We start from the raw sequence: 144,179 nt of genomic DNA, 5'->3' as shown, positions 1-144,179 counted from the left end.
ACCTGAATATTTTCTTTTGTCTCTAGGTGAAGATAGTATTTAAGGTAAGGGTTTTGGCTCTTTTGGCAAGTTACTCAGTTTTTCTGGGCCTTTCCTATGTATACGTGTCATTAAACTTTTGTTTGATCTTTTTTCCTGTTGCTGCTGCTGCTAAGTCACTTCAGTTGTGTCTGACTCTGTGCGATCCCCCAACTGTGCGATCCCATAGATGGCAGCCCACCAGGCTCCTCTGTCCATGAGATTCTCCAGGCAAGAATACTGGACTGGGCTGCCATTTCCTTCTCCAATGCATGCACGCATGCTAAGTCACTTCAGTCGTGTCTGACTCTGTGCGACCCCATGGACAGCAGCCCACCAGGCTCCTCTGTCCACGGATTCTCCAGGCAAGAATCCTGGACTAAGTTGCCATTTCCTTCTCCATTTTTCCTGTTAATCTGTCTCTTGTCACTATACTTCTTAGACCAGTCAGAAGAGCTTAAAAGAGTAGAGGCAAATTTCTTCCTCCTCAATAATCAGGTGGGTCATTCTAGGCTCCTCCTCTTGTTTATCTGTTATTTCCTGCTTTAATAATGGGTTTCACCATTCATATATATACTATTCAGTTCCAGTGTACATGTATAATAGTATTGAGATTATTAATGTGTACTCTTCATGAAAAGGAGCTTTATTAACTAAATTTCAGTGCTTATATATAGTTCCTTTTACTTTTCTCTTAGCAGACTTCACTCATTTCCTAAATTACTTTGGTCGGTGACATTTACCCCCTTCCTTCAGTGAGATAATTTCATACCTTTGTAATAGATTTAGATTCTCTTGCTAAAACCTCAGCTGTTTTTGTAAGGCAAAATCTATTGAAAAATAGAGATTAGAGTTTAGTGATGAAGAGCTGAATTTTAAATAGCTTTGTACTAATGACCAAGCAATAAATGAGAGTTATCTTGTCTATTTCCTATTTGTATTCTAATTTTTTTATACATGTTCATTTACTGTGGTTATTGTTATCTATTGCTAAACTTGTTTTAGTACTAATGTACTAAAGCAAGCAAACTCTAAATAATGAAGTATGATTTAATTTATATAATGACTATATCTTCCAATTTGTCCTTTATTTATGCAGTATGAGACATCAGGCAGCCCTGAAGTCTAGGCTGTTGAGAGGAAGTTGGTAGAAATAAATCCTAGAAAACTGACCCAGTGAAATGAACCTTTAGTTCTCCCAGCTTACAGCAATCATGCAGAATTTACTAGGTTGTGACTTGTTGAGTCAAGACTCCAAGATGGTTGAGAGGACAGTGTCATCAGTATCTGAAGGCTTTTGTGGGGTCTTGAGAGCAGGGAAGCTTGCCTTTCCACCTGGGAGTGCTGGTGAATATCTAGTTCTGGTGGCTTTCTGTGTAATGTCGAGTTATCTTTTATCTGCATTATAGTAACCTATTTCTTTTCACCTTGATAGTATTTCTCACTTAATCACATCATTGTCAGGTTATAATAACAACCACATATTTTATTATGTGGTTTCAATTGTAACACTTCTTTTTAAAAAAAACATTCCCCCCCCTCATTCTCAGAGTTAGTCTTTATACTTCTTTCAGTTCAGCCATAGCTTATTTTCATCTGTAATCTCACTCTTCTTTCTATGCATGTAGCCATGGAAACCATCACAGAATGCCTGCATTTTACAAATCGTGGTATAAATTACAGGCCATTACAATTGTTACATTATTGTTCTGGTAAGAGTGCTGCATTTTCACCTATGAAAAGGGTTATGACTGCTATTAATTCTAAGAGGATTTGCAGTGGTTTGGTGTGGGAGGAGGTCAGGAACACTGTGGTCTTCTCAATCAGTGTCACAATGAGATAAGTTATTAGTGGATAGTTTTAATAGCTGCTTTTAAGTTTACTGTGAATGACTGTGTCCCTAATTAAGGTCCCTGATTGTGATTTAATTTTCTATTAAATATTAAATCTCACAAAACTCCCTTTAGAAATGCAATTCCACATATTCGTGAAACATTTACTTTGTGCTGGGCACTGTGCCAGGTATTACAGGCAATGATTTCAAAGAGTAATGGAGAGAATGAAATGAATATGTAAATCAGCATAACACAGAGCAGAATACAGGGTATTCATCAGTCAGGGATGGACGAGGAAAATAGAAAACACTCCGTGTATTTATGCTGGAGAGAATTTCATGCAGGGAATTGGTTATCTAGTTGATAGAAGAGAGTAAGAAGTAAACCAGAGAACAGTGAAACATTCTGGAGATCTGCAAGGACAAAAAATGCTACCAGTTCTGGGCTACAGGGGCAGAAGTAAGAGGCAGTGTTGCTGGAGCCCAGGGATTCAGGTCCTTGGGTCACTGAGTGCAAGATGGAATCATGGAGAGCTTGTCTGGCCAGTGCTAAAATGGCAGCAAGGACACAGCAGCTGTCCGAGACACCTGTAGCATCAGAGGAGTGGGCGAGCATTTGACTTCTGTCATCTTTCTGAGCCCCAATCTCTCACCAGTGCTTTAAGCTGGTCAAAACCAGCTGAGCATCTTCTGTATGATTGCCAGGGTGCAAGGATCAACCCCCATTAGGACACTGGGAAAGCAGGAGAAGGGCAAGGAATGGATCTGAAGAAACAACCCAGGCCTGGTAGTGAGTGCTACTGAAGGTACCACGTGGGCATAGCTGAGGATTCAGAGTTCTTCTCACATGCCAAAACTGGCTGTATCTGAACTGCATTATCAAATGCACTGACTGAAGAATTTCTGTTTCATGGAAAGACAGATTTTGATAATAGATATCAATTATTGTAATGAATATAGCTTGCAAATTTGGTCTCTATTCCTATGTGCAGATATCTTCCCTGCCTTTAGTTCTAGTCCCCTGCTTAAAACAAAACAGAGTAAGACAAAGCAATGCTTTAAGCACCTCCTACATCCCTGCAGTTTCTTTGAGCTGGCAAAGGGTTATTTGTAATATCAAGGACTACTTTTGTTCAGAACAAAAGGAAAATTGTAAAAAAAAAGCAACCCCCTCCCGCCCACACACACAAACCAAAAAACCTGGAGTTGATCATGGGTAATTCATACCTCTCCGTGCTTCGGCAAGTTATTTTGCATTATATAGGGCTATTATATTTTTATAGTAAAGAACATGCTAAATTATATAATGTAAAGCTGTATTAATACTTATAAAGATAGTTGAGTCCATAAACAACTTGTTAAAGTATTTTTAGAAAAGATAGTCACATACATACCCAATACATAATTAAATATGAACACTCTACACTTAGATGATAGAACAACAAGATTTAATAGTTTTGGGAGGTCAGAGTTGTCAAATTTCCTAAAATTTGTGATGTTATTGCACAATAAAAATGTTGTGAATCTGAGGTCCAGCAAACCATAAGATCTGTTTGATATTTAATTTTTCTATTTTTGCTCTTCCTTTCATTCTTTTCTATTTGTTCTAAATATGGATACATCCCATGGTTTGTATTTAATTGTTACTTTCTACTTCCTGCCCATGCCATTCTTTGGAGATTCCACGCTCTGCTGTGGATCCCATTGTTATATTTGTGCAGGTATTTTTCCAAACATACATTTTTAGTTCTCAGTTCATTCATTTGTTTCTCCAGTTAAGTGCTGACACCTCACTGCTTGAATATTCTGTCATTTCAAACAAAGCATTTCAGTATCAGTAAGGGTCCAGAAAGGAAACAGAGTGTTTATTCAAAGGGTTAATTGGAGAGATTTAAGTGTAAACTGTTTACAGAGAATGTGCGTAGGAATAAGACAGTCAGCTAAGGGTGATAATACATCCAGGGACTAGCAGTATTAAGAAACTGGGAATATCTAGGTAAGAGAGTAGTTACTAGAACCCAGAGAGAACTGAAGCTATGAAAGAAATCTTCCTGAGAAAAGCTGTGACCGTGGGTAGAAGAATGCAGTGCATGCTACAACTATAATCCAATTTGGAAGAATCATGGAGAGAAAATACCTGACCTCTTTTTCCTCCCAGCCTCCAATTTCCTGGATTTCTCACTGGCCTAACCTAACAGGAATCCAGAAGATGAGGAAACATAAATGATGCACACCATGCCAATCAGTCTTCTCATGGGAGTACAGAGTGGACCAGAGAAGAGAAGAGAGTAGGTCTGGAGGCACCACAAACTGTGGACAATCCTTAAAGAGATGGGAATACCAGACCACCTGACCTGCCACCTGAGAAATCTGTATGCAGGCCAAGAAGCAACAGTTAGAACTGGACATGAAACAACAGACTGGTTCCAAATAGGAAAAGGAGTACAGCAAGGCTGTATATGGTCACCCTGCTTCTCTAACTTATATGCAGAGTACACCATGAGAAACGCTGCACTGGAGGAAGCACAAGCTGGAATCAAGATTGCTGGGAGAAATATCAATAACCTCAGATATGCAGATGACACCACACTTATGACAGAAAGCAAAGAAGAACTAAAGAGCCTCTTGATGAAAGTGAAAGAGGAGAGTGAAAAAGTTGGCTTAAAGCTCATCATTCAGAAAACTAAGATCATGGCATCTGGTCCCATCACTTCATGGGAAATAGATGGGGAAACAGTGGCAGACTTTATTTTTGGGGTCTCCAAATCACTGCAGATGTTGACTGCAGCCATGAAATTAAAAGACACTTACTCCTTGGAAGGAAAGTTATGACCAACCTAGATAGCATATTCAAAAGCAGATACCTTACTTTGCCAACAAAGGTCCGTCTAATCAAGGCTATGGTTTTTCCTGTGGTCACGAATGGATGTGAGAGTTGGACTGTGAAGAAGGCTGAGCACTGAAGAATTGATGCTTTTGAACTGTGGTGTTGGAGAAGACTCTTGAGAGTCCCTTGGACTGCAAGGAGATGCAACCAGTCCATCCTAAAGGAGATCAGTCCTGGGTGTTCATTGGAAGGACTGATGCTGAAGCCAAAACTCCAATACTCTGGCCACCTCATGCGAAGAGTTGACTCATTGGAAAAGACTCTGATGCTGGGAGGGATTGGGGTCAGGAGGAGAAGGGGATGGCAGAGGATGAGATGGCTGGATGGCATCACCCACTCGATGGACATGAGTTTGGGTGAACTCCGGGAGTTGGTGATGGATAGGGAGGCCTGGCGTGCTGCGATTCATGGGGTCACAAAGAGTCGGACACGACTGAGTGACTAAACTGAACTGAACTGAACTGAGAGCATCAAATGCTGTAAAGAATCAAGCCAAATAAAGTTTGAAGAGTATTTCCTGTTCATCTGTTTCCTGTCCATAGGGTTATAGGTCATCTGGTGAGCTGTTGCACATAGGATTCAAGGAATTGGTATGAATGTTGGGTTAACAAGACTGAATAGAAGGAGGACACACATGAATGAAGCCAGCAGTCATGATTATAGAAGTACTATAAAGTATTAGATAAGAGGGGGCATTGTGAGTCTTCCCATAGGAAACAAGGCAGAACAGAAAATAGGGAACAGAATGTAAGCAGGTTGAAGTGATGTGAAACAAAGCAGACTCTCAACTTAGAATTCATTCAACTCTGTCTCTTTTACCTAAGAGCTCATCTAAATCTTTTCTTTTTTAAAAATTTGTTTTAATTATAGGTAAACTGCTTTACAATGTTGCATTGGTTTTTGCCATACAACAACAAAAATCAGTTGTAATTATATATATATATATATATATATATATTCCCTCCCTCGTGGACCTCCCTCCCCTTCCCTAAATCTTTTCTTATATTTTTCTCCTCTCTTCTCTATTGTTTTCCTTCCTTCATATGTACCTCTGATGTCATTTATTACATCTTTTTCTGATACTTTGATCAACAAATTGATGACTTTTCCTCTCCTTTATTATCATCATATTTCCCTTCCTATTAGCTTCTTTCTAGCCTATGAAGTGAAGTGAAAGTCACTCAGTTGTGTCTTACTCTTTGTGACCCCATGGTCTATACAGTCCATGGAATTCTCCAGGCCATAATACTGGAGTGGGTAGCCTTTCCCTTCTCCAGGGGATCTTCCCAACCCAGGGATCAAACCCAGGTCTCTTGCCTTGCAGGCAGATTCTTTTACCAGCTAAGCCACAAGGCAATAACTGTATTTAAATATCATCCATATTAAAAAAGATTTTGCAGATCCTTCTCTTTCTTTAGCTATCATTTTATTTTTCATTTCCTCTATTGCCAATCTTCTTGGAAAGATATGTTCATTGTTTCCCATTTGTCGCCTCAGATTCATCCCTACATCTGTCCTGATTTGGCAACAGTTACTCCACCAAATATGTTCTGTTGGAAGTCATGATTGAATTATGGTCTGTGACTTTACCAGCACATCATTCTCATGACACTCCACCCAAGGCCTTGAGTAGTAAACAAGGCTATTCAAGTAGCCTTACTTTAGTAAGGCTTACTCTCCTTTTCTTTGTAGCCTAACTTGTTTCGTTAAACATTTTTAATATCAAGAGTACATAAGAATTTGAGGGTTTCGGTAATAGCACTTTGGTATCTAAATGTTGGACTGGTGAACAGAGAGATGACAGTTTGTAGAGAAGGCATGAAAAAGAAAAAGGCTGTGGGGAGTTGAAGCTGCTGATGGAAAGATAGTTAACCTTATCAGCCCTGGGGTTCAGGCTGGCTAGGGAAGGAGGGGAGAACAGGGGGCACTGAAAAAATTGAAGAAAACAGGTTGTATGAGAAGGAGAGTGAGGAATCGGTCTGGATCTGGTCAAAGAGTGCGTGCAAGTGATGTGTTGACAGAGAAAACTGGTAGTAGAGATGGGTATTATAGGTTTACGTATTTACCAGGAAGCATTTCTGGATGATGGTAAATTCTAGACCATCAAGTGATTTGATGGAGATTGAGGTTAAGAGTTTCAGCTTGAAATATTGAAAAATTGTGAGGTTATGTGTTTGTGTATTGAGTGATTAGAACATGAAGGCTTTAGCAATACCATGAAATATTACTCTTTGGTGATAAGAGAAACAAGGATGAGAAAAATTGAGCAACTACAATCCAGATGTTTTTGTTTGACAAAAACACAGGTGGAAGGGAATATTTTGACAAAAGTTGAGGGATGATGAACCATCTCTCTTGTCACCAATTCACAACTGTCTCTCCATTCTTAACCCCCTTTTCATGTAGATGTCTTACATAGCTTAGCTAAAAGCTGTAAACTGTATTATCTTATTTGCAGTTTATTTCATGTGTGCTTATTATTTAATCTTAAAATAGATTGTAATCATTTATTTGGGTGGAAAATTTGTATATTATGACTTTTTAAACTCTTAAGTATGTGCCTATGACAGTATCTTGATCACTGTGTTTTTCTTTAAATAACTGTTGACTAGTTCATTAAAGGATGTGACTTGTTCATATTCTTAAACAGCTTATGCATCATAAAAGCTTAAAATGGTCTTATCTTTGAGTAATATATTCTTTGCATTGATCACTGACAAAGGCTTTCTTTTTTCTCCTTGCTATTCTTTGAAACTCTGCAATCAAATGCATATATCTTTCTTTTTCTCCTTTGCCTTTCATTTCTCTTCTGTTCACAACTATTTGTAAGGCCTCCTCAGACAAGAATTTTGCCCTTTTGCATTTCTTTTTCTTGAGGATGGTCTTGATCCCTGCCTCTTGTACAATGTCATGAACCTCTGTCCATAGTTCTTCAGGCATTCTTTCTATCAGATCTAATCCCTTGAATCTATTTGTCACTTCCACTGTATAATCATAAGGGATTTGATTTAGGTCATACCTTAGTGGTCTAGTGTTGATCCCTACTTTCTTCAATTAAAGTCTGAATTTGGCAATACGGAGCTCATGATCTGAGCCACAGTCAGCTCCCGGTCTTGTTTTTGCTGACTGTATAGAGCTTCTCCACCGTTGGCTGCAAAGAATATAATCAATCTGATTTTGGTGTTGACCATCTGGTGATGTCCATGTGTAGAGTCTTCTCTTGTAATGTTGGAAGAGGGTGATTGCTATGACCAGTGCATTTTCTTGGCAAAACTCTATTAGTCTTTGTCCTGCTTCATTCTGTACTCCAAGGCCTAATTTGCCTGTTACCCCAGGTATTTCTGACTTCCTACTTTTGCATTCCAGTCCCCTATAATGAAAAGGACATCTTTTTTGGGTGTAGGTTCTAGAAGGTCTTGTAGGTCTTCAAAGAACGGTTCAACTTCAGCTTCTTCAGCATTACTGGTTGGGGCATAGGCTTGGATTATTGTGATATTGAATGGTTTGTCTTGGAAACGAACAGAGATCATTCTGTCGTTTTTGAGATTGCATCCAAGTACTGCATTTCGGACTCTTTGTTGACTATGATGGCTATTCCAGTTCTTCTAAGGGATTCTTGCCCACAGTGGTAGATATAATGGTCATTTGAGTTAAATTCACCCATTCCAGTCCATTTTAGTTCACTGATTCCTAGAATGTCGATGTTCACGCTTCCCATCTCCTGTTTGACCACTTCCAATTTGCCTGGATTCTGGACCTAACATTTCAGGTTCCTATGCAATATTGCTCTTTACAGCATCAGACTTTACTTCCATCACCAGTCACATCCACAACTGGGTGTTGTCTTTGCTTTGGCTCTGTCTCTTCATTCTTTCTGGAGTTATTTCTCCACTGATCTCCAGTAGCATATTGGGCACCTACTGACCTAGGGAGTTCATCTTTCAGTGTCCTATCTTTTTGCCTTTTCATACTGTTCATGGGGTTCTCAAGGCAAGAATACTGAAGTGGTTTGTCATTCCCCTCTCCAGTGGACCATGTTTTGTCAGAACTCTCTACGTCAGTGATTAATGCAAAGAAATAGAGGAAAACAATAGAATGGGAAAGACTAGAGATCTCTTCAAGAGTATTAAAGTTACCAAGGGAACATTTCATGCAAAGATGGGCACAATAAAGGGCAGAAATGGTATGGACTTACCAGAAGCAGAAGATATTAAGAAGAGTTGGCAAGAATATGCAGAAGAACTATACAAAAAAGATCTTCCTGACCCAGATAATCATGATGGTATGATCACTCACCTACTGCTAGACATCCTGGAATGTGAAGTCAAGTGGGCCTTAGGAAGCATCACTATGAACAATGTTAATGGTGATGATGGAATTCCAGTTGATCTATTTCAAATCCTCAAAGATGATGCTGTGAAAGTGATGCTACATTCAATATGCCAGGAAATTTGGAAAACTCAGCAGTGGCCACAGGATTGGAAAAGATCAGTTTTCATCCCAATCCCAAAGAAAGGCAATGCCAAAGAATGCTCAAACTACCACAGAGTGACACTCATCTCACATGCTAGAAAAGTAATGCTCAAAATTCTCCAAGCCAGGCTTCAATAGTATGTGAACTGTGAATTTCCAGGTGTTTAAGATGAACTTAGAAAAGGCAGAGGAACCAAAGACCAAATTGCCTTCATTTGTTGGATCATTGAAAAAGCAAGAGAGTTCCAGAAAAACATCTATTTCTGCTTCATTGACTACGCCAAAGGCTTTAACTCTGTGTTTCACAACAAACTGGAAAATTCTGAAAGCGATAGGAATATCAGACCACCTGACCTGCCTCCTGAGAAATCTGTATGCAGGTCAGGAAGCAACAGTTAGAACTGGACATGGAACAACAGACTGGTTCCAAATAGGAAAAGGAGTACGGCAAGGCTGTATATTGTCACTCTGCTTATTTAACTTATATGCAGAGTACATCATGAGAAACGCTGTGCTGGAGTAAGCATAAGCTGGAATCAAGATTGCTGGAAGAAATATCAATAACCTCAGATATGCAGGTGACACCACACTTATGGCAGAAAGCAAAGAACTAAAGAGCCTCTTGATGAAAGTGAAAGAGGAGAGTGAAAAAGTTGGCTTAACATTCAACATTCAGAAAACCATGATCATGACATTTGGTTCCATCACTTCATGGCAAATAGATGGGGAAATAATGGAAACAGTGAGAGACTTTATCTTTTTGTGTGCTCTAAAATCACTGCAGATGGTGACTGCAGCCATGACATTAAAAAACACTTGCTCCTTGGAAGAAAAGCTATGACCAACCTAGAGAGCATATTAAAAAGCAGAGACATTACTTTGCTGACAAAGGTCCATCTAGTCAAAGCTATGGTTTTTCCAGTAGTTGTGTATGGATGTGAGAGTTGGAGTATTAAGAAATCTGAGTGTTGAAGAATTGATGCTTTTGAACTGTAGTGTTGGAGGAGACTCTTGAGAGTCCCTTGGACGGCAAGGAGATAAACCAGTCCATCCTAAATGAAATGAGTCCTGAATATTCATTGGAAGGACTGATGCTGAAGCTGAATACAGCTTCAATACACTGGCCACCTGATGCGAAGAACTGACTCATTTGAAGATACCCTGATGCTGGGAAAAATTAAGGCAGGAGGAAAAGGGGACGACAGAGAATGAGATGGATGGATGGCATCACTGATTCAAGGGACAGGAGTTTGAGTAAGCTCTGGGAGTTGGTGATTGACAGGAAGGCCTGGCGTGCTGCAGTTCATGGGGTCACAAGGAGTTGGACACGACTGAGCCACTGAACTGAACTGAGTATATATTGATTATTTAGAAAATGTATTTATGACAAATTATTTACCTAGGAGCACTGACATCTTTTTTTTAACAAATTTATATCACTTTTTTCATTATACTAATTAAATCTTTCTCAGGTAATCAATTCATGGGTACCTATTGTGAATTAAATATATACTAATTGGTACATATTTTGAATTATAATAATTGACAGAAGTCTTACATTTTTACATTCATAGCTTTTGTTTGAATTTCTATTAAAATGTTGATGAGAATTTTTTTCTGTGATAGTCATGAGTCTTTGAGAAGGAAACAGCTGCAGATGTTGGGGGATGGAGGGAAACTTTAAGAGTATATTCTGTTTCCTCTCTAAGACAAAAGGGAGAGAAATCTGTTAGCTCAGCAGGGGAAGGTTGTTTTGCAACTTGAAAAAGCCTTTGATTTTCTTTTTATTTGTTTTTTTTTTTTTTGGGAAACTGCTGAAAGGCTGTACTAGCAGAAATTTGGAACCAGAGAAAGTCAAGTTTTTAAAGACAGAGTAGAAACTGAACCAGGTTGGAGCGAGGCACAAGGATGTTTCCAAAAGAGCAAGCTGTGTACACACATGGAGAATTCTGACCTCTCATTTGGCTGTCCTAAGATTCTTCATCCCAGAAAGCTCTGTCAATCAGGGATCATAGTCTTACAATATATTGCATTTGATCCTGAACCTAGAAATTATTCAAGCTTAAAAAGACATTTAAAAATATCTACATGCAGTATTCTCTTCTGTCCAGCATTTAAAAATATTAAAGCATAAATGAGCCTACTTCTGCACTAACAGCATTTCCATTTTATTTTTTTAAGTGCTCTGTTTTGAGCATGTGAAAAATAAAGACTGATTTTTAAATCCTTAGGGAGAAAATTGCTTCAAAAAACCTATTCCATTCTTCAAGACTATTATTACAGACCAAAACATTAAAATGCCAGAGAGCTGGTGGAACAATAAAGTAAAGGTCAGTCGGCATGATACTAACTTAGTCAAAGAAAGTACTTTCCAGGTAAAAGCATTTCTGCTTCTTCTAAAAAATGAAAATGGTAAAGAAAACAATTCATTCACATGAGGTTAATTTGATTTTCTCTGAGAAATATATTTTATTTTCACTGCCTGGAATGCAAAGCCTGGAAGCCTGTGAGTTGCTATTTGCATTTCACAGGTTGACTGACTGACTAATAGCCACATCTTACTCTATAGGGGGGAGAATGAAGGGGAAAAAGGAGAATGTAAGTGTGCCTCTGTGTGTGTGTGTGTGTGTGTGTGTGTGTGTGTGTGCATGCACGCCTGCACATGCTCCTGCCTGCTTGTGCATTAAAAGATTCAAAGGATAGTTTTAAAAAATAAGGAATGGCCTCTATTAGAAAGAGATTATGAGATTGTGTCTGGAGTTTTTTGATCCTTTTGATTTGCTTAATAGTTAAAAAAAGAAAACTGGTTTTTTTTTTTTTTTTTTTTTTGAAGCACAGTACTGCTGTTGTTATGTGCAAAACATGGTGTTAGCAATTCAGACCGGATATTTAAAAAAATCTCTCAAACTTATCTGACTATATTAAAATGACTAAATACTGCATTTTAAATGAAAACACTGAGCATAATTTTTCAGTTAGTCTTGCTACAAATATTCATTAAGCAACTGCTGTGTGCTCTGTAATATGCTCTGTGCTGAGGATAGAGATGTGGAAGCATATCCTGTGTCTTCAGATTACTTGCAAGTTGTGTTTTCTGTAACTGTTTATAGAGATTTTGGTAAGGTACTTTGGGGGAATAGGGTCAAAGTTCCGGAAAAGCTTAAGCCTCTAAGATGATGGTGGTGGTTGAAATGTAAGGTAGGGCCAGGAAGACAAGCACACTGGAGGAGTCTTGCACACATGGTAAGAGATTTGAAAGACTAAAGCATGGGTTAATGCAATCTTCATTTTCTTCCCTTTTCAAAACCTTTGTCTTTGCCTCTCTCAAAGCAATGCATTTACTTGTAACTGTAAGCCATATTTCATTTTCCAAGAGAAAAGTGAAATATGAAAAAAAAATTCTAATTAAGATGTTTACAGTTGAATCTGACACCATCAAAATAATACATTAAATATACAGGCTTCAGGAACACATTGTAAATTGTCTATTTCTTTTGGTATCTGAGGATTGTCCACATTTCAGTTATTGGCTCAGTGAAATGAATTTTCCTTGAAATATAAGAAGCAGGCATAGTTGAGCTATGCTTTATCATAACATGTAACTGCTATCGTGTTTCCATTATTCACTTCCTGAAGCATGCATGTATCTGTTTATTTAAATACAATGTTTTATTTGCATATTTTAACATTTATTTCTATAGTATTTCACTCTAATAATAACTTTATAACTTGATGTGTTACTTGTCTGAGTTTTTGCGCTTCAGTCAGGCAATAAAGGATCTAGCAGACATAATAGCTTCTTTCTTACATTTCATTGCCCCATAATGGCTTGATGATGGGGCTTCCCTGGTGGCTAAGTGGTAAGAGAATATGCCTGCAATTCAGGAGACACAGGTTTGGTCCCTGGGTCAGGAAGATCCCCTGAAGAAGGAAATGACAACCCACTCCTCTGTATTCTTGCCTGGAAAATCCCATGGACAGAGGAGCCTGTGGGCTACAGTGCATGGAGTTGCAGAGAGATGGACATGACTTAGCAACTAAAGAACAACAACAAAAGCTTGATTATGAATTTTAAAGATTATTTCTTTGGTACGTGTTCCTTTCAGCAATATTAATATGCTAGTGTGTGTGTGTGTATGTGTGTGCATGTATGTATATATATGCATTTTTATTTTGCTTTTTATTTTGACTTTTCCTCTAAGGGCCATTTTTATTTATTTAAAATTAAAAAAACTTTTTAAAAATATATTGGAATGTAGCCAATTAACAATGTTATAGTAGTTTTGGGCAAAGGCCATTTTTTAAACAGTACTTGGTATAAAGCCATATTAAGAAGGCAATCAACCAAACAAGTGATATTTTATAATATTCCTTTAACTGACTGAGGAGTCTCACTCTGACTGTAAGAGATGTCTAGGAAAGTGAACTTTGCTTTCCAGTCTCATTGCTAAATGCAGAAAGATCCTTGGACCAAGGTTTGTCAGCAAAGAAAATCTAGTGGAGGAATGTGCTTATTTCCTAGTGTTATGTATTCTTTGTTCTCCAGTATCCTGCAGTATGTATACAACCTCAAGATTAATAAGGATCACCTGGCCTAGATGAGGGGGGTTCAGATAGCACATGCATTTGGTCTCATTATGTGTACATTCAACTCAAAGGAACAGTTAAGTTTTCAGAAAGCTCATTTTTAGAATGATCATGTAATACATTGTCCAAGAAGGATATTTTTGAGAGACAAGGGAGTCACTGGTAACGATTATTCAGGAATAATAGGTATAAACAAGGATTGTCTTGGAATTCAATTGTTCTATCCAGTTGTTCTAGACTCAGATACAACACTCATTCACTCACTCACACGTATCCTTCTAGGCTGTATGTTCACTTGTGAACATTCTGGGGCACAGATGCTTGCATCTATGCCTTTCCTAAAAATGTTTGCTGATTACTCAAATTTTGGTATCTTTGTTATGGTGACTTATTTCTGTATTCTTTAGATGAGTAGACCTTGTCTGTATCTGCTTTTTTGTCTGTTTATAAAGCTTGCTGTTGATATTTCTGAAAATGGGAGTTATGCAGATATAATATGCATGTATTGCATATAAATACAAAGAATTCTTACTTTGACAAATTGCTTAACTTCTCTCTGACTTAATTTGTCTGTGAAATTGAATGATAGTAGTATTGATCTTAGATCTATTATAATGTTTATTAGTATTGAAGTATATTGAACTTTGAACAGTGTCTATCATGTACAAAACTATTATGTAAGATGGTTATTCTTATTCATTTTCTCATTGCCTCACTCATAGTTCTAGATGCTGTGTTCTTTCAAGAGACCTACTTAGGAGAAGTTATCTGTATATTATATATATTTGTTCATATCTTTAGTTTTTCGTAGTTTTGGTAACACTTGACTGAATATACCATTTTTTTCCCCACACTGGTTTGTTATTGTGCTGTGTTGCTTATTGACTTCCCCTTGGCTTAACTTCACAGACAGTACAACCTTAGAGAAGCCAGCAAGAAAACACCCAGATTCATCAGAGTGACCTGCTATCTGTCTCTCTATAGCTGATGGTCATATCACCTTTCTTTTCATTCTTTCTAAGGGGCACAAAAGAGAAGGAAAACAGTGTCACTGTGCTTGCTGCATGGCCAACAGCAACACCTGGTGCATTGTAGGTATTCAGCATGTATCTGTTGAATTAAACAGCATTTTAAACTTTGTTAAATCTAGTTTAGAAATACGCCTGACAAATTCCACAGAATTTTCCTTTGACTAGAGATAATTACATGGTTTATAATCATATAATGATGATTTTGATGTTGTTGACAGTTTCCTGTGACCTGTGGCAGTGTATTGTTGGCAAAATTAATGCGAGATATCTTTGTATGCTGGCTGCACATTTCTTTTGTCAGCAATTGAGTGAGCTTAAGCTAAATATTTCAGTGAGTTTATTAACAATAGCACTTATACTCCCAGAGTGTGTACACAGTAGTCTTTGATGCTAAAGGTAGTTGGGATGAAATTAACTTTTGGGGAATATTTGGTTTTATGAGAAGTTAGAAATTTATAAGTTCCATCAGTGAAAAAGGTTAAATGACTATTTACTGTATGTTAGACACCAAACTAAACATTACTGGAATAAAAAAAGACAGCATGTGGCCCCAACTGTTGGCATGATAAGTTTAAAGTTATTCTTTAAACATGCAAGTGGAGATGGAAGATGTTGAGTAGGCAGTTAGATCAACAACCCACAGATCACGTGAAAGTTCCAGGCCTAGAACAAAAGTTTAGAAGTGCTGACTTACAGATGACATTCAGTCTTGATGAACTCACCAGTGAAAGGAGTCTGCTGTTGCTAAGTCACTTCAGTCGTGTCTGACTCTGCGACCCCAGAGATGGCAGCCCACCAGGCTCCCCGATCCCTGGGATAAGATTACAAATAAAAACCATCCAGACCTGAATTCTCAGATGCTACAACGTTAGGGTACAATATTCTTTCATTGTCCAAGGCGGGGACAGTTATACCAGTGACATTCTTTGAGGTCTCAAGGCCAACTGAATTCAATTGGAACGCATAATGTTATATTATCTATAATTTATTTTGACATGTTGGCAGAACCATGGTAAAGTATGCCTCAGTTATTTAGTTTTGATCATCACTCAAGGATGGTTAGTTATTTTTGAACTGCAGTGATCAGGAATTTGAAACACTTATGGAAACTTTGTTCTACAAAATAATTCAGCTATCTGAATTTTCCATCAATCCCACAGGGTGTGCCATGTAACTAATGGAGAATAGAATTTTACCATTACTGAAGTTTTGTTAGTGGAATGAGTGGATTCAAGATATGTGGATTCACTAGAAGTATACAAACAATCCCACTCTTTATGAATCAGATAAAATAATCTAATGAGTCCAATAACCTCTACCCTTCAGGGATGTACCCTGGGGTTAAGATTTCCATCTGACCTGTGTTCAGAGATTTCTGGAGGATTTTGTTTTCTGACCAGTAGTTTTGCTGAATCTTGCTGCTAGAATTATTGTTGCACCTGCCTTGACCAAATTTTCAGATAGGTACTTTCTAGAGTGCTTAAGAATTGAGACTGCATCAAGTTATTCAGTTTAACATTTTGTGTTTGCTTGATAAGAAATATTTGTGTAGGTGGCAGAATATAGTTAGGTACTATGTTTCGTCAGATACTGACTTTCATTATTATGTATGACGTAGAAGCAAGGAGTGTGTGTCTGTGTGTGCTTGTATGTGTGTGTGTTTATATGTGTGTGTGCATGTACATGCGTATGTGCCCTCAACCACCTTAGACTATTGGAGACTATACTGATTTCTATCAAAAGAACTTACTAATTATGGTAACAGTATATAATTATTAGTTTGAAATATGACATTACTTGAGCATCTAGTATGATAGAGTGATTCAAACCTGTTATAGCAGTTTATAAGGGGAATGAAACACCCAAAATGTATATAGTATATAGAGATAAAGAAATGCAATTAAAACAAAATCTTCCACCCAGAAATCTCTTCCACATAGATAGTAGGAAAAGAAAACACTTTTATTATTGAATAAGCAGTTAAACCAGAATGTGATGTGTATCATAGGCAATTGGCAAAGACAGGAAAGAATCTCACCCTCTTCTGTAGTTAAGTAGATATAACCCATTATGCACATCTCAAGATAAGCCATAACCAGTCTTCAAGTAAGAAGCGTTCATGGCATCATTTGTCACATATAGTTCTTTCCAACTTTACCTGATGATTAATTGGGGTGTTAGCTAATTGGCTTTATTGAGGCAAAGCAAACATATTTCTTATGACAGGAAAGAATTTTGCAACTCAGAGCAAGATGCCTACAGAAGTTAAACTCCTACCCTCTCACAGAAAGGGGAGATAGGAGTGCCATCTCTCCTGACATTTATGTTTCAAAAAGATGGCTCCCAGGTCCTTGAGAAAGATATTCCTGGGTCTTAAAGCTGACAAAAGACCGATTTTTGTCTTCAAAAGGATAAAAAGAGGAAAAAGTATTTAAAAGTATAAGTAAATTCTCAAAGAAAAAGGAAGGGAGAAAAATCTGCTTCCCTTATTTTAAACAGAAAGAATTAAGCCTCTTATTTTTCATTTGTAGTTTACAAATAGAACAAGATAGGACTTTATTTGAAAGGCAGTTAAGTTCTACATATTTCATAAGAAGGCTGTTTGGTTACAGGAGGAATGAGGCTTATTCACGACTACATGGGGGAGGTAGATGCAAGGAACTGAAGATTAGTTAGAATTTAGAAATATGTAAATTAAAGTAAATGATGATGAATACAGCTGACCATGCTTTCATTCTGGGAGAAGTTAGTTGATGTGTCTAGAGTGGATGACTCAGGTTCCTAGTGTTTTTAGCTGTGGCAGTATTGTAGCCATGCGTTCTGGGAAACAAACTCACTCAGAAGGACAATGCAGATAGTGGGGTGCAGTATATTACACTGGTGGGCTCAAGGCAGAGTCTCTTCTTCGCCAAGGACCCCAACCCGTTTTTGTGAAAACCTTTTATGCCCTAAGTGTATGTGCCCAAACCCACCTCCCCAAATTCCCTGAAACTAGTCTGAACAAAGGAAAAGAAAGATACAATAAAAGTTAACCTGTGATTCATTTGCCTTAAGCCTAGGTTAAATTAACAGTGGACAATTATCAACAGGCCTGTGGTCATACCCCAATAAGCATAATGGAATTTATGATTCTATTCGGTTACACAAATAATTCGGGTATTCTTTTAGGTGCGAGCCCTGGGGCTCTTCCATCCGGGGGTCTGGTTTTCCAGTTGATATGTTGTTTCCATAGATACTGGGCATATAGCTCAAAGTCCACAGTCTGGCCCAAGATGGAACCTGTTCTGTCTGTTTCCTCCTTCAGCAGAGCCAACTGGGTGGAGGAAGACTATCACTTCCAAGGCTAAGGGGAAGTGTTGTGAGGATAAGCTAGAGAAGTCTCAGAGCAAAGTCCCTGAGAGAGACATGAGGGTCCAGGTTCCCTATGAAACCATGTGAAAGATATTAGCTGGGAATAGGAAGTGGAGAAGATAAACAAGAGATTAAGAACTGGGAGATCTCCTGGGGACAGGTTAACATATCAGCTTTGTTTCAAGGCACTGAGGCAGGACAGGCATAAACTGCACAATGAAAAACAGAGCATGTGCATTTCTATCAGTTCAGTTCAGTGCTCAGTCGTGTCCGACTCTTTGCGACCCCATGAATCACAGTATGCCAGGCATCCCTACCATCACCAACTCCTGGAGTTTATTCAAACTCATGTCCATTGAGTCGGTGATGCCATCCAGCCATCTCATCTTCTGTTGTCCCCTTCTCCTCCTGCCCCCAATCCCTCCCAGCATCAGAGTCTTTTCCAGTGAGTCAACTCTTCACATGAGGTGGCCAAAGTACTGGACTTTCAGCTTTAGTGTCAGTCCTTCCAATGAACACCCAGGACTGATCTCCTTTAGGATGGACTGGGTGGATCTCCTTGCAGTCCAAGGGACTCTCAAGAGTCTTCTCCAACACCACAGTTCAAAAGCATCAATTCTTCGGCGCTCAGCTTTCTTCACGGTCTAACTCTCACAACCATATATGACACTGGAAAAACCATAGCCTTGACTAGACGGACCTTTGTTGGCAAAGTAATGTCTCTGCTTTTCAATATGCTATCTAGGTTGGTCAAAACTTTCCTTCCAAGGAGTAAGTGTCTTTTAATTTCATGGCTGCAATCACCATCTGCAGTGATTTTGAAGCCCCCCAAAATAAATTCTGACACTGCTTCCACTGTTTCCCCATCTATTTCTCATGAAGTGGTGGGACCAGATACCATGATCTTCGTTTTCTGAATGTTGAGCTTAAGCCAACATTTTCACTCTCCTCTTTCACTTTCATCAAGAGGCTTTTTAGCTCCTCTTCACTTTCTGCCTTAAGTGTGGTGTCATCTGCATATCTGAGGTTATTGATATTTCTCCTGGCAATCTTGATTCCAGCTTGTGCTTCATCCAGCCCGGCATTTCTCATGATGTACTCTGCATATAAATTAAATAAGTAGGGTGACAATATACAGCCTTGACATACTCCTTTTCCTATTTGGAACCAGTCTGTTGTGCCATGTCCAGTTCTAACTGTTGCTTCCTAACCTGCATAGAAATTTCTCAAGAGGCAGGTCAGGTGGTCTGGTATTCCCATCTCTTTCAGAATTTTCCACAGTTTATTGTGATCCACACAGTCAAAGGCTTTGGCATAAAGCAGAAATAGATGTTTTTCTGGAAGTCTCTTGCTTTTTCGATGATCCATCAGATGTTGACAGTTTGATCTCTGGTTCCTCTGCCTTTTCTAAAACCAGCTTGAACATCTGGAAGTTCACAGTTCATGTATTGCCATAGCCTGGCTTGGAGAATTTTGAGCATTATTTTACTAGCATGTGAGATGAGTGCAATTGTGCGGTAGTTTGAGCATTCTTTGGCATTGTCTTTCTTTGGGATTGGAATGAAAACTGACCTTTTCTAGTCCTGTGGCCACTGCTGAGTTTTCCAAATTTGAGTGCAGCATTTTCACAGCATCATCTTTTAGGATTTGAAATAGCTCAACTGGAATTCCATCACCTCCACTAACTTTGTTTATAGTGATGCTTTCTAAGGCCCACTTGACTTCCCATTCCAAGATGTCTGGCTCTAGGTGAGTGATCACACCATCATGATTGTCTGGGTCATGAAGATCTTTTTTGTACAGTTCTTCTGTGTATTCTTGCCATCTCTTCTTAATATCTTCTGCTTCTGTTAGGTCCATACCATTTGTGTCCTTTATTGAGCCCATCTTTGCATGAAATATTTCCTTAGTATCTCTAATTTTCTTGAAGAGATCTCTAGTCTTTCCCATTCTGTTGTTTTCCTCTATGTCTTTGCATTGATCGCTGAGGAAGGCTTTCTTATCTCTCCTTGCTATTCTTTGGAACTCTGCATTTCTATGGGGCCAAGAAAATAAAAGTTTAGCTTGGATAAAATATAGAGGGCTAATGAGAGAAGACATTTGTTGCCCTACCTCATTCTGGATATATCTTTTTGGGGGAATTATATAGAGTAAACAAATAGTAAGTTACAGATAATGAAGATCCCAATAGAGAGTAGAATTTTTTAAATGAATAGGAAAAAGGAAATTTTAGAGCATGGGGAAAACTTGTATTGATACAATTGATCTACAGATTTGTTTAAGCAACATAACAGTCATAATAATAATTAAAAAGAATATAATTATCTGTGTAATTCTTCTATTAAAAGAAACCTAGAAAAGGAGGCAATACTTTAACACAAAGTTTAAAAAAAATTTAAATACAGTCATTTAGAAAAGACTTAAACAATGTTCTCAACAATGTTTAAACAGCTAAAGCAGTGAAAATGAGTTTGTTAAATAATTTTGATAGGTTGGCATGAAGTGTGCATAAGTTGAAAAGATTGGAAAGATAGACTGTGGTTTGTTCATAAAGGGCTATGATTAACTGGTTAATCAAGGTGTTTGAACTTTATCTAATTGGCGATAGGAAGCTATGAAAAGTTTTTGAGTAGAATGACTTATATGACACCATCAGTGGGAAGATGGATGAAGCATTGTGTTCCAGATAGATTAGAAAGCAAGGGCTTTTTAAAGGTCTGTGCTATCGTCTAGGTGAGATGATAAAAAAGTATGTTCAAGAATGGAAAGAAAAGGAAAAATATAGAAGACATCGAGGAAAAAAATCTACAGAACTTTGCTGTCCATTCAATATGCAGAGAGAAGTATTTGTGAAATAATGAATTGCAACTTTGAAAAAGGAGGGTAAGTTAATAATCATTCCAATCAGAAGGATAAGGAGCAGAGGAGAAAGAACTAATAGTAGTTTTGGACTTAACTTTGGGGTGTTGCTGGAGAAGTTCAGTTAAGAAATTGGGGATACCTATGGATACTCTGTATCTCTATAGGGATACAGGGGTATATACATACATACATATAGAGGTAGTTATCCATATAGAGGTTATAAGATCAGATCAGATCAGATCAGTCGCTCAGTCGTGTCCGACTCTTTGCGACCCCATGAATCGCAGCACGCCAGGCCTCCCTGTCCCTCACCAACTCTCGGAGTTCACTCAACTCACGTCCATCAAGTCAGTGATGCCATCCAGCCATCTCATCCTCTGTCGTCCCCTTCTACTCCTGCCCCCAATCCCTCCCAGCATCAGAGTCTTTTCCAATGAGTCAACTCTTCACATGAGGTGGCCAAAGTACTGGAGTTTCAGCTTTAGCATCATTCCTTCCAAAGAAATCCCAGGGCTGATCTCCTTTAGAATGGACTGGTTGGATCTCCTTGCAGTCCGAGGGACTCTCAAGAGTCTTCTCCAACACCACAGTGCAAAAGCATCAATTCTTCGGTGCTCAGCCTTCTTCACAGTCCAACTCTCACATCCATACATGACCACAGGAAAAACCATAGCCTTGACTAGATGGACCTTTGTTGGCAAAGTAATGTATCTGCTTTTGAATATGCTATCTAGGTTGGTCATAACCTTCCTTCCAAGGAGTAAGTGTCCTTTAATTTCATGGCTGCAGTCACCATCTGCAGTGATTCTGGAGCCCAGGAAAATAAAGTCTGACACTGTTTCCACTGTTTCCCCATCTATTTCCCATGAAGTGGTGGGACCAGATGCCATGATCTTCGTTTTCTGAATGTTGAGCTTTAAGCCAACTTTTTCATTTTCCACTTTCACTTTCATCAAGAGGCTTTTGAGTTCCTCTTCACTTTCTGCCATAAGGGTGGTGTCATCTGCATATCTGAGGTCATTGATATTTCTCCTGGCAATCTTGATTCCAGCTTGTGTTTCTTCCAGTCCAGCGTCTCTCATGATGTACTCTGCATATAAGTTAAATAAACAGGGTGACAATATACAGCCTTGACGAACTCCTTTTCCTATTTGGAACCAGTCTGTTGTTCCATGTCCAGTTCTAACTGTTGCTTCCTGACCTGCATAGAAATTTCTCAAGAGGCAGGTCAGGTGGTCTGGTATTCCCATCTCTTTCAGAATTTTCCACAGTTTATTGTGATCCATACAGCCAAAGGCTTTGGCATAGTCAATAAAGCAGAAATAGATGTTTTACTGGAACTCTCTTGCTTTTTCTATGATCCAGCGGATGTTGGCAATTTGATCTCTGGTTCCTCTGCTTTTCTAAAACCAGCTTGAACATCAGGAATTTCATGGTTCACATATTGCTGAAGCCTGGCTTGGAGAATTTTGAGCATTACTTTACTAGCGTGTGAGATGAGTGCAATTCTGCGGTAGTTTGAGCATTCTTTGGCATTGCCTTTCTTTGGGATTGGAATGAAAACTGACCTTTTCCAGTCCTGTGGCCACTGCCGAGTTTTCCAAATTTGCTGGCATATTGAGTGCAGCACTTTCACAGCATCATCTTTCAGGATTTGGGATAGCTCAACTGGAATTCCATCACCTCCACTAGCTTTGTTCGTAGTGATGCTTTCTAAGGCCCACTTGACTTCACATTCCAGGATGTCTGGCTCTAGGTCAGTGATAACACCATCGTGGTTATCTGGGTCGTGAAGATCTTTTTTGTACAGTTCTTCTGTGTATTCTTGCCATCTCTTCTTAATATCTTATGCTTCTGTTAGGTCCATACCATTTCTGTCCTTTATCGAGCTCATCTTTGCATGAAATTTTCCTTTGGTATCTCTGATTTTCTTGAAGAGGTCCCTAGTCTTTCCCATTCTGTTGTTTTCCTCTATGTCTTTGCATTGATCGCTGAAGAAGGCTTTCTTATCTCTCCTTGCTATTCTTTGGAAATCTCCATTCAGTTGTTTATATCTTTCCTTTTCTTCTTTGCTTTTTACTTCTCTTCTTTTCACAGCTATTTGTAAGGCCTCCCCAGATAGCCATTTTGCTTTTTTGCATTTCTTTTCTATGGGAATGGTCTTGATCCTTTTCTCCTGTACAATGTCACGAACCTCATTCCATAGTTTATCAGGGACTCTATCTATCAGATCTAGGCCCTTAAATGTATTTCTCAGTTCCACTGTGTAATCATAACGGATTTGATTTAGGTCATACCTGAATGGTCTAATGGTTTTCCCTACTTTCTTCAATTTAAGTAGTAGGAGCCATTCTATTACACATAGATATTATGCTAAATTAGAAAATTTTAAGACTCTCAAGTGTAAAAATGACAACTTAAATTTGATGTCTAGTACATACGTTTTCCCCCACAGGTCTCTAAACAATTGTTAGTTGTTACTATGAATAACCACCTAGCAGGAATATGAACAGCATTATTGAGAATAGGAGCATGCATTGTTTTTTGGGGAAAGTGCAGAATATTTTGTGTAGAAGTACAGAATATCAGTATTTTCCTGTGAAAACACTGACACCTCAGTGTGTTTGTAAAGTCTTCTCTCTATTGGGATTGAAACAGGAATATCTGTGAGTGTTGTCACAGAAGCTGATATTTTAAACTGTTACCATGAAACATTATGCCAAAAATACTTCTGTCCAATTGTAAATCAGTTTTTTTGCTCGTGTTCCAAACTGATAGAGATTCTTTCAGACAAAGAGAGCTGAATATCTCCATTCTAATCACTCTATTGTGTCGGAGAGCATACAGATAAGGATCAAATTGGACAGAGCTCAGCAGAATACAAACAAGGTGACAGAGATAACAGCTACCATTTTTAAGATGATATGGAAGGGAAAGATTTACTATGTATTGATATAGTTGTACATGCCAAGATTTATCAAACTAAATTATCTGAGTGCTCACTCAAAGTAGAGCTCACACAGAACTCTTTAGGATCTTTTCTTAGGTGAAATGATGTTTTAGGTAATCACCCATCTTGCGTTTTGCCATTCCTGGTCCCAGGGCTTTTGCCTGGAATGTAGTTTCTAAAATCTGAGTCCTTAACATAAAATAGCAGGAGTAATTGATAGGCTGTCTCCAAACAATTACCAGGAAGGTGGCTGGCTGCATGTGAGATAAATGGAAAATAGACCTGTTTGGATATGACTTCACATGGGCTTATTGTTAAACTGTAACTTAACTTAAGATTACTGGACGGCATTAGAAGCTAAACATTGTCATTAGAACTCTTGGTATCTCTAATACTTTAAATAAAATAATTTTTTTATCACTATACAATGAAAGGTATATGTTTACTACATTATTGGGTCTTCCATGGTGGCTCAGTGGTAAAGAATCGCCCTGCTCATGCAGGAGATGCAGGTTTGATCCCTGCATGGGAATGATTCCCTGGAGAAGGAAATGGCTACCCACTCCGGTATTCTTGGAAAGAGATGGGATTTTGGAAAATCTCATGCACAGAGGGGCCTGCTGGGCTATAGTCCATGGGTCACAAAAGAGTTGGACATGACTTAACGACTAAACTACATTATTATCATTTTATTCTTAAAAAGTAAAAACAAAAATCTTTGTTCCTAAAAATCAGAATTGGAAATCAGTTTAGGTCTCCTAGCATATGGATACTTGGATTTGGGAAATATGGTTCGATGGTTACATTAGAGTAGATAAAATCAGAGAAGTTAGGGTCCCTATAGAAATATCTTTTAAATAGGCTATTTCTGTTAGGGTATGCTCCATGTATTATGTGCACCTTCAAGTTCAGTTAATTGGTGAGTACTATTCTTTGACTCTTTATCTTCATTTTTCTTTTCTTTCACATGAATTCAGTATTTGGATGAATTATGCTTATCTCAGAAAAAAAAAAAAAAAACTGGGCCTTTTCCACTGAAGGAGATTTAATCCTAACACCTATCTGTGAGGTAGATTTTAGGATTTACCTCATTTTACTGATGAAGAAACGGAAGCTAAGTTAATGCAGTTTTCTCAGAGTCTCCTAGCTGGGAAGTGGTAGAGACAGGATTCAAGCCCCTCGAATGACCAACTTACATCCTGTTGTTTACTAACAATTATGATTTTCTTTTTTTTTGCCGAAGTCTTCCTGTGTCCTATTTCAAATAAAGGATTAGCTATTAACCCTTCTTCCTATGGAGCTTCTCTGGTGGCTCAGACCAGGGAAAGAATCTTCCTGCAATGGAGGATGGAGGAGACTGGAGTTCGATCCGTGGGTTGGGAAGATCCTCTGGAGAAGGGAATAGCTATCCACTCCAGTTTTCTTGCCTGGAGAATTCCATGGACAGAGGAGCCTGGCAGACTACAGTCTATGGGATTGCAAAGAGTCACATACAACTGAGGGACTAACACTTATCTTCTTACACATTAAACATGGCAGGTCTTGCTTTGTACTTAATCTTTGTTGTCATCTGATCTTGCTTCTGTCCAGCTCCATTTCCACTAAGCTTTGAGGTTTTCAATTTATCTATTTGGTTTCAATTTCCAATTGCTCAGAACTGTTAGAGGAAATTGGCATATAAACAAACCTGACATCACGTGTACTTATAAATTTGTAATAATGATATGAAAAGACTTTTCATTATTTCTTTGTTTATTTTGCATTGTTTTTCACCTGGGTAAGGTGGTGGTAAAGAATTGCTCTTTACTAGTGCCAGAAAAACAATGGAGCCATGGTGTGTGAATACTGTGCCAAAACAATTAACTAAGAGTTAAAATGTCAATCATGTCTTTGTTGTTGTTGTTATTCCCCAACCCAGGTCCCCAAACTAGTTGGAGTGAATTTTTCTATTAATCTATTTGTTGATTTTTCTTTATATAAGCAGCTCGATAGTCAAATGTTGTTTTCCTTTTAACATCACTTATTAATTAAAATATGATTCTTTCTTTTTCGAAGCCAATGCCTAGCTTGTCAGAAACTGCATTCTTTCATTTTTCTAGATACATAATTACCATGAGAAACAAAGTTATCAGATGCAAATTACTTTTAATCCCTTTGAGTCTTAACAAACACATCAATATTTCACATCTAAGGAAAAGTTCAGGCTCAGAAGACAGCTACAAAGATTTTATCTCACCTTTTTAGGCAAATGCCCTACACATTACAATTATTTTATAAGTAGGATTTTGGAAACTCATGAAATTGGCTTGTTTTTCTTTCTATTCTCAGGATAAATACTATTAATGCTAAACATGTAATGTTTAAAAATAATTTTATTTATTTGTTTTTGGCTGTGTGGGGTCTTCATTGCTGCACAAGCTTTTGTCTAGTTGCAGAGAGCAGGGGCTACTCTTGTTGTTGCACAAGGCTTCTCATTGTAGTGGCTTCTCTCGTGCAGCAGGGGCTGTAGTGTGCACGGGCTTCAGTAGTTGCGGCTCCTGGGCTCTAGAGGACAGGCTCTGTAGTTGTGGTACGCGGGCTTAGTTGCTCTGTGGTGTGTGGGGTCATCCCAGATTAGGGATTGAACCTGTGTGTCCTGTATTGGCAGGTAGATTCCGTAATACTGAGCCACCAGGGAAGCCCTAAACATACGTAATCTTGGTTTTGAGTTGGATCCCCCAAAGATCAAATGGTAAAGAGGTGCTAAGCATTGATGCAAACCTAATGTATGACAGCTTTTAACTCAACCAACAGTTCCATAAAATATTCCATCAAAGGCCTTTTAAATTAAATGTTGTGTGTGTGAATGTGTGGAACATTTTTTGACAAAACAGAGTGATTAACTCAGATTCTCCTGCTTTCTTTGATCTCATTTGCACATCAACAGTTAAAGGCAAAAGGTGCTGGAACAGCAAGCTGACTTGATGAGATGAAATACTAATCCTCATTATGATCCTGTATGTGAGACGATAGTTTTGCAAATCACCCCGACATTTGACTAAACCAGAGTTATATTGAGGGAATATTAGAATTTGAAGATTTTTAACTAGTCAGTTTAGAAGAGTAATGAGTATATGAGACTAAATTATAACTTGTAAAATGACAGCAGAGATTGGTTTATTATAAACTAATAATAATTATGATAAATTTCTTTTCAACTAAGGTAGTTTGATTTAAATCAGAAATAACACAGAATGGAGCTTCTTTGGTGGCTCAGTGGTAAAGAGTCCACTTGCCAATGCAATAGACATGGGTTCGATCCCTGATCCAGGAAAATTCCACATTCTGCAGAGCGACTAAGCCTGTGTGCCACAACTACCGAGCCTGGGCTCTAGAACCTGGGAACTGCAACAACTGAGCCCACATGCCGCAACTACTGAAGCTCTAGAGCCCGTGCTCTGCAGCAGGAGAAGCCATCACAATGAGAAGCCCAAGCATCGCAACTACAGAGTAGCCCTCGCTCACTGCAAGTAGAGAAAAACCTGCACATCAAGAAGACCTAGTGCAGCCATAAATAAATAAAATTAAATGTAAAAATGAAATAACACAGCATGGGCCTGATCTTATGAAGTATAGAATTATATTGTGATTATGAATAAAATATGGAAATGTATACCACGATTCTACAATTCTTTTCAGAAACCATTTGAATAGTTATTTTCCAAATAGGAGATTTTGTTCAATAATTGCTTTTGATTCATGATGTTGTACAATATACAATCTACAATTAATTCAAAATGTAAGGATTAATTGAAATAATTAAAAATGGATGAACAAGTTAAGAGGAATAGCAAAATGCTTTCAAAACATGATAAATATATATAATTTATCTGATACTACTTTCTGTGGGCAGGTAGAGGAATAAAAGCAGTAAATATTTGGTTAAGAAAGGGAGATTGACTATTAATTTTCTCTTTCAATTGCTATGGAACTCTATATAGCTCAGAAAGACTACACAGACTCCCTGCTATATGAACAGAAAAATACTATTAATCTTCCTATAGCGGATGGTTGTTTACAACCAGTCACCATCATTGAACATTCTCTTTTATCTTGTTACTCTGACATTGACTTCTACCTTCTGAAAATGCACATCCTTAGATGCCCTTGTGACTAGGGTGTAGGTAGCTGGTTTTACAATCAGATGTGGCCTCAAATCAGCAACATTGCAGGGTAGCCTCTTAGGGGGAGATAGTGTTCTTTTTTTTTTTTTTTTTTTAAGTTAATTTTTATTGGAGTACAGTTGCTTTACAATGTTGTGTTAGTTTCTGCTGTACAGCACATCGAATCAGCCATTATGTATATATGTGTCTCCTCTTTTTTGGATTTCCTTACCATTTAGGTCATCACAGAACACTGAGTAGAGTTCTTTGAGCTATACAGCAGGTTCTCATTAGTTATCTGTTTTGTACCTAGTAGGGTATATAGTCTGAGAAGGCAATTGCACCCCACTCCAGTACTCTTGCCTGGAAAATCCCATGGACAGAGGAGCCTGGTAGGCTGCAGTCCATGGGGTCGCTAAGAGTCAGACACGACTGAGCGACTTCACTTTCACCTTTCACTTTCATGCATTGGAGAAGGAAATGGCAACCCACTCCAGTGTTCTTGCCTGGAGAGTCCCAGGGACGGGGGAGCTTGGTGGGCTGCCATCTGTGGGGTCACACAGAGTCGGACACGACTGAAGCGACTTAGCAGCAGCAGCAGCAGCAGGGTATATAGTGTTAATCACTCAGTTGTGTTCAACTCTTTGCGACTCCATGAACTGTAGTCTGCCAGATTCCTCTGTCAATGAAATTCTCCAGGCAAGGATACTGGAGTGGGTTGCCATTCCCTTCTCCAGGGGATCTTCCTGACCCTGGGATCAAACCCAGGTCGCCGGCATTGCAGGCAGATCCTTTACTGTCTGAGCCACAGGAAAAGCACTGAGGCCAACCATCAATCCCAATCTCCCAGTTCATCCCACCCCTTCTTCCCCTTGATGTCTATACATTTGTTCTCTACATCTGGATCTCTGTTTCTGTTTTGCAAATAAGATCATCTATACCATTTTCTAGATCCACATATATGTGTTAATATATGAATTGGTTTTTCTCTTTCTGACTTATATGGAATATTATTCAACTGTAAAAAAACAAAATTGGGTCATTTATAGAGACGTGGATTGGCCTAGGGTGATAGTGTTCTGACAAGCATAATGGTGAAGGTACACAGTTCCCTGGGTGGCAGTAGCGAATGTTCTGGAGTTTAGATGTGAGGATTTCTGACTGAGGCAGGGATGTTTTAGGTCAGATGTTGTACATTTGTATGGCCATGGTGTGTCACACGTGTGGGAATAATTTCAGAGATATGTTCACCAGCTCTGAGATTTTATGAGCTACCTAATGTCTTTTAATAAGTGGTTTTTTTTTTTTTTTTTTTTTTTAGTATGGAAACTAGCCATATTGGATTTTCTTTACCAACTAGACTAGAATAGATATTCTTCCCTCAGCCCTTCCCACTGCCAATGGGGCTTCCTCTGTAAGTTAAGCTCCAATACTTTGGCCACCTGATGTGAAGAGCTGACTCATTGGAAAAGACCCTAGGTTGGGAAAGATTGAAGGCAGAAGAAGGGGGTGACAGAGGATGAGATGGTTAAATAGCATGGCTGACTAATAGACATGAATTTGAACAAACTCTAGGAAGTAGTGGAGGACAGAGAAGCCTGGCGTGCTGCAGTCCTTGGGGTTGCAAAGAGTTGGACATGACTTAGTGACGGAACAACAACTGGTCTCTTTAAACATGAGTATTTAATTCTTTGCTCCCTAGATAGAAAGTGAATTGTAAAATTCCTTTGGTGGGATGCTAATTGAAATTAAGAGATTGTCCTGGCTCTCTTTTTTAGGGCCACAATCAACCAGTGATTTTTTTTTCAGTGTATCAAGGCAGTCTTCTCTGATAAGACTTTCAATGAGATAACATTTTACAGCTCTTTTTTTGTTTCCCTTTTCAAACCTTATAGGAAATATGAAATATTTATGTTACTCAGAACAAACAGATCCATGGCTATTTCTTGTGATGCTATTATGTTTCCAACAGAAGAAAATGTTTTTCTCTGGGACTTTGGGGTACCATATTAGGAAATAAGGAAGGGTCAGTATAATATAGTGACCTGAGAGAGGTGTCTTCTTTCTCAATGGATACTACACTTTTAATATTTTCCTCTCAGCTCTCTGAGAATTTTCATCACCTCAAACAAAGGAAAAATGAAACACACGAGGAAAACAAAGTATTTTTTGTTGTTGTTGTTAAGATTCTGATCTAATAATCATTTAAGCACCCACAGAATTCCAACACTGTGCAAGATATTCCACTCAAGACATTCTCTTTTAGAAATGTAAACAGTTATTAAGAATGAAAACATCCAAGAAAAGTGTGAAAAGTTCCCAGTAGAAAAATATTAGCTGATATTTACTTTGCACTTGTGCTGTATTAGACTCTGAGATAAACATTTTATATGTCATCTCATTTAATCCTCACAATTTCCCTATGGGATAGATAATATCTTCATATTACAGAGAAAGAAACTGAAGCTTAGTGATATGAAAACAATTGTTTGAGCTCATGTGACCTCCATGTCTCCTTATCACTAACTGTACTATGTCAATGTCTTGCTTAGAAGCAGCTCTAGATTCTTTCAACTATTGACTGAAACACTGAAATGCTTCCAGGGATAATATTGTAGAGTCTGTCAGAACGTGGGACTTAAGGACTCCTCAATGGAAACCATCTTCCTTTCCTTTTGGATTTCTTAAGAATTGTTTATATATGTCCCATATCAGAATCATGTAAGATCCTTATTTAAAATATAAATTTCTTGTTATATGTAGTTATATCTCAATGAAACTAGGAAAAAGTTAAGAAAAAAACATAGGTTTCAGAAAAAAATTTACAGATTCTTGAGTCCCACCATAGGCTTTCCAGTTAGAATTTATAGAAACAGAAGTGGAAATTTACATCTATGACAAACATCTGATGTGATTCCCAGGCCCACTAACTTTGAGAAACACTGTTTTTAGTCTTGCACTCTGAGAAGAGGCAGGGCACTTCACATTATTTGTAAGAAAAAAAAAATCAGTGTGGTCTTTGATTAATGGCTCTGAGAAAGAGAATAAGAAATGTATCTAAAAATACTACCTTAGAATTGGAAAGGTTGATGGGTGAGAACAATAAGTTATTAAAAACCAAGAATAATTTAAGAACTAATTTTACAGATAATTGATAATGAAATGATCTGATAATAGTGCAAGTAGAGTACATAAGGATGAGCTTTGAAGAAGCTGTAATTAAGAGGATTAAGGAGACCAGCTGAAAAAGAATTAAAGAATTTAAGATAAATTATAACAGAGCAGGGACAAGAAATTTACTTCCCAGAGATAAGGCAGGCTTAGGAAAGAGACATTAGATATGAGATTCATATGGAAATCTGTAATGGACTTTAAAAGTATGACACTTTGGCCTTACAGAGAAAATTTCATAGATGAAATCTTTCTTGGGAAGTTTGTGTGTTACCTGGAACAAAAGATTCTGCTTTGCTTGTATGATAACAGTGAGTGTATATTTTCATGCTGGACACTATTTTCCAGTGTTTAAAAACATTGCTAGCACTTCTAGTGAATACACCAGAATTGTAATTTCCCATGCATAAAGCATGATTTATATGTAATATGCAGCTGAAAAAATAGAATTTACATCATTTTGATAGAGCAACAGTATTTACATTGAGTGAAACATTTAATATATCAAATAACTTGATTAAAATATATAAGGTGATAATAACTTACAAAGTGCTATATATTGCTTTCCAGAAGTTTAAAGCAATTTTCTCTGATGGAAATAATAATCTCTGGAAATCAATATTTATGAATAATAATGAGTATATTTCTTGATATTACACTTAAGTCCATTGACTAATCTATTTTCATACCAATACCTATTGGATGAAATCATCAGATCAAATCAGATCAGTCGCTCAGTCATGTCCAACTCTTTGCGACCCCATGAATCGCAGCACGCCAGGCCTCCCTGTCCATCACCAACTCCCGGAGTTCACTCAGACTCACGTCCATCGAGTCAGTGATGCCATCCAGCCATCTCATCCTCTGTCGTCCCCTTCTACTCCTGCCCCCAATCCCTCCCAGCATCAGAGTCTTTTCCAATGAGTCAACTCTTCACATGAGGTGGCCAAAGTACTGGAGTTTCAGCTTTAGCATTTCTTCCAAAGAAATCCCAGGGCTGATCTCCTTTAGAATGGACTGGTTGGATCTCCTTGCAGTCCAAGGGACTCTCAAGGGTCTTCTCCAACACCACAGTGCAAAAGCATCAATTCTTCGGTGCTCAGCCTTCTTCACAGTCCAACTCTCACATCCATACATGACCACTGGAAAAACCATAGCCTTAACTAGACAGACCTATGTTGGCAAAGTGATGTCTCTGCTTTTGAATATGCTATCTAGGTTGGTCATAACTTTCCTTCCAGGGAGTAAGTGTCTTTTAATTTCATGGCTGCAGTCACCATCTGCAGTGATTTGGAGCCCAAAAAATAAAGTCTGACACTGTTTCCATTGTTTCCCCATCTATTTCCCATGAAGTGGTGGGACCAGATGCCATGATCTTCGTTTTCTGAATGTTGAGCTTTAAGCCAACTTTTTCACTCTCCACTTTCACTTTCACTGAGAGGCTTTTGAGTTCCTCTTCACTTTCTGCTGTAAGGGTGGTGTCATCTGCATATCTGAGGTCATTGATATTTCTTCTGGCAATCTTGATTCCAGCTTGTGTTTCTTCCTGTCCAGCATCTCTCATGATGTACTCTGCATATAAGTTAAATAAGCAGGATGACAATATGCAGCCTTGATGTACTCCTTTTCCTATTTGGAACCAGTCTGTTGATCCATGTCCAGTTCTAACTGTTGCTTCCTGACGTGCATACAGATTTCTCAAGAGGCAGGTCAGGTGGTCTGGTATTCCCATCTCTTTCAGAATTTTCCACAGTTTACTGTGATCCACACAGTCAAAGGCTTTGTCATAGTCAATAAAGCAGAAATAGATGTTTTTCTGGAACTCTCTTGCTTTTGCCATGATCTAGCGGATGTTGGTAATTTGATCTCTGGTTCCTGTGCCTTTTCTAAAACCAGCTTGAACATCAGGAATTTCACGGTTCACATATTGCTGAAGCCTGGCTTGGAGAATTTTGAGCATTACTTTACTAGCGTGTGAGATGAGTGCAATTGTGTGGTAGTTTGAGCATTCTTTGGCATTGCCTTTCTTTGGGATTGGAATGAAAACTGGCCTTTTCCAGTCCTGTGGCCACTGCTGAGTTTTCCAAATTTGCTGGCATATTGAGTGCAGCACTTTCAAAGCATCATCTTTCAGGATGTGGAATAGCTCAACTGGAATTCTATCACCTCCACTAGCTTTGTTCATAGTGATGCTTTCTAAGGCCCACTTGACTTCTCATTCCAGGATGTCTGGCTCTAGGTGATGATCACACCATCGTGATTATCTGGGGGCATGGCAAATCACTCTAGTATTATTCTGTCATTAATATATCTATATGAAGTTGGAGATCATTTTAAGCAAATCTCAATCCACAACACACACAAAGTGGGGACTAATTGTAAATGATTTAAACATTAAAATGAGCATTAATTTTAGGAGAATTGATAGGTTGTGCTCTGAATCATTCCATTCAATGTCAATGCCCACCCAGCCCAGGGCCACTAGAAACAAACAGCCTGTTGTTGAGCAGGTTGGCTTTATTGTATTTTGAGATGAAGGAGAACACACATCATGGAAAACCGTAAGGTGTCTCAGAGTATTAAAAAGGACCCGTTATAGGGTTTGTGTCCTAATTCGATTCAGTCCTGTCTGACTGTAACCCTATGGACTGCAACTCACTAGGCTCCTCTGTCTGCGGGATTCTCCAGGCAGGACTACTGGAGTGGGTTGCCATGCTCTTCTCAGGGAATCTTCCTGACCCAGGGATCGAACCCATGTCTCTTATGTCTTCTACCTTGACAGGTGGGTTCTTACCACTAGTACCACTTGAGAAGCCAAGATAGGGTTTAATGAAGTGAAGTCACTCAGTCGTGTCCGATTCTTTACAACCTCATGGACTGTAGCCTACCACGCTCCTCCATCCATGGAATTTTCCAGGCAAGAATACTGGAGTGGGTTGCCATTTCCTTCTTCAGAGGATCTTCCTGACCCAGGGATTGAACCCAAGTCTCCCATGTTGTAAGCAGACCCTTTATCATCTGAGGCACCGGGGAAGATAGGGTTCAGGTTTTGTTAAATGATTTTGGAGAGGATTCAAGAAAGTCAGTTGGGCTTTGTTCTGGATTGGATCCTGTAAGATGGCAGAGGTGACTCTGCAGTTAGTGGGGGGAGGTGGGGAGGTAAAAATACCATCTAGAAGGCAGGAAGAATGTCGTGAAGCTAGAGGTGTAATTGGTAAAGAAGAAGTAGGCACTCATTTTAACCAGGATATAGGGTGTGGACTAGTTTTGTTATTTGGATAATATTCACATTTTTGTCTGTGTTCAGACCTGATTAGGTAGTATTTTTTTTATTCGTCCTGGTGATAAAGTAGCCTTGTTTGATGGTGTTACTCAATGAAACCAGGCATCTTTGACAAGAGTACATGTGCGGGCCAGGTCAGCTCCCAGGTGTCACAGGACTGCTTTTCTCTTTCTCACCAGGAAGATGGTATGAGTTTCCATTTGTTCAGATCTTCTTTTATTTCTTTTAATAACATTTTATAGTTTTACTTATATTGTTCTTCCTTGACATGTTTATTATTAAATATATTTTTTTGATTTTGCTTTCAAAAAGAGATTATCCCTGTGTTTTCATTTCTTGGTATTTATTGCTAAAATAGAGAAAGCTATTTGGTTTTGCATGTTTATATTGTACCTTAGCAAAGTATTTTATTAATTTTGTTTGAACATTTCATATCTTGGATTTTCTACTATCCAAACAGGATAATGTCTCTTCGGGTGCTTATGTTAGTTGTTTAATTTTATTGGATATTTGTTTTTGTTAAAGCTTTCAAGGCAGCATTTACTATTGTGATGGCGTTCATCCCTGTCTAACTGGAAAGATTTTAGTGTTTATTTGTTTATTATAATGGGTCCTTTTGGGAAGTGGTAAAGTAGTCTTTGTTGTAGTTACAAATTTTGTTTCTGTTAAAATTTTATTTAGGTTTTATTGGAAATGATTGCTGAATTTTGTCAAGTATCATTTACCCTACTCCAGTACTCTTGCCTGGAAAATCCCATGGATGGGGGAGCCTGGTGGGCTACAGTCCATGGGGTCGCTAAGAGTCGGACACGACTGAGCAACTTCACTTTCACTTTTCACTTTCATGCATTGGAGAAGGAAATGGCAACCCACTCCAGTGTTCTTGCCTGGAGAATCCCAGGGACGGGGGAGCCAGGTGGGCTGCCGTCTCTGGGGTCGCACAGAGTTGGACACGACTGAAGTGACTTAGCAGCAGCAGCAAGTGGTGCTAGTGGTAAAGAACATGCTGCTAAAGCAGGAGACATGAAAGATGCAGATTTGATCCCTGGGTGGAGAAGATCCCCTGGAGAAGGGCATGGCAACACACTTCAGGTCTCATCTGGAGAATCCCAAGGACAGAGGAGCCTAGTAGGCTGCAGTCCATAGGGCTGTAAAGAGTCAGACATGACTGAAGCGACTTAGCACAATTTAACCATTTAGTGTTATCTATATTTTTCTTTTATTATTATGTAGTGCATCATGTTATATATCTTACTTTTATACTGATGAGAAAGATAATGTGTTTAAAAAAGTAGCAAAGATCTTGACTTGACTGATCAACAAATGTGAAAAAAAAAAAAGGTTCAAATGTGGTAAGAAACATGCATATACATACACACACATAACCAAACTCAGAAAAGAAGACATTATGTTATATTCATACACCTGTCCAAAAAATTCCTATATTTTTCATCACTGGTGAGTGATGTGAAGAAGAATTAATTCTTTTGCCCACTGGGAATAGTGAGTGTTAATGCTGCTGCTTTAGAGATAATTTGTCAGTATTATTAAAATAAACATACACATACCTTTGTTTACCAGTTTTATTCACAGGAATATATTATACAGATAAATGAAAGCATCACTGCTTAATGAAGTATGTGAAAATATCTTGAATAATAGAAGAGGAAAGAAATATAGTGGAAACAAAGATAATGCCTATCAAGAGGGGAATGGTTTTATAAACTAGGAGGATCCACACCATAGAACATTATCCTGCATTAAAAATATTATTTAGCTTCCTCCTAGTTAACTGCAGAGAGTTTCATGGTGCATTTTGGAGTGAGAAAAATAAGGTCAGAAAGGTTATGGATATGATCTCAATTATTATGAAAACAAGAGCAAAATTTGTGTCTGGTTATATGCACCTATTATATGTTACATTTTATATATCTTACATATTGTATGAAAAACTATTTAAAATCTTTCTTTACTATAAAATATTGTTTTCTTCTTGTATATTCAAGTATAATGGTTTCTCTCCATGTGGATACAAAATCCAGTTATTTTAATCTGAAAATATACAATAATTTTTAATGTGCCTGGTGTCCACATTCTTCTGTATGAGTGAGTGAGTAAAGGTCGCTCAGTTGTGTCTAACTCTTTGTGAACCCATGGATTACAGTCCATGGAATTCTCCAGGCCAGAATACTGGAGTGGGTAGTCTTTCCCTTCTCCAAGGGATCTTTCCAATCCAGGAATCAAGCCGGGGTCTCCTGTACTGCAGGCAAATTCTTTACCAGCTGAGCCACAAGGGAAGCCCATTCTTCTGAATAAATGACCTTTAAAAAGTAAACATAGGAATTTCCCTGTTAGTCCAGTGGTTAAGACTTTACATTGCCAATGCCAGGGCGTGGGTTCAATCCCTGGTTGGGGAACTAAGATCCCACATGCTGCACAGCACAGTCCCCCTCCAAAAAAACAAACAAAAAAACAGTAAATACAAAATCTAAAGAGTCCTGGCCTTTAGAATATTAATTATATAGCAAAAATTCCAAAACCATTCATATTACTATTTTATGTCTTCATGTCCCAAGATTCAAAATATGAACAATTTTAGTACTTTGAGATAGAATTTAAGTTATGTGATTCAACATTAAAAAACAAATTTACCTTTGAATAAAGCTTTCTGTAAAAATTCAAACTATATCTCAAAATACTAACATGCATCCAAAATTGAAATCAAGTAAAATAAGAAGTGATAGTGTAAAACATGCCTTTTAAAATGATTTATTATAGTAAAAGATGAGGGGACAATGAAAAAGTGAGCAGAGGGAGGAATTCTCTTCCAATCCCATTTCTATCACAGCTGGAAGTGCATAGTTTCCTTGTTCTTATCAAGGAATTACTACCACATGGTGAGCTTCTGCAAGAAAAGTTAAATATTAATTGGCTTTGCTTCTTAAATGTTAATAATCCAATCATATGGAAGAAGGGGTTTAGTAATGTAGAGTGTAATTTAAAAAGTCAGCTCTAAGAGTTTGAGATTTTCTTGGAGAGTTACTCAGAGGCTGTCATCTTTATGTGATGACAGTCCTTCTGAACAAGTGTTTATATTGATAGTGAAAGTCTGTTTTAAGTGAAATATTTATTAAAAAGTATACATTTGAATCACTTTTAATGAGGTGGATGAAACTGGAGCCTATTATACAGAGTGAAGTAAGCCAGAAGGAAAAACACCAATACAGTACACTAACACATATATATGGAATTTAGAAAGATGGTAATGACAACCCTGTATGTGAGACAGCAAAAGAGACCCAGATGTATAGAACAATCTTTTGGACTCTGTTGGGTGGGGGGATGATTTGGGAGAATGGCATTAAAACATGTATAATATCATATAAGAAACAAATCGCCAGTCCAGGTTCGATGCAAGATACAGAAAGCTTGGGGCTGCTGCACTGGGATGACCCAGAGGGATGGTATGGAGAGGGAGGTGGGAGGGGGGTTCAGGATGGGGAACACGTGTACACCCGTGGTGGATTCATGTTGATGTATGGCAAAACCAGTACAATATTGTAAAGTAAAAAAAAAAAATAAAGTGAAATATTTATGTCTGTAAGCTCATTAGCTGTTTAAATCAATATGATCTAAAACAACTGATTTTTTAAAAAATAAATAGCATAATTTGATACAGTGAATATTAGGCTTTATTTCTCCCTCCGTGTCTCCTTCCCTCCCTCCTTCCTTTCTTCTTACATTTTTCCCTTTCCCCCTTCCTTCCCCTTTCCCTCCTTCCTTCTTTCTTTTCTCCCTCTCTTTTTCTTTTCTTCTCCTTCTACCATTAAATGTTCTATAGACATAGACTTAGAAGAGAGGACATTTGTTTCCCTCCTAGGTTCTTAAAGGAAAATAGCTTTCAAAACTTAATTTTTATTATGTTTTTGCAAACTTGCTAAACCTAGAGAAAAGCAATGTTGTTAGGGGGAGGGGAAGTAAGTTTACATAATACTTATAAATATTTCCTTGATATCTATAAATATTTGCTCAGTCTACATCAACTAGTATTCTACTAACACTAAGTTCAGTTTAAAACTGTTTCTGTTAGTTAGTTCCTAAAGATATCAATGGGATGTGCAGTCAGGGGGTAAAAAGGGAGAAGTTTAGGTACTTTTAAGAAAGGTCCAAGAAGGAAAAGATAAAGTACATAGAGAAAATAATCATTTTCTTTTCTGATGTAGCCATTCATTTCTTTAACAAATATTTATTGAATGCCAGGGACTCCTCCAGGTGCTATAGATTCAGCTGCAGTTGAAGAGAAAATGCCCCCAGAGCTTACTTCCTAGTTGAGATCTCCCCAGGAAAGAATGAAAACAACCCTTAGAAATAATACTGAATGTGCTTCCAGAAAGGATATTATCCCAGGGGAAATAAAAACTTCCCAATAAAATAATGCACCACTGAAGTTTCGTGGTCACCAATGCTTTAAATATCAAATATCAGAAAGGGAAGTATAGTATATATAATTGAAGAAAATTGTATCTAGTGATCCATTGTTTAATATACTCTCTAACAGATTATTGAAAAACACCCTTTTTTTAGTAAGCATAAGGGACCTCTGGCAATGTGGATTATTTAAAATACACAAAAGTGATGCTTGTGTTCTTGTTTTTCTCTGTTTGCAAACAAGTGAACATAACATTACCAAAAGAAATAGGCTCATACACATGTTTTTACTTTAAATAATGCATTAGAATAGAAATCACATATGAAGAAACAACCAGAGCAAACTGAAATTATTTATAAAAGACTGGGGAATAAATACGTCTTTATCAAGAGATTGGATTAGAACATTGCACCAAGGAAGGCAGTTGGGTCAAGAATTATGAGAGAATTAAAAATCAAGTGATGTTGGCAGAGCATTAGTTTTATATTAACATACTGAGTTTTTGAAGTACTAAAATTCTCTAGAATGCCTACATGGCAGAAAGAAAGACATTTAATATTTGCTTATTGGTAAATTTGAATTTACTTGGATCTATCATGTCAAGATAGAAAGAGAGATTTCTGAAACAGTCATACTCTCATTCTCTCTTTAGAACTCCGCAAACATGTTTCATTCATTTTGCTAAGTATTTATTTATAGCATTTTATCCAGCTGAGAACTGCCTGCCATGAGTCTATCTGTCACAATCTTCTAATGCAGTAATACATGAGCATTTAAACTAGAGTATAGTAAGAATAGAAAGTACTACAAAAACAAAAGATCATGTATGCATTGTTAAGAGTTTCCTGACCAAAGAGTGATGAAGATGGAAAATTTTATGGAGGACAAATATCTAGAGTTGAATCTTGCAAGTTTATGGATTTGGGTGGAAATTAAATATGTGTGAAGCCTGTAAGCTCCATTAACAAGACTAAAGCTGGGACAGTGTATATGATGGGAGCAATCTCACTAGAGTGATAGATCTTTGAGGTCCATAGGGAAATAAAAGCTATGATGAATTCAGATTTCTCAGGAGATCTGTGTAGCAAAATATAGATGATGGATTTCTTTTTTAAAAGAATATTTTAAAAATTTATTCATTTCTTTGGCTGTGTCAGGTCTAGGTTGCAGCATGAGATCTTTCGTTGTGGTGCTTGGGCTTCTCTGGTTGTGACATGGGCTTAATTGCCCATGAGACATGTGGGATCTTAGCTTCCTGACCAGGGTCAAACTCATGTCCCCTGCATTGCAAGGTAGATTTTTAACTACTGGATTGCCAGGGAAGTCCTGAAGATGGATTTATTTTAAGAGGCAACAAGACGGTACTGAGTATCAATGAGTAATAACTTGAGCATTAGAATGTTATGGAAGCTATTGGAAACATGAGATATGGAAGATGGGATCACACACCTCACACAAGCACAGACACAAACTATAAGAATGTATACTATAAAAGGAAGTTTTCTCAAGACACAGAAAGGTTATTTGGGTTGTAAAAAAGTGAAAATTAGGAGGGCAAATAAAAAGAGTTCCATTAAATTATCCTGTGGAAGGGGCTTTGCACCATTTTCTTGAGCCAAGTTTCTTTTCCATAGTGCTGATATACAGTAAATGGGCTTCCCAGGTGGCTCAATGGGTAAAGAATCCACCTGCAATGCTGGAGACACAAGTGGCATGGGTTCAATCCCTGAGTGGGGAAGATCTCCTGGAGAAGAACAGGGCAACCCACTCCAGTATTCTTCCTTGGAGAATCCTGTGGACAGAGAAGCCTGGCAGGCTACAGCCGTTAGGGTCACAGAGTCAGAATGACTGAAGCGACTGAGCACAGTATACAGTAAATAGGTTTCTGGAGTATGAGAGTAGAAGTTACCTGTGACTTACTTCTTTGGAAAATACCTTCCAGAGAGGACTGCAAAGAATAAATAACTATATGGTGTGTCTAGGTAGATAACGGTTGTAGAAAGTTTCATCTAGGTACCCGCATTTATGCTTGGTTGAAGTAAGAAAATACATTTTTATATTCTCAGAGTGTCAAGGAATTAACTATGAGAATCCAGAGTCTGGTAGGGAGTTCTGATTTGTGAAAAGGCATGAGGAGTGACAGGAATGTACTGATGATCAATTACCACAAGACATGAGGTTTGAACTCTCCAAGGATAGGTGATGATCAGGGACCAGATGGGAGTTTCCTATCTCTTACACCTTGGTTTCACACATTTTCTTCAATTTGTGTGTAAATCCAACAAATTGTGTGTATGTGTGTGTGTGTGTGTGTATGATGTAAAAGGTGGAAAGATGTGAGACCAAATTATATATCTGTAAGAATGGGAACATGTTCAAAATATAAGGATGGTTATAATAGAAAAACAAAGGTTAACTAGTATTTACTCCCTGTAAATATAGCTGATTGATTATAAGTTCTGGCACTTTTTTGGGGGGTTGGTAATAAGTTCTCAATAAATGTTTGTCAATTAAATAGAATTATTGATTGAATTGGATGAGATCATATATTTTCTGACATTCCCTTTCAGTTCAGTTCAGTCGCTCAGTCGTGTCCAACTCTTTGCCACCCCATGAATCGCAGCATGCCAGGCCTCCCTGTCCATCACCAACTCCCGGATTTCACTCAGACTCACATCCATCGAGTCGGTGATGCCACCCAGCCATCTCATCCTCTGTCGTCCCCTTCTCCTCCTGCCCCCAATCCCTCCCAGCATCAGTCTTTTCCAATGAGTCAACTTTTTGCATGAGGTGGGCAAAGTACTGGAGTTTCAGCTTTAGCATTTCTTCCAAAGAAATCCCAGGGCTGATCTCCTTCAGAATGGACTGGTTGGATGTCCTTGCAGTCCAAGGGACTCTCAAAACATTCCCTTTAGACAACCATGTTTCCTAAAAATAGTGGAAAGTTATAAAATCCCTAATTTAATTGGGTGTGTAGATCTTTTTTATTCTGCTTTATATCTTTCTTAAACTTACATTCATCCTTTAGGCCTATATTTTTTGGCATATTTCCCCTTGAAAATCCTTCTGACTTGAAACACTACAGTTATTTGGAGTTTCTTCAATGTACAAAAATAGAGGTTTCTTAAATGTAGCAAATTAACAGACGGTGGTCCTAAGATGGCGGAGGAATAGAATGGAGAGACCACTTTCTCCCCCACAAATTCATCAAAGATCATTTGGACGCTGAGCAAATTCCACAGAACAACTTCTGAACTCTGGCAGAGGACACCAGGCACCCAGAAAGGCAGCCCATTTTCTTCGAAAGGTGGTAGGAAAGGTGGTAGGACAAAATACAAAAGATAAAAAGAGAGACAAAAGAGTTAGGGATGGAGACCTGTCCTGGGGAGGGAGTTGTGAAAGGGAAGTTTCCAAGCACCAGGAAACCCTCTCACTGGCAGGTCTCTAGGGAGTTTTGGAATCTCAGAGGGCAATATAACTGGGAGGAAAAAAATGAATAAATAAAACTCACAGATTATGCACGTGACTGCAACTCCCAGCGGAGAAGTAGCCCAGACGCTCGCATCTGCCACCAGCAAGCAGGGACTGAACCGGCAGGCGTAGGCTGCATTGCTTAGGGTGAGGACAGGGCCTGAATGCCCTGAGGACAATCTGAGGAAGCCACCCAAACTGTGGGATAGCTAGAGAGAGGGGAAAAAAAAAGAGAGAGAGAGAGGACTTTCCTGCAAAAAGCTCTAACCTAAGGCACTGCTGGGCCCACTCACAGAGCAAAGGATTGAGTGAATACTAGAGGAGAGCTAGCTGGCGGCGGACCAGCCCATCCCCTGCCTGAGACAGAGAGGCAGACAGGCTACAGCCGCGGAAGGCAAGGGGAAATCTTGGCCCAAGAGACGGCATCCTCCACCAAATTGTGAGCAGGCTCCGAGTTGCTAACCAAGTCTTCCTGGGATCCTGGACGGTTGACATCTGCCAGGAGGGTCGCAGCCAGAGATCAGCTCCCCAGAGGAGACACATGGCACACCTGAGACAGCGCTCCCGCTACGCACCCAGGAAACAGAGCGGCCAGGAAGGGAAGTGAGAAGACACACTGCACACTTGGGGAGCATGCACTCGCCAAGCACCTGGTCGCCTGAGCTGCTTGGACCTGGGAAGGGCACAAAATGCAGGCCCAACTGAATCTGTGCCTTTGTGGAGTACCCAAGAACCTGAACCTGAGCGTCTTAGACCTGGGAAGTACACGCAACCCAGGGCCTGCTTTAGACAGTTCCCCGGCAGAGCAACCTGGAACTTGAGCAGTGTAGCCTGGGAAAACACACATGCCATGAGTGGGGACAAACCCGGTGTGGCCCAGACACTGTGAGCCCTCCCCACAATCGCCAGTGATATTTGTTTGCAGTATTCCTCCCTCCTCACAGCACCACTCAACAAGTGAGCCTAAATAAGTGACCACCTCCGCCCCCTTGTGTCAGGGCGGAAATTAGACACTGAAGAGACTTGCAAACAGAAGAAGCCAAAGTAAACAGAGGGAACCGCTTTGGAAGTGACAGGTGCAATAGATTAAAACCCTGTAGTTAGCACTGACTACATTGGAAAGAACCTATAGACCTCAAGAAGAAGTATAAGCTGGAACAAAGAACTATGTGAAACTGAACTGACCCCATACTGCCCGCAACAGCTCCAGAGAAATTCCTAGATATATTTTACTACTATCATTTTTAAAATTTTTAAAATTAAAAAAAAATTTAAGTCCTTTATTACTCCTTTAATTTTCATTTTTATAACCTATTATTACCTTGCAAAAAAAGACCCTATTTTAAAGCAAATTTCATACGTATTTTTTATAATTTTTGTGATTTTTTTTTAATATTCTATTTTTTTTTGAGAGTTGACTGTGAAGAAAGCTGAGTGCCGAAGAATTGATGCTTTTGAACATCAATTGTTGGAGAAGACTCTTGCAAGTTGGACTGCAAGGAGATCCAACCAGTTCATCCTAAAGGAGATCAGTCCTGGGTGTTCATTGGAAGGACTGATGCTAAAGCTGAAACTCCAATATTTTGGCCACCTCATGCAAAGAGTTGACTCATTGGAAAAGACCCTGATGCTTGGAGGGATTGGGGGCAGGAGGAGAAGCAGACGACAGAGGATGAGATGGCTGGATGGCATCACTGACTCGGTGGATGTGAGTTTAAGTGAACTCTGGGAGTTGATGATGGACAGGGAGGCCTGGCGTGCTGCGATTCATGGGGTCACAAAGAGTTGGACACAACTGAGTGACTGAACTGAACCTCTATTCTAGATTTTTAATCTTTGCTTTTTAGTATTTTTTATCAATTTTGTACCTGTAAGAAGCCAATCTTCTGTACCCATTTTTATTTAGTAGTGTGATTACTGGCTTGATTGCCCTCTCCCCCCTTTGACTCTCCTTTTTCTCCCCCAGGTCACCTCTATCTCCTCTCTCCCCCTTGTCTTCTCTGCCCAACTCTGTGAATCTCTTTGTGTGTTCCAGGCTGTGTAGAATACTTAGGGAACTGATTACTGGCTAGATCTTTCTCTCTCCTTTTGACTCCCCCTATTCTCCTCCTCGTCAGGATCATACTTCATGACCAAGTGAGCTTTATCCCAGGCATGCAAGGATTCTTTAATATCTGCAAATCAATCAATGTGATACATCACATTAATAAATTGAAAGATAAAAATCATATGATTATCTCAATAGATGCAGAGAAAGCCTTTGACAAAATTCAACATCCATTTATGATAAAAACATTCGAGAAAGGAGGCATAGAAGGAACATACCTCAACATAATAAAAGCCATATATGATAAACCCACAGCAACCATTATCCTCAAGGGTGAAAAATTGAAAGCATTTCTCCTAAAGTCAGGAACAAGACAAGAGTGCCCACTCTCACCACTACTATTCAACATAGTTTTGGAAGTTTTAGCCACAGCAATCAGAGAGGAAAAGGAAATGAATCCAGTTTGGAAAAGAAGAAGTAAAACTCTCACTATTTGCAGACGACATGATCATCTACATAGAAAACCCTAAGGACTCCACCAGAAAATTACTAGAGCTAATCAATGAATATAGTAAAGTTGTAAGATGTAAAATTAACACACAGAAATCTCTTGCATTCCTATACACTAACAATGAGAAAACAGAAAGAGAAATTAAGGAAACAATTCCATTCACTGTTGCAAAAAAAAGAATAAAATACTTAGGAATAAAGCTACCTAAAGAAACAAAAGACCTATATATAGAAAACTATAAAACACTGAGCCCCAGAGAAATTAAAGAGGACACAAATAGATGGAGAAATATATCATGTTCGTGGATCGGAAGAATCAATATAGTGAAAATGAGTATACTACCCAAAGAATCTATAGATTCAATGTAATCCCTATCAAGCTACTAACAGTATTTTTCAGAGAACTATAACAAGTAATTTAACAATTTTCATGTAAATACAAAAAACCTTGAATAGCCAAAGGAAAGAGAAGGCAATGGCACCCACTCCAGTACTTTTGCCTAGAAAATCCCATGGACAGAGGAGCCTGGTAGGCTGCAGTCTATGGGGTCGCTAGAGTTGGACACGACTGAGCGACTTCACTTTCACTTTTCGCTTTCATGCGTTGGAGAAGGAAATGGCAACCCACTCCAGTGTTCTTGCCTGGAGAATCCCAGGGACGGGGAAGCCTGGTGGGCTGCCATCTTATGGGGTCGCACTGAGTCAGACACGACTGAAGAGACTTAGCAGCAGCAGCGCAGCAGCAGCCAAAGGAATCTTGAGAAAGAAGAATGGAACTGGAGGAATCAACCTGCCTGACTTTGGGCTCTACTACAAAGCTGCAGTCGTCAAGACAGTATGGTACTGGCACAAAGACAGAAATATAGATCAATGGAACAAAATAGAAAGCCCAGAGATAAATCCATGCACCTATGGACACCTTATCTTTGGCAAAGGAGGCAAGAATATACAATGGAGGAAAGGCAATCTCTTTAACAAATGGTGCTGTGAAAACTGGTCAACCACTTGTAAAAGAATGAAACTAGAACACTTTCTAACACCATACACAAAAATAAATTCAAAATGGATTAAAGATCTAAATGTAAGACCAGAAACTATAAAACTCTTAGAGGAAAACATAGGCAAAACACTCTCTGACATAAATCACAGCAGGATCCTCTATGACCCACCTCCCAGAGTAATGGTAATAAAAGCAAAAATAAACAAGTGGGACCTAATTAAACTTAAAAGCTTTTGCAGAATGAAGGAAACTATAAGCAAGGTGAAAAGACAGCCTTCAGAATGGGAGAAAATAATAGTAAATGAATCTCAAAAATATACAAGCAGCTCCTGTAGCTCAATCCCAGAAAAATAAATAACCCAATCAAAAAATGGGCCAAAAAACTAAACAGACATTTATCCAAAGAAGACACACAGATGGCTAACAAACACATTAAAAAAATGCTCAACATCACTCATTATCAGAGAAATGCAAATCAAAACCACAATGAGGTACCATTTCATGCTAGTCAGAATGGCTGCTATCCAAAAGTCTACAAACAATAAATGCTGGAGAGCGTGCAGAGAAAAAGGAATCCTCTTACACTGTTGGTGGGAATGCAAGCTAGTACAGCCACTATGGAGAACAGTGTGGAGATTCCTTAAAAAACTGGAAATAGAACGCCATACAACCCAGCAATCCCACTGCTGGGCATACACACTGAGGAAACCAGAACTGAAAGAGACACGTATACCCCAATGTTCATCGCAGCACTGTTTACAATAGCCAGGACGTGGAAGCAACCTAGATGTCCAGTGGCTGACAAACGGTAAAAAAGCTGTGGTATATATACACAATGGAATATTACTCAGCCGTTAAAAGAATGCATTTGAATAATTTCTAATGAGGTGGATGAAACTGGAGCCTATTACACAGAGTGAAGTAAGTCAGAAAGAAAACCACCAATACAGTATACTAACGCATATATATGGAGTTTAGAAAGATGGTAACAATGACCCTATATGCGAGACAGCAAAAGAGACACAGATGTAAAGAATCGTCTTTTGGACTCTGTGGGAGAATGCGAGGGTGGGATGATTTGAGAGGGTAGCGTTGAAAGGTGTATATTATGATACGTGAAGCAGATCACTGGTCCAAGTTTGATGCATGAGACAGGGTGCTCAGGGCTGGTGCACTGGGATGACCCTGGGGGATGGAATAGGGAGGCAGGTGGGAGGGGGGTTCTGGATGGGGAACACATGTGCACCCGTGGCTGATTCATGTTGATGTATGGCAAAAACCACTATAATATTGTAAAGTAATTAGCCTCCAATTAAATCAATTAATTAAATATATATATATATGGCAAATTAACAGAAATTTTTGTTTAGTATTTAACAACCGAGGAAGGCATGTTAGCCTGTCCCCATAGTTGTATATTAAAAATACCACAAACTTCAGAGTTAATTAAAGATTTGAATGTACGTTTTAGTATTACATTTGGAAATACATGATTAATTTAAGCATGCTACAATATTGACTGGACATGTGAAAATTGATGTCTTCATCATTCTTAATAGTTGGTAATTTTCACAGTATGATCCTGTGCCAATGGAACCTTAACTTCACAATGAAGTGGAAACCAGTAACTCTGTGCTGATGATATAATATATAAGATATAAGCATTAGAGTGTATACATATTTACACAAATATGAAATACCATTGAGATATAGCTTGAAAGTATGAAAGGAAATCTAGATTTATTTTTTATTAGTTTTAACATTATATTGTACTTAATTTAAAAATATACTTTATTGATTTTTTTTTCTGTTTTTGAAAGTAACTGGTATTTATTGCAGAAAAATTGGAGCATGAAGACAGGTATAAGATGCAAATAACCATAATCTCATGATCCAGATATTTGCTGTATTTCTTAATGGCTTTCAGTGCAGAAGTATGCTTGGTCAGAGTTGAATCTAGACAAAACTCTCAAAATTTTATTTTTCTACTGTAAGTAACCCATATATTACAAGGAGTTAGTTTTCCTTCATAGGAAACTGGTCCTTTACCAATCTCCATTTTCCTCATCTCTCATTCCATGTTCAAACTTTCCATGTGAATAAATCTTTCATAGAAATGATAATATTATAGTTATTCTCTATTTTGTTGTCTAAAAACACATTTATTTTTCTTTATTAAAAATTGCAGGGTTGCAAAACCTAAGTCCTAGAAATACAAAGATTCAAAACAATGTTCCTTTCCAGTTTGGTGCTCATTTCATGAAGTACATTTAATATTGGTGAACTGTTATGATTTGTAAAAACCTAGGGGAATTGGAGAAGGAAATGGCAACCCACTCCAGTGTTCTTGCCTGGAGTATCCCAGGGACAGGGGAGCCTGGTGGGCTGCCGTCTATGGGGTCGCACAGAATCAGACACGACTGAAGTGACTTAGCAACAGCAGTAGCAGCAGCAGCAGAGGCTTCTTTGTCTAAAAAAGCATCTCATATACAGTAGGCACTCAGTAACTGTGAGGACTGAGGGCGTCTCCTTGTTGGATTAAAGGTAAAGTGACTGTTGTTTTTTTTACAGACAATGAGTTTATTATCAATTAATGTAACTATAGACTATGTTATACAGATTAGCAGAGTATGTTAGACTGTTGGGGCAATGGCTCTTTTGTAAAATTCTTTATGGTTTTCCCCTGTTTTTGTTTATAACTGTCCCATGTGGTCTGTTACCCTTTTATTTTGTATCTAAAAATCAGAAATAATATTTCTATTGAGATTTTCCATTGATATGCACAAGCAACTGTGCTGCCTAAAACTATTTCTTTCAGTTAATGCAACACTGAACTGTAGAAGTTCCTAGAGTGAAATAAAATGGCTCTCTTTAGATTGACAAAAATACCCTGAGGCACTCTGCTTATTTAAATAGTGTTCTTCAGCAAAGGTTGCTCCATCAACAATTAGTGTCTTCTTCATAACTCCTAAATTATTCATTAATGCAAATCCAAAATCTAATCACTTTATTCTCCAGCAAAGTTGAAAGGAGAAAATTAATGCTATTTGTTTCTTTGAAATATACTTTTTAGTTCTTTTACTCTTAATGTGTTTGAATAATGATAAATATGATTTTGATATGCAAGGTTTCCATGGCAATTTAATTTTTTGAGTAACAAAAGAATGATGAAGACAGGATTTTACGGGTTTCTTTTACTTCTCATAGAGTCTTGACTAATAAACTGCATTTCCTATACACATGAATTTCTTTTTGCTGGCAGCAAAAATTCTGCTAATAGTTTCATATCCATTTCACACTTGTGCATTGACTAGTTTATGGCATATCCTTAATCTGCATCTCCCCTCCTTCTGTGCCACAGGGCTTCATAAACAGGATAAAAATAAGGCTGCAGGCTTCTCCTTATTACTGTAGAATCATAACTACCATCTCAAGGCACTTTCTTCAAGTTTACCTTCTGGCCAGTGCTACCTTTTTGTGTTCTTGGCTCCATTCACTGAGAAAGAAAAATCAGATATTGGTCATGGTTTTAACTAGGTAAAGCAATGTCTCTTTGTGTGTTTTTAAGTCCTATAGAAACTATTGAGTCTTTAGTAAGCTGATCGTGTTCACCTTGTTCTGCCTGGTCTGAATCTTAAATTATATACAAATTAATGGTAGTTATTATGATTATTCTTTTTTCAAATTGTATTCCTTCTCTCTTACTACTCTTGTTATTATTTAGTTATAATGTCAAAATACATTTTGTTTCATCTTAGAGTAAAAGCATATTTTCCTGTAAACCATACTGGAATCTTTCATGGAATGATGTGGAGTATAAATATAGACATATAGACAGAAATTTATGTTGTATATACTGTGCATCTCTGCTGTGCTGGCAGAATGACAGCTAGTAGAACCAGCAGGTATATTCTTCTCTTCAATAGGAGGACATTGTAAGACAAAGCACAATCCTCTGTTTTTCACCAAGAGAGGATAGGCATATATTATTCAGTTATGGAAGAAAAAGTTTAATCCAAAAGTTAAGCAATATAGGTAATGAATAACAAGACAGTTTCCTGATACCTTGTTGTCTGTATAGCCATGACAAAGGAACATTTATATTTAAGCATTTATATAACAAGAATGGAGTTTCCCAGGTAGTGCTAATAGTTAAAAACAAACAAACAAACCTGCCTGCTAACGCAGGAGACTTGGGTTTGATCCCAGAGTTGGGAAGATCCCCTGGAGGACGGCCTGGCAACCCACACCAATATTGTTGCCTGGAGACTTTCATGGACAGAGGAGCCTGGTGGGCTACATACAGTCCATAGGGTCTCAAAAAGTTGCACACAACTGAAGTGATGTAGCACACACGCACACATAACAAGAAGAGATCATATCGTGGTTTTTAACTCTTACATAAATATTTCCTGATCATGTGACACAGGCGAAGCCAATCTAGATGTTTCAGCTGCCCCAGTGCTTGGCTCAGCAACAGGGCTAACACATACTCAGATCAATGAGAAGCAGTTAGTTTAAAAGACCCAGTCATGGGAGAAATAAGATTAGATTCTGAACTTTTCAGAAGATAAGCAATCAGTTCTTTGTTCAGAGGTTAAGCAGTAAACATTTGAAAGGTTGTTGTTGAATCACGCGAAGACACCGGGATTCTTGGCCCCGAGAGGAGAAGAATTCAATCCGTGGCCAGAGACAAAGCTTGATCACTCAGAGCTTTTGTGTAATAAAGTTTTATTAAAGTATAAAGGAGATAGAGAAAGCTTCTGACATAGGCATCAGAAGGGGGCAGAAACAGTACCCGCTTGCTAGTGTTAACAATGAAGTTATATAATCCAAAGAATGTCTGGAGGTTGTAAAGACCTCATCAGACCTACTCCCATGATTTACATTTTAAGATAAGACTGTCCTCAGGCAGGATTCATCCTTGTAAAGACCAGGTCTACTCCCATAATTTACATTTTAAGATAACAGAAGATTTAATCCAGAGACTGTCCTTAGGCAGGATACATTATTGTTATATAATCCTAAGGAATGTGGAGAAAGAAAAAAGTTTGTCCTTTCTTCCTCCTTGAGAATTCCAGACCCCTCTCTCCTTGGGGACCCCTAGACTCCTTATCAACCTGCCTAGGAACGGACTCTCTCACATTTATTGTCTCCTCTTTATTTTTTAAAAATGCACTAATTTAAGATTACTGTAAGTGACACTCATGATGGATCAGACAATAGTTGAGAAAGCATTCTTTGCTACTGACTTGATGCAGTGCTCAGGGAAGGCAATCAGGGATCCCAGATATGTCTGTGTAAATTATGGATTAAATAGTCCTTAGGCAATCCATATAGTTCATAGCATGAACAACAACATATCTCAGGATTTATGAATTTCATGACCTGCACAAAAGCCAGGTCTAAATGATTAATTTTAGAACTCAGCTGCAACTTATTCTAATGGTTGATTCAACTTTTTTTTTTTTTTTTAATGAAAATATGGTTTTATGCATCATGATGGGAAAGCCAGTTAGGTTATATGAAATTGGCATTGTAGACATTTTAACAGTCATCGAGAATCTCATTTTTTTCATATTTTTATAAAAGATGTTAGTCTTTAGAAGTACAAATACTCAATTTGAACAATGTAGATAAACTCTCAACCGTTTCTTTTCAGAGTGTTGACTATTTTGAGATTGGACAAGAGAGAAGTTTTTAATAATGTATTACTATTTTAATAGTGTATTGCTAAAAATAGATTTGTGTTAAAACAATTTTATTGACCACTTCATAGTCTAAAAAAATACATTAAACTTTTAATTGCAGGGCATTTGTTAGTAAAGGGTTGTGGTAAAATTATTAGTGAGCTTTCAGAAGCATTTCTTGGAGATAATGTTTGAATAATCTATTGCCAGAATTTGAATAATTTATGCATGAAGCAGTGTAGAGTTATAATTGCAATTACAATGTTCAGTTCAGTAGCAGTGAGTTGCATTTGAAGTTGGATGCTGATCACTCTGCATAGCTTAAGCTCTGCTTTTCATTTCATTTTTAACAAAGGATTCTGAGTAAAGGGAGATGGCTCAGAGCTTGACAAAAGTTCCCAAGTGAAGTTTTTAAAGAGTTTCTTTCTAAAGATTTTTATTTCATTTCATTATTATTATTATTTTTTATATATTCAAAGTCTGAAATCCAATCTTGCTTGCTTCTGTGCCATAGAGATAAACCAAGGGACTGAAAGTGCCCCTGGTTGGACAGAAAGGACTTTTCTACTTCTCCTCTGAAGGAGCAGCTGCTCTCATCAATAATTTCCTGAAGCAATAGTCCTGGAGTGTAAACAATATTTTATACGGATGACAGTGGAACGGAATATGTTATTGCTAAAATTTGTGCACTTCACTGTGGAGAATGGATTAACCCTGTATAACACGGCATCAATACATTATATTTTCTGAATTAAATGAAAGGGTTAAGCATTTTTATATGATGGGACTCTCTGACTCAAAAAGAAACAATAATTTTCTTTTCACAAATGTACAAAAATGTTATATCAATACACTTCTAAGTAATTAATATTACTAATCTTAGCATTTTGCCAGTTGGTGGAATTAATTTTGTAATGTGATGCTGAATTTTTTGCTTCCTTGAAAAATTTAAAAACTCTACTAAAGCGTTGACAGTTTTAGAGGGCTAATTTACTTTATTTCAAAAGTGTCAGTGGGCCACAAATTATTTTTATATTCTTTGAACTCAACAAACAAACATTAATACTTTAATTGGTTTGACCCAAATTAAAACAATTTTAATTGTCTCTAGAGATCAAACATTTCCATGGAAATCATTCGTTTCTAGAAACTTTGAGATTTATTTTCACTCATTATAGTCAAATGTTTACAGACCTTTCTCCAAATTTTGTTTACTCTTATTATGATATAAGAATATTTCTTAATTTTACCATTCATATTAAAGATATTCTCAAATGGGTATTGACTAGGGAACTGAGAAATATAAAATGAATCTCAGAGGCAAAATTGTGTAACTCTTCCATCATGTATATCCTAACACAGAGTTGTAGATTTATGAACTTATACCTTGTAAAGGAAATGAGTTCATTTAGATCTGTACCTCACTCTAAGCAAAGCACAACATTACAGAAATATTGTAGACATGCTTTGGCAAAAACCTTAATATCAAATCAAATTATACAGGCTTTCAAAATAACTGTTTTTCTTTTTTCATAAATCTTACATTCAGAAATATAGATCTGGTGTAATTTAGATCTATTCTCTGTTGTAATTTAGATTTGTTCTGGTGTAATTTAGATCTATTCTCACCTGCTACTTTTTAATTTCTAAATTTACTTTTGAGATTATTGAAAGAATGTTAAAGATGAGTTAGTTAAGTGTGAACCCCTCCTAAGGACTGAGAAATTAAAAATCAAGGGTGTAACCAAAGGTTTGCATGCTAAGTCATTTCAGTCATATCGACTCTTTGTGAGCCATGTACTGTGGCCCGCCAGGCTTCTCTGCCCATGGGATTTTCCAGGCAAGAATACTGGAGTGGGTTGCCATTTCTTCCTCCAGGAGATCTTCTCGACCTAGGAATCAAATCTGCGTCTCTTATGTCTCCTGCATTGACAGGCAGGTTCTTTACCGCTAGCGCCACCTGGGAAGCCCAAAGGTTTATTTTACTGTAAATCTTATTGGATTAAAATTAGTCCAGGTTCGATGCACTATACTGGATGTTTGGGGCTGGTGCACTAGGACGACCCAGAGGGATGATATGGGGAGGGAGGAGGGTTCAGGATGGGGAACACATGTATACCTGTGGCGGATTCATTTTGATATATGGCAAAACCAATACAATATTGTAAAGTTAAAAAATAAAATAAAATAAAATTAGTTTTTATTTTTTAGGAACTTCCCAAAGAAATTTAATATTTTAACTTCTCTTTTCATATGAGAATGAAAAGATAGACGATTCAATTCTCAGAATTATACCTTATTAAGAAAATTTTGGAACTAATGTATAGTTTGAATTATAGCTAATGATTACTTGGTATGAAATATGCATTGCACAATCCAAATTCAATTGATAAAATTTGCTTTCAATGTTCTCTTCTTGTTTAAAAATGATCAACAGAGATGAATCTATTCAGACTATAGTAATTTACAGTTGGCTAATTACAAGTGGCACAGGGTGGACTTCATAAAGAATTAGTTTTGCCTAAGCAACATAATAATGTAATCAACATTGTAAGATACTATATTTTAAGAGAACATACTTAAGAAAAAAATTTGTTTTTCACATTTATTGTAGAGGAATAGTGGATAGGAGTGTGAATCTTGCAGTTAGACTAATCTGCCCCTTATGATGTGTTACGGTATTGGGAAGATCAATTGGAAAAGTCTTAGTTTGCTCACCAATGAAAAGTAATTATCTGATAGGATTGCAATTATTTTATTTGTTAAGGAGATAGAACATTACTTGACCTATAGTTGGTACTCTATGGTATTTGTTATTAATTATGGGTTATATTTGTTTGTTGTTGTTTAGTTGCTAAGTTGTGTCCGGCTCTTTTGTGGCCCCATGGCTTGTAGTTTGCCAGGCTCCTCTGTCCATGGGATTTCCCAGGCAAGAATACTAGAGTGGGTTGCCATTTTCTCCTCCAGGGGATCTTCCCAGCCCAAGGATCAAACCTGCTTCTCATGCACTTACATATAGGGAAGCCCCTATATATGCATGGGGCTTATGCCAGTGCCTAAGAAGCGGATTTGATCACTGCATTGGGAAGATCCTCTGGAGGAGGAAAGATAACCCACTCTAGTATTCTTGCCTGGGAAATGCCATGGACAGAGGAGTCTGGCAGGCTGCAATGCTTGGGTCTCAAAGAGTTGAACATGACTGAAGCATGCACACATACAAGTGTTTTATTATTTATTAACAATCTAGCTGAGGTTATTAGTTTCCTGAGTCAGTGTTTACTAGCTGCACTATATTTTAAATCCAGATCACAGTGACTGAGTACATTAGATCATTTAGGAATGCTTGAACAGTGTGTCAGTATCTGATGAAGAGGAAATAGGCTATTCTACATGAAATATTTGTTACTAAGGAACAGTTTATTAATGTTAATGTGTTTTCAGTTTTGTGGGCTAAAATAAATAAAAGATTTGACCTAAACTATTTCTAAAATATGATCCCATGCCTTAAAGTGTGTTTCTATCCCTAAATCAAGTTTCTATCCCTAGAACTAATCTAGGAGCTCTAACTGGTGAAGTTACTGGCTTATGTCTACATGAGTGTACTTCATTTTATTTTGTTTGGCTTCATTTCACTTTGCATGTATTGGATCTTTTTTTTTTTTTTTTTTAACAAGTTGAAGGTTTGTGGCAACGCTGCATTGAGTAAGTGTAGTGGCTCCATTTTTACAGCAATGTTTGCTCACTTTGAGACTTCCCTGGTGGCTCAGATGGTAAAGCATCTGCTTGCAATGCAGGAGATCCAAAAAACTAGTCAATCTAATCACATGGACCACAGCCTGGTCTAACTCAATGAAACTAAGCCATGCCCTGTGGGGCCACCAAAGACAGGCAGGTCATGGTGGAGAGGTCTGACAGAATGTGGTCACTGGAGAAGGGAATGGCAAACCACTTCAGTATTCTTGCTGTGAGAACCCCATGAACAGTATGAAAAGGCAAAATGATAGGATACTGAAAGAGGAACTCCCCAGGTCGGTAAGTGCCTGATATGCTACTGGAGATCAGTGGAGAAATAACTCCATAAAGAATGAAGGGATGGAGCCAAAGCAAAAAAAATACCCAGTTGTGGATGTGACTGGTGATAGAAGCAAGGTCCGATGCTGTAAAGAGCAATATTGCATAGGAACCTGGAATGTCAGGTCCATGAATCAAGGCAAATTGGAAGTGGTGAAACAGGAGATGGCAAGAGTGAACGTCAACATTCTAGGAATCAGCGAACTAAAGTGGACTGGAATGGGTGAATATAACTCAGATGACCATTATATCTACTACTGTGGGTAGGAATCCCTTAGAAGAAATGGAGTAGCCATCATGGTCAACAAAAGAGTCCAAAATGCAGTTCTTGGATGCAATCTCCAAAACGACAGAATTATTTCTGTTCATTTCCAAGGCAAACCATTCAATATCACAGTAATCCAAGCCTATGCCCCAACCAGTAACGCTGAAGAAGCTGAAGTTGAATGGTTCTATGAAGACCTACAAGACCTTTTAGAACTAACACCCAAAAAAGATGTCCTTTTCATTATAGGGGACTGGAATGCAAAAGTAGGAAGTCAAGAAACAACTGGAGTAACAGGCAAATTTGGCCTTGGAGTACGGAAGGAAGCAGGGCAAAGGCTAATAGAGTTTTGCCAAGAGAACGCATTGGTCATAGCAAACACCCTCTTCCAACAACACAAGAAAAGACTCTACACGTGGACATCACCAGATGGTCAACACCGAAATCAGATTGATTATATGCTTTGCAGCCAAAGTTGAAGAAGCTCTATACAGTCAGCAAAAACAAGACCAGGAGCTGACTGTGGCTCATTATGAGCTCCTTATTGCCAAATTCAGGCTTAAAGAAAGTAGGGGAAAACACTAGACCATTCAGGTATGATCTAAATCAAATCCCTTATGATTATACAGTGGAAGTGAGAAATAGATTTAAAGGCCTAGATCTGATAGATAGAGTGCCTGATGAAGATGAACTATGGATGGAGGTTTGTGACATTGTATAGGAGACAGGGATCAAGACCATCCCCATGGAAAAGAAATACGAAAAAGCAAAATGGCTGTCTGGGCAGGCCTTACAAATAGCTGTGAAAAGAAGAGAAGTGAAAAGTAAAGGAGAAAAGGAAATATATAAGCATCTGAATGCAGAGTTCCAAAGAATAGCGAGAAGAGATAAGAAAGCCTTCCTCAGCGATCATTGCAAAGACATAGAGGAAAACAACAGAATGGGAAAGACTAGAGATCTCTTCAAGAAAATTAGAGATACCAAGGGAACATTTCATGCAAAGATGGGCTCGATAAAGGACAGAAATGGTATGGACCTAACAGAAGCAGAAGATATTAAGAAGAGATGGCAAGAATACACAGAAGAACTATACAAAAAAGATCTTCACGACCCAGATAATCACGATGGTGTGATCACTGTCCTAGAGCCAGACATCCTGGAATGTGAAGTCAAGTGGGCCTTAGAAAGCATCACTATGAACAAAGCTAGTGGAGGTGATGGAATTCCAGTTGAGCTATTCCAAATCCTGAAAGATGATGCTGTGAAAGTGCTGCATTCAATATGCCATCAAATTTGGAAAACTCAGCAGTGGCCACAGGACTGGAAAAGGTCAGTTTTCCTTCCAATCCCAAAGAAAGGCAGTGCCAAAGAATGCTCAAACTACCGCAGAATTGCACTCATCTCACACGCTAGTAAAGTAATGCTTAAAATTCTCCAAACCAGGCTTCAGCAATACGTGAACCATGAACTTCCTGATGTTCACGCTGGTTTAGAAAAGGCAGGGGAACCAGAGATCAAATTGCCAACATCCGCTGGATCATGGAAAAAGGAAGAGAGTTTCAGAAAAACATCTATTTCTGCTTTATTGACTATGCCAAAACCTTTGACTGTGTGGATCACAATTTTTCACAACTGTGGAAAATTCTGAAAGAGATGGGAATACCAGACCACCTGACCTGCCTCTTGAGAAACCTATATGCAGGTTAGGAAGCGACAGTTAGAACTGGACATGGTTCTAATTGGTTCCAATTGGATTGGTTCCAAATAGGAAAAGGAGTACGTCAAGGATGTATATGGTCACCCTGCTTATTTAACTTATTTGCAGAGTACATCATGAGAAATGCTGGGCTGAAAGAAGCACAAGCTGGAATCAAGAATGCCGGAAGAAATATCAATAACCTCAATATGCAGATGACACCACCCATATGACAGAAAGTGAAGAGGAACTAAAAAGCCTCTTGATAAAAGTGAAAGAGGAGAGTGAAAAAGTTGGCTTAAAGCTCAACATTCAGAAAACGAAGATCATGGCATCTGGTCCCATCACTTCATGGGAAATAGATGGGGAAACAGTGGAAACAGTGTCAGACTTTATTTTTTTGGGCTCCAAAATCACCGCAGATCGTGATTGCAGCCATGAAATTAAAAGAGGCTTACTCCTTGGAAGGAAAGTTATGACCAACCTAGATAGCATATTCAAAAGCAGAGACATTACTTTGTCAACAAAGGTCTGTCTAGTCAAGGCTATGGTTTTTCCAGTGGTCGTGTATGGATGTGAGAGTTGGACTGTGAAGAAAGCTGAGAGCTGAAGAATTGATGTTTTTGAACTGTGGTGTTGGAGAAGACTCTTGAGAGTCCCTTGGACTGCAAGAAGATCCAACCAGTCCATCCTAAAGGAGATCAGTCCTGGGTGTTCTTTGGAAGGACTGATGCTAAAGCTGAAACTCCAGTACTTTGGCCTTCTCATGCGAAGAGTTGACTCACTGGAAAAGACTCTGATGCTGGGAGGGATTGGGGGCAGGAGGAGAAGGGGACGACAGAGGATGAGATCGCTGGATGGCATTACTGACTTGATGGACATGAGTTTGAGTGAACTCTGGGAGTTGGTGATGGACAGAGAGGCCTGGCGTGCTGCGATTCATGGGGTCCCAAAGAGTTGGACACGACTGAGCGACTGAACTAAACTGAACTTGCTCACTTTGTGTTTTTGTGTCACATTTTGGTAATTCTCTCAATGTTTCAAACTGTTTTCATTATCATTATGTTTCTTATTGTGATCTGTGACCAGTGATCTTTTATATTATTGCTACAACATTGAAGCTGAGATGATGGTTAACATTTTTAGCAATAAAGTATTTTTTGGTTAATGTAAGTACATTGTTTTTTAGACATAACACTATTGCACAGACTATTAATAGACTACAGCATTATGTAAACATAACTTTTATATGCACTGGGAAACCAAAACATTTCATGTGACTTACTTTGCTGTGATATTTGTTTTATTGTGGTGGTCTGAGATGTAGCTATAATATTCAATAAATCACTCATAGCATAATATTCTAAGGAAACATTAAAGTATTTCTCTTAAGAAATTTTTTCTAATATAATCAACAGGTATTCCTGTCAGGACTTAAAAGAGACTAGAAAACACAACATCCTGAAGTTATATCTCTTTTTATTTGGTCCCAGATGGAGTTCCTTTAAACCTTTTCTGTTGTATGCATTTAAAAGTCTCTTTTGAAGATGGTATACTTTTTAACTAATAAGTTATTTGATTGCAAAATGCTAGGCAATACACAGAAGTTATTCTAAAGTCTATATTATATTAATATACAATGTTTTCCCAGAAATAGAACAGTGTCCCTTGTAATTTTCTGAATTATGGGCTATTCTTCTGAAAACTGTAATAGCTTTACATAAGTTTATGCTTTACATCTTAGAGGAGCCTTACATATGTGCCTCTTGTATAAAATAGGGTGGTGATGAATTGCAGGTTATCACAAAATGAAGGAAATCTGCATCATGATTAAAAACTTAGATTTAGGGTCAGCCACTTTCTAGCTCCATGGTCTTAATCAAGTTACTTGACTTTCTTAAAGCCCCAGTTTATGTATTTGTGAAATGAGACCAGATAACTACATGCTCAATTATTTAGTAAATATTTGTTATCGTTATGAAAATCATGGATGACATTTCCTCATCCATCATGGCAGGAGATATAATAGGCTAATTTTCTAACTCTCAATTCCAAACGTTTCTGTTATTAGCCATATAGTCCATTGAAGAAAGGTAAGATGTTTGATTTCAATATAAGGACTTCAATGTAAGCTTTTATTAAAAAAAAAAAACAACTTATAGAGCTGTTTCTTTGCAACTGTGTACACACAGGGGTCCAGAACTGTATAACCACAGAACTATTAGTGTCTCAACTGAGAATGTCTAAAAAGATTTTAGCAACAGGTGCAAAACAGCTGCAGTTCTATTTCAGTAATTACAATCGATGGATTTATTCTCTGTGGGCTCTCTTTTATGCATTATGAGCTGACACTAACATTTAGGATACAAAGGAAATGAAATAATACCCCCCAAATCACATTTTCATGGGTGAGGAAAACTTGAGCATTAATAAGTGAGTATTTAGAATATGCAACGATAACTCACTGTCAAAGTCTAGTTCATTCTTTACCATTATGCTGAATTGTAATATCAATATTAGCATTGGACAGTAGGGTAAATGTGTTTTAAAGTTTGCAAAGTAGTTTCTCTAATAGCAAACACTGCTTTGTAGTGAAATTGGTTTGGATATCATTTTAATTCCAAACAAGTTTAAGAGGATGAATAATTTACATATTGATACTATTGGCAACTTTTATCAGAGTATTTTTTTTAATTGCTTCCTGGTTCTAAAAGATACTCCAAATCTGAGCTTTTGTTTAATATACCTCAATATGAGATACAATTATGGTTAATTGTTAAAGTATTTATGCAGTACGTAGTACATGAAATGGCTTAAATAACTTTGAGGTGGCAAACCCTATGCCTCAAGCAGGATACTGGGATGAATAATAACATGGAAACTGGAGAGGCATTCCTTTTGGGGAGGTAAATATAATATCAGTTTTTGACAAATTGCATTTCAGATAATGGTGGGATGTCCAAGAGGGATTTCAATGTGACGGTTGTTATATCTGTTTTCATTCTGCTGGTCAACCCATCCAATGATTCTGTATTGCATTTAATACATTATTCATATCTAATATCATCAAATGCTTTTTATTAAAAACATATGCCGTTGCTTCATGTTTAAAAGATTTTCTAAATTTTCTCTGCTGCTGCTGCTGCTGCTAAGTCGCTTCAGTAGTGTCCGACTCTATGCGACCCCATAGACGGCAGCCCACCAGGCTCCGCCGTCCCTGGGGTTTTCCAGGCAAGAACACTGGAGTGGGTTGCCATTTCCTTCTCCAATGCGTGAAAGTGAATTCGCTCAGTCGTGTCTGACTCTTCGCAACCCCATGGACTGCAGCCTACCAGGCTCCACCATCCATGGGATTTTCCAGGCAAGAGTACTAGAGTGGGGTGCCATTGCCTTCTCCACTAAATTCTCTCAGAGAATAATAATTCTGTTTTAAATTCTGGTTCTTTCTGTTTCATTAGTTCTATTTCCTTTGGTGTAGTTTTTCTATATATTGTTCTTATTTCATAATGCTAAATACTGTGAATGTCTCAGGTTTTGTGGCTGTGCAAGCTGCTTCACTTCTTCTGAAACTGTCATCCTCTTCTGCATGCCATGTACATTTGGAAGAAGAACAAATTCTGTAGCCTGGGCCTGAGCTCTTTGCCCTGGTTTGGGGAAAAGAGTGTGATGTGTCTATGGTGGTGGTTTAGTCCCTAAGTCATGTCTGACTCTTGCAATCCCATGGACTGTAGTCCACAAGGCTCCTTTGTCCCTGGGGTTTCCCAGGCAAGAATGCTGGAGTGGGTTGCCATTTCCTTCTCTAGGGATCTTCCCCACAGGGATCAAACCCAGGTCTCCTACACTCAGGCAGGTCTCGTGCATTGCAGGTGGATTCTCTACCTACTGAGCCACCAGAGAAACCTATGGGTGCAGTGTGTTTTCTTTTTCTTAGTTTGACATCTTAAACTAAAGGATGTATTTGTCCTCCTGTTGTGGGCCAGGGCTTATTCAGCTGATGTGGTTAGCTAAGCAGATGTTACCTTTCTTGTTCAAGACAAGATGTAAAAATTACCTAAAAATTTAAACTCGATTAAAATAGGTTTATTCAACATAGATTAAAACAATTATTTCTCTTTAAACTATTATTTGTATCTTTTAAGGATTTCCAGTTGAGATTTATCCTATAGGGGCTAGGATATAGTGAGTTAAGTAGAAAGTGTAGGTTTAGATTTCACAATCTTATTGCTAAGGTCCATCTCAGAAAGAATTGTGGAAGGTGCATATTCATCTTGTTAGTGTCCCTACATCCTTCAGCCTCATTATCCTGTCTCTGACACTTCAGCCTATCCTAACCACACAAATAGCCACTGGGTATTCAGAGTTCTTCATTAAGGACTTAGCCAATCCCTAATCACTTAAGACCCCACACAGAGGTAGTATTTTAGTGCATAGGAGCCACTAATGGCAGTGCAATGAAAGTTCTCCCCTTTTTTTAGTAGTTTATTAGAAATTATGTTACCTTTAATTAGAAATGAAAAAAATAAAATTGAAAGACATGTTTGGTAGACTTTGACTAAAAGTAGCATACGATGGTGACTGCAGCCTTGAAATTAAAAGGCACTTGCTCCTAGGAAGAAAAGCTATGTCCAACCTAGACAGCATATTAAAAAGCAGAGGCATTACTTTGCCAACAAAGGTCTGAGTAGTCAAACTGTGGTTTTTTCAGTAGTCATGTATGGATGTGAGAGTTGGACCATAAGGAAAGCTGAGCACTGAAGAATTGGTACTTTTGAACTGTGGTGTTGGAGAAGACTCTTGAGAGTCCCTTGAACTGCATGGAGATCAAACCAGTCAATCCTGAAGGAAATCAGTCCTGAATATTCATTGGAAGGACTGATGTTGAAGTTGAAACTTCAATACTTTGGCCACCTGATGCGAAGAACTGACTCATTGGAAAAGACCCTGATGTTGGGAAAGATTGAAGGCAGGAGGAGGAGGGGATAACCGAGGATGAGATGGTTGGATCACATCACTAACTCGATGAACATGAGTTTGAGGTGGTGATGGACAGGGAAGCCTGACATGCTTCAGTCCATGGGATCGCAAAGAGTTGGATATGACTGAGTGACTGAATTGAACTGAACTGAACTGAAAAATAGTATGCAGTTATAGTCTGCAATTTCTTGGATCTGATGAAGTAATCACTGAAAGATATCTTTTATATAATACTGTGTATATACATATGTTTTCAAATATACATGATATAGCCAAAAACTTTTAAAAATAAAGATGAAATTGTCTTAATTATCTATATTTTCCCACATTCAATCTAATTTACTTGTTATGATTTAACATGTTGTTGTTATATGTTTGTCTCAGTTACCTTTAATGAATCATTTATGTCTATCTGCTTGCCTGTCTGCCTCTCTATATGTATCTATCTAGGCATGCATGCATGCGTTCATTTATCCATCTGTCTCTGCTGCATTTATCTTGACACCTGTGATTGATACTAGCAAAAAAATAAAAATACTTTTAATCTACTGTAGCATGGAATATTAACTTGCTGTTATAATACTGAACTTTGATCACAATTAAAAATAGGAAAAGGTTTTAAAAGACAAATTGAACCATTGGTGACAAGAACACCTGACAGTGTTGTAAAGTCAATCATACTTTGATTTCATTTCTGAGAAATTTCTTCATGGTGAGTTGTATGATCTTAGGACATGTATTTTTTAAAACTTTTTATTTTGTATTGGGGAATAGCTGATTAACAACGTTGTGATAGTTTCAGGTGAACACTAAATGGACTCAGCCATATATATATACATGTATCCATTCTCCCCCAAACTCCCCTCCTATCCAGGCTGCCACATATCATGGAGCAGAGTACCACAAGCTATATAGTAGGTCTTTGTTCATTGTCCATTAGGAAATATATTTTTATTCATAAATTCAAAATTGATTTTTGACAAATAAAAAAATTAGCTCTCCCAATTCGTACTGATCGAACATATAAATATTTTGTAAATAACTTTACAATTGAAATATTTTCCCTTCTGGATTATTTATATTTTTGGTCTAATTTATAGACGCTCCACCTACTGGAGTATTAGAAAAAAAATGACAGCATAAGACTGTGGGATACATGTTTGAATCATGGTGTATAGTTGATTCCATTTAATAAATATCTATTAATGAAATCATCTATTGATAGACTTTTATGAATAACACTGTCTGATTCCCTTAGTGAAACAAAGATGAATTAAAAGACTGTTTTTTAGCTTTTTGTAGCAAAAACTATACACAATAATTGATACACTGGTTATCAATAATTTTGGATACTGTTAAACATGATCTATATCTCTTATGTTTAACTGTCAAGTTCCAAATTACTATAGAACATTTAGAAAGATGACCTTCAATAATCTAAGATACTTTTTACATTTAGATATAATGTCTTTAAAAATTACTGGTAATATTATCATTAGTTTATTTAGTATTAAGCCCTTTCTAAGACTTGAGACAAATAATACTTTTAAAATTATATATGTATGCTTCAGGTTTTGAAATCTAATAAAAATGTTTAATGCTAAATAATTTAAAACAAAAAATCATTCACAGATTATTTAGAGACTCAAGCTAATTATTATGTACATTTTATTACTAGACAGACAAATTGTTCCCAAGTCATCCTGTTCTAACCAAACAGCTATTGTAGACCCTCACAATTTAACTTCATAATGGAGGCTGCCGCATTCACTGGTAAGAGTATTTCTGCTTTGTTGGTTAGTGAAGCTGTGATACTTCAAAGCTAGCAATTAATTTTTGGTCAGAAACATGCCTTGGACCTCCCTCTAGATGGAAACCACAAACAATGTTAAAGAATAAAAGGAAATAATACGCTGCTTTAGATACTTATACAGAGTGAAGTAAGCCAGAAAGAAAAACACCAATACAGTGTACTAACGCATATATATGGAATTTAGAAAGATGGTAACAATAACCCTGTATACGAGACAGCAAAAGAGACACTGATGTACAGAACAGTCTTTTGGACTCTGTGGGAGAGGGAGAGGGTGGGATGATTTGGGAGAATGGCATTGAAATATGTATAATATCATATATGAAATGAGTCGCCAGTCCAGGATCGATGCACGATACTGGATGCTTGGGCCTGGTGCACTGGGACGACCCAGAGGGATGGTATGGGGAGGGAGGAGGGAGGAGGAAGGAGGGTTCAGGATGGGGAACACATGTATACCTGTGGCAGATTCATTTTGATATATGGCAAAACCAATACAATATTGTAAATTTAAATAAAATAAAATAAAATAAAACATACGACTTGGTGCACGTCTGTGTTTGGTGTGTTTGAGTTTGAGAACATGCTATACATGAACATAATTACAACTTTTTAAAAGAACAATGTTCTTAGGAAGCCATTTAAGGAAATAGTTTATGACAGGCAACATGTAATCAAGGTAAGCTAAGATCAATTAAATTTTCAGGGAGTAGTTGAGAAGTCAGTTGTATTAATAATTTGAATTTAGTTCCAAATTATGGCAGGGCAATAGTTGGTTGAGATAGATGGCTAAATCTGCAAGGCAGAGGTGGAACTGTAGGCAACTCAAAGAAAGCTCAGGCTCTGGATCAAGGAAATCCAATGACTGAATAGAAGGGAAAAGAAAGTAAAGAGGGCAGGACCGTTGTCACCTTTATGGGAAGTGCTTTTTGTCTCCTTGACTACCTGGCTAGCTCGTTTTTACCCTTGAGGCATCAGCTCAAATTACTTAGTCTTATTTTCTGTGCTGACTCTAATTTCTGTTCTGTATTCCCACTGCACTTGGCGCAAACTACCATTTCTAACTACCATTAGCTCTTAGTTTCTTTAGCCATCTCTGTCTTGAGACCACAGGAAAGTTCTCTCATTTATCTCTGCATTTCATTACCAGAAAAGCACCTGGTACATAATAGTTGTTGAATATATTTGTGTTTGTATTTCTTCAGGAAAGATAGTGAATGGATTTTCAAAATTCCAAGTTGTGCTCTGTATATATGCATTTTTGAGTGATAGCTGGCATTAGAATTATTAGGCAAGTAGTGGTACTAATTGCTCATAAGTGGATAATGTGGGGAGAGACCTAGAACCTTTGTAGAAGGGTCTGGAATTGATTACAAATGTGGTGCTGATGGCCAGCATCGGAGCTCAAGTAATAGACACAGTTGAGTTGTTGCAGGTGTTTGAGAAAAGGGCTAATCAGGGGAGTTGATTAGCACAGCAAAGGCAAAAACTTTACTCCTAAACCTCCATTCTAAACCTCACATGCAAGGAGGAATGAAATCTGTGCAAACTGTTCCAGGAGTTTATGGTGACAAACTACTTAATGTGCAAATGGGAACTTCTTTGAATTTTTGAGCAGGGAAGTATAGCAATTTATATACCCTTCACTAAAGAACTGTCCTCCACTATGAAAGAAGGCCATCTTCCTCCACCATGTACACAGCCCATACAAATGTGAAACTCAAGGTATTGTTTTTCAGGATGATTATGCCTCTTAAGGCAGAAGACCTTAGCATTAGAAAATATAAGCTAAGATGGAAACCCTAAATTGTGGGATCTTGTTGAGAAAGAGAAAGTTAAAAATAAAGTGCCATGGAAGAGGACCAAAATAGGTGTCAGGAAGACCAAAGAATCTAACAAGCATGTGGCTCTTCCCACCGAGTTACTACTGGGCTCTTGGGAGGAGTTCATCATAGCGTGTTCTGCAGATCAAATGGAATAAGTTACAAAGCTGGGAAGAATGAGGATATCTTTACATAATAAAACAGAAGATCTGGAGCTTATTGGCAGCTCCTATGAAGTAGTCTAAGTATGTTGACTTGGCCATTGGTAGCTGTGTTGTGGGTATTGATATCCCCATTTTTCAAATGAGGAAACTGAGGCACAGAAAGCTTAAGTAACTTTTCCGCATATAAATGGTGGAGTCAGATTTGTCCCTATGCAATATGTTCAGACAGAGAACAGATTCTTTGTCACTATTCTATGTTTAAAATCAAGGTGATTTTAATAATGATAAAAAAGCAGAATTGGGAAACCTAGCTTGATCACTCATTAAAATTGGCCTTCTAATACATATATCCCAAATTGAACTTATCCATCCTAACACTGGCTGAGTCAGAGAACCACAATCTTGTTCCCAGAGTTTGAGTCTCTTCCAAAAAACATTCCACACAGATGAGTAGAGAATACAAGTGCATAGAGGGCAGGATGCTCTGAATCAGAGACCAAGGCTGACAAGGTATGCACAATTTTGTCTTAGTCTCTCAATTTGATAAGTAACCATTCCCCTGAGAAATATAATGGGATGGATAGTACTTTCCTAAGGAGTGGGAATTACTGCTGCTTTATAGAAATGCTCATAGAAAGCACTTAGGATGGATTGGAACACACAATCAGAATATGGAAATGCAAATTATACTTTATTGAATTCTGAAATAGGAAGCAGAATTGTATATGGTTAGGTGTGTGGGCTTCAGAAGCAACAGGCCTATTTGGCTTCTATACCCTTGTTATCTGTGTGGTCTTAGGCAATTTATTTTATCTTTCTCAGACTCGGTTTCTTTATCCTGAAAATGGAGATAAAAATACGTATCTTTTGGAGTTGTGACATTTTATATGAAAGAATAGATCTATTGAAATTGTATAGTCCATACCTAAGCCTTTTGGGTGAAGACTATGACAAATGGCTTTCTAATTGGGCTACATTTTGATCCTCAAAAACATTGCTCTGTAGACTTAGGTTTCAAAAGCAAGGCCTGACTGCTTCTTGTGAATGTGGGATGTTGAAGAAGTAGATTTTTCTAATTAACTCAAGATGGCAATCTCCCAAAGCTGTCTGTTTTCAGGATTGTAGGTATTTCATTTTCATTCTGTTGTGATAAAGAGGAATGTGATGAAGATGATCAGAATTACCTCCTATTATGAGCTTGTTAATTTGTCTGCTGTAATTTTCTAAGCGTTTTCTTGGAACACATCCAGAAATTTATAAAAGAGATCATCTTCTATTTCATACTGTTACAGACTGTGAAACAATAGGTAATTTGAGATAATAAGTATTCTAGTTTATGTAAACATACATAAATACAAAACATGCTAGAAGCAAGTACACCAACCAGGACTAGAAGAGATATATTTTTAGCAAAGTTTACTCTTGTATATGATGAGAAAAAGGTGTGAATATATGCTAAGACATTAGTATACTCATTCCATTAATCATTTGTTGAATAAGTATTTATTAAGTACCTATTGTATATCAGGTATGGTTTAAAGCAGTACCCATTCTGGAGGAGTTTATATTGTAAGATCAGCACACATTTGCTGGACTTTGACAAGTTTTTTCCCCTAAATTGTTTTCTCTCAAAATTTATTTTATTCACCAAAATATATTTGTTTTTAAAATTGTTCATAGTCTTTGTTTCCATAGTGATAGTACAAACTGATTTACTTGCATTCTTATCCATTTCTAGTGGTGACACATACCAACTCCATTCATGAGTAGGAAAATTTATGACTTCTCTTTTTATGTGACAGCTGGTATGTGTAATCTGCACTGGATCACAGGGGAACTGATGTCAAGTTTTTCTACTGAAGTGGTAGTAGTATAAAATTTACTTTGGTAGGTTTTGAGTTTTCAATGTATATCATTGTCATTCTTTGAAAACTCTAAGGCATGTAATATACATGTGATAATGCGTCATAAGTGAAAATATTTGATTTACTCATATGCCCCATTTCTCAGTCATTTCAAATGACTGAATTGTATTTTCAACCATTCTTCCCCATTTTCTTTACAATGGTAAAGGATTTGTCATTTATTGAAAAATAACTTAGGAAAATACTTTGTATAAAATAGTTTTAATCTCAGTTATAATGATGAAATATTTGTTATGATCCTCAATTTTTAGATGAGGCAATGGAGGCTCGTGTTACTATATAACTTTCTCAAAGTCACACAACTTTATGTGGTGGCCCAAATTGAAATCCAGATCTGTTTAGATTGAATTCAATGTCCTATTACATTATTTTACTGCCTGTAGAAACTTGAATGAGCATCTGGAGACAGTTTCTTAACTGAGGTCTCTGGTACAGTTTGAAAGATTTTCTTAAAGTACATCATATGAAAGAGAGATACCAAATAGCCAATTCAAAGATAAAAGTGCATATCAGTCCAGTTTAGTTCAGTCGCTCAGTCGTGTCCGACTCTTTGCAACCCCATGAATCACAGCACGCCAGGCCTCCCTGTTCATCACCAACTCCCAGAGTTCACCCAAACTCATGTCCATTGAGTCAGTGATGCCGTCCAGCCATCTCATCCTCTGTCGTCCCCTTTTCCTCCCGCCCCCAATCCCTCCCAGCATCAGAGTCTTTTCCAATGAGTCAGCTCTTCGCATGAGGTGGCCAAAGTACTGGAGTTTCAGCTTTAGCATCAGTCCTTCCAATGAACACCCAGGACTGATCTTCTTTAGGATAAACTGCTTGGATCTCCTTGCAGTCCAAGGGACTCTTAAGAGTCTTCTCCACCACCACAGTTCAAAAGCATCAATTCTTCAGTGCTCAGGTTTCTTCACAGTCCAACTCTCACATCCATACATGACTACTGGAAAAACCATAGCCTTGACTAGATGGACCTTTGTTGGCAAAGTAATATCTCTGCTTTTGAATATGCTATGTAGGTTGATCATAACTTTCCTTCCAAGGAGTAAGCGTCTTTTAACTTTATGGTTGCAATCACCATCTGCAGTGATTTTGGATCCCCAAAAATAAAGTCTGACACTGTTTCCACTGTTTCCCCATCTATTTCCCAGGAAGTGATGGGACCGGATGCCATGATCTTCATTTTCTGAATGCTGAGCGTCAAGCCAACTTTTTCACTCTCCTCTTTCACTTTCATCAAGAGGCTTTTTAGTTCCTCTTCACTTTCTGCCATAAGGGTGGTGTCATCTGCATATCTGAGGCTATTGATATTTCTCCTGGCAATCTTGATTCCAGCTTGTGCTTCTTCCAGCCCAGCATTTCTCATGATGTACTCTGCATAGAAGTTAAATAAGCAGGGTGACAATACACAGCCTTGCCGTACTCCTTTTTCTATTTGGAACCAGTCTGTTGTTCCAGTTCTAACTGTTGCTTCCTGACCTGCATATAGGTTTCTCAAGAGGCAGGTCAGGTGGTCTGGTATTCCCATCTCTTTCAAAAATTTCCACAGTTTATTGTGATCCACACAGTCAAAAGCTTTGGCATAGTCAATAAAGCAGAAATAGATGTTTTTCTGGAACTCTCTTGCTTTTTTGATGATCCATTGGATGTTGGCAATTTGATCTCTGGTTCCTCTGCCTTTTCTAAAACCAGCTTGAACATCTGGAAGTTCACGGTTCACGTATATATAATCATACAAAAATCACAGCAGCATCAGATGAAAAAAATTGTTTTTTTTTGTACTAAAATTCTTCCCAAAATTGATTAATTGCATTTTCATAATGTATAGATGCTGACTGCAATAATGGTATGACTATTGTTGTTTGTTTTATCAGATTAAATTGGTCTTTAAATTTTTATTGGTATATATCATACAATTATCTGTAAGACCTCTTTTATTTCAATTCTATGAGATTTATTTTTAAACTATTTTGATATAATTTCAAACTTTCAGAGAAGCTATAAGGCTATAATAGAAAACTTTCATATACCTTTATCCATATTCACTAATTCTAAAAATTTTGCACCTTTTTTTTTTGTGTGTCCACATCATGGGACATGCAAGAATCTTAGTTCCCTGATCAGGGATCAAACCTGTGTCCCCTGCAGTACAGCATGGATTAACCACTGGACCACCAAGAAAGTCCCACTACCTTTGTTTTATTCTGAAGTACTTGAGAATAATTTCCAGAAATTTTGCTTTTTTACTGAATATTCAAGGACATTGCTAGAAAGATTTCTGCTGAAGAGAAATCTGTGAGCTAGGTGTTTAAATTTTTTAGCAAATGAGGGGTACATATCAGTGAGGACCTCTGTTACTTGGTTCTCTTATGTAATTCCAATAACACTAGGAATGGACAACCTATTATTCTCAAAGTTTATAGAAAGAATGATTTCTGTATCCCTTGACTTGTCTGCTTAGCCAGGCTTTAATGACTTTGTCCATTGACAGGATAGAGCGTCAGCCACTACTCTGATGGGCTATGCCCAGGTTCTTCATTTTTGCAGAACTTCATTATTGCTAAACTGATAAATTCAGATGTTTGCTTTGGATCACAGCTTCCTAGCTGTCTTCTTACCCACTTATTTCTTCCTATCTTCTTCCTTCCCTAAGTTGTTTAGATCCCATGGTTCATGGTATCTATGAATAGGCTCACAACCTTTTCTCACTGTTCTTCTATTTTGCCAACCTAATAAAACCCCTGAACTTGGTGAATCCATCTGTCCATTTGTTCTTAACCTCATGCTGCGGGCAGAGGTGAAAAGATGATTGCTCCCGAAAATTCATGGTCTTCAACTTCATCTACATTCTCCTCAGCTCCAGGCGAGCCTGGCTGCAATCTTCCTTTCTTAACTGTGACTATTGAAAATTTTGTCTTAGCACTTCATGGGAATATCTACTAATTATCTTGTTTCTCTTCTGTAACTTCAAATTCTACTGTCTTATAGAATCCTTCCCTTTAAAATGTGATCAGGTATACATCTACTTATATCATCCCAGCTAAAGTTTCCACGACCTACAACGCTTTGAAATTATAGCATTGGTGTCTCACCAGGGCTGAGAGTTCAACCTCTTATGAAGTTCTGCTGCTCTGAAGATTAGGTCCTGAGAGTGGTTCTCAGTACAGTCAGCTCTCCAGTTAGAGAAAGTGAGTGATTCTTTGAAATCTGACCAAGAAGTTCTCTGGTTTTCAGTACTTTGCTTTCAGTGGTTGATTGATTGTCTAAATAAGTTATTTTCTTTCTTCAAAGAATCACTGGTACTCAGAAACAGCTGTTCCATTCCAGAGTCCTTATAACTACTATTTTCCTCACACTTTTCAAATGCCAGACATACTGTACAAGATAGTGCATACCCTTCCAATGTGTCCTGTTCCATTCACTCCAACTAAAAGTGCAAACAATTACACTCCACAGCATGTCAGAGATTATCCATCTTACATCCTTCACTGGTGATTCTGGGTCCATTACCAGCTGACTGGTGGGTAATCCAACTTAGAATCCCATAGAGTAAGCTGCCTAGGATAATCTCAGTACCAATTTTCTGACTCAACCTTAAAAATGTGAGACAGATTCAGTTGTACATGATTTTCTGAGAGTGTTTTTTTAAAAAAACAGTATGAATGGGAAGTGAGAGAAGCAAAATTGCAAAAGGGAAAAGACTGAGCTTGGATAAAAGTCTGTTGTTGTTCAGTTGCTCGGTCATGTCTGACTCTGCAATCCCATGGATTGCAGCACGCCAAGCTTCCCTGTCCTTCACCATCTCCCAGTGCTCAAACTCATATTCATTGAGTTGGTGATGCCATCCAAACATCTCACCCTCTGTTGTCCCCTTCTTCTCCTGCCCTCAATCTTTCCCAGCATCAGGTTCTTTTCTAATGAGTCAACTCTTCGCATCAGGTGGCCAAAGTATTGGAGATTCAATTTCAGCATCAGTCCTTCCAACAATTATTCAGGACTGATCTCCTTTAGGATGGACTGGTTGGATCTCCTTGCAATCCAAGGACTTTCAACAGCCTTCTCCAACACCACCATTCAAAAGCATCAATTTTTCAATGCTCACCTTTCTTTATGGTCCAACTCTCACATCCACATGATTACTGGAAAAATCATAGCTTTGATGAGATAGACTTTTGTTGGCAAAGTAATGTCTCTGCTTTTTAATATGCTGTCTAAGTTGGTCATAGCTTTTCTTCCAAGGAGCAAGCATCTTTTAATTCCATGTCTGCACTCACCATCTGCAGTGATTTTGGAGCCCAAGAAAATAAAGTCTGTCACTGTTTCATATCTATTTGCCATGAAGTGATGGGACCGGATGCCATGATCTTCGTTTTTTGAATGTTGAGTTTTAAGCTAGCTTTTTTACTCTCCTCTTTCACTTTCATCAAGAGGCTCTTTCATTCTTCTTCACTTTCTGCCATAAGGGTGGTGTCATCTGCATATCTGAGGTTATTGATATTTCTCCCTGCAATCTTGACCAGCTTGTGATTCATCCAGCCTGGCATTTCACATGATGTACTCTGCATATATGGAAAAGGAAATGGCAACTCACTCCAGCATTTTTGCCTGGAGAATTTCATGGACAAGCCTGGTGGGCTACAATCCATGGGGTCACAAAGAGTCAGACATGATTAAGTGGCTAGCTTTCCTTTACTTTACTCTACTTTTAAGTTAAGTAAGAAGCATGACAATATATAGCCTTGATGTACCCCTTTCCCAATTTGGAACCAGTCCATTGTTCCATGTCTGGTTCTAACTGTTGCTTCTTAATCTGCATTCAGATTTCTCAGGTAGCAGGTAAGGTTGTCTGGTATTCCCATCTCTTTAAGAATTTCCCACAGTTTGTTGTGATCCACACAGTCAAAGGCTTTAGCATAGTCAATAAAGCAGAAATAGATGTTTTTCTGGAATTCTCTTGCTTTTTCTATGATCCAGTGGATGCTGGCAATTTGATCTCTGGTTCCTTTGTCTTTTCGAACCAGCCTAAACATCTGGAAGTTCTTGGTTCATGTTCTGTTGAAGCCTGGCTTGAAGAATTTTGAGCACTGCTTGTGTATGAGATGGTACCATCAGTCAATCCAATTCTCTACAGTAATAGAACGGTTATTATCAATAGCAGTCTTACCCTATGGCAAGTAGCCCAGCAGTAGCCTATTTAAAAGATGCTGTTACGTGGATGATCCTCAAAAACTTGATATTGAAAGAGGAAAAGATAGGCACAAATAGTACATACTGTGTGATGGTTACCACAGGGTGAGGAAAATGCACTTAAGGGAAAAATAAGACTTAAGGTAATGGAAATATTTTATATCCTTAAATCTTATATCCTTTATATTCTGGTGTTCCAGGATCAGGTATGGACTGTGGATAGGATGTCGAAAGAAAAATGCTGAATATTTGCATCCTTGCTCAAAATATGGTTAAAGATTTGTGCACAGGGTAGATAAGAAGAATCTTGTGAGTAGAGGAGTATCATTATGACTCCACCTAAATATTGAGGGAGTTTTCTTTCTTGCTTGCTTTCCTCCTAAATTATCAACTTGTTAATTAACCCTATACCTATTTCATTTCTGTTAGATATAAGACCTTTTCTCCTTTTCGTTTTCATTTTTGTTTAATTTTTATCCCTATTTTCTTCTGTATTTTCCTATTCTGCTTTTCCTATGAACAATTCAAAAAGACTTTCTTTGGCTCAGCGTTAGTTCCAAACTCCTTTCCAACACTTGATATTTTCTTATATGAAGTATTATTACTTTGAGTAAGCCCCATTGGAGCTGTTCCTTATAAAAACAATTTATATGGTTATAAATTCATCACTTAAGTTTAAGCACCTAGTTTTAAAAACTCATGCTGCTCCCCTGGGACAGTTCATTCAGAGTCCTGCTTGTCAGAAACATTGGATCAGACATGCACAGCATATAGAAGTGTCTATCCACACATGCAGCCATGAAATTAAAAGATGCTTACTCCTTGGAAGGAAAGTTATGGCCAACCTAGACAGCATATTAAAAAGCAGAGACATTACTTTGTCAACAAAGGTCCATCTAGTCAAGGCTATGGTTTTTCCAGTAGTCATGTATGGATGTGAGAGTTGGACTGTAAAGAAACCTGAGCGCTGAAGAATTGGTGCTTTTGAACTGTGGTGTTGGAGAAGACTCTTGAGAGTCCCCTGGACTGCAAGGAGATACAACCAGTCCATCCTAAAGGAAATCAGAACTGAATATTCATTGGAAGGACTGATATTGAAGCTGAAACTCCAATACTTTGGCTACCTGTTGCGAAGAACTGACTTATTTGAAAAGATCCTGATGCTGGGAAAGATTAAAGGCAGGAGGATATGAGGACAAGAGAGGATGAGATGGTTAGATGGCCTCACTGACTCAATGGACATGAGTTTGAGCAAACTCCAGGAGTTGGTGATCTACAGGGAGGCCTGGCATGCTGCAGTCCATGGGGTTGCAAATAGTCAGACATGACTGAGTGACTGAACTGAACTGAACTGATCCACACGAACCTTTGTCCCTCACACTATTTAAATATTGATTGAATATATGGATGCCACAACTTTATTTTTTACCAAAACATTTATTTTAGTCATTCTGTATATTTGCAGCATTAGTATCAATATATGAGTTATGCTATTGTTTACAGAAGAAACAATTGCAAAACTTGTGATGAAAAGAGGAATGATGCAGAATTCACCCATTATTTCATGGTGTGAAAAAATGACACTGCTGGGTATTGTAGGAATATGCGTGTGTATGTAGTGCTAAGTCGCTACAGTTGTGTCCAACTCTTTGTGACCCTGTGGACTGTAGACCGCCAGGCTTCTCTGTCCATGGGGATTCTCTAGGCAAGAATACTGGAGTGGGTTGCCATCCTCTCCTGGAGGAGACCTTCCGGACCCAGGAACTGAATCTGTGTCTCTTATGTCTCCTTCTTTAGCAGGATTCTTTACCATTAGTGCCACCTAGGAAGCCACATTGCAGTAATATAGATTATCTTAAAGTTCGTTGGTTACTTTCATAATTCTTTTCCCATTTTGAAGAAATGTAAAATAGAGATTTAAGCAAGAACCGTAAAGTAAGAGTAAAGAAATTATGAAAACAACTTAAAGTCACCTTTGCTATTTTGGTATAAATGAATAAATTTCAGCTGAGGAGAGAGAGCTTTTTACGATATGGATGATTATGTTGATTTCTGGCAGCTATCAGTTATAACTGATGTCCATTATAATCTTGACTGATGTTTAATGCCAATCATTTCCAGTTATTTTAGTTTAAAAATGAAAAAGTTCTCATGAAATGAACTTACCTGCTTGACAAACCCCTTTGCAGTTTCCCTTATTAAGGATCTACTTTTGACATATCTGTATGTCTTTTAGTATTCTCATTATATCCTCCTCTTTACAGTCTCTCAGTTTTTCTATCCCAATCTCAACTTCTTCATGTGAACTATACAAGGAAAAGCTTGACATCCCAGGTCTGAGAAAAATATGTAGTGTCTATCCACAACAGACAAGGCTGTGGTTCTACTGTGATTAGATTGACTAGTTTTCTGTGAGTATGGTTTCAGTGTGTTTCCCCTCTGATGCCCTCTTGCAACACCTACCGTCTTACTTGGGTTTCTCTTACCTTGGGCGTGGGGTATCTCTTCACGGCTGCTCCAGCAAAACGCAGCCATTGTTCCTTACCTTGGATGAGGGGTATCTCCTCACTGCAGCCCTTCCTGACCTTCAAGGTGGGATAGCTCCTCTAGGCCCTCCTGTGCCTGCACAGCAAGGAGATCCAACCAGTCCATTCTGAAGGAGATCAGCCCTGGGATTTCTTTGGAAGGAATGATGCTAAAGCTGAAACTCCAGTACTTTGGCCACCTCATGTGAAGAGTTGACTCATTGGAAAAGACTCTGATGCTGGGAGGGATTGAGGGCAAGAGGAGAAGGGGACGACAGAGGATGAGATGGCTGGATAGCATCACTGACTCAATGGACGTGAGTCTGAGTGAACTCCGGGAGTTGGTGATGGACAGGGAGGCCTGGCGTGCTGTGATTCATGGGGTCGCAAAGAGTTGGACATGACTGAGCGACTGATCTGATCTGATCCACAACAGATGGTATTTTATACCTGTATCTGCTGCTGCTGCTGCTGCTAAATCGCTTAAGTCATGTCCGACTCTGTGCGACCCCATAGATGGCAGCCCATCAGGCTCCTCCGTCCCTGGGACTCTCCAGGCAAGAACACTGGAGTGGGTTGCCATTTCCTTCTCCAATGTATGAAAGTGAAAAGTGAAAGTGAAGTCGCTCAGTCCTATCTGACTCCCAGCGACCCATGGACTGCAGCCCACCAGGCTCCTCTGTCCATATGATTTTCCAGGCAAGAGTACTGGAGTGGGGTGCCATTGCATTCTCCGATACCTGTATCTATCTATCTATTAATATCTATTTCTCTATTTCTGACATGCAAAATTAGAGTTAAGTTTTGTAGACTTACATACATATCCAACTCTTTTGTGACCCCATGAACTGTAGCCCACCTCTCTCCTCTGTCCATTGGATTTCCCAGGCAAAAATACTGGAATGGGTTGCCATTTCCTTCCCCAGGGGATCTTCCCCACCCAGAAATCGAACCCAGATCTCCTGCTTGACAGGCAGATTTTTTTTTATCACTGAACTACCTGAGAAGTCCCATATATATGTGTACTCTTATATATATATATGTATATATCTATGTATATGCATATATATTTTTTTTATGTGTATGTGTGAGAGAAATTGCAAAAATGGGAAAACTACATGGTTTTTTTGTTCTTTCTTTGTTCTTTTTTTAAAAAAATTGATGAAGTATTAGTATTATTTACATGATTACTCTGATTACACCATAAATAGCATGGTCATAATTTGTTGCCTTGAAAACACTGGTGGAACCTTGAAGCATTTATCTTCTGTGGCAATCCATAATGTGTTTTGTATTAACAGATTTTATATGTCTTTTAGTTTGAAACAGATAGTACTGGAAACCCTGATGAAGAAGCATTATCAAATAATCCTTCCTGAGAAAGAAGGAGAGGAAGAGAAAGATATTAGAGTTCTAATCGCCTACCTTTAGTGACTTTGATATATTTTAAATCTGCAGTGCTAACTTGGTGCCAAGTCAGGAACACTGCTGGGACTGGTTGAGGTTTTCCTTGTGACACAAAGTGAAGGTTAAATCTTTTCCTTTGGTTTTGTGTAGTGTCTTTGATTGATTTATTGATTTTCAATCTTAAGTTTGAGCCTTTCTCTCTAAAATCTCCAATCATCAGATAAGTTTTGTTGTAGTAATAAGCTACTCTAGTATTTCATGGGCTTGCTGTCGTTGTTTAATTGGTAAGCTGTGCCTGACTCTTTGTGACCCTATGGACTGCAGCCCACCAGGTTCCTCTATCCATGGGATTTCCCAGGCAAGAATACTGGACTTGGTTGCCATTTCCTTCTTCAGGGGACCTTCTGACCCAGGGATCAAACCTGCATTTCTTGCATTGGCAGGTGGATTCTTTCCCTCTGAGCCACCAGGGGCTATGGTACAAGTATTTATTTACTTATTTTTGTGCTGTGATCATTGCAAATTGATTCTGACTCTGTTCCACCTTGCCTTAACTCTGGACTCAAGAATGAAGGAAGCAGACACTACCTGGAACTTTGCTAATTCTCATGGCATAGAGAAAAAGAATATAGTACATTGGCTCTTACAGCTTCTGCTCAGAAATGTTACCCACCACTCTGGTCATGTTTTGTTTTCCTAAGCAAATAATATGGCTAGGCCTGACTTACACAGTGTGGTAATGTAATAATACCCCAGGGAGGTCAGTGAAAAATATTTGTCATTGCAATACATCCTACAGTGGATCCTTTTCACGCTGTGTGTTAAGTCACTTCAGTTGTGTCTGCCTCTTTGTGACCCTGTGGACTGTAGGCCGTGGGGCTCCTCTGTCTATGGGATTCTCCAGGCAAGAGTACTGGAGTGGGTTGCCATGCCCTTCTCCAGGGGATCTTCCAGACCCAGAGATTGAACCTGCATCTCTTACATCTCCTGCACTGGCAGGTGGATTCTATACTTAGCCCTACCTAATCAGCCACACATAACTGAAAATCACAGCCTTCATTCTAGGTTTCTGTTTACCTAAGAAGAGGTGAAAGAATAGAGTGCACAACTGTTTTGTCTGCCACGGTGGCCTGGAATCTGTCAGATAACACCAAGTTGGAGACTTGATTATGGTAGGGGGTCTCTGTTTTATTCTTTTCTAAAGGTGGGAGAAAAGCATTTATTTTTCTTTCTTTGAGGTAGGACCACAGAAAATCTACTTATTTGGGATAGAGTAACATCAAACATGGAGAAGGCAATGGCACCCCACTCCAGTACTTTTGCCTGGAAAATCCCATGGATGGAGGAGCCTGGTGGACTGCAGTCTATGGGGTCGCTAAGAGTCGGACACGACTGAAGTGACTTAGCAGCAGCAGCAGCAACATCAAACATCTGGGTGTAAAACTGTGCTTGTTAGAACACAAAATGAATATTTTGTATTTTTGTTTCAAGTTAAAAATTAAGGATTAATTCAGATGCATTTAGAATACAATTAGTTTTCATCAGTATTTTTTATACTTTTAAAGTAAATAAAATGCATATTATTATTAATTTAAATTGATGTCCAGTATGTTACATCTGGAATAGTATGTAGATGATCTTTGTGTCCCTCCAGGGAGCTGGAGAGTTAGTTAAAACATCTTTGATGATGCATATTGATTTTATTTGAAGGTTTGAGTTAAATACATTAAGTACGTAGAGCTAAAAATATACATTCATTTCATTAAATATATAATGGTGATATTAGTTTTAAGATTCCATTATTTAATAGAATTTTAAAAGCATTTTTTTATCCTTTCACTACAGATATACATAATTTACTGACCTTGATATTATGCAAACTTGATTGAAAACTATAAGAAATAAATTACTAGTTTTTAAGGTCATAAATGTGCAGCTTTTACATGTGACAGATAAAACACTAATATTCAGATATAATCTTGTTTTCCTCTAAAGATTATGGTTTTTATAGGTCAAATATAATTCCAAATGTCTTATATTAGAACTGTAAAATTTTTGAAGAAGCAACTTTTTATATGCTTGGCATTAGTAAGAAAATTTTGAAAGAAGCTTTTCTGTAATCTTGAATCAGTTTTGATCCAGCCAAGATGACTATGGATGCCAACACCATAGGAGCCCTAGGGACAAATTCTACTGTGTGCTTGCTGGCATTCACTGGATTTTCTTGAAAGTTTAATTTTGATGAATATTATTTCTTCCTCAATGAACAAGTTGGGGCTGACTTTTTTGGGGGAAAGTTCATAGGGGTTAGACTTTTTGCCTCAAATAACCTACCCCAGATATCAGGCTTGCATGCATCTGTGCTAACTCACATCAGTAGTGTTTGACCCTTTGTGACCCTATGGACTGTAGTCTGCCAGGCTCCTCTGTTCATGGGATTCTCCAGGCAGAGAATCCAGGTGGGTTGCCATACCCTCCACCAGAGGATGTTCACAACCCAGGGATAAAACCTGCATCTCCCGCTCTGCAGGAGGATTATTTACCACTGAGCCACCAGAGAAACCCAGTATCAGTCACTATGCCAAAATGTAAGCATTTTAAAATATCCCTCTTTCTTCTAAAAAGTTTGTCTTGCCTTGGATTCCATGATTCTCGACTCTCTTGACTTTTCTTCCAACATCTCCCAATGTCCTTTGCTGCTTTCTCTTTCTCAGCACTGGCATTATTTTCCTCCCTGGTTTTCTTAACTAGTTCAAATAAAACCCAAATTTCTCTAGGAGGGCATTTATAGGTTCTTTAGGATCTGTCCCCAATGTAAATCTCTGTCTTCATTTCTATCAAGTCTTCAGCTCCTTCTTGCAGACCATTTACTTTAATCATGCTAGCCAAACTGTCTCTTTTTCCCTTTGGTCTTTGTATATTCTCTGCTTGGAACACATCTTTATCCTTCTTTGTCTTCATTATGTCGCAGTGGTTTTTAAGTCTGACTTTCCTAACATCTCCTCCGTGGGTTTGGTACCTTGTTTCGTGTCTTGGGGACACTGTGTTTAATTACAATTGACACTCATCTCACTTGACTGTAACTGCCTGTTTACTTACCATTCTCTTCAACTCCTTGTATGTGGTTGGAATGATCTTATTCCTCATTGTGTCCCTAGTTCCTAGCAAGGTAACTAAATGATGCTTATTATTTACATGGTTTAGAATGAATTAATGATAATCCTGAGTCATATTAGACTAAACCAAATGAAATGCTCTTGTTTCTTTATGTGCACTATAAGGTATAATATTGCTGATGACATTTTCACCTGGCCTTCCTGGTAACATGTAATATACTTGTGTGTGTGTGTGTGTGTGTGTGTGTGTGTTAAACTGCTTCAGTCCTGACCCTCTCTTTGTGACCCCATGGACTGTAACCACCCAGGCTCCTCTGTCCTTAGGTTTCTCTAGGCAAGAATACTGGAGTGGGTCACCATGCCCTCCTGCAGGGGATCAAACTTGAGTCTCTTATATCTTCTGCATTGGCAGGTGGGTTATTTACTACCTGTGCCACCTGGGAAGCCCAATATACCTTTAATAAATGCTTATTTTCCATTCTGGCAATCAGAAACTATGTTTGTCAATGAAATAAATACATATTTTTATCATCCTCTTTCCTCAAACTTCACTGTCTGGTGGACACTAACGTTTTCAGTTCAGTTCAGTTCAGTCACTCAGTCCTGTCCGACTCTTTGTGACCGAATGAACCACAGCACGCCAGGCCTCCCTGTCCATCACCAACTCCCAGAGTCCACCCACACCCATGTCCATTGAGTCAATGATGCCATACAACCATCTCATCCTCTGTCGTCCCCTTCTCCTCCTGCCCTCAATCTTTCCCAGCATCAGGGTCTTTTCCAATGAGTCAGCTCTTTGCATCAGGTGACCAAAGTATTGGAGTTTCAGCTTCAACATCAGTCCTTCCAATGAACACCGAGGACTGATCTCCTTTAGGATGGACTGGTTGGATCTCCTTGCAGTCCAAGGGACTCTTCAAGAGTCCTCCCCGACACCACAGTTCAAAAGCATCAGTTCTTCAGTGCTCAGCTTTCTTTATAACATTTTAGCAGCTTATAAAGAAAGCATCTTACTCAGTCTCATCTCTTCTAAAATCTAATAATCTTCTAAAAATAAACTATTGTTGCCCCAAATCTTCAAAAACTAGTTCTTCTCTCCTTTGAATTTTCTGCTCTTGCCGTCTCTCATCTGTACTATTGCAGGTTTCCCCTCTAATTGCATATCTTTATCTCTGTACTACTGCTGTCAATCTTCAGTTTCAGAATGTAAGTTTTCTTATCAACCCAAACCTGTCTCCATGCTCATAATTTTTTTTTTAAAGCAGGCTTTATTAATGGCCTGGCATTCTGAGAACTTTCTTACTATACTCTCAAGAGGATTTGGATCATATGTGAATTCAGTGTTTTTTATGAGTCCAGTTGCTGTAGATAAAGTAGATAGTTAGGCCTCAGAAAATCTGGGATTGTCATTTCACTGGAAGATGAAATGAAACTTTCACAATTCATCTTGGCTCACAGTTTACCATAATAAATGCTTCAGAGATGAATGCTTTTAACATTCACTGAGACTTTTCTGAACTTTTAAAAATGCATTCACTTTTACTATTCTCAAATTTATGTACTGTGAGCATTTATTAAGAATAATTTATAAAACGCTGCTGAATTGTGACGAATTTAATAATGTATCTTGTTGTAAGACAGTCTTCTGATATTTACAGGGCTTCAATAAGCCTTTGAATACTTTTTCAAAATTTTTTCATTTTAATATTAAACAAGAGAATAATTGAGATCCCCACTACACTCACATTAATATATTTTGTTAACTGTTGAGTGAGTTTGATTGTACATTACGTATTTTGCTATCGGGAGGAAAGTTATAACTACAAAAGCTAATATAGGAGATTATGTGAAGTCATTCGAAACAAAGGAGGAAAAAAATTCTCAAAAGATTAATCTTTATCAAAGAAAAACCACAAATCATACTTTTCAGAATTATGTTTGTCACAGTCATTGCACTGGTGAAATTGTCCTTCAATACAGTTTCTCTTGCCAGTTAAAAATAGTCTCAAGAAAATGACACAAGTTGTCCCACGTAATTTAGGTTGAGTATTTAGGGAAAATTTTCCCATGTAACTCAGCGCCATCTGTTTAGGCTAGAACTGAATGCTGTGGCTTAATAATCTCTTCTCAAAGAAGTAAACATGTGAACTTTACCATAGGAATTTATCTCATTAGTTGTAATTGAATAAATCTTAACATTGTTGACACGTTAAGTTGGAGGGCAGGTACAATGAAAATACAATCTGGATGCTAGGAATTTTACATTGAGCTTTAACATGAATTTCAGAATTGCTGCTTAAAATTCTGCTAAGTACAATAAAATCAGACAGAGAAAGATAAATACTGTATGATATCACTGATTTGTAGGCTCTAAAAATACAACAAACTAGTTAATGTAACACACACAAAAAAGCAGCAGATTCACAGACACAGAGAACAGACTCATGGTTACCAGTGGGGAGAGGGAAAGGGGGGGCAAGATAGAGGTTGGGGATTAAGAAATAAAAACTACTAGGTATAAAATGACCCACCTCCCAGAATATTGGAAATAAAAGCAAAAATAAACAAATGGGACCTAATTAAACTTAAAAGCTTCTGCACAACAAAGGAAACTATTAGCAAGGTGAAAAGACAGCCTTCAGAATGGGAGAAAATAATAGCAAATGAAGCAACTGACAAACAACTAATCTCAAAAATATACAAGCAACTCCTACAGCTCAATTCCAGAAAAATAAATGACCCAATCAAAAAATGGCCCAAAGAACTAAATAGACATTTCTCCAAAGAAGACATACAGATGGCTAACAAACACATGAAAAGATGCTCAACATCACTCATTATCAGAGAAATGCAAATCAAAACAACTATGAGGTACCATTTCACGCCAGTCAGAATGGCTGCGATCCAAAAGTCTACAAGCAATAAATGCTGGAGAGGATGTGGAGAAAAGGAAACCCCCTTACACTGTTGGTGGGAATGCAAACTAGTACAGCCACTATAGAGAACAGTGTGAAGATTCCTTAAAAAACTGGAAATAGAACTGCCTTATGATCCAGCAATCCCACTGCTGGGCATACACACTGAGGAAACCGGAAGGGAAAGAGACATGTGCACCCCAATGTTCATTGCAGCACTGTTTATAATAGCCAGGACATGGAAGCAACCTAGATGTCCATCAGCAGATGAATGGATAAGACAGCTGTGGTACATATACACAATGGAGTATTACTCAGCCATTAAAAAGAATTCATTTGAATCAGTTCTAATGAGATGGATGAAACTGGAGCCTATTATACAGAGTGAAGTAAGCCAGAAAGAAAAACACCAATACAGTATACTAACGCATATATATGGAATTTAGAAAGATGGTAACAATAACTCTGTATATGAGACAGCAAAAGAGACACTGATGTATAGAACAGTCTTATGGACTCTGTGGGAGAGGGAGAGGGTGGGAAGATTTGGGAGAATGGCATTGAAACATGTATACTATCATGTATGAAATGAGTCGCCAGTCCAGGTTCGATGCACGATACTGGATGCTTGGGGCTGGTGCACTGGGATGACCCAGAGGGATGGTATGGGGAGGGAGGAGGGAGGAGGGTTCAGGATGGGGAACACATGTATACCTGTGGTGGATTCATTTCGATATTTGGCAAAACCAATGCAATATTGTAAAGTTTAAAAATAAAATAAAATTAAAAAAAAAAAAGAACACACACACAAAAAAACCAAAAAAAAAAAAAAAAAAAAACTACTAGGTATAAAATAAGCTACAAGGATATATTGTACAACATGTGGAATATAGCAAATGTTTTATAATAACTATAAATGGAATGGAACCTTTAAAAACTGTGAATCACTCTTATATACCTGGAATTTATATAATATTATATATCAAGTGAAGTGAAGTGAAAGTCGTTCAGTTGTGTCCCACTCTTTGTGACCCCATGGAGTATACAGTAATCTCTGTAGTTAGTTACTTGAAGTGAAGTGTAAGTCTCTCAGTCATGTCCGATCTTTGTGACCCATGGACTATATAGTCCGTGGAATTCTCCAGGCTAGAATACTGGAGTGGGTAGCCTTTCCCTTCTCTAGGGGATCTTCCCAACCCAGAGATTGAACCCAGGTCTCCTGCATTGCAGGCAGATTCTTTACCAGCTGATCCACAAGGGAAGCCCAAGAATACTGGAGTGGCTAGTCTATCCCTTCTCCAGCGGATCTTCCTGACCCAGGAATCGAACTGAGGTCTCCTGTGTTGCAGGTGGGTTCTTTACCAACTGAGCTATCAGGGACAGTTCGTTAAAAATGTTATGTATTAAATGATATTTCAGAGAGATAATTTACTTAAGGTAGAACATTTAAATGAAAAGCTCAAAGAGAAAAAAATATTTCCTGTAATCTTACCACCTAATTATTCTTTTCTATAATCTGTAATTTCTATAAAGAAAATCTATAATTTTCTTCTATAATCTTTCATACACACTGTCCCTAAGTATCCTCAGGGGTTGGTCCCAGGAACCCCTCTGTGGATGACAAGGTCTGTGGGCTCAAGTCCCTTGCAGTTGCTCCTGTCAATCCATGGATTCCCTTTCCACAGATTCAATAAAGGGCTGATCGAATATTTCCACTTGTATATTTATCATATAATAATAATAATAGATTTCCATTATACTTACAGTTATGAAGGAGAGTCATGTATCTTGTTTTCCTCAATCGAATTTCTTTCTCCTTTCTTGAATTGGTAGGAAATCTAATCTCTAATTTGTCCAAAGTTTTGTCATTGAACACCCATAGGTTACATTTTTAATGACCTCTTGACCTTTCTTACAGCGGTCATACTTGTTACATCTAGAACTTTTCAGCTGCTATTCATCTTTTCTCTATGTTCTTTGATTTTTCTAGTAATAACAAGCAACCGTGTTTCCAGGGTTATTTTAAAGTATGAAATGTTAAGCTTAAAATAATATTTAAAAAAGCAATCTCAATGCTTTTGGATCATGAGTTGTGATAATATGTTTCCATTTAAGAGGTTAAGGAAATAATTTGGATTTTAATTGTGACAAAATTTAGTATTTTTGTTAAGAAAACTACTTGTAAACTTAGAAGCTCAAATCTTTCTGGTGATATTTGATGTTTATATGTACCACCATCTACGTACCTTGCTCTATCAGAACATGGTGTTCCCATTTCCAATTCTTACCTATGAATACAGAATTAATTCTGGATAATATTAGGTATAGAAGGAAGAAGGGCATTTTACTTTTACTTTACTTTTCTAAAATTTTATTTAATTTGTTACAATATTGCTTCTGTTTTATGTTTTGGTTTTTTGGCTGAGAGTCATCTGGGATCTTTGCTTCCCAACCAGGGATACAGCCTTCAACCCTTGCTTTGGAAAGCAAAGTCTTAAGCTTGGACCACCAGGGAAGTCCCTAGAAAGGCATTTTAAATAAAAACAAATGTAACATTTTTGTTTCATTTACTCAATGGTTTTATGTCCCTCAGTAGAATTTAAATTTTATGTAGATTTTATCTGTTTTTATTAATTTTGTAAATTTCTAAGAATTTTGTTTTTTTGCTCTGTAAATGGTAACTTTTCTTTCATTATATTTGATTTTTGTAACTGGCTACAGTAGAGCTTTTATTGTTTCTAATACCTTATAAGATTTGATTCTCTTGGTATTTACCAATACATGTATATCATCTACCACTAGTGCCTGCTTCTATCTTTCAATTTTTATTTATTTCTTCTATTATCTAGTTGCATTGGACAGTTTAGAGCAGTGTTAGGTTGTAATGGTGTAGCAGTTACTATTATTTATTTCATTTCTACGTGCTCTGCTGCTGCTGCTGCTGCTGCTGCTGCTAAGTCGCTTCAGTCGTGTATGACTGTCTGTGACCCCATAGACGGCAGCCCACCAGGCTCCCCCGTCCCTGGGATTCTCCAGGCAAGAACACTGGAGTGGGTTGCCATTTCCTTCTCCAATGCATGAAAGGGAAAAGTGAAAGTGAAGTTGCTCAGTTGTGTCTGACTCTTCGCGACCCCATGGTCTGCAGCCTACCAGGCTCCTCCACCCATGGGATTTTCCAGGCAAGAGTACTGGAGTGGGTTGCCATTGCCTTCTCTGCTATGTGCTCTAACCATCCATATATTTTAGAGTTAACATCACTTCTGATCATGTGTTCTTCTGATGGATTTGTTGCTCAAAGCCAATTTAAAACTTTTGCATCATATTTAAACTCATGGTCTTGTTTTTATTGTGATACCTTGGTCAGATTTTCGCGTCAATGTCAAGTTGACTGTGTGAAAAAGCAATGGTGAGTGTGATGGTTAATTGTGTTTGTCAACTTGAATAGGCTGTGCTGCCCAGTTGTTTGACAAATACTACTTTAGATCTTACTGTAAAAATATTTTGTAGGTGCCATCAACATTAACTATCAGTTAATTCTAAGTAAAGGCAATTAACTATCAATAATAATAGGGGACACCTCATCTAACCAATTAAAGAACAAAATCTGAGGTTTCCTGGGAAGGAAGGAATTCTGTCTCAAAATTGCAGCAAACTCAGAAAACTTGCCTGAGTTCCCAGCATGCTCTTCTGTCTCATAGACTGAAACTTACTCAACCCTCATAGTTTCTGAACCATTGGTTTCAGTTGGTTCAGTTTCTCTGGAGAACCCTGAATGGTATATGAGGTTTCCTTTTCCCTTCCCTCTCCATGATTAGGAAGGCAGTATAGATCCATGGACAGGCTTCCCAGGTGGCACCAGTGATAAAGAGCCCACCTGCCAGTTCAGGAAATATAGAGACATGGGTTTGATCCCTGGGTTGGGAAGATCCCCGGAGCAGGGTGCAGCAACCCACACCAGTATTCTTACCTGGAGAAACCCATAGACAGAGGAGACTGGCAGGCTGCAGTCCTTGGGATTGCAAAGAGTCAGACATGACTGAAGTGACTTAGCACACACACACACACACACACATAGATCCATTGACGGGAAAGCCTGGTGTGTTACAGTCCAGGGGTTGTAAACAGTCCCACATGACTTAGCAATTAAACAACAACATAGATCCATGGGGGCATCCCTGGTGGCTCAGCCATAAAGAATCCACCTGCCAATGTAGAAGATGTGGGTTTGACATGTGGGTTGGGAAGATACCCTGGAGAAGGAAATGGTAACCCACTCCAGTATTCTTGCCTGGAAAATCCCATGGACAGAGGAGCCTATGGTCCATGGGTCACAAAAAGTTGGACCCAATTTAGTGGCTAAACCACCACCACATAGATAGCATGGTAGGTAGGAGGATAGACACTGAAAATATAACCTTAAATTTTCTGTCTACATATCACATCACTTAGGAATAGTGACAATTGTGTTTTTTCCTTTCCAATCATCATCTATTTGCTGTTGTTGCCGTTCTCATATTATTGCACTGATTAGGATCTCTAATAAAATGTTAAATAAGATAGGTGATATTGCTTTGTTTTCTGTTTCTCTCAAAGGGAGATGATGTTTTGTTTCAGGTTTTTTGTTAATATAGAATAAATACTAGACAAAAAAACCCTATTGCATTATTTGTAAATGCATTTGAAACATAAATGCCTAATTCAATAAACTAAGCATGTGAAGAGCTTCTCCCATTTGATGTTATGTATATTTGTAAGATATATTTCTCATCTATGGAAGCTGTTAAAATCAGTTATTAAAATAATGTGAGCATCGAAACAGTTATTCATATCACTCTGTAATTAAATGTTAAAATTTCAAAAATAATTAAGCAGAGAGTCAATAGTATTGCATCAGTGAAAATTATCAAAGAAAAATTCTATTGAGAGCAAAGTTATTTTATATTGTAAAGAAACTTAAAAAACTCAAAATTATTTGAAAATATTGTTATTTATTCTTAAATATTTTAAAATGTTTATTTTTTGCTTTTATCTCCTGAATAAAATATGTTAATGCATGTATATATTCAGTTCAGTCACGTCTGACTCTTGTGACCTGATGGACTGCAGCATGCCAGGCTTCCAAGTCCATCACCAATTCCTGGAGCTTACTCAAACTCATGTCTTTCGTGGCAGTGATGCCATCCAACCATCTCATCCTCTGTCATTCTCTTTTCCTCCCAGCTTCAATCTTTCCCAGCATCAGGGTCTTTTCCAATGAGTCAGTTCTTCCCATCAGGTAGCCAAATATTGGAGTTGCAGCTTCAACATCAGTCCTTCCAATTCAGGAATCCAGACTGATTTCCTTTAGGACTGACTGGTTAAATCTCTTTGAAGTCCAAGGAAAACTCAAGAGTCTTCTCCAATACCACAGTTCAAAAGCATCAATTCTTTGTTGCTCGGCTTTGTTTATAGTCCAACTCTCCCATCCATATATGACTACTGGAAAAACCAAAGCTCTGACTAGATAGTGAGGAAGACTTTCTTATCTCTCCTTGCTATTCTTTGGAACTCTGCATTCAAATGGGTATATCTTTCCTTTTCTCCTTTGCTTTTCGCTTCCCATCTTTTCACAGCTATTTGTAAGGCCTCCTCAGACAGCCATTTTGCTTTTTTGCATTTCTTTTTCTTGGGGATGGTCTTGATTCTTGTCTCCTGTACAATGTCATGAACCTCCATCCATATTTCATCAGGCACTCTGTTTATCAGATCTAGTCTGTTAAACCTATTTCTCACTTCCACGATATAGTCATAAGGGATTTGATTTAGGTCATACCTGAATGGTCTAGTGGTTTTCTCCACTTTCTTCAATTTCAGTCTGAATTTGGCAATAAGGAGCTCTTGATCCAAGCCACAGTCAGCTCCTGGTCTTGTTTTTGCTGATTGTATAGAGCTTCTCCATCTTTGGCTATAAAGAATATAATCAGTCTGATTTCAGTGTCAACAATCTGGTGATGTCCATGTGTAGAGTCTTCGCTTGTGTTGTTGGAAGAGAGTGTTTGATACAACCAGTGCATTCTCTTGGCAGAACTCTATTAGCCTTTACCCTGCTTTATTCTGTACTCCAAGGCCAAATTTACCTGTTACTCCAGGTGTTTATTGACTTCCTACTTTTGCATTCCAGTCCCCTATAATGAAAAGGGCATCTTTTTTGGGTGTTAGTTCTAAAAGGTCTTGTACGTCTTCATAGAACTGTTCAACTTCAGCTTCTTTGGCATTACTCGTCGGGGCAAAGACTTGAATTACCGTGATATTGAATGATTTGCTTTGGAAATGAACAGAGATCATTCTGTTGTTTTTGAGATTGCATCCAAGTACTGCATTTCGGACTCTTTTGTTGACTATGATGGCTACTCCATTTCTTCTAAAGGATTCTTGCCCACAGTAATAGATGTAATGGTCATCTGGTTAAATTCACCCATTCCAGTCCATCTTAGTTCACTGATTCCTAGAATGATGATGTTCACTCTTGTCATCTCCTGTTTGGCCACTTCCAATTTGCCTTGATTTATGGACCTAACATTCCAGGTTCCTGTGCAATATTGCTCTTAACAGCATTGAATCTTGCTTCTATCACCAGTCCCATTTACAACTGGGTATTGCTTTGTCTCCATCCCTTCATTTTTACTGGAGTTATTTCTCCACTGATCTCCAGTGGCATGTTGGGCACCTACTGACCTAGGGAGTTCATCTTTCAGTGTCCTATCTTTTTGTCTTTTCATACTGTTCATGGGGTTCTCAAGGCAAGAATACTGAAGTGGTTTGCCATTCCCTTCTCCAGTGGACCACATTCTGTCTAGACAAGGTTATGGTTTTTCCAGTGGTCATATATAGATGTGAGAGTTAGACTATAAAGAAGGCTGAGTGCCAAAGAATTGATGCTTTTGAACTGTGGTGTTGGAGAAGACTCTTGAGAGTCCCTTGGACTACAAGGTGATCCAACCAGTCCATCCTAAAGGAGATCAGTCCTGAGTGTTCATTGGAAGGACTGATGTTGAAGATAAAACTCCAGTACTTTGGCCACCTGATGCGAACAGCTGACTCTTGGAAAAGACCCTGATGTTGGGAAAAATTGAGGGCAGGAGGAAAAGGGGACGACAGAGGATGCGATGGTTGGATGGCATGATTGACTCGATGGACATGGGTTGGGTAGACTCCGGGACTTGGTGATGGACAGGGAGGCCTGGCATGCTGTGGTTCATGGGGTCGCAAAGAGTCAGACACTACTGAGTGACTGAACAGAACTGAACTGACTAGCCGGACGTTTGTTGGCAAAGTAATGTCTCTGCTTTTTAATACGTTGTCTAGGTTGCTCATAGCTTTTCTTCCAAGGAGCAAGTATCTTTTAATTTCATGGTTGCTGTCACCATCTGCAGTGATTTGGGAGCCCCCCAAAATAAAGTCTGCCACTGTTTCCATTGTTTCACTATCTATTTGCCACTAAATGATGGGACTGGATGCCGTGATCTTAGTTTTTTGAATGTTGAGTTTTAAGCCAACTTTTTCACTCTCCTCTTTCACTTTGATTAAGAGGCTCCTTAGGTCCTCTTCACTTTCTGCCATAAGGGTGGTGTCATCTGCATGTCTGAGGTTATTGATATTTTCCCTGGCAACCTTGATTCCAGCTTGTCCTTCATTCAGCCTGGCATTTCTCATGATGTAGTCTGTATATAAGTTAAATAAGCAGGGTGACAATATACAGCCTTGACATACTCCTTTACCAATTTGGAACCAGTCTGTTGTTTCATGTCCAGTTCTCACTGTTGCTTCTTAACCTGCATACAGATTTCTCAAGAGGCAGGTCATGTGGTCTGGTATTCCCATCTCTTGAAGAATTTTCCACAGTTTATTGTGATCCACACAGTCAAAGACTTTAGCATAGTTAATAAAGCATTAGTAGATGTTTTTCTTGAACTCTCTTGCTTTTTTGATGATCCAATGAATGTTGACAATTTGATCTCTGGTTCCATTGCCTTTTCTAAATCCAGCTTGAACATCTTGAAGTTCACAGTTCATGTACTGTTGAAGCCTGGCTTGGAGAATTTTTAGCATTACTTTGCTAGCATGTGAGATGAATGCAATTGTGCCGTAGTTTGAGCATTCTTTGCTGTTGTCTTTCTTTGGAATTGGAATGAAAACTGACTTTTTCCAGTTCTGTGGCCACTGCTGATTTTTCTGAATTTGCTGGCATATTGAGTACAGCACTTTCACAGCATCATTTTAGTATTTTAAATAGCTCAAAAGGAATTCCATCATCTCCACTAGCTTTGTTCATAGTGATGCTTCCTAAAGCCCACTCGACTTCTCATTCCAGAATGTCTGGCTCCAGGTGAGTGATCACACCATCCTGTTTATCTGGGTCCATTCTTCTGTTAAAGTTCTGCTAAATCTTTGAAACATCCAAACAAAGATGCAAAATATACAGGTGGATATATGTTGGACTATAAAGAAAGCTGAGTGCTGAAGAATTGATTCTTTTGAACTGTGGTGTTGGAGAAGACTCTTGAGAGTCCCTTGGACTGCAAGGAGATACAACCAGTCGATCCTAAAGGAGATCAGTCCTGGGTGTTCATTGGAAGGACTGATATTGAAGCTGAAACTCTAATACTTTAGCCACCTGATGTGAAGAGCTGACTCATTTGAAAAGACCCTGATGCTGGGAAAGATTGAGGGCAGGAGGAGAAGGGGACGACAGAGGATGAGATGGTTGGATGGCATCACCAACTCAATGGACATGAGTTTGTATAGACTTCAGGAGTTTATGATAGACAGGGAGGCCTGGCATGCTGTGGTTTATGGGGTCACAAAGAGTCGGACATGACTGAGCGACTGAACTGAATTGAACTGATATGAGTCGGGAGTTTAGACAAGATTCAGAGTAGGGGATATTCGTTAATTGGTTATGGTATTTTAGAAGGTAATCAAACTTTAATAAAGAAGTAAATGAGGTTACCTAGGGAAAGAGTGTATAATGAGAAAATAGTCATAGATGCAGTCTGGGATTTAGACTTGAAGTAGCAGACAAAGATATGATGATGGGGACTGAGGTGAAATAGCTAGAGAAGAGAGAAAATAAGAGTGAAGGGACATGGATGCTGATTAAAAAATAGCCATTCTATATTCTCCATAAATATCTTCATAAATATTTCTTAAAATTCAGGTTAATAGATGCTACGTAATAAGTAACTTATAACACAGTTCAGTTTTTCTCCCTAAAAGGCTAAAAATCTCTGCCTATATATACCTCATTTTGGAGTAGAATCAAAAATATATAAGGATGGATGGAGTGCTTCCTTTATTCATGCAAGTAATTTTCTAGCATCTAGAAAGGTCCTCATATTCCAATCTGTTCTATTTTCATTTGGGTAAACAGTAGACCAACAGAAAGTGCTTCTGTTGTGCTTCCTATTTTATACCTGCCCTGAGGATTTATCTGATATTCACAGATGTCATTGGTACCCTGCTTCCTGACCCAGGTTGAAGGAGGTCTTTAGGTTTAGTAGGAATGAGTGGGTGCAGTTATAATTAGTTGATAGCAGAAAGAGTGAACAAGTTGTCCAACTGTTGCAAGAATTCTTTTGATGAGCCAAGCAAAGATATTACTGTAACAAGGCAGCAGGATGAAGTCAGTAGTGGGAAAAACTCAGGTTCTCTTTCTTCCATTTTGATCCTGGAGTAGCTGGAAGGCTTAATTCAGAGAACTAATATAGATTCCTTCTTTTTGCCCTGCACAATTTGTTGGTACCCTCAGGTTGATAATTTAGAGAAATAATTGCTGAATTATTAAATCCACCCCAAAAGATAGAATTCGTTTAACAATTGCTGTGAAATCATGAATAAGATCTAACCCACACTGGTCTTTATTATATCTGGCCTATAGAAAAATGAGCAAGAATTGGAATCTAATTATATCTGGTAGAAAGCTGAGCTAAAGGTAAGGAGGATTCTATTATATGGGAAAAGTGACAAATAAATATTGTGGAATTTTTCAGATTGCTAGAATGGAATATAAATTTAATTCATTGGTCTTTATCTCTACTATTTTAATAAAAGTAGAATTTTCTTCATGATAATGTCATTAATTCAAAAGTATTGTGTTTAACTCCCCTCCAAACTCTATTATAATAAAGTCAATCCAGTTGTATTCTGGATTTAATATAAGGCTTTTCACAGTCTGATAGTTGCTCAGTCATGCCTGACTCTTTGCAACCCCATGGACTGTATAGCCTGCCAGACTCCTCTGTCCATGGAATTCTCCAGGCAAGATTACTGGAGTGGGTTGCCATTTCCTCCTCCAGGGGATCTTCCTGACCCAGGGATCCTGCATTGCAGGATTCACAGTCTGAGAAGATCTCAATTCATAGTTTGCTAATTGCATCATTGTCCCAAATGTTATACATTTGCATGTATAACAAGAAGATACCAATAATCATAGTAAGAGACTGCAGTGGCTTTTTTTTTGGAGGCAGGGGACGCGCTATAAAACTTTAAGAAGTTGTTAAAAATGAGAAGTGAGATAACTTTTCATGGAGCTATGAGTTCTCAGGTATCCCCAAGTTCCACATGGGAACAGTTGGTGAGAAGTTAACAGTGCACGTCCTCAGGAATCTATACCATTCTCTAGAACTCTGTGATGCAACCTGAGCCACTTGACTGTTGCAGAGATCTAGTCCTGCATCTACGACCTTACAAGATACTGGAAATGGTTGGAAAAAATTCTGTTTACTGCATGATAGAGTAAAGATGTTTCTCTGTAGCATCTCTCTGTAGCTCCAGACAATAGGTATCTCTGAGCTCATTTCTCCACAAAGAAACCATGAAGTGATGTCAAATAATTAATCACCTAAAATATTTACTCCATGCCTATTTCCACCATTAATATACTCAAGAAAATGAATAAATGTTAATTATATTTTGTGTATATTGTTCCCTGTATTTCATATATTTGAAAATTAAAGTTGGTAAAATATCTCATTTTTGATGTAGATGTCACTAAAGATGAAAAGTAAAAATACTTGCTTTCTTTAAATGTGAATAGCAGCCCCAAAGCATTAGAGGGACAACAGTCACATTGTTTGGCTTCCACTTTCTCTTTCAGATAAAGAGACTGAAAAGTCCCAATTTAAAAAATTTGTTGTAGATTCCCTTGTAGTTTGGACTTTGGATTTCAGTTATTCTCTGGAAAACAGATACACCTGTGAGAGGTTTAGAAGGCAAAAGGGAGGTAGACTCCAACTTCCTACTGCTGTTGCAGCCAGCAAGCAACGTCTAGAAACACTGATATTTATAAACAGTTGACAAAGCTTGTAATTTCTTAACCTATTTGTATCAGGTTTTAACATTTGTTTGCATAGAATTAATTCCTTGAGTCTTCTCTTATGTCAGGATTATGATTTTCCAAGTAAAAAACTGTGCCCTTTTCTTACCAGGAGTGCTGATGGGTTCTTTGCTTGCTTTACTGTTTGTTTTATTACCATTGATTATTTTTGGTTCCTTTCACTAGGTGTTTGGGAGAAGGTCTTTGAATCTCAATATTGTCCTTCTGCTATGCTCTCCTGTTCCCTAGGTGCATTCAATCTTTATGGGTGGTGTGACTGCCAGGGAAAACATACCCAAACCTCATTTTATCTCTTTTCACTTTATTGTGCTTCACACATACTGTGTCTTTTACAAATAGAAGGTTTGTAACAACCCTATATCGAGCAAGTCTATTGGTGCCATTTTTTCCAACAGCATTTGCTCCTCTCATGTCTCAGCATCACATTTTGGAAGTTCTCGTATTTCAAACCTTTTCATTACAATTGAATTTGTAATGATGATCTGTTATGAGTAATCTTTGGTGTTACTACTATGATTTGCTAAAGGCTCAGATGATGGTTAGAAATTTTTAGCAATATAACAGATTTTAATTAAGGTATGTGAGTTGTTTTTTTAGGCATAATGCTATTTGTACACCTAATAGACTGCAGTACAGTATAAACATATCTTTAATATGAACTAAAAACCAAAAAAGTGTTACTTGCTTTATTATGATAGTCACTTCATTGTGGGGCTCTGGACTAAACCTACAATATTTCCATGGTATGCCTGTAATCCACTCAGCTGGGTCAGTTTACAGGAACTACCAAACCTGGAAAATGAGCAAGTCATTTCACAGTTCTTTGTTGTTTTTTTTTTTTCTCCCATTCAGTAGTAGATAACTGATAAAGCAACATGTATCGACAAAGATTTGTCTGCATTGACTACACTGAAAGATAACAAAGGCCAGAGATACTCAAGAGTTCCCTAAATTATGGGCTTGATAAATTCTTTCGCATTCACACATCTGCCCCATTTCAACTGCATCTTTGTTCATTGTATAACCTCTTCTGAAGTCATTCCCCACACTTCTCTCTAAGCCAGTAAGAACTTCACTAGATACGTGCCATTTACTGTTTACTTCCTTTGCTTGTTGCTTTTTACATATAATAAGGTTATTAGAACCAGCGTAGGCATGGGGTTAGGGGAGGGAATTGTAACTGGTAATGGTGCCAGTTAAGTTCTGTCTCAGCCAGGACCTCCCCTCCATTTGACTGAAAGTCACTTGTGTTCCTGCCTCATCCCACCTATATGGTAACAGTAATTTAGAGACTTTCTAGTTGCTGTCTCCTTGTCTACTTTGATGTCCTTAATGTCTCCCCGAATTTACTAAGATCCAAAACATTCGCATTCTTTAGTTCAATACATCTTTTTATTCCTTAGTCCAAATATATCTATTTAGTGTATAATAAATTTCTAGCTTATAATTATTTTCATATTATTTTTATGACAAATGCTAAATAATATAAATTAACTTTATCAGTATTCAAAACTGTGAAAATATAAATACATTAAAAATATTTTTATCCCTTAATCAGCATGAATTAATATTTTCTTTACTTAATTCTTCTTTTATCACCTGCTTAAATAATTATATGATAAAACATGATGTAGTTAGGATGAAAAATTAGAATAGGTCAATAATAATGATTTAAAGAACTGAAAATTTTAAAAATCACACAGTATTTTATAATTTACAAATGTATTATCAAGCAATTTGATGAAGTTACTTTTTTCTTATAAGAAGGACTACTGCAAAGGGAATTCTTGAATTAATAGAAGCCTCATGAATAATGGCAAACAGATGCTTCATGAAACAGAATGAAACCATGCTTCAGGGTGGCCTTGAATATGAAATTTCCTTTCTGAAAGTGCTTCTGGGTTTTCAGTCAGCCCTTGGAATTGAACAGCACTTAGGCTTTTGTGTGTAGAGATCAGATATTTCATAAACTCAAGGACCTGTCTAATTGCTTGTGAATACTGAGAATCCTGTAAAAATAATAGAAATAAATTCTTGTGAAGGAGCAAAGAACACAGATCTAGGGGTGGATTTTTGAGAACAAAGACTGAGATGTTTCATTACATTTTGGAAGACCTTTTGCCTGAAATCTCATGTTAAGACATGTTCATTCAGGTGCCAAGAGCAGTAGGTTGATGGATAACCGTACAAAGGGGAAAAAAGGAGAGGAAGGTACAGCACTACATATGTTACTAAACTCATTTCACCTGCAAAGAAAAGAATATTGATTTCATTCATCTCACTTAGTGGGAGTCTGACTTAAGAAAAATTTAAGTTCATTGACATCAACTCTAAAGATGACAGGATTGTATTGAGAACAGAAAAAAAGGGACCAGAAAAATGATAAATGTAACTTCATTAAGAAAATTTAAAAACACTATTTTTCTTCATGATAAGGCAGCAAAGGAGCCAGAGATTCTGGCTGCATCTTTAATCTATGGTGACCTCAATGGCATTTGTGATCTATGGGCTTTAACTTACGAGCATGCATGAATGTGTGTGTGTGTGTGTGTGTGTGTGTGTGTTTTCAAGAACAGGCAGGACACACAGGTCAATAAAAGTAGTGCCTAAAACTTTTTTCCCTGAAGGATACTTGTTTTACATGTGCATGTGTTTTGAAAATAACAAGAAACTTTATAAAATAATTCAATAAATATAATATTTCACTATCACAGTTTTTTCATCAAAATAATTATAGTTTTTTCACTTATTGAATTATTCTCTTTTACTTTTTTTATCATAATTTTAAAAAATTAAAACAAAATTCTATGCAATTTTTATAGGTTACTTTCAATTTATATTTATCACAAAATATTGCTTTTTTTGTTATGTTCACTACTTTGTTGTACTTTTTAAATTCCACATATATATATAAGTGATATCATACAATATGTCTTTCTCTAACTTACTTCACTTAGCATAATGTGTGGCAGATTCATACATGATACTGCAAATGGCAAATTTTCATTCTTTTTAATGACTGAGTAGTATCACTGCAGATGGTGACTGCAGCCATGAAATTAAAAGACGCTTACTCCTTGGAAGGAAAGTTATGACCAACCTAGATAGCAGAAAATGAAATGTCTCTGAAAAGCAGAGACATTACTTTGCCAACAAAGGTCCGTCTAGTCAAGGCTATGGTTTTTCCTGTGACCATGTATGGATGTGAGAGTTGGACTGTGAAGAAGGCTGAGCGCCAAAGAACTGATGCTTTTGAACTGTGGCGTTGGAGAAGACTCTTGAGAGTCCCTTGGACTGCAAGGAGGTCCAGCCAGTCCATTCTAGAGATCAGTCCTGGGTGTTCTTTGGTAGGAATGATGCTAAAGCTGAAACTCCAGTACTTTGGCCACCTCATGTGAGGAGTTGACTCATTGGAAAAGACTCTGATGCTGGGAGGGATTGGGGGCAGGAGGAGAAGGGGACGACAGAGGATGAGATGGCTGGATGGCATCACTGACTCGATGGACGTGAGTCTGAGTGAACTCTGGGAGTTGGTGATGGACAGGGAGGCCTGGCCTGCTACAATTCATGGGGTCGCAAAGAGTCGGACATGACTGAGCGACTGAACTGAACTGAACTGAACTGAGTATCCCATTATATTAATATAGATTTTGTGTGTGTGTGTGTGTGTGTGTGGTGTATGGCTATACACACATACATATATGGGCTTTCCAGGTAGCTCAGTTGAAAGAATCCACCTGCTAAAGCAGGAGATGCCAATTTCGCCCCTGGGTAGGAAGATACCCTGGAGAGGGAAATAGCAACACACTCCAGTATTCTTGCCTGGAAAATCCCATGGATAGTGGAGCCTGGTGGGCTACAGTCCATGGGTCAGAAAAAGTCTGACATGATTTAACGCCTGAGCATACATATGTTCCACATCTTTTTTTATCCATTCATCTATTGATGGACCATCTGTGATGTCCATTAGTGGAGTCTTCTCTTGTGGTGTTGGAAGAGAGTGTTTACTATGGCCACTGCATTCTCTTGGCAAAATTCTGTTAGCCTTTGCCGTGCTTCATTTTGTACTCCAAGGCCAAACTTGCCTGTTACTCCAGGTTTCTCTTGACTTCCTACTTTTGCATTCAGTCCCCTATAATGAAAAGGACATATTTTTGGGGTGTTAGTTCTAGAAGGTCTTGTAGGTCTTCATAGAACCATTCAACTTCAGCTTCTTCAGCATTACTGGTTGGGGCATAGACTTGGATTACTGTGATATTGAATGGTTTGCCTTGGAAATGAACAGAGATTATTCTGTTGTTTTTGAGATTGCATCCAAGTACTGCATTTTTGACTCTTGTTGACTGTGATGGCTACTCCATTTCTTCTAAGGGATTCTTGCCCACAGAGTAGATATAATGGTCACCCGAGTTAAATTCACCCATTCCAGTCCATTTTAGTTTGTTGATTCCTAAAATGTTGACGTTCACCCTTGCCATCTCCTGTTTGACCACTTTCAGTTTACCTTGATTCATGGCCCTAACATTCCAGGTTCTTATGCAATATTGTTCTTTACAGCATCAAAATTTACTACCATCACCAGTCACATCCACAATTGGGTTTTGTTTTTGCTTTGGCTCCATCTCTTCATTCTTTCTGGAGTTATTTCTCCACTCTTCTCTGGTAGCATATTGGGCACCTACTGACCTGGGGAGTTCATCTTTCCATGTCCTATCATTTTGCCTTTTCATACTGTTCCTGGGGTTCTCACTAGATGGTCTTCACCAGATGGTCAATACCAAAAAGACTGATTGTATTCTTTGCAGCCAAAGATGGAGAAGCTCTATACAGTCAGCAAAAACAAGACTGGGAGTTGACTGTGGCTCAGATCATGAACTCTTTATTGCCAAATTCAGACTTAAATTGAAGAAACTAGGGAAAACCACTAGATCATTCAGGTATGACCTAAATCAAATCCCTTATGATTATACAGTAGAAGTGAGAAATAGATTCAGAGGACTAGATCTGATAGACAGGGTGCCTGAAAACTATGGATGGAGGTTCAGGACATTGTACAGGAAGCAGTAATCAAGATCACCCCAAGAAAAAGACATGCAAAAAGGCAAAATGGCTGTCTGAGGAGGCCTTACAAATATCTGAGAAAAGAAGAGGCATCAAAGGCAAAGGAAAAAGGCAAGAGATACCCATTTGAATGCAGAATTCCAAACAATAACAAGGAGAGATAAGAAAGCCTTCCTCAGTGATCATGCAAAGGAATAGTGGGAAAAAATAGAATGAGAAAGACTAGAGATCTCTTCAAGAAACTTAGAGATGCCAAGGGGACATTTCATGCAAAGATGGGCACAATAAAGGGCAGAAATGGTATGAACCTAACAGAAGCAGAAGATATTAAGAAGAGGTGGCAAGAATACACAGAAGAACTACACAAAAACCATCTTCATGACCCAGATAACCACAGTGGTGTGATCACTCACCTAGAGCCAGACATCCTGAAATGCAAAGTCAAGTGGGCCTCAGGAAGCATCACTACAAACAAAGCTAGTGGAGGTAATGGAATTCCTTTTGTGCTATTTCAAATCCTCAAAAATGATGCTGGAAAAGTGGTGCACTCAATATGCCAGCAAATTTGGAAAACTCAGCAGTGGCCACAGAATTGGAAAAGGTCAGTATTCACTCCAATCCCAAAGAAAGACAGTGTCAAAGAATGTTCAAACTATTGCACTCATCTCACACGCTAGGAAAGTAATGCTCAAAATTCTCCAAGACAGACTTCAACGGTTCGTGAACCATGAACTTCCAGATGTTCAAGCTGGATTTAGAAATGGCAGAGGAACCAGAGATCAAATTGCCAACATCTGTTGGGTTATCGAAAAAAGCAAAAGAGATCCAGAAAAACATCTACTTCTGCTTTACCAGCTATGGCAAACTCTTTGATTGTGTGGATTACAACAAACTGTGGAAAATTCTTCAAGAGATGGGAATACAAGACCACCTGATCTGCCTCCTGAGAGATCTATATGCAAGTCAAGAAGCAACAGTGAGAACTGGACATGAAGCAGCAGACTGGTCCCAAATAGGGAAAGGAGTACGTCATGGCTGTATATTGTCACCCTGATTATTTAACTTATATGCATAGTACATCATGCAGAATGCCGGACTGAATGAAGCACAAGCTGGAATCAAGATTGCTGGGAGAAATATCAATAACCTCAAACATGCAGATGACACTGCCCTTATGGCAGAAAGTGAAGAACTAAGGAGCCTCTTAATCAAAGTGAAAGAGGAGAGTAAGAAAGCTGACTTAAAAGTCAACTTTCTAAAAACTAAGGTTATGGCATCTGGTCCCATCACTTCATGGCAAATAGATGGGGAAACAATGGAAACAGTAAGACACTTTACTTTTTTGGGCTCCAAAATCACTGCAGAAGATGACTTCAGCCATGAAATTAAAAGATGCTTGCTCCTTGGAAGAAAAGCTATGACTAACCTAGACAGCATGTTAAAAAGCAGAGGCATTACTTTGCCAACAAAGGTCCTTCTAGTCAAAGTGATGGCCTTTCAATATTCATGTATAGATGTGAGACTTGGACTATAAAGAAAGCTGAATGCTGAAGAATTGATGTTTTTGAACTGTGGCGTTGGAGAAGACTGTTGAGAGTCCTTTGGATAGCAAAGAGATAAACCAGTCCATCCTAAAGGAAATCAGTCCTGAATATTCATTGGAAGGACTGATGCTGAAGCTGAGACTCCAATACTTTGGCTACCTGATGCATAGAACTGACTCATTTAAAAAGACCTTTATGTTGGGGAAGATTGAAGGCAGGAGGAGAAGGGGATGACAGAGTATGAGATGGCTGGATGGCGTCACCGACTTAATGGACTTAAGTCTGAGTAAGCCCTCAGAATTGGTGATGGACAGGGAAGCCTGGTTTGCTTCAGTCCATGGGATCGTAAAAAGTCGGACATGACTGAGTGACTGAACTGTATTGATGGACACTTTGGTTGCTTCCATATCTTGGCAGTTGTCAATAATGCTGCTATAAACATTGGGCTGCATTTATATTTAGTAACTAGTGGTTTTTTGTTTTTTTTTTTTTTCAAATAGATATCCAAGAGTGGAATTGCTAGATCATACAGTAGTTCTATTTTCAGTTTTTTGAGAGACCTTCATACTGTTCCACAGTGAGTGCAGCAATTTACATTCCTACCAACAGTGTACAAGTGTTCCCTATTGTTTGCATCCTCACCAATAATTGTTATCTGTGTTCTTTTTGATGATAATCATTCTGACAGATACAAGGCAATACTTCATTGTATTTGTGTTTCCCTGATGATTTATGATAGTGAACGTCTTTTCATGAACCTGTTGACAATCTTTATTTACCATACTTTAAAAAAAAATTCATGGAAAGTATCACCATTGCTGACTCTGAGTGTTAAAATGTTTGCTGTGACTCTTAATTCTTGCATATATTTGAATGTCTTCTACATATAAAGTATTACATTAGATACTATGAGCGACATACAAATGAATTAAATGAAGAAGGTATCTTCAGGGAGATGATAGGATATTCCTTTCATCCACTACTTAAGAGACTGTGTTTTCTGGTGAAAGTTTTTTTCTAATTCCAGATGGCAGACACTCTTTGGAAGGCAAGAACTACTGTCCTTGGTATAGTAGGAATTATTACATGCAGAATATGAGTGTGATCTGCCACCTGAATGAAAGCCGGGCCCACCCTTGTAAATGGAAAAGGCACCTGGACAGATCTTTTGGAACCTTTTTGCAATAAAGGACTGTTAGAATGCTATGCACTTTACTGGCAAAAAGTAGAACTCCCCAATAGAAATTCTTGTATTGACTTCATCCGACAGTCAACATACACTTCTACAGGTGCTGCCATAGTGAGTCCTAGCATCAGAATGAGAGTTGGAGAGTCAGAAGATTTGATGGATACAGGAGAATGGGTTAATAATATTCAGGGCCAGAGAGAGGCTACTTGAGAGATTGAATTTCAGGCAGGAGATTAAAAAATGCATTACTTATTTCCTATGGCCTATAAATAATTATGAAAAGATAAATTAGTTTTACACAATTTAAATACCCAAAGTAGGTTTTTGATTTGACAAATTGGGCAAGGTAACATACTTTATCATTTTATGTAAATTCTTCTGAACTATTGTGTTCAGATATGTGTAGAAAGATAAAGGCAAAGCTCCTTTTAAGCAGCTAAGAGTGGCTGGGTTCATTAAGTTATTACCTTTAGCAATTTTGTACAAAGTAATTAGTAAAGGCTGTGAGCAATGAGCTCCAAATGAGGGAGGTGTGAATGACTAGAAGATGGCTAAGGGAATGAATCTCTCCTAAATTATAGGTAACTTGTAAGTATCTCTTGCCTTCTTCTGTTGGTAGCAGCAGGAACTAGGTAAAGGAGAAGCAACAACCCTTCATCAAAAAGATAAGAAAGCCTTAACCACTTTACAGCTAAATGGAAATGATAAGGTCACAGATAAATGCCTTATTTTACATAAGCCTTCATCAGCAGGTCAGTTTGGGAGAGCAAATAACTAAGCTGGAATGTTGAGGTTTTCAGCTTTTCTACCTAGACACTGAGAGGTGAGGTGCTGAGGTGAAAAACTAGAGCACAGAATTGTTGAAGCCTAGTTAAAGATTTGGGGTAAATTTTCATTTTGCACCTCATTAGGAGATTATCTGACCTAAATTAAGTAATGATAGATAAAAGTTGAAATGTATGAAAGGCAGAGTATTTAACTCAGTGCATATTATGGTTTCCTCATTTTGTCATTTTTTCCTTAAAATTGCTACTGACAGTAAGAATTTGCCTGAAACGCGGGAGACCTGGGTTTGATCCCTGGGTCAGGAAGATCCCTTGGAGAAGGGAATGGCTACCTACTTCAATATTTTGGCCTGAAGAATTCCATGGGCAGAGCAGCCTGGCAGGCTACAGTCTGTGGATTTGCAGAGTTGGACACGACTGAGCAACTATCACTCACTATCACTATCACTATATATAGTTTGGCAATTTTTGGTATTTTATATTTTTAGGACTAACTAACACCAACCGAATCCCATGCTAAACTATACGAATGTAACACAGCATACTTAGGCAACTGGGTACCGGAAAATACTCTGCACGAATTTTTTTTTAAATGTAGGGAAGAAAAGCCGGTAACTTCCAAGAGACGGGACATGCATTAGCTTGTTAACTGTAAAATTCAAAAGGCAGCTATGGCTGTGAAATTCGATGTTGTTTTCCTCTGAGGGACACAATGTTCCAGAACATCGTGTGGAACAGGAGCTCCCTTAATGCTGGTTAAACAAATGCTAGCTGCTTTGCTTGAATGATAATCCCTTTAATTGGACATGTTGAGCTACAGACTAGTAACTAAATGTGATCTCTTTTGTGCTAGCCGAGTCACTTTGTTTCCCTACTCAGATCCATAGACATACATGAAACGTATTTATTTAACACAATTGGGTTCTCACTGCTTTCTTCAAGCACATCAATCCAGAAAACCCAGGGAGAAACATACTTGTATTAAACATAATGTAGTGTGAAAATGTAAATTCCCAAAGAACACCATATATAACATGGTAAATGAAAAACAAAACTGTATAAGGCTCCTTATTCAATTGAACTTCACCTCAGTCTTTTCTCTCCACTCGTCTCTTATTCTGTACAGAAAACTGAGTGAGGCTTGATGGCATTTTCCTTAAGAACTAGGAAGTGTTTTAGAATTTAGTATCAATGTCAAGGTAGAAAATCTGTTTTTAACACTTTTAAGAAAATTTATTTGTTGCCATTCATATTTTCTGCAACTGTGTCTTTTTTTCTTTTCCCTAGAAGCTTTCTTTTCCCCTTTGGTTCTAATATAAAGAACTTCTGCATTTCATTTTTTAACATTTCTACTTCTTGTTCAAATTGTGCTTGCTAAAAGCCTTGTTGTAGGCTACACAACTGATTACAAGCCATCGACAGAGATTTTACACATAAACCGGCTGAGATTTTGACAATTTTGTTCAAGGAAAAATAGCTCCTTTAGGTAATGGTTAATTATTCACAACTTCAGAGAAATGTGTCTTATCTTCAAACTAACTTTTGAAAAATGACTTGTGTTTCTTTGGAAGTCATTTTAGGGACTCTGTAGAAATTTTTGAGTTTATAAAATGTTTTTTTTTTTTTCTTTCATATGGAGGATGAAGGTTGATTTCTTTACCTTTTTTTCTTCCCATGCACACTTTTCTTATTTGAGAAACACTACTCCCAGATGCTAGCAAATAAGATTTAACTATACTATGACCTTTTCAGTAAAGAGTAGCAAGTAACATTTAGAGGGAAATATAACTGCAAAAAGAGCTTTAAGACATTTGCTTCTCGTAATAAACTAAATATATGGACAACTTACTGAATGAAACACTATGTTCTATTTCTCCATTATGTAGTGGGTGTGTGCTCAGTCGATTTAGTTGTGTCTGACTCTTTGCAGTCCTATGGCCTGTAGCCTACTAGGCTCCTCAGTCCATGGAATTCGCCAGGCAAGAATACTGGAGTGGATTGCCGTGCCCTCCTCCAGGGGATCTTCCCAAACCAGGGATTGAACCCGAATCTCCTGCATTGCAAGAGGATTCTTTAACGCTGATGCACTAGGGAAGGCCCCCATTATATAATACTATCAGATTAGATCAGTCACTCAGTCGTGTCCGACTCTTTGCGACCCCATGAATCGCAGCACCCCAGGCCTCCCTGTCCGTCACCAACTCCCGGAGTTCACTCAGACTCATGTCCATTGAGTCAGTGATGCCATCCAGCCATCTCATCCTCTATGGTCCCCTTCTCCTCCTGCCCCCAATCCTTCCCAGCATCAGAGTCTTTTCCAATGAGTCAACTCTTCGCATGAGGTGGCCAAAGTACTGGAGTTTCAGCTTTAGCATCATTCCTTCCAAAGAAATCCCAGGGCTGATCTCCTTCAGAATGGACTGGTTGGATCTCCTTGCAGTCCAAGGGACTCTCAAGAGTCTTCTCCAACACCACAGTTCAAAAGCATCAGTTCTTCGGCGCTCAGCCTTCTTCACAGTCCAACTCTCACATCTATACATGACCACAGGAAAAACCATAGCCTTGACTAGACGAAGCTTTGTTGGCAAAGTAATGTTTCTTCTTTTGAACATGCTATCTAGGTTGGTCATAACTTTCCTTCCAAGGAGTAAGCGTCTTTTAATTTCATGGCTGCAGTCACCATCTGCAGTGATTCTGGAGCCCAGAAAAATAAAGTCTGACACTGTTTCCACTGTTTCCCCATCTATTTCCCATGAAGTGGTGGAACTGGATGTCATAATCTTTGTTTTCTGAATGTTGAACTTTAAGCCAACTTTTTCACCCTCCACTTTCACTTTAATCAAGAGGCTTTTTAGTTCCTCTTCACTTTCTGCCATAAGGATGGTGTCATCTGCATATCTGAGGTTATTGATATTCTTCCCGGCAATCTTGATTCCAGCTTGTGCTTCTTCCAGCCCAGCGTTTCTCATGATGTACTCTGCATATAAATTAAATAAGCAGGGTGACAATATACATCCTTGACGTACTCCTTTTCCTATTTGGAACCAGTCTGTTGTTCCAAGTCCAGTTCTAACTGTTGCTTCCTGACCTGCATACAAATTTCTCAAGAGATAAAGTATCAGTTCAGTTCAGTTCACTCGCTCAGTCGTGTCCGACTCTTTGCGACCCCATGAATCACAGCACACCAGGCCTCCCTGTCCATCACCATCTCCCGGAGTTCACTCAAACTCACGTCCATCAAGTCGGGATGATGCTATAAATAGCCTTATATGGAAAAAAGTATTAGAGGTGACATATAACTACTTAAAATAGATGAAGTTGCTTATCAGTTCAGTCACTCAGTCGTATCTGACTCTTGGTGACCCCACGGACTGCAGCACATCAGGCTTCCCTGTCCTTCACCAACTCTTGAAGCTTGCTCAAACTCAGGTCTATCGAGCTGGTAATGCCATCCAACCATCTCATCCTCTGTCATCACTTTTCCTCTTGCCTTCAATCTTTCCCAGCATGAGGGTCTTTTCCAGTGAGTCAGCTCTTTGTATCAGGTGGCCAAATATTGAAGTTTCAGCTTCATAATCAGTCCTTTGAATGAACACTAAGGACTGATTTCCTTTGGGATGGACTAGTTGGATCTCTTTTCAGTCCAAGGGACTCTCAAGAGTCTTCTCCAACACCACAGTTCAAAAGCATCAATTCTTCAGCACTCAGCTTTCTTTATAGTCCAACTCTCACATCCATACATGACCACTGGAAAAACCATAGCCTGGACTAGTTGACCTTTGTTGGCAAAGTAATGTCTCTGCTTTTTAATATGCTCTCTAGGTTGGTCATAAGTTTTCTTCCAAGGAGTAAGCATCTTTTTATTTCATGGCTGCAGTCACCATATGCAATGATTTGGGAGCCCCCCAAAATAAACTGTTTCTACTGTTTTCCATCTATTTGCCATGAAGTGATGGGACCAGATGCCATGATCTTTGTTTTCACAATGTTGAGCTTTAAGCCAACTTTTTCACTCTCCTCTTTCACTTTCACCAAGAGGCTCTTTAGTTCTTCTTCACTTTCTGCCATAAGGGTGGTGTCATATGAGAGGTTATTGATATTTCTCCTGGCAATCTTGATTCCAGCTTGTGCTTCCTCCAGCCCAGTGTTTCTCATGATGTAGTCTGCATATAAGTTAAATCTGCATATAAGTTAAATAAGCAGGGTGACAATATACAACCTTGATGTACTCTTTTTGCAATTTTGAACCGGTCTGTTGTTCCATGTCCAGTTCTAACTGTTGCTTCTTGACCTGCATACAGGTTTTTCAGGAGGCAGGTCAGGTGGTCTGGTATTCCCATCTCTTTCAGAATTTTCCACAGTTTATTGTTATCCATACAGTCAAAGGTTTTAGCATTGTCAGTAAAGCAGAATAGATGTTTTTCTGGAACTCTCTTGCTTTTTCTATGATCCAGTGGATGTTGACAGTTTGACCTCTGCCTTTTCTAAAACAAGCTTGAACATCTGAAATTTCACAGTTCACTTATTGTTGATGCCTGGCTTGGAAAATTTTGAGCATTACTTTGCTAGCATGTGAGATGAGTGTAATTGTGCGGTAGTTTGCTCATTCTTTGGCATTGCCTTTCTTAGGGATTGGAATGAAAGCTGACAATTTCCAGTTCTGTGGCCAATGCTGTTTTCCAAATTTACTGGCATATTGAGTGCAGCACTTTGACAGCATCATCTTTTAGCATTTGAAATAGCTCAACTGGAATTCATCACCTCCACTAGCTTTATTCATAGTGATGCTTTCTAAGGCCCACTTGACTTCACATTCCAGGATGTCTGGCTCTAGGTGAGTGATTATCTGGGTCATGAAGATCTTTTTTGTACAGTTCTTCTGTGTATTCCTGCCGCCTCTTCTTAATACCTTCTGCTTCTGTTAGGTCCATACCATGTCTGTCCTTTATTGAGCCCATCTTTGCATGACATGTTCCCTTGGTATCTCTAATTTTCTTGATGAGATTGCTGCTGCTGCTGCTGCTGCTGCTAAGTCCCTTCAGTTGTGTCCAAATCTGTGCGACCCTATAGCCGGCAGCCCACCAGGCTCCCCTGTCCCTGGGATTCTCCAGGCAAGAACACTGGAGTGGGTTTCCATTTCCTTCTCCAGTGCATGAAAGTGAAAAGTGAAAGTGAAGTCGCTTAGTTGTGTCCGACTCTTAGCGACCCCATGGACTGCAGCCTACCAGGCTCCTCCATCCATGGGATTTTGCAGGCAAGAGTACTGGAGTGGGCTGCCATTGCTTTCTCTGTGATGAGATTGCTAGTCTTTCCCATTATTTTGTTTTCCTGTATTTCTTTGCAGTCATCACTGAGGAAGGCTTTCTTAGAATTAACAATAGAAAGGTCTTAGCAGACCCACTCCCACAGTATACAGGTTTTAAGATAAGATTAGTCAGATGGTTCTTGTTAAGGAGAAACATATCCTAGGGTAAGATACATTGTTATATTGACTAAGACAAAGCAATATAGAAAAAAGTGTTTGTCCTTTTCTCCTTGAGAGCCCCAAACCCCTTTCTCCTTCTTGAGCACTCTGCACCCCTTTGTCCTCCTCAGGGACCTCGGATTTCTTATCAGCTGCCTAGGAGTTGTAAGCAAAATGAATAATAATTAATGTTTACAGAGACCAAAACTTCAGATTTCAAAAATATCATCTCCAATTAGCACTTGTCTAGTTTTTTTTTTGTGTGAGTATGAATCTGTATGTGGGTATTTGTGTGATTTCTGTAAGCTTCCTAGGTGTTCCTGCTGCTGCTGCTACTGCTGCTGCTGCTAAGACACTTCAGTTGTGTCCGACTGTGAGACCCCATCCATAGACGGCAGCCCACCAGGCTTCTCTGTCCCTGGGATTCTCCAGGCAAGAACACTGGAGTGGGTTGCCATTTCCTTCTCCAATGCAGGAAAGTGAAAAATGAAGTCGCTCAGTCGTGTCCGACTCTTAGCGACCCCATGGACTGCAGCCCACCAGGCTTCTCCGTCCATGGGATTTCCCAGGCAAGAGTACTGGAGTGGGGTGCCATTGCCTTCTCCAAGGTGTTCCTAGGCGTGTGGTAATGTTCAAGAGATTTGTCTAAATGGTTCAAGGTTGTGTGTTCTTGATTTTTGCTTTTTCAGTAGAGGTCATCTCGTCCTTATATGGATTCTCCTAGTCTGATAGTAGTAAGAGGAAAAGAGGAAAGAGTATTGAAGCCATAATACTTTCTATTTCTTTAATACCAAACTTCTTAAGTAGAAGAGGTTGAGTTTTTTTTTTTTTAATTTAGGACCGGTGTCAAAAATATCAATTCCTTCTTCCTCTACCAAATGATCAAAAGATAGATGTTGCATATGCTTTGAAAAATAAAATATACATCAATGTCAACATTTAAAATATTATTTAAAAATTCCATAAGATTTAATTACATAAAACTAAAGTCTAGAAATTTATTATATGGTTCTAGAATATATAGATCTCTTGCCCTGTGAATACGATTGGAATTTTGGCTCTGGAATATTTATATAAGTCAAAAATATTTATATAAGTCAGAATATTTATATAAGTCAGAATATTTATATAATGATGAGTGTAATGTTATTTTGTGTAATAGGAATTTTTATCTGTCTTTGTTTATATTGTAGGGTGCCCTGAAGGAATATTTATATACCACAATAGAAAAAGTATATGATAATGAAGAAATTAAAATTAGAAAGACTACATATTCACTTTATTTGATAGGTACATAAATTTCACCCTAAAATATTGACATATTTCAAAATTAAAAGAAAAATCTGTATTGTTTTTAATCTATTTTAATAGCTCATTTTTTTCTTATGTTCTTTCTGCTGTTAATATTTTGTAATTTGAATTTATTTCAGCAGTTTCAATTATAGCAGAAAGTAGATAGATATAATTGGACATTAATTGTATGTCAACTTATAGGTTAAGATTTAAAATGTATTTATTCTTGTTTAATTAAGCTTTAATGGGAGATTTCACAGTTTTGAGTTTTTCTCCAACATGCTTGACCTGTAAAACATACTGAAATGGTAATTTTGAAGACACGAGCTCACAATATATTCAGATTTTTGTTTAAACATGTGGATTGTTACTGGGTGAATACAGAAGGTAATATAGGTGTAGTGTTATCTCAAAATTTTACCCAATGTGACAGTTACAATTTTATAATGGTCTCTGTAAAATCTTTGAACCTAGGCCAGGGAAGACTTTTTGACACAAACAATTGATGAATTTATAGAATAACATTGTATATCAGGCTCACATCAACTTGAAATGAAAGCACTATAGTCATAGTTTCTGTTTCCTCATATTTGATGTAGTATTAAACTACCTCAATTAAATACCTTCCTCATTTATTCATAAAAAATTTGAAACAGATTTAACAAAATTATTGAAAACCAACACATTGCATACTTTTTTTAGAGCTCGTTTGAATTCATCTATTATGTCATTAAGTACCTTATTTATATAGATCTGACTTATTAAATAGCTAAGAACTTAAATATTTTATAATAGCTAAAAAAGTACTTTGCTCTTTTACAGATTTATAGATTGTAATATATGTTACGATAAAAGCAAAGTGAGACACAGGGAATACAAATTTTTTAATGTACAATATTTTCATGAAAAATTTGAAAACCAAAATATATTGAAATTTACACTTTAAAATAATCAAAGACCAAACAGTGAATATTATTTTGATCTGGATTTTCTCCTTCAAAGGATATTTGTGCAGAATGTATTTGGGAAACATTTGTTTTCCTGTGTTGTCTAATAATTTATATTTCTGTATATTGAAGATAATACCATAAAATGTAAATCACAAAAGCTGAGATATATCATCTTATAGTAATTCTGATGAAAGCAGGAAAAGCAGTTCAGCAACATATTGAACCTATTGCTGATTATTGACCTCAAATTTATTGAATTACCACTCTGATTATTGAAAATGGTTTTTCAAAAATAGTAAACAATATCCATTACAGCTTCAAGATTCTTTTGGAAATGGGAGTTATCTTTGTAGAAGCAAAGCTCATTTTCATTATTATTTTTAATTATTCCCATAGTGCAAAACAATAGTTCTGAAACTTTAGTATATATCAGAATCACATGAAAGACTTTGGAAACAAGTTGTTTCAGAACCACACTTTGAGAACCACTGGTATAGAGCAATTGTAGTATTCATAATCATTATACAGAAAGCTTTTAAAATATAAATTCCTGGACCTACTTCCAGAGATTCTGATACACATGTCTAGCTACCAAATATCTGACCTAATTATGCCAGTGGTCTTAGGCTACACACTCAGGAACATAATTGCAGAGATTAGATTAAAAATATTGTACCATTTGGTAAAAAAATGCAGAACAAAGAGATGTTGGATTAAATCAACAGATTTTGAAAGTCAGAGTTTCATTTTGTGAAGTTCATTTTTATAGGCTTTCAGGTATTTTATTGATAGGAAGGCACTGCATATATCTATTACAGATTTCATTAGCATCAGGTTCAGACATTTAAAGGAAGTGAGATGACATCACAGAATAGGAGCAAATGTTATCTATACTGGAGTGAATTTCTCTTGGATATTGCTTAGCTAAAGTAGACATGATCCCACAGATTCATAAAAATAACAGATTTTTGTTGTTGCATTTTTTTTTTAATACTCAGAGCTTACCTGATTTTCATTAAAGGAGAATGTGACTAATAAGCTGCTACTTAAAGAAATATTTACATATTTTAAGGTTATTAATCCATCCAGTTTCAGCTCTGCTATGTAAAGAGTTTGGAAGCCATCATTGTCAACCTTACAATAAGAGATAACCTGAACAAACTGAAAACCAACAACTTTCCTTGGATCCATCAAAGAACTGATGTCACAGGGCAAACTACCATCCTGAAACCTGGAGAGACAGGCAGATCTCAACAGTGACAGCTGAGGTCTGCTTATCTGGAGCAGAAGATGCTGGAGCCATAAATTGTTGTTGTTGCTGCTGCTAAGTCGCTTCAGTCGTGTCCGACTCTGTGCGACCCCATAGATGGCAGCCCACCAGGCTCCCCCGTCCCATAAGTTGTTAGGAATGTTTAAATGGTAATTTTGATAAATTTCTTTAGGTTGAGTGTTGACTAGCTTGAGAATGAGAAACTTCTGGGGGCCACGGTCTTTAGGGTGGGAGCTCATGCTTTTGTGGATTGTCCCTCTGGGAGCCCTGCCAGTTTCTCCTAGTGGAGAGTCAAGAAATATCTCCTTGTAGATCTCACAGGCAGAGAGGAGACAGAAACCTTGTGAAACACAAAGATTTCTCTGTAACAAAAGCCTGTTATTCCAAGGAAGTGACCTTACCAGAATCTTATTCCTCCTGAGAGAAGGGTATTTTATAGATTCTAACTCCCGCTAGCCTTTCTGTCTCACCAAAGGGAAGGATGGGAGGCAGCTAAGAAACATATTTAAGGTCACAGCTGAGGGACAAAGAATAACTAAAAGCCTGAGATTTAATCATAGGATTATAAAATGCTTGCTTTTCCCACACTTTACTACCACATCAACAGGGCTGTATTATAAATATAGTAGATTACAGCTGAGAGAGCTATAAAATACAAACTCTTAACAGTAGAGGAATTTTTAGAAAAGCCCAAAGAAAACAAGAGTGATAAAAACAAGGACACTAGAGTCCAGATGACCCTTGAGCAATGTGAGAGTTAGGGATGCTGACTCCTGTGTGGTTGAAAATCCCTGTGTAACTTCATAGTTGACCTTTTACAACTGTGGTTTCCCAGCTATGGATTAAACCAACAACAGATAGTAAAATATTGTAGTGTATATCCATTGAAAACATTCATATATAAGTTGTCTTAAGAAGTTCAAACACATGTTGCTCAAGGTCAACTGTAATTTGAAGTCTCTGACACCTGTAGCTAAAGCCAACATTAAGCAGCCCTCCTACGCTAGTAAAGTAATGCTCAAAATTCTCCAAGCCAAGCTTCAGCAATACATGAACTGTGAACTTCCAGATGTTTCAGCTGGTTTTAGAAAAGGCAGAGGAACCAGAGATCAAATTACCAACATCTGCTGGATCATCGAAAAAGCTAGAGAATTCTAGAAAAACATCTATTTCTGCTTTATTGACTATGCCAAAGCCTTTGACTGTGTGGATCACAGTAAACTGTGGAAAATTCTGAAAGAGATGGGAATACCAGACCACCTGACCTGCCTCTTGAGAACCCTGTATGCAGATCAGGAAGCAATAGTTAGAACTGGACATGTGCTGGGGTCCAGCCCCGGTGGATCCAGGGAAATTTGAAGGGGAGACAGCTTTGGCGATCAGGATACGATAGCTTTAATTAAATATTAATTAGAGATATAAAGAGTAATAGAATAAGGATAGCTCAGCGAGAAAATTCAGTGGAGAAAAGAGGCTGAATAACTTGGTTTACGTGGAAAGCTAATAAAATTCCAAAATAAGGAATTTACGTCACCTACGTAGGCCGCAGGCGTCCTCCTGTTCTCCCAAAGGAGAGGAGACACTAAAGCCTCCCCTGTCAGATCTTAGAAGCCCAGGCATAATTAGTAGGCTTGACGAGCCTCCACGTTCCAGATGGGGATTCAGCCAGAAGGTGAGAGAAAGAATGACATGGGGGGACCGGTCTTTCGAGGAACTGATCCCCTTTTTTATTTTTCCAGGGTCTGTCTGTATACACTGAGATGTTATACAAAAGTCACGAGGGGTCAGCAGTCCTGACTTTTATTAAAGTCAGGTGCTTCATATAAATGTATACAGAGGGCTTAGGGGTGTTACATCATCTTCTGGCCAGGGGGTCTGCTGACAATTTATGACCCTCTCCTTGTGACAGCAGTCAGTCAACCAGAACATTTATTTCTCCAGGGGTGATTATTCTTAAAACAGATGGCACCTTCCAAAGGTACCAGAATGGTTACATTTTTATAGGGTGAGGGTACAGTGGGTTTTAATTAAGGAAAGAATTTGCTTAGCCTAAGGTCTAACGTGATTAATATCAGGGGTTAATACTTATTTCTTCTATATATTCATCAATGTGTATAAGGGCAGGGGATATGGAGACTTAGCAGCAAACATTGGCTCAACAAATGAAAAAACCCTTCACCAGTACAATTTCTAATCAGCCCACTATATTTATACTAATAGTTTTCTAACTTCTCTAAAGAACCTGTTTTTAGAAGGTTTAAAGCATCTCATGCCTCTCACGGTCGGGAGGCTGTGAACAATCATATGTGGCCGGACAAGCCTGTCAGGCAGGCTAGAGAACCTTCAGAGGAGTTTGTAGATTGAAACACTCCTGTCACGCCCAGGAATTATTATTAACTGGAGCTCTAAGTTAACTCTTTCTCTGAAAGAGGTGGTGGGGGACAGCCCCCCGTAACGTCAGAGGTGTAGGTCAGAGCACAAGGTAGTAAAGTAGGCAGGCTCTGGTTATGGGGGTAGATGCTTGAGGATTTCCAGGGGGACTCCTGAGGCTCAATCCCGCCTTTGCATATGTCGAGCCTCCTTCCTCATGACATTTGCCATGGGCGGAGTTCCTCATGCTGGCTCCCGGCAGAAATGGAACAACAGACTGGTTCCAAATAGGAAAAGGAGTACGTCAAGGCTGTGTATTGTCACCCTGTTTATTTAACGTATATGCTGAGTACATCATGAGAAATGCTGGGCTGGAACAAGCACAAGCTGGAATCAAGATTGCCGGGAGGAATATCAATAACCTCAGATATGCAGATGATACCACTCTTATGGCAGAAAGTGAAGAACTAAAGAGCCTCTTGATGAAAGTGAAAGAGAAGAGTGAAAAAGTTGGCTTAAAGCTCAACATTCAGAAATCGAAGATCATGGCATCTGGTCTCATCACTTCATGGGAAATAGATGGGGAAACAGTGGAAACAGTGTCAGACTTTATTTTTTTGGGCTCCCAAATCACTGCAGATGTTGACTGCAGCCATGAAATTAAAATACACTTACTCCTTGGAAGAAAAGCTATGATCAACCTAGACAGCGTATTAAAAAGCAGAGACATTATTTTGTCAACAAAGGTCCTTCTAGTCAAGGCTACGGTTTTTGCAGTGGTCAAGTATGGATGCGAGAGTTGGACTATAAAGAAAGCTGAGCACTGAAGAATTGATGCTTTTGAACTGTGGTGTTGGAGAAGACTCTTGAGAGTCCCTTGGACTGCAAGGAGATCCAACCAGTCCATCCTAAAGGAGATCAGTCCATTGGTAGGACTGATGTTGAAGCTGAAACTCCAATACTTTGGCCACCTCATGCGAAGAGCTGACTCATTTGAAAAGACCCTGATGCTGGGAAAGATTGAGGGCAGGAGGAGAAGGGGATGACAGAGGATGAGATGGTTGGATGGCATCACTGACTCAATGGACATGGGATGGGGTGAACTCCGGGAGTTGGTGATGGACAGGGAGGCCTGGCATGCTACGTTTCATGGAGTCATAAAGAGTCGAACACAACTAAGTGAGTGAACTAAACTGAACTGAGGGGGATGAACATAAAACCTCAGTTCCTATGACCTTATACATCATATTTGGCTTTCAACCAATAACCACAAGGCATGTGAAAAGATAAGGAAAAAATCTACATCCTGAAGAGGCAATGTATACACCAGAGAAGACTCAGGGTATAACATAAATTTTGAAATTAACAAAGAGGGAATATAAACTAACCATGATTGCTATGTTAAAGGCTCAAATGGAAAAGTAAACAAATATAAGAACAAGTGTGAACCATTAGCAGAGGGAATAAAACTCTGAGAATCAAAAGGAAAGGCTAGAAGTTTAAAAATTCAGAATTAAAAAAAATACAGAATGAAGAATACTTTTACTGAACTGATCTGTGGATTGGATGTGGCCAGAAGAAGGACCAGTGTACTTGAAGACAGGTCAATAGAGTTCCCAAACTAAAATGCAGTGATAAATAAGAATTAAAAACCAGACAAATCCCAGAATATCTGTGAACTCCAGGACAGTTTCAAGAAGTGTAACATATATATGCGTTAGTATACTGTATTTATGTTTTTCCTTCTGGCTTACTTCACTCTGTATAATAGGCTCCAGTTTCATCCACGTCATTAGAACTGATTCAAATGTATTCTTTTTAATGGCTGAGTAATACTCCATTGTGTATATGTACCACAGCTTTCTTATCTATTCATCTGCTGATGGACATCTAGGTTGCTTCCATGTCCTGGCTATTATAAACAGTGCTGCGATGAACATTGGGGTACACGTGTCTCTTTCCCTTCTAGACAGCAAAAGAGACACTGATGTATAGAACAGTCTTATGGACTCTGTGGGAGAGGGAGAGGGTGGGAAGATTTGGGAGAATGGCAATGAAACATGTAAAATATCATGTAGGAAACGAGTTGCCAGTCCAGGTTCGATGCACGATGCTGGATGCTTGGGGCTGGTGCACTGGGACGGCCCAGAGGGATGGTATGGGGAGGGAGGAGGGAGGAGGGTTCGGGATGGGGAACACATGTATACCTGTGGTGGATTCATTTTGATATTTGGCAAAACTAATACAATTATGTAAAGTTTAAAAATAAAATAAAATTAGAAAAAAAAAAAAAGAAGTGTAACATATAAATAATTGGAATACCAGTAAGAGAAGAAAGAGAAAACAGAGTGGAATAAATAGTTGAAATAATGATGACTTTGAGAAGCTTCCCTGGCTGTCCATTGGTTAAGACTCTACGCTCCCAATTCAGTGAGCATGGGTTCGATCTCTTCTTGGGGAACTAAAATCCCACATGCCACACAGCATTGCCAAAAATGTGACTGAGAATTTTCTAAAATTAGGTCCAGATACCACATCACAGTTCTAAGAAGCTCAGAGGATACCAGGTAGGATAAAAGACAAAACAAAAAATGGCTCTGAGGCATATCATATTCAAAGTGTGGAAAATCAAAGACAAAGAAGAAATTTTGAAAGCAGCCAGAGGAGGGGGAAAAAAACAAAACAAACCAAAACAAACCACCCTATCTGTAGAACAAGGGAATGAATTATATAGCAGGCTTATCATCAGTAGCATGCAAGCAATAAGAGAGTGGAGTGAAATAAAATATTGAAAGCAAAAAAAATTAGAATTCTATATCTAGAAAATAGACTTCAGAAGTGAAGAAAAATAAAAAAGTTTCTCAGAAAAACCAAAACTGAGGGAATTCCTCACCAGCAGACCTATCCAGAAGAATTTAAAAGGAGTCACTTTTGGAAAAGAAAAATAATATAGGTCAGAAACTCAGATCTACATAAAGAAAGTTAGAATTTGGAGAAGGAATTAAAGCAAAGTGAAATCCTATATTTTTCTTATTCTTAATCTAAAATAATTTTTTAAGTAATAATAGTGATAATGTTTTGAGGACTGTGACATCTGAATAAGTGAAATGAATGATAGCAATGTCGCAAGGGGCATGAGAAAAGGATTGGGACTGGTCTGTTATAAAGTAGTGCATTAGATGTGAAGCAATACAGTGTCATTTGAAGGTGGACTAAAATTAGTTAAACACTTATATTTCACACTTAAGAGCAACCAGTAAAAAATTTATGGGACTTCCCTGGTGCCTCTGTGGTAAAGAATCTGCCTGCCAATGCAGAAGACACGGGCTTGATTCCTGGGTTGGGAAGATCCCCTGGAGAAGGAAATGACAACTTGCTCCAGTATTCTTGCCTGGGAAATCCCATGGACAGACGAGTCTGATGGACTACAGTCCACAGGGTCACAAAGAGTCAAACATAACTTAGGGACTAAACAACAACAACAAAATTTATAGGCCACAACATAATCCAGAACAGCATATGTGTTCTTATTCATACCTTTTAAAGCAAAACTAAGCCTCATCAGTAGTTGGAATAATTCATTTCTTATTATATAGAAACTGACATGATATTTGAGCTAATTTCAGTACCAGTAAATGTATTTGGAGGATAAAAGAGTGATTCTACTCAGTATTCTTGAATGATATAAATGCCAGAGTGTTTCTATGTCCCAAAGGGCTTATCTTCTTGAAATTCACCTAACAGTCTTGATCATGAATGCTTCTGGTTCTAAGGTTGGTCCAAGTGTAACCATATCAAATCTTATTTTCCTACAAGTCCAATAAAGAAGCAAAAGAATGACAAGCAAATGAAGTTGACAAACTCACCTTATAATAAGTTGGCTTAGAGTTTCCCAGTGTCTTACTCCATCTCTTAATAAAATTATGTATGTCCTTTCTCATGTGGTTCTGCAGTGACTTCAACTAGGAGCAGAGTATAGTTCTGTGCACTACCGGCCCTGTGTTTTCTTGGCCATGCAGTTTGCCTGGCCAATGGAATGTGTGTAGCAGCAACACTGTGTTGGATTTTAGTTGAGATCATTAGAGGCATCATTCTTTTCTATTAACCCATTTCTTTTCTGTGATTGCTATAAACATTGCATGCTCCAGGTAGCTGCTGTACCATCAGTCTGGGACTCAGGATACGAAATGTAGAGTAGACAGAAACTCATCAAGCTGCCTAGAGTCCAGCCTGCTCCAGCAGAGACGAGCCTAGATCACTGGAACTGCAGGTGACTTGAAGAATGCATGGACATGAAAATGGATCTTGGTGTTGCTACTCAGATGTTGAGTTTTTTTTTTAACATAGAAACAACCAATACATACTTTTTTGTTCTTAAACTTAAACCTGCAAGACACACTAATAAACATGTTTTATATATGTATATTTTAAATTCTAACTTAATTGTATGTTTTTAATTCTAACTTAATATTTTATTTTTTTTAATTTTATTTTTAAACTTTACAATATTGTATTGGTTTTGCCAAATATCGAAATGAATCTGCCACAGGTATACATGTGTTCCCCATCCTGAACCTTCCTCCCTCCTCCCTCCCCATACCATCCCTCTGGGTCGTCCCAGTGCACCAGCCCCAACCATCCAGTATCGTGCATCGAACCTGGACTGGCAACTCGTTTCATATATGATATTATACGTATTTCAATGCCATTCTCCCAAATCATCCCACCCTCTCCCTCTCCCACAGAGTCCAAAAGACTGTTCTATACATCAGTGTCTCTTTTGCTGTCTCGTATACAGGGTTATTGTTACCATCTTTCTAAATTCCATATATATGCATTAGTATACTCTATTGGCATTTTTCTTTCTGGCTTACTTCACTCTGTATAATAGGCTCCAGTTTCATCCACCTCATTAGAACTGATTCAATGTATTCTTTTTAATGGCTGAGTAATACTCCATTGTGTATATGTACCACAGCTGTCTTATCCATTCATCTGCTGATGGACATCTAGGTTGCTTCCATGTCCTGGCTATTATAAACAGTGCTGTGATGAACTTTGGGGTACACGTGTCTCTTTCCCTTCTGGTTTCCTCAGTGTGTATGCCCAGCAGTGGGATTGCTGGATCATAAGGCAGTTCTATTTCCAGTTTTTTAAGGAATCTCCACACTGTTCTCCATAGTGGCTGTACTAGTTTGCATTCCCACCAACAGTGTAAGAGGGTTCCCTTTTCTCCACACCCTCTCCAGCATTTATTGCTTGCAGATCTTTGGATCGCAGCCATTCTGACTGGCGTGAAATGGTACCTCATAGTTGTTTTGATTTGCATTTCTCTGATAATGAGTGATGTTGAGCATCTTTTCATGTGTTTGTTAGCCATCTGTATGTCTTCTTTGGAGAAATGTCTATTTAGTTCTTTGGCCCATTTTTTGATTGGGTCATTTATTTTTATGGAATTGAGCTGTAGGAGTTGCTTATATATTTTTGAGATTAGTTGTTTGTCCGTTGCTTCATTTGCTATTATTTTCTCCCATTCTGAAGGCTGTCTTTTCACCTTGCTTATAGTTTCCTTTGTTGTGCAGAAGCTTTTAATTTTAATTAGGTCCCATTTGTTTATTTTTGCTTTTATTTCCAGTATTCTGGGAGGTGGGTCATAGAGGATCCTGCTGTGATGTATGTCAGAGAGTGTTTTGCCTATGTTCTCCTCTAGGAGTTGTATATTTTCTGGTCTTACGTTTATATCTTTGATCCATTTTGAGTTTATTTTTGTGTATGGTGTTAGAAAGTGCTTAGTTTCATTCTTTTACAAGTGGTTGACCAGTTTTCCCAGCACCACTTGTTAAAGAGATTGTCTTTAATCCATTGTATATTCTTGCCTCCTTTGTCAAAGATAAGGTGTCCATATGTGCGTGGATTGATCTCTGGGCTTTCTATTTTGTTCCATTGATCTATATTTCTGTCTTTGTGCCAGTACCATACTGTCTTGATGACTGTGGCTTTGTAGTAGAGCCTGAAGTCAGGCAGGTTGATTCCTCCAGTTCCATTCTTCTTTCTCAAGATAGCTTTGGCTATTCGAGGTTTTTTGTATTTCCATACACATTGTGAAATTATTTGTTCTAGCTCTGTGAAGAATACCGTTGGTAGCTTGATAGGGATTGCATTGAATCTATAAATTGCTTTGGGTAGTATACTCATTTTCACTATATTGATTCTTCCAATCCATGAACGTGGCATATTTCTCCATCTATTAATGTCCTCTTTGATATCTTTCACCAGTGTTTTATAGTTTTCTATATCTAGGTCTTTAGTTTCTTTAGGTAGATATATTCCTAAGTATTTTATTCTTTCTGTTGCAATGGTGAATGGAATTGTTTCCTTAATTTCTCTTTCTGTTTTCTCATTATTAGTGTATAGGAATGCAAGGGATTTCTGTGTGTTGATTTTATATCCTGAAACTTTACTATAGTCATTGATTAGTCCTAATAATTTTCTGGTGGAGTCTTTAGGGTTTTCTATGTAGAGGATCATGTCATCTGCAAACAGTGAGAATTTTACTTCTCTTTTTCCAATTTGGATTTCTTTTATTTCTTTTTCTGCTCTGATTGCTGTGGCCAAAACTTCCAAAACTATGTTGAATAGTAATGGTGAAAGTGGGCACCCTTGTCTTGTTCCTGACTTTAGAGGAAATGCTTTCAATTTTTCACCATTGAGGATAATGTTTGCTGTGGGTTTGTCATATATAGCTTTTATTATGTTGAGGTATGTTCCTTCTATTCCTGCTTTCTGGAGAGTTCTTATCATAAATGGATGTTGAATTTTGTCAAAGGCTTTCTCTGCATCTATTGAGATAATCATATGGTTTTTATTTTTCAATTTGTTAATGTGGTGTATTACATTGATTGATTTGCGGATATTGAAGAATCCTTGCATCCCTGGGATAAAGCCCACTTGGTCATGGTGTATGATCTTTTTAATGTGTTGTTGGATTCTGATTGCTAGAATTTTGTTAAGGATTTTTGCATCTATGTTCATCAGTGATATTGGCCTGTACTTTTCTTTTTTTTGTGGCATCTTGTCAGGTTTTGGTATTAGGGTGATGGTGGCCTCATGGAATGAGTTTGGAAGTTTACCTTCCTCTGCAGTTTTCTGGAAGAGTTTGAGTAGGATAGGTGTTAGCTCTTCTCTAAATTTTTGGTAGAATTCAGCTGTGAAGCCGTCTGGACCTGGGCTTTTGTTTGCTGGAAGATTTCTGATTACAGTTTCAATTTCCGTGCTTGTGATGGGTCTGTTAAGATTTTCTATTTCTTCCTGGTCCAGTTTTGGAAAGTTGTACTTTTCTAAGAATTTGTCCATTTCTTCCACATTGTCCATTTTATTGGCATATAATTGTTGATATAATCTTATGATCCTTTGTATTTCTGTGTTGTCTGTTGTGATCTCTCCATTTTCATTTCTAATTAACTTAATATTTTAAATTCTAACTAACTTGCTTATTTTTATTCAAAGAGAGACAATTTATGTTTTATAATTGTTTAGATTATATATAAACATACCTACTATAAAATTGTTTAGATTATATATAAACATACATACTATAAAATAAATCTCTGTTATATAAAGATGATGCAGTTTTTCTTATGGCTGGTATAATATGGCCTAATCCACTAACTCTTTGAAAAACAGTTGTTGAAACTAATGAAGTTAGTTATTTAATGTAGCTAGTTATCTGCTGGACTGAATATACTGTCAAATCAAAATGTGAGGCAGTCTTAAATAGCTAAGAAGGGTCATATTCTCAAGTTATCATTTATTAATTTTTTCCATGGTATACCTGTAAAGTTGAAATGTTTACTTGGATAATATAATATTTCTATGCTCTTTTCCATGTTATACCTGTGCAGTTGAACTATTTAGTTGGATAATCTAATATTTATATACTAAAGTTGTTGTTCAGTTACCAAGTTGTGCCTGACTCTTTGTGACCACAGGGACTGCAGCATGCCAGACTTCACTGTCCTTCACTATCTCCCAGAGTTTGCTCAGATTGAGTCATTGAATCCATTGAGTCAGTGATGCTATCGAACCATCTCATCCTCTTCTACCCTCTTCTCCTTTTGCCGTCAATCTTTTCCAGCATCAGGGTCTTTCCAATGAGTTGGCTCTTCCCATTAGCTGGCCAAAGTATTGGAGCCTCAGCTTCAGCATCAGTCCTTCCTGTGAATATTCAGGGTTGATTTCCTTTAGGAGACTGGTTTGATCTCCTTGCTATCCAAGAGATTCTCAAGAGTCTTCTCCAGCACCACAAATAGAAAGTATTGATTCTTTGTGCTTGGCCTTCTTAACATTCCAACTCTCACATTCGTACATGACTACTGGAAAAACCATAACTGACTGTACAGACTTTTGTTGGCAGACTGATGTCTTTGCTTTTTAATATATTGTCTAGGTTTGTCATAGCTTTCCTTCCAAGGAGCAAGTGTCTTTTAATTTCATGGCTGCAGTCACCACCTGCAGTGATTTTGGAGCCTAAGAAAATAAAATCTGTCACTGCTTCCACTTTTTCCACTTCTATTTACCATGAACTGATGGAACCAGGTGCCATGATCTTCATTTTTTGAATGTTGAATTTTAAGCCAGCTTTTTCACTCTTCTCTTTCACCTTCATCAAGAGGCTCTTTAGTTCCTCTTTGCTTTCTGCCATTATAAGTGGTATCATCTTCATATCTGAGGTTGTTGGTTTTTCTCCTGGGAATCTTGATTTCAGCTTCTGAGTCATCCAGCCTGGCATTTCTCATGATGTACTGTGCATTTGAGTTAAATAAACAGGGTGACAATATACAGCTTTGTTGTACTCCTTAAATGAACCAGTCATTTGTTCCATGTATGGTTCTAACTGTTGCTTCTTGACCTACATACCGGTTTCTTGGGAGACAGGTAAGGTGGTCAGATGATTGTATTATTCAGGGATTTTATTTCTTATTTTTACAGTCTTTTCTCTTTTTGTAAGAACTCCCAGGTGGTGCAGTGGTAAAAAATGTGCCTGCCAACACAGGAGAGGTAAGAGACACAGGTTGGATCCCTGGGTCAGGAAGATCCCCTGGAGGAGGAAATGGCCAGTCACTCCAGTATTCTTGTCTGGAGAATCTCATGGGCAAGAATCTCATGGGCAGTGGAGCCTGATGGGCTACAGTCCATAGGGTCTCAAAGAGTCAGACACGACTGAAGTGACTTAGCATTTCTAAATACTTTCCTGTTCAGACATACTTCCTGTTTTGTTTTCCCTCATTCAGTGCTCTTATTAAAAATTCCTTATTCTCTATTCTTTGATATCTTCTCATTTAATTTTATTTTTGTGTGATTTTAGTATATCTTATACACACTTTTCTTTCTAATACTGCTTCTTTTCTTTTATGTACAGCTCTTTGGGAATTCTGAAATAGTCTCTTCAATTTTTTTTCTCAGTTCCTGGTATGCAGTGTGTGGTGAATAAATGTTGAATGAATGAGTGCTAATGATCTAGCCAAGAAACAATCATCCTGTCAAAATTCCTTTTTCTCAAAATTGCTTAGGACTGAAAACAAAAGTCAACAGCAGAAGCTGTTTCCTAAACTTTACATGTGATTCAGCAGCCTTGAGTTTCATCTGGGCTCATCTAGGACAACTAAGATGATGCTTTCTAAACAGCTGACACTCATCTCAGGCATTGTTGACGGGCCCTGGCTGCCAGCGACCATTAGAGCCTTTGCTCTGGGGCTAAACTCTCCTAATTGTTGAATCCTTAGTATGAGTGATGTTTTTGCCTGAGAACTCCAACACTGTCATGTCTTTTTATCCCTTTACTGTTGACATCAACCTTTAACCAGTACTTATAGTCTCTAATAAGCAGAGGACCTTTTCCTTCTAAGAATCCCCCTGAACTCATAAACCCTCATACTTATTAGATCAGGTGGTTAAAGTAAAATATCTCAGAAAATATTTACTAATGAAAGTGCTGATACAAAAACTAAACCATTATAAAAATAAATCTATAAAAAGCCCTTCATATATTCAAAATATAGTAGTGAAAATATGGACTTCAGTTCAGTTCAGTTCAGTCCCTCAGTCATGTCCAACTCTTTGCGACCCCATGAATCGCAGCACGCCAGACCTCCCTGCCCATCACCAACTCCCAGAGTTCACTCAAACTCACGTCCATCGAGTTGGTGATGCCATCCAGCCATCTCATCCTCTGTCGTCTCCTTTTCCTCCCGCCCCCAATCCCTCCCAGCATCAGAGTCTTTTCCATTGAGTCAACTTTTCACATGAGGTGGCCAAAGTTAGACAAATATATTTAATTTATACAAAAGCAGCTGTTGTGTCATATTACTAGAGGCATTTAAAGTAAGGACCTGTGAACTGAATTGATTATCAGAAAATTCCAAAATAATATTGTCTGGGCAGATTGTTGGGGCATTATCTTGTTTTGTTCTTAAGAATTTGTAGTCAAAATTAGAAAAAAAAAAAAGTTTTTTAGGCTAAACCATCTATGGTGAATAGTCCTTTTAATCATCACGTAGCTCTTAAATGTTTACGACTTGACCTTTGAGGAATCATAGCAAACCAAAAGCTCTGTGCTGTATTAATTGAATGACTCCTGAGGAGAGCCTGAGGAGCTTAAATACCAGTTGATCTCGTGAAATATCAGACTTGAAAGTGGGGCTCGCACACCTGCCAGGCAGCATTAGCGGGGGCAACCGAATCAGCAGCACAGAGTAAGAGCAGAGGCTCTTTCAAACCTTCTATTCCACCTAAAATAGGATTGAATTTTATTTCTCCCTGATGCTTTGGGGTCTTTATTCTTTATGCAGGGCTTGCTTTTCCTGTAACCTGAACCAGGAGCTCTTTCTGTCTACATCAATATCTTAATTCTTCACCTGCTAAATTAAATCAATAGCAAGTTCTTTTCATTTTTCATAGTTATTCTTCAGACTTTTAAAATGATATAGCTCACACAAGGGCACAAAAAATAAAATATTGGAAAAAATAGGCAGTAAAATGTACTAGAAATAGGATATATCTATTCATGTGTTAATTCATTCAACAAATAAATTTGAGTGCCTAGTATATATAAACACTGACTATTCTAGGCTTTAAAGATATGACAGTAAACAGTATACTGTAAAACTAATGAGGCAGTGAGGGAGAAAGTGAGATATAAGAACAGAGAATTGTAATGATAAAAAAAATAAACTTTTTGTATTTTTCTGTTTAATAACTGAATTTTTTCATCCATTAATTACTTACTGTCATGTATTTTTACCCTTCTTTTATTTTTTAAATCTTGAGGCCTATATATTCCCAGGAAATATCATATCATTGTGCAGAATGATTGCCTTACATATCTGTGCTTTATATTTTGCAAGGCAAGTGCTTCTTTGAAATTGGATGTGATTAGTTTAAATATATTTAACATTGAAATATAGTAACTGATTTCATCATTCAATTAACTGAATCAGACATTGAAAAATAATTTATTATTGAATTACTTTTCTAACACTTAATAGAAACTTATAAGAAATCCTTTAGTTAATGTTCTCATTGGTGTATTTTATCATCTGTGATACCACATGCAGAAGCATTACTCATACCCTATCTTATAGCACAAGTACCTGTTAAAGAAAACATTACAGATTTCTGAAGTTGAGAATTGGAAAGACTGGGAAAATACTTCCTTATAATTTATGCTAATTTAACAACCCTGAAGTCTCTGATTAACACAGCAGGGCATGCTGATTTTAATAATTTTTATTCCAAAAACTAGTCATCATTTGCTGCATGCTCAGCTATAATGACATTTTCTAAAGGACTTCCTAAAGCTTCTCAAGAGAGAAATTAATTTTGGAAATCTCCAAAGTGAAATTTTCTGGGCTTGAAGAAATGCTACCTAAAGAATGGTCATTTTTTAAAAAATAGCAGTCACTGATACTCTGCCCAGTGGATAAATGCTAGAGCAAATTCCAATAATCCCTTCCTCTTCCTTTGTATAATCTCCTCCTCTTGAGTACAGATGGAACCTGTGATTTGTTTCTAACAATTGAATATGGCAGAGTTGAATGGGGTGGCATTCCCTTGATTTGCTCACAGTATGTGAGATGTAGTCTTAGAAGGAGAGAGTCTTTTGATGGTCTTGATGAAACTCACTACTGTGATGTGAGCTGCCTATGGTGAGGGTTGCAGAGCAGGAAAGTGAGAGCAACCTCTAGGAGTGAAGAACCCAGCATACAGCCACAGGGAAAGTGAGTTCTACAAACAGCCTCTTGAGTTTGGAAGATGACTGTGAGCTCCGTGAAAATCCTACCCTTCCTGACATTTTGATGACAGCCTTGAACAGGGGACCCAGATAAGCTGTGTCCAGACTCCTGACCCGTTGAAACTGTGAAGTGAAAATGTCTGTTATTTTCAAGTGCTAAATGCGTGGTGATTTGTTACACAGTAATTGAACCCCAATATACTTTGTCTAATGTATTGTTGGGTATAGAAGAGGGTGGTAAAATATGCTTGTTCAGTATAATGACTAAGTTGGAACTGCTTATTGATGTATAACACACATACATCAAATCACACTAATCATAATAGTACAGCTACTTGAAGTTTTATAAATGAAATAAACTGCTGTAACCAGCATCCAGTAGAAGACTAGAAGATTATCACCACCCCAGATTTTCTTTCCATGTCCCTTTTCAGTCACTATTTTCCATTCCCCCTGCAAGGGTAACCATTTTTATTTTATTGTGATTTCCAGCGCCATTGATTGGTTTCACCTATTTTGGAGCTTATGGAAATGAAAGTATACTGTATGTATGCTCTGTCACAACATATCAGCTTACTTTTTTTTTTAAGATTTATTTGTTTATGTCTGTGCTAGGTCTATCGCTGCATGTGGGCTTTCTCTACTTGCGGCGAGTGGGGTCTACTCTTTAGCAGCAGTGCGTGGGCTTCTCATTGCTGTGATCTCTCTTGCCGTGGAGTGTGGGCTGTAAGCTTTAGTAGCTGCTACTCCTGGACTGTAGAGTACTAGCTCAGTAGCTGAAGTGCACGGGCTTAGTTGCCCCATGTCATGTGTGGTCTTCCCTGACCAGGGATCGAAACTGTCCCCTACCTTGGCAGGCAGATTCTTTACCACTGTATCCTTTACCAGGGAAGCCCCAGACAGTTTACTTTTACAAAGCCAACAGAAAAACTATTTTCAGTCTTCATTGAAATTTAGAGAAAGGACATCACCTTTGTTGTATAATGTAACATAATCAAGGGCATGACTATGCCATTTTACTCATAGGTCCTACCCACACTCAAGGAGAGGTGATTATATCAATGTGTACCCCAGTGGAAAAGAATCTTGGAAGCCATCTGAGAATTTGGCCTACTGCAAGGAGAATACCATTGTTTTACAGTTTATTTAATGGCTGGTGAAATATAAGGCACCGTGAGTCTCAATAATTTGTTGCAATAGGTTATGTTAATTGAAATATTTGAGGAAAATTTGGTCTCACAGTTGAAAATGTGTTTTTCCACAGTTTTTCTTAATACTGCAATCGCCCACTTAGAACTGTTAATTTCTTAGAGATTAGTTGCAGTGTGCAACCAGAAACCACATCAGAAAACTTTGTGTGCTCTTTGACATTAAAATCCACTGACCTTTCTTATTTTTTTAATGGATCTTTTACCTACACATGATTGTTGCCTTGCATGATGCAGAAATTTTTGCAACAAATATCAGCTGTTTTCTTTCAAGTGATAGGCTCATTTCACTAATTTTCAAGAAAATGTCTGCCAAAGGCCTCAGATGTACAGGAAATACAAAAGTAAGAGTGATTTTCTTATTTTTACTTGATAACATGTTTTTTAAAATATTTATTTGGCTGCATTTGTTCTTAGTTGGGGCTCACAGCATCTTCACTGTGTCACGTGAGAGTGAGACCTTTCGTGGTGGCACGTGGATTGTCTGGTTGTGGCGTGCAGGTTCAGTAGCTGTGGCATGAGGCCTTGGTTGCTCTGCAGCATGTGGGATCTTAGTTCCACAATCAGTGATTGACCCCACATCCCCTGCAATGTAAGGCTGATTCTGAATTACTGGACCACCAGAAAAGTCCTGATATATCTTTTTAAAATCAGCAAAAAGGATCAAATTAATGGTTAAATTGCAATTTGAATTAACTGTTTATTACATAGTATCCTGCTCTGCTTTCTCCTATAAACATGGGAAGTATAATTTATAAAATAACATGTGGAGACGTTCATTCATTGATAGGATTTCTTCTTTACATGTGACATGTGATCTGTAGCACTTCTTTTGCTGTGAAAAGTATTTTTCTTTCTCCCTAAGTCAAAGTTATGGGCCAAAAGTAACATTTCATTTCTTTACGATTTTCTTAAAATGTACATTTTATCTTTCATATTATGTTAAAAATATTTGAAATGAGTTGTTTCCATAAAATTCTATAAACAGTCTAAAACTCCAGTTTATGTCTTCAGCTACATAAGCCTAATGAGCCATGTGTGGACCACCATTCTTTTTGTGCTTATGTGGTAATTTCCTGATTAATATTAATTAATGACATGTCACTGTTCATTTAAAATGAATGATGAAAATGATTAGTCAACCCTGATACTGAAATCACTCAGCAACTTGGCACCAGATCTCTGTGTCAGGAGGCAGTGCCAGACTTCTAAAGACTGTGTTATTTCTACTTTCTGCTACAGTAAACTGAAATTAAATGATGTTTGTTTTTAGGTAGAGTAAGCCTCTAAAGTCATGATGGATGATTTGGCTTCTTATTGGAGCTTCTGTTTGATTTATTTATAAATGGTGGTAAATTACATAAACTGCATAGCCTCAGAAGAGCTAAGGAGGACTTGTCTAACAAAAAAGTCAGATATACACACTTTTCAAACATCACATGTCCATCTTTACTGTTTTCTTGTGTTTTTGTGTCTTTAAGGATTCTGTTTACTCAATGTCTGGGTTTTCAAAAGGGTTTTTACTATTCAGAGTTCTTAATGTTTCTTTTCCTTATGTTTATTATTTTTAGTGACAATTAGGTTAACTATGCAGATGAATGATTTGCCAATTTGCAAAATACTACATGTGTATCCATATATTATGTGTGTGTTTATAAGTGTGTGTGTGTGTGTATAATAAATGAGACCATGGTATTATATATAGCTTGGGTCAAAGGACAGTCAACACCAGTAAATTTATTTTTTTCCTCTAAAAGCTACTCTTCTATCTAAAAACTGCCAGTAACAGGCGCAATCAGATAAGTAAACTAAAGTCAAAAGAGTACTTTGCCTAATTTTCCATAAAGACACCATCAAAGCTAGGTCAAAAAATAAGCTGGATTTATTAATGACTTTTCTAGCAATGGAAAAAGCTTTTAAGACCAGAATTTCAATAATAAGTAAAACAGGGAGGCATGTATATACGTATAGCTAATTTCTTAGTTCTTCACCAAGTTCTACTTCTTGAATGTTCAGTTACAAAGTTCACTTCCTGTGAAAAGCTTCAGGTTTGTTTTGATGGAGATGGAAACTGCCAATGCTAGATATCATTTCCTAAGGAGTTTTAGGACATAATATAATTCTTAAAGAGATGGGAATACCAGACCACCTGACCTGCCTCCTGAGAAATCTGTATGCAGGTCAAGAAGCAACAGTTAGAACTGTATATGGAACAATGGACTGGTTCCAAATCAGGAAAGGAGTACATCAAGGCTGTATATTGTCACCCTGCTTATTTAACTTATGTACATCAGAAAAATGCTGGGCTGGATGAAGCACAAGCTGAAATCAAGATTGCTGGGAGAAATATCAATAACCTCAGATATACAGAAAACATCACCCTTATGGCAGAAAGCCAAGAAGAACTAAAGAGTCTCTTGATGAACATGAAAGAGGAGAGTGAAAAAGTTGGCTTAAAGCTCAACATTCAGAAACCTAAGATCGTGGCAACCAGTCCCATCACTTAATGGCAAATAGATGGTGAAACAATGGAAACAGTGAGAGACTTTATTTTTTGGGGCTCCAAAATCACTGCAGATGGTGAATGCTGCCATGAAATTAAAAGACACTTGCTCCTTGGAAGAAAAGCTATGACAAAACCAGAAAGCATATTAAAAAGCAGAGACATTACTTTGCAAACAAAGGTCTGTCTAGTCAAGGCTATGGTTTTTCCCAGTAATCATATATGGATGTGAGAGTTGGACTATATAGAAAGCTGAGCACTGAAGAATTGATGCTTTTGAACTGTGGTGTTGGAGAAGACTCTTGAGGATCCCTTCGGACTGCAAGGAGGTCAAACCAGTTACTCCTAAAGGAAATCAATCCTGACAATTTATTGGAAGGACTGATGCTGAAACTGAAACTCCAATACTTTTGCCACCTAATATGAAGAGCTGACTCATTTGTAAAGACCCTGATGCTGGGAAAGATTGAAGGCGGGAGGGGAAGGGGATGACAGAGGATGAGATGGTTGTATGGCATCACTGACGTGATGGACATGAGTTTGAGTAGGCTCTGGGAGTTGGTGAAGGACAGGCAAGCCTGGCATGCTGCAGTCCACGGGGTCACAAAGAGTCAGCCCCAACTGAGTGACTGAACTGAATTGAAGGAGCTTTAGGCTTTTGTCTGTCTAATTCAGTGTTGTATTTGCCACCTAGTGGTTGAAAGGAAATACTCATGAAACCAATTGATTGTCTCGAAGGGACTGGTACTAAAGGAAGCTGGATGGCACCCAAAGAAAATTGGGAAAAACTTGACCTTTGATTTGATTGTATCTTTTACCTGAATCATGAGTTGAAGGATGATAAGAATAGTAATAGAAACAGGGACATTTAGGAAGCTATAGTGAAGGAGCTACAAGTGTAAGAACCATCTAGAACCTTAAGCCAACAGAGAGAAAATAAAATATCTAGGAAAATAAAGAACATGATTGTGCAGATAAAACATGATTATTTGTGTTTCTGGTCATCTGGGGTGTGGCAAATGGCTTTTGAACATAAAGTGTTAACATTAGAAGTCATGTACCTGATCCAAAATCATGGTCAAAATTGTCTGCTTTATGATTTCGTCTATGTTTGGGAACTTTCTGGAGGCCTTGTCTTGAGGTCAACCAAGAGTTTGGATTGCCAAATGGAACTGGCATTTTTATATTGTGGAATATGGACACACATGTTGTGTGTGTATCACTTCAGTAATCACTGAATTTTGATTACTGTATTTAGTCAATAGTACTTGATAAGATTCTTTCCAACAAAGTTCACGTGTAGCCTTTCTTTGTTAACTTTTTACAAATAACAAACATTCAGGTTGAAGCTTGTATAATGGTAGGGAAGAGAGATGTTGTGGAAAGGCAGCTTTAATTTCTTGATGATAAGACAATTTGGACAATATACTAAATTAACCCCTTATAATATTTAACTAACTCAGCTTAAAGAAGATTCAAGGCCAAATAGGTGACGTTATCTCCAAGTGACTCACTTTTTTCCCAGCATTATGTTGATTATGAGTTGTGAACCAGCCACGTCATCACTCACCAATATTAGTTCTTTATAGCAAGCAACTTTTGTCTTTTATAAGGGGAAGCTATCAGATGCCAAAGTGAACTTGTTCAGTCATGTCTGATTCTTTGTGACCCCATGGACTATAGCCCACCAGGCTCCTTCCATCCATGGAATTTTCTAGGCAAGAGTACTGGAGTGGGTGCCACTTCCTTCTCCAGGGGATATTCTGACCCGGGGATTGAACCTGGGTCTCCCACATTGCAGGCTTTACCATTTGAGCCACCAGGGAATCCCATCAGATGCCAACACTCAGCTATTTTGGTATCACAAAAATTAACTTTAGACATTGTTCAATCAGATCATTCACAATGTTTTTCTCAGAATCTAAGGTTTACTTTTGTAATGGACTCTTTGAAAGAATTCATATATTTATCTGTCAATTATTGAATGGTTGTTTTATGCCAATCTATGTTAAAGGAGCTTGTTTGGAATGGTGATGAGCCAGGGCATGTCTAATATCAGTGTCTAGAGCTTGACTGTCTAAAACAGTAGATATTAGCCATATGTGACTATAAACACTTGAATTTTGGATAGTCTGGATGGAGATGTTTTATAAGAATGAAATACACATTGGGCTTTCAATGCTTAATAAAAATAAAATACATAAAATATAGAATTAATATTATTGTATTGGTTACATATTAAAACAATATTTTTGTCACATTTGTTTAACATACAGTATTTTTTTAAATTTTATTTTATTTTTAAACTTTACATAATTGTATTAGTTTTGCCAAATATCAAAATGAATCCATTTGTTTAAAATTTTTTAAATATAAATTTATTTATTTTAATTGGAGGCTAATTATTTTATAGTATTGTATTGGTTTTGTCATACATCAACATGATGTTTTAATTTTTTTAAGTGGTGGTGGTTTAGTTGCTAAGTCATGTCCGACTGTTTTGCAACCCATGGACTGTAGCCCGCCAGGCGCCTCTGTGCATGGGATTTCCCAGGCAAGAATACTGGAGTGGGTTGCCATCTCCTTCTCCAGGGGATATTCTCTACCTAGAGATCAAGCTTGGGTCTCCTGCACTGCAGGTGGTCTTTTGCATTGCAGGTGGATTCATTACCAACTGAGCCATGAAGGAAGCATCTATAAAATTCAAAAATATGAATCTGACTAATATTTTTGGCTTGATTATATTTTTACTGAACAGCCAGATTTCCAGAGTTTGTAGTTTAGATTTTGACTTCTATTTAAATGATACCTATTTATTTCAACAGTTGAAGAGATTCTAATAATTCTAGTATTTACTGCATGTTTGTATTGAGGGCATCAGATATAGGAATTTTCCCTTTTCCACAGCAAGCCAAAGTCATGTATGACCCATATCTTCTATCAGTATGGATACTGGCCGTTTTCTTTGGCAATTTGGCAATTTCTAGACAAAGCTAAAACTTCCTCTTGGAATTTTTGCTACGCCTCTGGTAAGGGATTGAATTCTAAGGGTTAAACAAAGATGCTTACTTATAGTTAACCTGGTATTTTCTTTGTTCAATCTTTAAGTAAATGCCGTCTATAAAACTAAATCAGGAATCGAGTCTATGAATAGTGGTGTACAAATCTTTGAAGTAAGTGTGTTTCCATATCTTATGAAAAAAATATGTAGAGTGAGATTGCTTGGTCATTTGGCAGATGTGTGTTTATCTTTTTAAGAAATTAACAAAATCTTTCCCCATATGGCTATACTGTTATACATTTTCAGTGGCAATATAGGGTAGTGCTGGCTTCCTTGGTGGCTCAGACGGTAAAGATCTTCCTGGGTTGAGAAGATCCTGTGAAGGAGGACATGGCAACCCACTCCAGTATTCTTGCCTGGAGAATTCCATAGACAGAGGAGCTTTGCAACCTACAGTCCGAGGGATTGGAAAGAGTCAGACACGACTGAGTGACTCACACACACACACACACACACACACGCACACACACACATGCACACATACAGAGAAGAATGCCAGTTGCTCCAGTTGCTTGCCAAAATTTTGACATTTTCAATCTTTAAAACTGTTATTCTAATGGATACATGGTGGTACCTTACTGTAGGTTTAATCTGCATTTCCCTAAAGACCTAGGTTCACATCTTTACATGTGCTTAACTGTCACTCTTATCTCTTCTTTCATGAAGTGACTGTTTAACTCTTATGCTCATTTTTATTGGGTTGGTTGTCATCTTATTATTGAATTCAACTTTCAAAAATATGTATTCTTTTATCAGTCCTTTATCAGATGTTTTACAAATATTAATACTAGCCTATGGTTTGCCTTTTCATTTCCTTAACAGTGTCTTTCAAAGAACAGAATTCTTATATTTGATAAAGTACAAATTATCAATTATTTTTCTTTAGTAATTGTACTGCTTTGTCCTACTTAAGACATCTTTGTCTACACTATGACAGCAGAAGAATTTATACTACATTTAATTTTGGACATTTTAGAGTTTCCACTTTTTATGTCTATGACTAATTTTGAGTTAATTTTCATATAAAATGTGAAGAAAAATCCAAGTCTATTTTATCCATATATATCCAATTATTCTAGTTGAAGGATATTCATTGAAGACTATTATTTGTCCACTGAATTGTCTTAGTAAATTTGGTCATGAAAATCAATTAAGCATATTATATGTTGTTTATTTCTTGAATTTTTGTTTACTTCCATTGACTTTTTATGTCTATCCCTTGCACCAGTATCACACTAATGTGATTGCTGTGGCGTTACAGTAAGTCTTAAAATAGCAGTGCCCTCCAATTTTACTCACTTTTGAAAATTATTTTGGCTTTTATAGGTTATTTGAATTCTATGAAGAAAGAAATTGGCCAGTTTATTTAAAACCTTGAATTTTGATGAAATTTGAGTTGCATCCTTAGATAAAATTTGAGAGAAATTCCAGTATAGCTGTATTTAATCTTCCGATCATAAACATCATAAAGTTCTTCATTTTTTTTTAAATTTCTCTATATTATTTTATAGTTTTTATTATATAGGTCTACCACTCCAGTACTCTTGCCTGGAAAATCCCATGGACGGAGGAGCCTGGTGGGCTACAGTCCATGGGGTCGCTAGGAGTCGGATACGACTGAGTGACTTCACTTTCACTTTTCATTTTCATGCTTTGGAGGAGGAAATGGCAACCCACTCCAGTACTCTTGCCTGGAGAATCCTAGGGATGGAGGAGCCTGGTAGGCTACTGTCTATGGGGTTGCACAGAGTCGGATATGACTGAAGCGACTTAGCAGCAGCAGCAGCAGCAGCACATATATTATTAAATTATCCCAAGATATTTTATGTTTCTAATGCTACTTTAAAATAATATGGGTTTTATTTCAGTTCTCAATGATTCTTGAGATATTGAAGTACACTTATTTTTGTCTATTTATTTTTCTATTGCCCTTTTATTCTGCAACATTGCTAAACTTGCTTATTAGTTCTAGTAGCATTTTTGGTAGATGACATTAAATATTCTACATAAATGATTTTATAATTAGAAAATTAAATGTTTTGCCTCTTGTTTCTAATAAATCACATTTTATTCTTCTCATTGCCTTCTTTGGCTCCTACTTTAAGGAAATCAGTCATTTAGGCTAAGTTTGTGTATAGCAATATGAACATTTTATGGATTGTCTGTTGTTTTTAGTCCATATGTAATTTTGACCAAAGCCAAGACTTCCATTTTGCTTTGACTCTCACATGGTTACAGGTACAAAGATGATCAGCTCAGCAATAAATTATAAATAGGTAGACACATTTTCTGGGGCTTCTAAAAAGAGCCTTTGAAAGTCCATCTTATTGTACAATAAGTCTCTCATGGTAAAACAGACAGGGGTGGTATTTAGTTTTCTCTTCTTTTGGTTTACAAAATTCTTTGATAATGACATGAAGCTCAGTCTGAATAAATATTGAAGATTCATCTGCAAATATTATATTTCTACCTGCATAATAATTCCGATTTCAGGATTATTAAACCTGAAGGGAAATTAGAAAGTTTTCTTCCAAGGAACTTTCTGAGGAAAAGAACATTCTAATAAAGGCTATTTTTGTAGAGGATCATTCCTGCAGAGGCTGAAGGAGTGGTAGAAAGATAAGGAGAAGGTAGTCCTAAAGAGAGAGAGGCCTGTGGAGATAAATATATCCAAGACTGAAATTCAGACTTTCTCTTTAATCTTTGCCAAATAGAGCTTTGAAGATACCAATTTGAGCTCTGTTTTTCTTTTGAAGATGGTTGCATACCAACTGAAAAATGATTATTGGTAGTTAATAATATAGTATTGTATACTTGAAAGTTATTGAGTGTAGATCTTAAGCATTCTCATCACATACACAAACATGCAAAGAGTTACCTATATGAGGTTGCTGCTGCTGCTGCTAAGTCGCTTCAGTCATGTCCAACTCTATGTGACCCCATAGACGGCAGCCCACCAGGGTCCCCCGTCCCTGGTCCCTGGGATTCTCCAGGCAAGAACACTGGAGTGGGTTGCCATTTCCTTCTCCAATGCATGAAAGTGAAAAGTGACAGTGAAGTCGCTCAGTCGTGTCCGACTCTTCGCAACCCCATGGACTGCAGCCGACCAGGCTTCTCCGTATATGGGATTTTCCAGGCAAGAGTACTGGAGTGGAGTGCCATCGCCTTCTCTGCTATATGAGGTAATGGATATGTTAATTATCTTGATCTTGATAATCATTCCACACTGCATACATATATCAAATCATCACACTTTAAACTTACACAATTATATTTGTTACTAAATCCTTAATAAAGTTATAAAAATGATTGTTGGATGTTTAGAGACTTAATACCTTCCCTTATTGTCCACCTCAAAGGCATACAATATTATATATATCAAATGTTCCATCCAGAATGGCTAGTATAATTCTAAATTTTCCTTGATAAAAAATTATGCCCTTTGGAAAGATATGTGCATGAAGTGAGATTGGGATATGAATGCTTAAAAGCCTGCAGATGATTCTAGGAAGTAGTTTATATTTACTGTTATATGTATTTACAAATATACTATACTAGTATATATACTATAGTAGTATAATATACTATACTAACAAATACAGTTAGTTAAAAGTTTCTGCTTATACTATTCCATATCTTGAGTCTCCCCCATCCCATCCTGATGATCAGGCCATCTCTAGACACTAACCAATTAGTGAGTGGCCTCTAATAGGCAGAATTTATGGGGAAGTAATCTGGATGAATCACAAACTGGAATCAAGATTTCCAGGAGAAATATCAATAATCTCACATGTGCAGATGATACCACTCTAATGGCAGAAAGTGAAGAGGAGCTAAAGAGCCTCTTGATGAGGGTGAAAGAGGAGAATGAAAAACCTGGCTTAAAACTCAACATTCAAAAAATAAAGATAATGGCATCCAGTCTGATCACTTCATGGCAAATTGAAGGGGAAAATGTGAAAAAGTGACTGGTTTTATTTTCTTTGGCTCCAAAATGACTGCGGATGGTTACTGAAGCCATGAAATTAAGATGTTTACACCTTGGAAGGAGTGACAAACCTCAACAGTATATAAAGAAGCAGAGACATCACTTTGCCAACAAAGGTACGTATAGTCAAAGCTATGGTTTTCCAGTAGTCATGTAGGAATGTGAGAGTTGGACTGTAAAGAAGGCTGAGCTCCAAAGACCTGCTGTTTTTGAATTGTAGTGCTGGAAAACACTCTCGAGAGTCCTTTGGACAGCAAGCAGAGCAAAGCAGTCAATCATAAAGAAAATCAGCCCTGACTATGTATTGGAAGGACTGATGCTGAAGCTGACACTACAATACTTTAACTGCCTGAGGCCAAGAGCCGACTCTTCCTGATGCTGCAAAAGATTGAAGAAAAAAGGAGCAGAGGGAGGCAGAAGATGAGATGGTTATATAATATCACCAACTTAATGGACATGAATTTGAGCAACTCCAGGAGGTAATGGGGAGAAAGAAATGGCAACCCACTCCAGTATTCTTGCCTGGAGAATCCTGTGGACAGAGGAGCCTGGTGGGCTGCTGTCCATGGGGCTGCACAGAGTCGGACATGACTGAAGTGACTTAGCATGCATGTGTGCATTGGAGAAGGAAATGGCAACCCACACCAGTGTTCTTGCTTAGAGAATCCCAGTGACAGAGGAGCCTGGTGGGCTGCCATCTATGGGGTCTCACAGAGTTGGACATGACTGAAGCGACTTAGCAGCAGCAGCAGCAGGAAGTAATGGAGGACGCAGGAGCTTGGCATGCTATAGTCCATAAGGTCACAAAGAACTGGACATGACCTAGCGGCTGAACAACAACATCAACAAATCTCTCCAAAAGTAAGTTCCTCGACAAGAGTCAATATGGAGGTGGGTTTTAATAGTTTTGACAGTGTCTCAAGCCATAGATTTTTATAGGAAAGATGACAGCCAATCAGAACTTTTGCTTATTAGTCTTCAGGGAAGGTTTGGAGAGCAAACTTAGTAGGGAGTATGTATGTCTTCTATCCTTTTATGAGTTTCCTTATGTAAATACACAACAGAAAGTGATATTCTTTAGACCTGACAAATTAGGAGGCAGTTTTCACCAAGGAAATTAAGTGTTCATTTAAATTATTATTAGGTCTTAAAATATTACTGAAGGACAAATTTCAGAATGGAGCAGAAGGCTTTTTTTCATAAATATCAGAGTCATACCTATCGTTAGAAAGTTATTTACCACAGTAGCCTAGGATAGACTTCTGGTAAGAGTAGGTCAGGTGGGTCTTGGAAGTGCAAGGGAGTCCTAAATCAAAATTCTTAAGCTGTATAAGATGGATAGATCACAGTGGAGCCTCATGAAACTATGAAATCCCCCCAAATCACCAGGTAAATGATTATTAAAAAACAAGTTGAGTTTATTAATAATCTTGCCCACAAATAAATAAAGTCTTGAAAAGGAAAGCTACAAAGAAAGTTTTATAGAATTGGAACTGGTACCTATATAATTTTTGAGGTGGGGTTTCTAAAGCAAGGAATGCATAGAGATTGGATAACATGGGCAGACTGAAGACACTTTTAATAATTTGGAGACTGTTGAGCAGGATCTTTAAGCAAACTGTCTACTGAAACTTCATGTTCTTATCTTTCCAGAACAGTTATGGCAATGGAACCAATTTATACTTGCTTTGTGGTTTGGCAAATTTATATTTCTTGGGTTCTTAAGTTCAGGTTTCATTACTCAAATTGAATTTGAGGTTACCTCGCATTGCATAGAAGGCAGTAAGACTATCTCCATCCTTTTACAGACATTCCGTTTTTAATCAAATCAATCGAGATAAAAAATAGTATAGTCCAAGTGCTTTATATATGTTAAAAACCATGTATAATCCCTTAAAAGTAATCTGTTTAACATGTCAAATGAGTTAGAGGATGAAGATGGTCACAAAAGAAGTGTGACACCTAATGTTGTTATGTTAAGCATTACCTCAAAATCCTAGGGGACACTTGATGACAATGAACAGCATGATGTTTTGATATACACATACATTGTGAAATGATTACCACTATCAAGCTAATAATACATCATGCAATTTAAGTCAGTAAGCATTGCCCTATGTTTTCAAAACTAGAAGGATGACTATGAATAATAGGCATTAATGCACTTCTTTATTTAAATAAAGGGTGGAGGAATACAATAATACTTTGTCTTCAGAAATATAGCTGAATAAATTAGGTGAAAATTTTCAACAAGAAAGACATTTTAAAATATAACTTATCTTATTCTTTTAATGAGTAATTTCAGAAATCTGTTTATACCAAATCATGCTCTTCATTTTAAACACCCAGCTTTCTACAGTAGTGCAAAAAAAGATTTTCAGGCTTCCACGTTCTCTAGGGAGTTAATCAAATAGAAAAATCTTGTTGCTTAAGGTCTTTTACATTCAGATGAACAAAAATATAGTCTAAATGATAGGTACAAGTCTATAATTTTTATGATCTGATAGCATATATTAATTTTCTAGTTTTGGCCTAAAATAATGAATAACTAAAACTAAGGATTTTGGCTCTGGTATTCCAAAAATTTAGGCATTACAATAACCAAAAATTCAAAAAAAATTATATTTAGAACTGAACCTATATCATTATCTTTGTGGTTTGAATTTAGTAGTAATAAATTAAAGCTGAGTGTTTTCTAGGAGAGGTTGGTTTATTAGATAATGAATCTGTCAGAAATTGTGTATATAAGTTGTAGAAATTATGAATAGAGATGACTGAATAGTTGTGTCTCTAATCAAGAGTTCTTAACTTTTTTAATATTATATAAAGATTTTTCCGAGTGAAAACACATTCAATTTTGTAGAGAAAAGATTTTGTTAGTATAGGTTACTAATAATAGTATCACTAAAATAAGATCCACTAAAATTATGCATCAGCATTATTTCAATACCAAGAAGCCCAACTCATTTTTAAAAAACATTGTAAAACAGAAATATGAAACCTGTGACAGTTAATTTCTGAATTATGATTGGCTAACTGGTAGCTCAGCTGGTAAAGAATCCACCTGCAATGCAGGAGACCCCGATTTCATTCCTGGGTTGGGAAGCTCTGCTGGTGGAGGGATAGGCTACCCACTCCAGTAGTTCTGGGCTTCCCTGGTAGCTCAGATAGTAAAGAATCTGCCTGCAATGCAGGAGACCTGGGTTCGATCCCTGGGTTGGGAAGATCTCCTGGAAAAGAGACCCATTTTAGTATTCTGGCCTGGAGAATTCCATGGACAGAGGAGCCTGGCAGGCAAAGAGTTGTAAACAACTGAGCGACTTTCACTTTCAACCTAGATATTCTATGCTGTTTATGTCATAGGACTTCATAGAATCATTGAACGGAAGAGTTTTCTTAGAAACTACCTGCACGCCTGCTTCAGTTCAGTTCAGTTCAGTTGCTCAGTTGTGTCCGACTCTTCACGACCCTATGAACCGCAGCAGGCCAGGCCTCCCTGTCCATCACCAGCTCCCGGAGTTCACCCAAACCCATGACAATCGAGTCGGTGATGCCATCCAACCATCTCATCCTCTGTCGTCCCCTTCTTCTCCTGCCCTCAATCTTTCCCAGCATCAGGGTCTTTTCCAATGAGTCAGCTCTTCGCATGAGGTGGCCAAAGTACTGGAGTTTCAGCTTCAACATCAGTCCTTCTAATGAACACCCAGGGCTGATCTCCTTTAGGATGGACTGGTTGGATCTCCTTTCAGTCCAAGGGACTCTCAAGAGTCTTTTCCAACACCGCAGTTCAAAAGCATCAATTCTTCACTTCAGTTGTGTCCAACTCTTTGGGACCCTGTGGACGGTAGCCCACCAGGTGCCTCTCTCCATGGGATTTTCCGGGCAAGAATACTGGAATGAGTTGCCACACCCTCCTCAAAGGGATCTTCCCAACCCAGGGACTGAACTTGCCTCTCTTAAGTCCCCTGCATTGGCAGGTGGACTTCTTTACCGCTGCCACTACTTGCAAAGCCCAGAAACTACCTTGTTGTTGTTTTTCAGTCCCAGTCGTGTCTGACTCTTTATGACCCTGTGGACTGCAGCACGCCAGGCCACCCTATCCCTCACAATCTCCTGGAATTTGCCAGAGTTCATGTCCATCACATCAGTGATACCGTCCAGTCATCTCATCTTCTGCTTCTGCTTTCAATCTCCTGGAATTTGCCAGAGTTCATGTCCATCACATCAGTGATACCGTCCAGTCATCTCATCTTCTGCTTCTGCTTTCAATCTCCTCTTCTCCTTCTGCTCTCAATCTTTCCCAGCATCAGGGACTTTCCCAATGAATTTTCTCTTTACATCAGATGACCAAAATACCAGAGCTTCAGCTTTAGCATCAGTCCTTCCAGTGAGCATTCAGCATTGATCTTCCTTAAGATTGACTGGTTTTATCTCCTTGCTGTCCAAGGGAGAAAGTACCTACTCAAACCTAATTATTGAATTAGCATAATGTGAATCTAATAGATGGAAAATACCTGTTCAAAATCATATAGCAAGTTTATTGCTAGTAAGTATATCCTAAATTGCCTGAATTCATCTTAATTTTTTAAGACTTTTTGAAATAGTTCATTCTGTGTGGTACCAGGTTTGAGGACAGTGCCATGAAGGTAGTTTCAGAAAAACTTAAGATTGAACTAAAATCCTGGGGCTTTCAAATGCCCCCTTTCCAGAACATTTATCTCAGCAACTCTTTTGACTATGACCACTGTCTTGGCACTGATACTTTAACCCTAACATCACATATAAACTCCAGATGCCAATTATGTGTATGTTCAGTTAACCATTGGAAATTTCTACCTGGATGTTCTGTAGGCATAGATCTCAAAAGCAGTTTATCCCCAGCTACTAAAGAACTTAGTCTATCTCATTTGCTTTTGTTGACGTTTTGTTAATTGTTGCTTGGGTTGCTGTTGTTCAAGAGGTCTTGCTTTACATTTCTGAAGAATACAGCTATGGTTTATATGCGATGCCAAATTTTAAAAAACTAATTTTAAACACTTTCCCAAACATTTAAATACTGTTCATGTGACTAATAAACCACAAATTACTTTAAGTTGAATTCTCTTGAATATGTTAAGGATTGATCACAAAACTAAGTCCTGCTAAACAATTCAAACAATAACAGTTCCTAAATGTTTTGATAACTTAAGTCTTATTAAAATTGTTACAATAATTATAATATTGTATCATAGTATTTTTTGAAAATATAAATAATATGGCTGAAAAACTGGAAATTTTCTTTTCTAAAAAGTAACAGTTGGTATAGGTCACAGTAAGGCTCCAAAATCACTGCAGATGGTGACTGCAGCCATGAAATTAAAAGATGCTTACTCCTTGGAAGGAAAGTTATGACCAATGTAGATAGCATACTGAAAAGCAGAGACATTACTTTGCCAACAAAGGTCCGTCTAGTCAAGGCTATGGTTTTTTCCAGTGGTCATGTATGGATATGAGAGTTGGACTGTGAAGAAAGCTGAGCGCTGAAGAATTGATGCTTTTGAACTGTGGTGTTGGAGAAGACTCTTGAGAGTCCCTTGGACTGCAAGGAGATCCAACCAGTCCATTGTGAAGGAGATCAGCCCTGGGATTTCTTTGGAAGGAATGATTCTAAATCTGAAACTCCAGTACTTTGGCCACCTCATGCGAAGAGTTGACTCACTGGAAAAGATCTAATGCTGGGAGGGATTGCGGGCAGGAGGAGAAGGGGACGACAGAGGATGAGATGGCTGGATGGCATCACTGACTCGATGGACGTGAGTCTGAGTGAACTCCGGGAGTTGGTGATGGGCAGGGAGGCCTGGCATGCTGCGATTCATGGGATCGCAAAGAGTCAGACACGACTGAGCAACTAAACTGAACTGAACTGAACTGAAGGTGATCCATAGAGGATCTGGTCTTTTTGATGGGGAATCCTGAAATAACAGTATTTATAAGTCTTTCTATGGGCTTCCCTGGTAGCTCAGCTGGTAAAGAATCCGCCTGCAATGTGGGAGACCTGGGTCTGATCCTTGGGTTGGAAAGATCCCCTGGAGGAGGGCATGGCAACTGCTCCAGTATTCTTTCCTGGAGAATTCCATGGACAGAGGAGCTTGGCAGGCTACAGTCCATGGGCTCGCAAAGAGTCAGACAGAACTACGTGACTCAGCACAACACATAAGTCTTTCTGTGGGACAT

Source organism: Bos indicus x Bos taurus, chromosome 2 (assembly GCF_003369695.1).
Source record: "Bos indicus x Bos taurus breed Angus x Brahman F1 hybrid chromosome 2, Bos_hybrid_MaternalHap_v2.0, whole genome shotgun sequence".
Classification (NCBI taxonomy): domain Eukaryota; kingdom Metazoa; phylum Chordata; class Mammalia; order Artiodactyla; family Bovidae; genus Bos; species Bos indicus x Bos taurus.
The sequence above is the reverse complement of the archived record's forward strand: the minus strand, read 5'-3'. Positions refer to the sequence as shown.